Raw genomic sequence first — 143,605 nt, 5'->3', positions numbered from 1 at the left:
AGAGCGAGACTCCATCTCAAAAAAAAAAAGAAAAAAAAAAAAAAAGGACAGTCTGGGCAGCCTGGGTCAGGGGTCCTAGTTGGTAACCTACTTTGAATAGGTTTCTTGCAGGTAAAAGCTGTAGGGTTTTTCCAGAACTCAAGAGCATGCATGTTCAAAGGGCTATCAATGTTGGGTTCTCCTAGCAGGCTCTGGATGGAGACCCGAATGGTCCTGATGCCATACAGTACAGACCACTTGTCCTTCCGGATATCCAGGCATATGTTACCCTGGGTGTCTATGTTGGGGTGGTAGCAGGGTATGAGGAACTTCACTGTGGGCTCATTGTAAGGGTAGCCACTGGGGAACTCTAGCAAGAGCTCATACCTCAGGTCCTCATATACTGTGCCAGCTGCTCCATGGATGGTCCCTACCCATTTGAAAAGGTTGTCTGATTCAAGGAAAGCAGAAATCCCTTTGTCACCAGAGATCATGAGGGTCATCAGCTCCTGCTATAGTCTTTTGCCCACAGGACTCTGGGCAGCACCCCTACTCAGCTCGGCTCTTTTATGGGTGGCGACGACACTAGTGGCGGCTGGGTTGTGGTCTTGGGAGACCACGTGGCTGCCTTCTTGTTCATTTTTGAAGAACAGTTTTGTTGGTTATAATATTCTTGGTTGACAAAAGTTTTTTTCTTCCAGCACTTTGAATATAATATCTAACTCCTTTCTAGCCTATAATGTTTCTGCTGAGAAATCAGCTGATAATCTTACAGTAGCTCCCTTGTACATACAAGTGGCTTTTCTCTTGCTATTTTCAAGACTCCCTCTTTATCCTTGACTTCTGATACATCAAACTGTCCTTGATAGTTTGATTACAATATGTCTCAGTGTGGGCATCTTTGGGTTCTTCTTAGTCAGCATCCTTCGAACTTCTAGAATTTGGATGTCCATTTTCTTTCTTAGATTTGGAAGTTTGGGCCATTATTTCTTCAAATAAACTCTCTGCCCTTTGCTCTCTTTCTTCTTTTTAACTCCTATAACATGTATATTGATATGCTTGATGATTTTTCATAAGTCCCTTATGCTTTCTTCACTTTTATTAATCCTTTATTCTTTTTGTTCCTGTGACTTGATCATTTCAAATTATGTCTTCGACTTCACTGATTCTTTGTTCTGCTTGATCAAGTTGTCTATTGAATCCTTCTAGTGAATTTTATAATTCAATTATTGCAATCTTCGGCTCTGGAATTTCTATTTGTTTTTTCTTCCTTAGTTTTTGTCTCTTTGATCATATTGTCACTTTGTTAATGTGTTGTTTTCTGGATTTGTTTTTAGTTGTCTATCTGTATACTCTTGTATCACATTGAAGTTCTTTAAGACAATTATTTCGAATTCTTTTTCAGGTCATTAATTGATCTCTTTGTTTAAGGTCAGTTCCTGGATATATATTTTGTTCCTTTGATTGGGCCATTTTTCCCTATTTCTTCACGTGCCTTATTATTTTTTACTGGGATTTGTGCTTTTGAAAAACAGGCAACTCTTCAGTCTTTGTGGCCTGGTTTTATACAAGGAAAGATCTTCACTAGTCACCCAGCTAGGGATTCTGGGGGCCTCTCAAGCCTTTTCTGGGGGGATGCACCATGAAATACACCAGCTCCCCATTTGCCTTCCACCATGATTGTATGCATCTTGAGGCCCTCACCAGAAGCAGATGCCAGCACCAAGCTTCCTGTACAGCTGCAGAACTGTGAGCCAATTAGATCTCCTTTCTTATTTATGTTTGTATATATGTAGTATTTTTAGAGACAGAGTCTCTCTATGTTGCCCGGGCTGGTCTCAGACTCCTGAGCACAAGGGATCTTCTAGCCTTGGTCTCCCAAAGTGCTAGGATCACAGATGTGAGCCACCACACCAAACCTAAATATTTTTTCATTATAAATTACTCATTCTTGAGTATTTCTTTATAGCAACACAAAAATGGACTGATGCATAGATCCTGCTGGGAAAGCCATGGTAGCTTTGTACAAAAGTTTTTGTAGAAAAAAATTTTGCTTACTGATTAAATTTATTTAGTACTATTTCTACTGTGTATGTTTCTGTAATTAGTATTTTTTCAGTTAACTATCTTTCACAGTTTTGTGGTGTTGAGTTGTCCAGTATGTCCTCTACTTTTCTTATTATTATTTGTGGGATTGATAGTGATGGTCCTCTTTCATTCTTGATAGTGTTATTTGTACACTCTTTGTTTTTGTCCTTGAACACTGTTACTAAAGTATATCATCTCATTAATTTTTGCAAAGAAGCAACTTTTGGTTTGGTTGATTCCTTTTATTTATGTTTGTTTTCTATGTCATTAATTTCTGTTCTTGTCATCCCTGTGTCTTTCACTCTACTTTCTTTAGATTTAATATACTTTTTCTCTGATTTCTTCAAATGGATATTTTGTTTTCCTAATTTCTTTGAATAGATAATTGCTCTTTCAGCCTTTATTCTTTCTTTATATGTTTGAAGGCTAAAAAAATCCTCTGAAGTACAACTTTAGCTGCTTCCAACAAGATTTGATATACAGTATATGGAGAGCTTTTATGTAATTAAGTGCAAATTTTTAATTACAATTCTTCTTTAAACCTTGAGTTACTTAGAAGTAAAGCTCTGTCATAAGCTCTATTTTGCCTTTCTATATATAAAGGTGGGTTTTGGTTAGTGTTTGCACAGTAAATCTTTTTTAGTCCTCTTATTCACAAGCTCCCTGTATCCTTGTGTGTTGAATGTGCACTTTGTCATTTAAAAAAAGGTAAAGTTTGTTAGGTTTTTAATACACTTTAACAAACTTTTTACTTTAATTGGATCATTTAACATTGTCTTAGTCCATTTTGTGCTGCTATAACAGAATACCAGAAAGCCGGGCGCAGTGGCTCATGCCTGTAATCCCAGCATTTTGGGAGGCTGAGGCAGGCAGATCACCTGAGGTCCGGAGTTCCAGACCAGCCTGACCAATATGATGAAACCCTGTCTCTACTAAAAATGCAAAAATTAGCAGAGCATGGTGGTATGCGCCTGTAATCCCAGCTACTCGGGAGGCTGAGACAGAAGAATCGCTTGAACCTGGGAGATGGAGGTTGCAGTGAGCCAAGATCGCGCCATTGCACTCCAGCCTGGGCAACAAGACCGAAACTCTGTTTAAAAAAAAGGGAAAAAATAGAATACCAGAGACTAGATAATTTATTTTATTTTATTTTATTTTATTTGAGACAGAGTCTTACTCTGTCACCCAAGCTGAAGTGCAGTGGCACGATCTCAGCTCACTGCAACCTCTGCCTCCCAGGTTCAAGCAATTCTCATGCCTCAGCCTCCTGAGTAGCTGGGATTACAGGCACACACCACCATGCCTGGCTAATTTTTGTATTTTTAGTAGAGATGGGGTTTCACCATTTTGGCCAGGCTGTTCTTGAACTCCTGACCTCAAGTGATCCTCCCATCTCGGCCTCCCAAAGTGCTGGGGATTACAGCCATGAGCCACTGTGCCCGGCCTAGATAATTTATTTTAAAAAGAAACTTATTTCTCATAGTTCTGGAGGCTTGGAAGTCCAAGATCAAGGGCCCAGCATCTTGTGATTGCCTTTTTCCTGCTTCATAATGTGGTAGAAGGCATCACATGGATGAGAAAGGGAGAAGGGGGCAAACCAAACTCATCCTTTTGTAAGGAACCCACTTTCATGATAACTAATCATGATAATTACTCATAACATTGCCATTAATTCATGTATTAGGGCAGAGCACTCCATGACCTAATCACCTCTTAAATGTTCCACCTCTCAATGCTTTACATTGGGGAGTAAGTTTCCAACACATGAACTTTGAGGGACACATTCGAACTCTAGGAAACATATTAACAGTTCATGACAAAGCAATGCAACACACAAGTTAATGAAATTTCTAATATATTTCAATTTAAAGCTACCATCTTAATGGTGCTATTTGTCTCATTTGTTCTATGTTAATTTTTCTCTCTTTTCTTGATTCCTTTGAGAGTATTTGGGTCCATTTTTCCTTTCACTATTAAGTATGATATTTGATATGGGTGTTTTATAAATGCCTTCATCTAATTGAAGAAGTTTCCTTGTTTTTAGTTTGGTAAGTGTTTTTGTCAAGAAAAGATGTTGGAGTTTTTCAAATGATTTTTGAGATGTTCATGTGATTTTTGGTTTTTAATCTATTGTGTGATGTATTACATTAATTATTTGTAAAATGTTAAGTCAACCTTACATCTCTGCTGTAAATATCACTTGGTCATGGTGTATATTTCTTTTTATATATTGCTGAATTTGGTTTGCTATTATTTTGTTTAGAATTTTTTATATCTGTATTCATAACAGATATTGCTCTGTAGTTTTCTTGTAATGTCTCATCTGGTATTCGTATAAGGATAATAATGGCTTCATAATGAGTGGGAGAGTGTTCCCACCCCTTTTTTTAATGTGAGATATTGGCATTAATTCTCCTTTAAATGCTTGGTAGAATTCAGTGATGAAGTATTCTGGGCCTAAGATTTTCTTAGTGGGTAGTTTTTTATTACTTTGCTTCTTATAGGTATATTCAGATTGCCTATTTCTTGTGTAATCAGTTTTGGTAGTTTGTATCTTTCTAGAAATTTGTCAATTTTATCTAATTTGTTGTTACCTAACTTGTTGGCATACAATTGTTCATAGTATTTCTTTAAAATCCCTTTTACTTCTGTAAAGTCAGTAGTAATGTCTCCTCTTTCATTCCTGATTCTAGTAATTTGAGCCCTCTTTTTTTTCTTGTTCACCCTAGAAGCTGAAAATTTCAACCTAAAAATTAAATATGTATCAATTTTGTAGATGTTTATAAAGAACGAGGTTTTGGTTTTATCAATTTTTTCTATTATTTTTATTGTCCATCTATTGTTTTTTATTCTCTATTTCATTGATTTCTATTCTAATCTTTATTATTTTCTTCCTTTAGCTTGCTTTGGGTTTAGTTTCCAGTCTCTTAAGGTGAAAGGTTAGAGTATTGATTTAAGATCTTTTTTCTTTCTTAACATAGGTATTTACAGCTATAAAGTTCCCTCTAAGCACTGCTTTACTTGCATTCCATTACTTTGGGGACGTTGTATCTTCATTTTCCCTCACATCAATCTATTTTCTGACTTCCCTTTTTATTTTTTCTTTGTCCTATTGGTTATTCAGGAGTGTTTTGTAAAATTTCCACATATCTCTGAGTTTACCAAATTATTTTCCTGCTGTAAATTTCTAATTTCATTCCATTGTGGTCAGAGAACATATTTTGTGTTATTTCAATTATTTTAAATTTAGTAAAGTATGCTTTATGGTTTAGCATATGGTCTATCCTAGAGAATGTTTTATGTACACTTGAGAAGAGTATGTATTTTGTCGTAATTCAGTGGAATGTTCTGTCTTAGTTCATCTGTGTTGCTATAAAGGAATACCTGAGGCTGGATGATTTATAAAGAAAATAGTTTTATTTAGCTCATGGTTCTGCAGGCTTTACAAGAAACATGGTACCAACATCTACTTCTGGTGAGGGCTATAGGCTGCTTTCACTCGTGGACTCATGGCAGAACGCAAAGGGGAGCGGACGTGTGCAGAGATCACACGGCAAGAGAATGGAAGCAACAGAGAGGGGAGGAAGGGAAGTGCCAGATTATTTTAAACAACTAGCTCCCATGGGAACTAATAGAATAAGAACTCAGTCATTAATATGAGGATAGCACCAAGACATTCATGAAAGATATACCTCCATGACCCAAATGTCTCCGATCTAGTCCCTACCTCCAACATTGCGGATCAAATTTCAACATGAGATTTGGAGGGGCCAAATATATAAACTATAGCATGGTCTATAGTTGTCTGTTAGGTGTAGTTGGTTTATAGTGTCATTCAAGTCTTCTTCTACTTCTTTATTGATCTTCTGTCTAATCATTCTATCATTGAGAAAGGATATTGAAATGTCTATTTATTTCTCCATTTCTGTCAGTTTTTTCCATGTGTTGGTGCTCTGTTATTAGCTGAATATATATTTATAATTGGTATATTTTCCTGATGAGTTAATCCTTTTACTGTTATATAGTACTCCCACTGATGTCCAGCAACATATTTTGTTTTAAAGTATATTTTATCTATTACTGTAGCCACTCCAGCTTTCCTATGGTTGCTGTTTTCATGACATATCTTTTTCCATCCTTTTACTGTCAATCTATTTGTATCTTTGAATTAAAAGTGTCTTTCTTGCAGACAACATATAGTAAGTAGAAGCATGTTTTTTGTAATTCAGTATGACAATTTTTGCCTTTTGAGAATTGTTTAATTCACTCTCGCATTTGATATTATCAATATAATTAGTCTGTTTTATTTTTGTCTTACATATGTCCTGTGTTTCTTCTGTTCTTCCATTGCTGCTTTACTGCTTTTTCTGCATTAAGTAAATATTTTCTAATGTAGCATTTTAATTTCATTAGGATTTTTTCCCACTATATTTTTATGTCATTTTTTAGTGGTTGCTCTAGGGCCTACCATATATATTTAACTGATCATAATCACCTTGAGACTTAAACTAGTTTAATTCCAGTGATCTATTAAGAACACTACTCCTATACAGCCCTGTTCCATTTCCCCCATTTCTGTGGTATTATTTTTATATGCATTACATCTATTAATTTTACAAACTCAATGATACATTGTTATAATCATTTTCTTAGCCCATTAAATGTTTACTCCCACTTACCTCCTTTGTGATATTATTGACAAATATATTTCACATATATGTTATAGGCTCAACAGTGCATGATATACATATTATTCTATATAATTGCTTTTAAAATAAGTATGAGACAAAAGAGAAAATATGCATTTATAGTGTCTTTTTAAAGGACAGTAACTTTCACTGATACTCTTTGTTTCTGTGGAACAAATTCTGTGGATTCGAATTACCATTTAAGGTAACTTGCTTTCAACCTGAAGAATTTTTTTTAGTATTTCTTGAAGGCAGGCCTAATAGCAAGAAATTCTCTGGGGTTTTGTTTTGTTTTGTTTTGTTTTTTAACCTAGGAATTTCTTTATTTTGCCTTCATTTTTCTAATATAGCTGTGATGTATATAGGATTCTTCCTTGATGATTTTTTCTTTGAACACTTCAAATATGTTATTTCACTGCCTTCTAATCTGTGTTTTGTTATGAAAAGTCAGCTGTTAATGTATTTGGGGTTCTTTTTTAGGTGATAAGTCATTTTTCTCTTGCTGCCTTTAAGATTTTTTCTTGTCTGGTTTTCACCATGATGTTTTTGTTTGTAAATCTTTTCTAATTTATCCTGTTTGGAGTTGATTGACCTTTCTGAATGAGTAGGTTGTTGTTTTCAATAAATTTGAGAAGTTTTCTGCCATTATTTCTTTGAATATTTTTTTCTCCTTTCTCTCCTCTCCTTCTGGTACATGGTTATGTATATGTTATGTTTAATGCTGTCCCACATATCTCTGAGGCTGTTTTTTTTTTTTTTTCCATTCATTTTCTCTCTGTTCTTCAACTTGAGTAATGAATTGACTGTGGTATTGTTAGCACTCTCTTTCTGTCTCTGGCCACATCCAGATGTGAAACCACTAATTGCTCAATATTGTTCTTTTGTTTTCGAGAGTGCCCTGGGGCATTGATGCCTCTGCAAACACATCCAATCAAATTGTGATTCCTTTGAAGGAACCGTTTCTGAGGTCTAAGCTTCATATTTTTCCCCAGGAACTCAGAAGTGCTGCTCCCAACTGTCTGGTTCCTCAGTTCTGTCCTAAAAACTATCCAGCCTGGTTTAGGCTTTCTCTTCATAAATTCATGAATCTCCTTTCAGATGCCTTTCACTACAACTTGCACTGTTCTCTGGAGGCCCTTGGGTTTAAACTTCTCCGCATTCTGTTGCACAAGAAGTCAATTCCAATGAGAAGAGATTGGAAGCTATCTGTTTTATGGCCTTCGTCTCCCATCAGGCAAAATTTTTAAGAAGAAATCTCGAGCTGGAGGTGTGGAACATGATAAGTTTTTCTTTCAGTGACACCTAAACATGTAGAAGTTCCTCTTCCTCTTTGCTTTTTAAAGTGGTGATTTTAAAATTTTTAATTGCAGTTGTGCATGACTAGTAGCAAACCAATTAATTTTTGTTTATTAAACTTGTATCCTAGCTAAACTCTTTTATTAATTCTAGAACATTTTCTTTTTCATAGTGTTTTTTTTGGACTTTTCTGCATGTACAATCATGTCATCTGTAACTAGAGGCAAATTATTCCTTTACAAACCACGATATTTTATGTCTTGTCTTGCCATGTTACGCTGGTGTTTTAGCCCATTCAGGCTGCAGTAACAAATTACCATAGACCAGATAACTTACAAACAACAGAAATTTATTGCTCACAGTTCTGGTAATTAGTAAGTCTAAGATCAAGGTGCTAGCACATTTGGTGTCTGGCAAAAGCTCCTTTTTTTCAAAGACGGCAGCTTCTAGCTGTGTTCTCACACGGTGAAAGAAGCAAACAAGCTCCCTTGAGCCTTTTTTATAAGGGCACTAATCCCGCTGAGGAGAGGGGAAAGCTTCACTACCTAATCCCCTCCCAAAGGCCCACCTCTTAACATAATTACATAGGGGAATTCAGTTTCAATATATAACTTCCTGGGAGACACTAACATTTAGACCATAGCAGCTAGCTATGATTTCCAGCACATTGTTGAATAGGAGTAGTAAAAGAGGACATCCTTGACTTGTGTCTGATCCTTGGGTAGACATATTGAGTCTTTCACAACCAAGTATGATGCTAGCTTTGGTTTTTTGTACCTCCCTGTTTTCATATAAAGAAATGTCTTATTTATTCCAAATAGATTGAGAGTTTGGATTGAGAGTTTGTTTTTTCATCATAAATAGATTGTGAATACTGTAAAGTACTATTTATACTTCTATTGAGATAATCATATAGTTTTCTTTTTTAAAAAATTTTTGTTTGGGCCGGGCACAGTGGCTCATGCTTGTAATCGTAGCACTTTGGGAGGCCGAGGTGGGTGGATCACAAGATCAGGAGATGGAGACCGTCCTGGCTAACACGGTGAAGCCCCGTCTCTACTAAAAATACAAAAAAAAAAAAAATAGCCAGGCATGGTGGTAGGCGCCTGTAGTCCCAGCTACTCAGGAGGCTGAGGCAGGAGGATAGCGTGAACCTGGGAGGCGGAGTTTGCAGTGAGCCAAGATCACACCACTACATTCCAGCCTGGGCGACAGAGCGAGACTCCGTCTCAAAAAAAAAAAAAAAGAAAAAAAAATGTGTTGGTATGGTAAGTTACATTGATTGAATTTCAAATGTTAATTGAGCCTTGCATTCATGGGATAAACACACTAGATTGTAATATATTGTTGACTTTATAGCAGCATCAACTGAAACAGAAAAAAAAAGATTTATATATTGCTGGATTCAATATGTTAATTTATATTGATGATTGTTGCATCTATATAATCGTGAGGGATAACAGCTTGTAGTTTTCTTCATCTCATTGGAATACTGGACTGATAAGATGATTTCTATTTTCTGGAAGAGATTGTGTAAAATTGGTATTATTTCTGCCATAAATGTTTTTAGAACTAACCTGCAAACACATCTGGGCATGGCATTCTCTATATAGAAAGCTTTTAACCATAAAATCAATTTCTTTATAGAAAGAAGACTGGTTTTCTTCTTCAGTGAGTTTTGATCATATCTTAAGGAACTGATCCATTTTACTCTGCTTATTTGAAGCATTTTCACATTATCTTTTTAATGTCTATAGGGGTCTGTAATGATGTCCACTTTTTTATTCCTGATACTGGTCAGTATGGCCAGAGATCTACAGTCTAATTGTGTATTTGTTCATTTTTTGCTTCAGTTCGATTCGTTTTTAGTTTATGTATTTCGAACTCTGTTGTTAGGCATATACATGTTTAGGATTGTTGTGGCTTTTTGGAAAACTGACTCATTATTACATTATGTCTTCCTTTGTCTCTGATGATATTTCTCATTCTGAATTCTACTTTGATGTTATGGGGTGTGTGTGTGTGTGTGTGTGTGTGTGTGTGTGTGTGTGTGTGTGGGTTGGTGTTTACTGTCTGCATGGTATATCTTTTTCCATCTTTTTAGTTTAACTCATTTATATCTTTATATTTAAAGCAGGTTTCTCGTTGACAACATACAATTTGGATTGCTTTTTATTCTGCCACTTGGTCTCTGTTTTTTAATTGATGCGTTTAGTCCCTCTCAATTTAAATTGACTATTGATAGATTTTGATAAAAATCTTTCATCTTGCTACCTGTTTTCTTTTTAGTCCCTCTGTACTTTTTTATCTTTCCTTTTTTTAATGCAGTATTTTGGGTTGCTGAAGACTTTTTATTGTTCAATTTGATCCCCATTATTGCCTTATTATTTATAACTCTTTTTTATACTTTTGGTGGTTTTCCTAGGTTTTATAATATACATATTTTATTAATCAGAGTCTACCTCCCAATATTATTCCATTTCACATGTAGTATAAGGGGCTTATTGTTATATTCTCAATTATTTCCTCCATCCTTTCTGCTATTGTCATACATTTTACTTTTCCATATGCTATAAACACATGATACATTGATCTTATAGTTTGCTTGAGACCGTTGTCTTTTAGAGCAATTAAAATTAAGAAAATTTTTAAATAGACTTTATTTTATGTACATTTGCTTCATTTCCAGAATGCTTTATGTTTTTCTGTAAATTCAAGATTCTGTTGGTATTGTATTTTTTTCTGCCTGAAGAAATTCCTTTAACATTTCTTATATTGCAGGGTTGCTAGTAGCAAATTTTCTGTTTTTATTTATCTGAGAAAGTATGTCTTCTTCATTTTTTAAAGATATTTTGCTGAATATAGAATGCTGGGATGACAGTTTTGTCTTTCTGTAGTTTAAACATGTCACTTTATTGTAATCTGGCTTGCATGGCTTCTGAGGTGAAGTCCACTGCAATTCTCATCTTTGTTTCTCTGTATGTAATGTGTCCTTTTTCTCTGGCTGTCTTCAGGGTCTTTTCTTTGTTTTTTGTTTTTGGAAACTTGAATATGACATACGTTAAGTGTGGTTTCTCTCTTCCTTCTTTCCTTCTTCCTCCCTTTTCTTCCTCCTTTCTCTCTCTCTCTTTCTTTCCTGCTTGGTGTTATCTAAGCTTCTTGAATCTATGGCTTAGTGTCTGTCATTATTTTTGGAAAAATTCCCAGCCAACGTTTCTCAAATATTTCTTCCCTTTTATTCTTTCTCTTCTCCTCTTGGGATTTGTATAATGCATATATTGCATCATTTGGTATTGTCCCACAGCAATTAGATGAACTGGTTTTGTTTGTTTGTTTTTGGGGTATTTTTTTGAGATAGAGTCCTGCTCTGTTGCCCAGGCTGGAGTGCAATGGCACAATTTGGACTCACTGTGAACTCCGCCTCCTGGGCTCAAGAAATTCTCCCACCTCAGCTTCCTGAGTAGCTGAGATTACAGGCATGCACCATCATGCCCGGCAAATTTTTGTATTTTTAGTAGAGACAGGATTTTGCCACATTGGCCAGGCTGGTCTGGAACTCCTGACCTCAGGTGATCCGCACACCTCAGGCTCCCAAAGTACTGGGATTACAAGCATGAGCCACCATGCCTGGCTGGTTTGTTTTTTTTTCAACTGTTTGTTGCTCTTTGTTTTTCTATTGACTTATCTTCAAGTTCATGTTGATTCTTATCTTCACTCTGTCTAGTCTACTGATGAGCCAGTCAAAGGCATTCTTCATCTCTCTCACTGTGTTTTTCATTTCTAGTATCACCAGTTGATTCTTTCATACAGTTTCCACTTCTCTGTTGAATTATCCACCTGATCTCGTATGTTACCAGCTTTTCCTTTAGAGTCTTTAACACACTAATCATTACAATTTTAAGTTCCCTGTCTGATAGTTCCAACATCTCTTGCTTTCTCATATGGCTCAGAGTTTTTGTTTAAAAACAAACATTTAACAGTAGTGACACAGGTAAATAATTTTCATACTTGGAAATGAGCACAACTTTCCTTCTGGGTCTTTAATGTGGGGGTTCTATTAATCTAGTCAGGAGTTGAGTTTGATTTGAGATTTAACATTGCAATGGTTATTCTCATTATATAACAGACTTCAAATTCTAGTGTTACCTTGTGTTTAGAATGGGGACTATTTTGCTAGAATTTTAACTTCCCTTTTTCATAAGGATGACACTGTTGGCACTCCTCCATCCCCACATTTTATGTTTTTTCCCATGGATGGTGAGGGACGGGGAGGGATAGGGGAGAAGTGACCTGTAACACCACTAGGAAGGAAGCTTTCTCAAGAGTTTCCTTGGTCTTCCCTGTGACTACCTGGTGAGAAGCAATTCATCTTTTAACTTCATATGTGCAATTTATATATTATATGCAACATATGAAATTTATTAATTGCTCTATTAATTTTGTAACCTGCTGTCTTGCAGAATTCTTTTTTTTTTTTTTTTGAGGTGGTTTTACCAACTATTTTACAACTTTGCTCTCTAGGGTTTTCCAGATGTACCATTTTGCCATCTGCAAACAGAAATAGTTCTTCTTTTTCAAGTTTTATGCCTCCAGTTCTTTTCTCTTACCTGATTGCATTGGTTAATATATTAAGTAATAATAGAGCTAAGGAAGTGTTTGCCTTGTTCCTAACCTTAGTAGGAATGTCTCTAGTGTTTCCTCATTAAATATATCAGTGATTTTAGCATGAGGTATATACATAGTTTATCATGATAAGGATGTATCCATTCATTTTTTCAAGACTGTAAGTACAAATGGGTGTGAAATGTTTCCAAAGGCTTTATTGGTCTCTGTAGAGAGAGTCAAATAATTTTTTCTCCTTCAACTTATTAATGTGGTTCATTTTATAGTATATTTCTTATTATTGAATCATCTTTGAGTTCCTGGTATGGAATTGCTTTTCACTGCAATATTGATTTAGTTCTGTAGTTTGGGGAAGTCTTTATTTTTCTTTTTTCTTGATTTTCACTTTCTCATGACCAGAGTATTTCTCAAGTGTATGTATTTCCCTAGAATGAGTTCATGGGTGGTTAACTTTTAAAATCTTTTCTTATACATAAACCATTATTTTTGCTTTTATGATTAATAGTTCAGCTTACTGTATCATTTTTGAGACAAGACAGTTTTCCCTCCAGCCTTGAAGGAAGCCTTCTATTTCTCCTTAGCATATCCTGCTGCTGAGCTCGTTTCTCTGCCCATGACCTGTGCCACCCCCTCCCCTTATCTTTCTCATAGTTCATGGCAAAATGCCCAGGTATTGATCCTCTCTCTTCTTTTCACTTCTTTTTTATAGAGAAGAGGTCTCCCTATGTTGCCCAGGCTGGTCTTGAACTCCTGGGTTCAAGCGATCCTCTCGCCTCAGCCTCTCAAAATAATGGAATTACAGGTGTGAGCTACCACACCCAGCTATCTTTTCTCAATCATCCTATCAAATAACTTGAGAAAGTTTTAATTTAAAAACTGTTGCTCCTTGTTTAGCTCTGGGAAATTATTCCCCCAACATTTCTTTATTTCCCTCTGTAGTAGACAAAATAATGGTGCACCAAAGGTGTCACATCCTAATCCCTGGAACCTACGAATATGTTATCTTACATGGAAAAAGGGACTTTGCAGATATCATTTAAAATCTTGAAACGGGGAGATTTTTCTGTATTATCCCAGGGAGCCCAATGTAATCACAAAAGTCCTCATAAGAGGGAGGCAAGAGGGCCAAAGTCAGAGAAGATGATGTGACAGCAGAAGCAGAGGAGATGGTGGTGCAATGACGGAGGCAGGAGTCAGAGTCAGAAGGAGAGATCTAAAGAGGATACACTGATAGCCTTGAAAATTTATGGGTCTACAAACCAAAGAATGCAGGCAGCCTCTAGAAGCTGGGAAAGACAAGGAAACAGATTGTCCCTTAGAGCCTCCAGAAGGAATGCAGTCCTGCTGACACCTTGATTTTAGGACTTCTGGCCATTACAGCTGTAAGAGAATAAATTTATGTTGTTGCAAGCCATTAAGTGTGTGGCTATTGGTTACCAATTGGTTATTGCAAGCCATTAAATGTGTGGTTATTGGTTACCAATTGGTTATTGGTTATTGGTTACACTGCACTTCCCTCCATTCTTTTTTTTTTCTGTTCATTCTTTCTGAACTCCTAGCAGACACATTTTACGTCTCACTCTGTCACCCAGGCTGAAGCGCAGCGGTGCAATCTTGCCAAGGTTGGTTATAAACAGCAGAAAGGCAGCCTCTGCCTCCCGGGTTCAAGCGATTCTCCTTCCTCAGCCTCCTGAGTAGCTGGGATTACAGGTGCCCACTGCCTCACCTGGCTAATTTTTGTATTTTTAGTAGAGATGGAGTTTCTCCATGTTGGCCAGGCTGGTCTCAAACTCCTGACCTCAGGTGATCCGCCTGCCTTGGCCTCCCAAAGTGCTGAGATTATAGGTGTAAGCCACTGTGCCAGGCCTATCAGACACATTTTGACACCCTGGATTGATGCTATGCATCTCTTACCTGCCCTGTCAGACTCTTCATCTTTTCGTCTTCTTGCCCTACAGTCTGGGAAGTTTCTTTAACTTTACTTTCTTATCCTCCTCCTGATGTGTTTTTAATTTTTATTATCACATTTTTAATGTCTCTAAACTTTTTTGATTCCCTGATTTGTCCTTTCTCTAGTTTCCTGTTCTTGTTTTGTGGATGCAATATCTCTTCAAACATCTCTTGAAATGTTAATTATGACTCTTTTATTCTATTCATTGCCTTTAGTATCTATTTCTTCCAGGGACAACTGTTACTTTTGTTCCTCTTGGTCCTTCTGTCTTGTGACTGTTTTCCTTGGTTGCCTGTTATGTACACAGATGAAAGATAAGACTGATGCATACAGATAGCTGCCAAAGGTTCCCTTTGTGGTTCCGGGGTCTGTTTACTCAGCAGGCCTCTCCCCTTCCTGGGAAGGCTGGCTTGACTTCTGCTTAGTCGGGTGAGTCATAACTGACAGCCCTCACCAGAGAGTACCCAGCTTCCTCATCTCTACAAAAAGACCAAACTAACGAAGGCTTTACTCCAGCAGATACTAACCCTCCTCCTAAGTTCCCTTCAACCCTCCTCCTAAGTTCCCTTCAATTTCCTAGCAAGATGTTTTCGTCAGTTCGGGCTGTTACAACAGAATCACACAGCCAGGGTTGGTTATAAACAGCAGAAATTCATTTCTCACAGTTCCAGAAACTGGAAAGTCTAAAATTAAGGCACCAGCAGATCTGGTGACTGGTGAAGGCCTCTTCCTGATTCGTAGACCGCAGTATTCTTGCTGTGGCCTCACCTGGCAGAAGAGGACAGGGGATTCTCCAGGCTCTTTTCTTTTTCCCTTCTATTTTTTTGAGACAGAGTCTCGTTCTGTTGCCCAGACTGGAGTGCAGTGGCGCGATCTCGGCTCACTGCAATCTCTGCCTCCCGGGTTCACGAAATGCTCCTGCCTCAGCCTCCCGAGTAGCTGGGATTACAGGCCCACACCACCACGCAGGCTCTTGTTTCCTAAGGCACTAACCTCACTCATGAGAGCTCTGCTCTCACGACCTAATCACCTCCCAAAGGTTCCTCCTCCTAATACCATCATACTGGTGTGAAATTCAACATATGAGTTTTGGGGGCACATGGTTCCATCCACAGCATAAGCATATCATTGGTTCTATCCTACTACAAAACAGTACTCTCAGCCTCTTTGAGGCATGGTGGAGCCTGGGATTAGAGCAAAAAGCTCCCCCCACTGTTCCAGGCACAATCTCTCCATCCATACCCCTGAGTGAAGACCCTAGGCTCCACTCTTCCCAAACTGTGGACCCTAACCTTGCAGCCTTTCAGTGTAGGGGTTTGTTCCTTCCAGTGGGTTTGTGGTCTCACTGACCACAAGAATGAAGTCCCGTACATTCACAGTGAGTGTTACAGCTCTTAAAGGTGGCACAGACCCAAAGAGTGAGCAGCAGCAAGATTTATTGCCAAGAGCAAAAGAACAAACACACCACAACAGTGATGGGGACCCAGTGGGTTGCCGGCTGCTGGGGGGAGGGGGGGCCAGCTTTTATTCCCTTATTTGTCCCCGCCCACGTCCTGCTGATTGGTCCATTTTACAGAGTGCTGATTGGCCCGATTGGTCTATTTTCCAGAGCACTGATTGGTCCATTTTAGAAACCTCTAGCTAGCCACGGAGAGCTGATTGGTGCATTTTACAATCCTAGCTACAGGGTGCTGATTGGTGCATTTTACAATCCTTTTGTAAGGCAGAAAAGTTCTCCAAGTCCCCGCCCGACCCAGAAGTCCAGCTGGCTTCACCTCTCATTTCCAGCTGGTAGAGGTACCCTTCTACCCATGCCTCTTCCCTTCTACCCTCCTCCCTGCCACATACATTTACTCCTGCACACTTACTGGGCTCCAGTGCCCTCTGCTTTGGTTTATAAACCAACACCATCATGCCTGTTTTTTATTTTCTGGAAGTCCCTGATAGCCGCGGGCCCACTGGTAACTTGCCTGTGCCTCACTCTCCTTCTCACCTCTGCTTGGCTTATGCTACTTGGCCATGTCCAGGGAGTTCGGAGAGGAGAGGGAAGCAAACGGGGTGTTCAGTCTGCTCTGTGGGCACCTATGTCGACATGCTTAGTTACCACTGTACTTGTGGTAACATGCCAGTGTGTAGGAGGAGTCCTCTCCCCGACGAGGACAGAGCCATCCCACAGATGAACCGCCTTAGCGCAGCTGGCGCTCCAGTCTGGGATCACTTATAACCACTGGCTGACCTTTTTCATGAGAAACATAATTGGCTGTAAACTCTCTGAGGGTGGTGAATCAGTTAAGACTATCTCTGACTATGGGTTGAAAAAATCCTAATAGTGGCTTAAGCAAGAGAGCAGTTTACTCAATGTGGGAGGCAGGAAGTCTAGATCTGTTACAGGGGCTACACTGATAGGGACTCAGGTTCCATCTATCCAGTGCTCATTATCCTTGTGTGGCTTTAAATACCCTCGTGTGACTTCCATTCCCACGATGACCCATGGTCCAATGTGACTGCTGCAGCTCCTGCCATCATGTCCACACTTCAGCCAGCAGGAAGAGAAAGAAGGAGGATTGGCTCATCCACTCATTTACAAGTACTTCCTGGGATAGAAGTTGTTCATGACACTACTGCACACCCCATCAGCCAGAATTGGTCCAGATAGCCACATGCTGAGCTAAAAATTAAGGGTGTCATTATTAAAGTTGGGAACATGTATGGTGGGGCCTCTAAAGGAGCCCCAGCTGACAGCATATCTCGTTTGTGATTTTACTCCCCCATCTAGAGACAAGAATTCTGGAGTCATGATTCATCGATTATTTGCCAGTCACCCAGTTTCACTGTAGCCTTTGACTTGGACTGTGTTGCCCAGAGTTATCCAGACCAGAGCAAAAGATCTTGCCCCAAAACTGCTTCACAGTAGAAAAGACACTAAAAGAATGAGGGGAATCAGCAGACATATCTATACTCAAACATTTTGGGGATCAAGATAGACTGACAGTTGGAATTGGCAGTCGAGCCGTAGCGAGAGAGCAAATGAGAAGCAGCTTGTGTTCCCCAGGCCTGGACTAGCATGCCATTCCTGGCATCCATTTTTCCTGCTGGGCCCCAAGGGACCTGGCCCTGTGCGTCAGTTCTGCGGCTGCAAGGGATGCTAGTGAGGCTGCTTACGAAAGAAGAAAACAGTTCATGAGTCCCATTGCCCGTCCCTCCAAGGCAAACACTTTTAAAAGTATTTTTTTTCCCACATTTTAGCATTTCATATTCTGATAAGACCCATATACTGCTGTTGGCTGAGCCAGAACAGCCTACACATCCCAGAGGAAACAGGACCTTCTCTGACAGAAACAAGTCTAGACTAATGAGCCGCAGAACTAAGTGTCTGGTGATAAGCTGAGAACAGTGAGCCTGCCTCCCCAGGCTCCACCTGGGGCTCTGTGCAGCAGCTGCTGCTGGAGACAGCTCCTCCGCTCCTGGCGGTGGGACGGCAGGGCAGCCCTGGGTCCCAGTGCCGCTGACAGCCAGGTCGGACCTGAGCACGAGACCCTGCACCAGAGCGGGGACATTCAGGCTCTGTGGACTTCCTGAGTGTCTTCTCCACATTGAGCCGTCACATGTTTCCTGAATGGAACTGTTTCTCTGGGCCTTTGTCACTGGGACCACTTGGGAACCCTCTGACTGAGTCTCAGCCCAGCCTCATCTCCACGGCATCTGAGGTGCCCCAAGCACACTGCTTTCATCTCCCACCCCTAGAGGTGCCCCTGTGGGGCAGGGTCCCCAGCCAAGAGCTCCTTCCAACCTCCCCTCCTCATCTAAACCTCATCCTCCTTTCAGAGGCTGGCGGGGGCACATCTTCTCCCAGAGGGCTCTCCATTCAGGAAGGCCATGGACCTACCCAGGGTCAAGAGGCAAAGGAGCAGCAGAGCCTGGAGCTGAACCTGCATCTGCGGCTCCCAGGCCCGGCCCCCACAGCCCTTCTTTGGGCCCCCTGACAGCCTCGCTCAGAGGTTGTGTCCTGGACATGCGGCATCTCCCCTACTGAGGTGGACATTGGTGCTGCTCACCCAGACCCCACTTCTCCTTGGGCACGCTCTGCATTCTGCGAAGTGGATGGCAGCAGGATCTGCCTCCAAACGTGCTCTTCTGACAGGAGATTCTGGCAATTCTGCTAAGAGGTGGGGTTTCCTTTCTTCCTCTTGACTCTAGGCAGGCTTGCATGCCACTCCAGGTAAGTGATGCTATGTGGCTTCTGAGGCTGGGTCACAAATGGTGAGATAGTGTCTGCTGGTTCTCTTGGGACTGCCCTTGGAGACTCAGCCCTCATGCTGAAGTGGGCCATGCAGCCAGAGGACAGCTAGAGACCTTGGAGCTGGACTGCTGCGTTCAGGTCCCTGCACCAGTGTGGCCTTGGGCAACTACCGCATCTCTGAACCTCAGTTTCCCCATTTGTAAAATGGGCATAATATAGTCTTTCCCGCTGAGTGTTATTAGGAGGATCAAATTCCCACATGAAGGGCCCAGCCCAGCCCCACACACCAGGTGGCCCCCACTCAGTGCTGGTTCCTGCTCCACAGCACAGGCTCTCACCCCAAGCACAGGCCCTGTGCCCAGAGGGCGGGACGCAAGCCTTAGGCACACCCTTGATGCCTGCTCCCCTCAGAGCAGGCAGCCCACTACCCACTTCACCCCTACCCGTGCCTTGCCCTGACTCAAGCCAGCTGGGATGTTACACCCCCCCAGGGGACAAAAAGCAGGCCCAAGGGACCCTGGGCAGGTGGGCAAGGACTTCGTGAAAAGAGCATAACTTTGCAGTCTAGAAGATTTTGTCTCGGCCGGGTGCAGTGGCTTACACCTGTAATCCCAGCACTTTGGGAGGCTGAGGTGGGTGGATCACCTGAGGTCAGAAGTTGGAGACAGCCTGGGCAACATGGTGAAACCCCGTCTCTACTAAAAATATAAAGTTAGTTGGGCGTGGTGGCGCATGCCTGTAATCCCAGCTACTTGGTAGGCTGAGGCAGGAGAATAGCTTGCTCCCGGGAGGCAGAGGTTGCAGTGAGCCAAGATTGTGCCATTGCACTCCAGCCTGGGCAACAAAGCGAAACTCCATCTCAAAAAAAAAAAAAAATTGTTTCTTCATCTATCGACAGGACACATTGCAGCACTTGCCTCAGAAGGTCACCTGGTGACATCAAAAAGATGATAGCAATGCGACGCTTCCAGGTGCTCAAACCCAAATCTCGGGGTCAGCTCATCTTGACCCTCTCAGAGCCACATGTCACAGCCATCGCATCCAGCCAGCCAGACCTTCACAGGCAGTCAAACAGCACAATTGACTCTGGTCTGAGGCATTGTCCCTTCTCTCCTGGATCTGCCCTCTGCCTGGTCTCTTGGCTTCCACCCCCTCCCTCGACCCTCCTCTACCCTCCTCCACCCTCCTCCACCTTCCACACAGCAGAGTGATCTGAGTAAAACCTGAAACCCACGTTGGGGCCTGCCACCCCTCTGCTAGAAGCCCCAAGGCTCCCCATTTCCCTGCAGGGCACCTCACCCCCAGCTCTGACCTCCCTGTTCTGCTCCAGCCCCCTGCCTTGTCGCTGTCCCAGCTCTGGGACGGGCCACCTTCAGCTCTGGACCTGGGATTTGAGTTCTCCCTGCCTGTAGCACACTTTGTAAGGCTGGCTGACTCACTTTTTAAGGCCTTTATTTAAATGTCATCCACTCACAGAGACCTCTCTGAGCAACCTAATTAAACTGCACACCACCCCCTCCATGTGGGGTCTCTTTCTGTCCTTCACTGTTTTCTATTTCGTGGTTGCCGTCTGACACAATGCTGAGGATGGTTTCTCGCCTCTCCCCAGTTAAAACACAAGCATGAACATGAAGGCAGGGCTTTCCTGTCATCAGTTTCACTGCTCTCGCTCTGTGGATTCCCTGCAGAAAATGGATTTGGGAATACCTTTTCCCCATTGAGGAAGGCCAGGTGGAGGGAGAGCAGAGTGGGGGTGGAACAGGAGTAGGACTCGTCTCCTGGCAGGCTGTCAAGAACCCCATGGGGAGGCTCCAGTCTGGCTTGGCCTGAGACCACGTGCTGTGGCCTCTGTGGGTCCAAGCAGTGCTGACAGCAGCCTGAGGGTTTGAGTCACCCTCCCTAGTGGGAAGCCCCTGGGCAAAGAGCAGAAGTCAAGTTCAAAGGGGGCAGCTGAAGCTTTGAAGAGCCACTGAGCAAAGGGGCCTAGGAAAGCAAAAGGCACCAAGGTGTGGGCCCAGCATGGCAGAAGCCCTGGAGCCCAGAGTCAGGCTCTCAGCCCCTCCCTGTGGCCCGCCCTGGCAGATTGGGCAAGACAGATGTGCACATGCACAAAAAAGCCCTAAGCCAGAAGACCCTCCCTCCCAGTGGCTGGTGCCCCTCTGCCCCACAGCGACCCCACCCTGGCACATCCACCCAAGGTGAGTCAGCTCTTACTCTGAGACCACACCCCTTGTCCTGCACCCAGCCACGAGGCGGAGGTTAGTGCAGGTTTCAGCGCCCTTGGACCTCATCTGGGAGTAGAGGGGGCAGGCCTAGGCCTGGACCTGGAGCAGTGGGTGTCAAGGAATCCCCTGCATGGGCAGGATGGCTCTGGGAAACCAAGGGCAGTGTGTGGTGGTTTGGCACAGCTGACTGCAAAAAACTCAGAGATAGGCTGGGCTCGGTGGCTCACACCTGTAATCCCAGCACTTTGGGAGGCCGAGGCGGGTGGATCACCTGAGGTCAGGAGTTTGAGACCAGCCTGCCCAACATGATGAAACTCCGTCTCTACTAAAAATACAAAAATTAGTGGGCTAATCCCAGCTACTCAGGAGGCTGAGGCAGGAGAATTGCTTGACCCTGGGAGGCAGAGGCTGCAGTGAGCCGAGGTTGCAGTGAGCCAAGATTGCGCCATTGCACTCCAGCCTCAGGGGGAAAACTCAGGGATGCAATTCCCTGCCATGTGGGTTGCCCCCACATTTGTGGGGCTAAGGGGCCCCTTGTTTTCAGAGGGAGCTCAGCTCCTCTCAGAGAGTCATTGCAACTTTGCCCAGTGGAGTCTCTGCTCTGCTTCTCCATCTGGTGCTGACATCCTCTAGGGCAGCCAGCACCATCCTCTTCACTGAGGCAGGATGAGGGGCTCACACTCTGCCAGGGACACTCAGGATGCTTGGGGCTGTGTGATACTGAGCTTCCCTGGGCACAGGCTCCAGGGAAAACCTAGTAGATGACACAGCCCCGCCCAGTGGGGCAGATCAAAGGGAGCTGTGTAGGCGAGCACTAGGCGACTGCAGGGCTTGCCCACGGCTTCTTGGCCTGGCTGCAGGCTCTTCCCACCCACAGGGTCCTATAGCTGCCCTGGGGGAGAGGGAGGAGGGCACTGTGCATGCTCGACTCTTCCTGCTTCTCAGCTCCAACGGCCTTGGCCTCCTGCTTGATCTTTCCAGGGCCTGGGGGCTTGCTCCGAAGTCAGACACTCCTGATGTGGTACTGTGCCTGGGGACAAAGGTGGCTTGGAGGGGCCTGGTGGCCACGTGGGCCTCAGAGCCCCGAGCTTGAGCCCTGGGATGGAAGGGGTCGCTGCTTCTCCACTGGGGTCCAGGAGCCAGTGGGCTCTTGCTCTAGGAGTACCCTGGGGACCAGGCAGCAGCACCAAGCATGCCCCTGAAATAGGCGATGGCCAGAGCCTGGGTGTAGGCTGCAGGGTTGGCCCCAGGGCCAAGTTGGCTCCCTCATTGCCCACCACGCTCTGCTCCCAGCCACTACACACAAAATGTCAGCAGCTGTTTTGGTTTGGCAGCTTCTGCTGCCACCCCCATACCCCTTCTAAACTCGTCAGTGCTGCCGGGTCTGGTCTGTTGTGTCCTGGTGCAGCCCTGTCCCCTAACACCTGGGCTGTTTCCTTGCCGTGATGGCCATGGTTGTGCCTCTGAGGCCTGGGCTCCTTTCAGCTAGGGTTGGAGAATCTCTGAAAACACCACCAATTAAGGCCCCGCCCGAGCAGGAGCATCCTGTGCTTTGTGGTGGGAACCTGTCCAGGCAAAGGCCTTATCCGAGAGATCAGGTAAATTACTGGGTAACCATCGGAGCCTGAGCACAGACGCAGGCCTAGCAGGCTCCTTATTAGGCTAATTACCGGCCCTGGACTGCGTAAAACCCAAGATAAACTCAGGGTCGACCCGGAGAGCAGCTGGGAGGTGGTGTTTTCCTGGAGAGGCACTTGCCAGAGGCCCTCAGGCTGAGGCCTGCGAGAGAAAGACTGAAGAATTCCCCAGGGAGAGTGGATCACCTCCCCACCCACCCCACCCCTAAAGACCAGAGAAGTCTGCAGACCCCACATCCAGCTCCTAACTCTGACCCCCTCCGTGTCCTCATCTGTGTAGTTCATCCCTCTGACATTTATGATGTGCCAGCAGCTGCTGGCCACTGGGTATGGTTGAAAATAACATAATAATGTTAGAAAATCAGCCTCACACTGTACAAAGAGTAGCTCATTTAGTCCTCAACAAATCCATCTTCATTTTATAGATGGGGAAACTGAGGCTCAGGGATGTTAAAGGATTTGCTAGCAGCTGCTAGAGCTGGAACCAAGAGGCAGCCCTGACCCTAAAGGGGAAACAGGCCCAGGAACTTCCCAGCGCCCCTCCCTTGAGGACAGACAAGGTTGGCAGGCCACGGCCCCTCCCACTCCGAGGTATCTGGACCTCTAGGCCCTCTCCTCACCGAGGAGAGGGCGCCACCGCCCCAGGCCTGAGAATGGTCGGCAATGGGTGGGGTCGGCGGCTCTCTGGGCTCGTAATTATTCTCCGGGTAATTATGCTGGCGCTGGGCGTGGCCTGAGCGGAGTGCGGGGAAGCCTGCCCGCCCTGCCACGTGCACTCCTGCCCTGCCCTGTCCTGCCATGTCCTGCCCGCCCCACCCCACCCCACCCTGAACCTGGACACCCTCTTGGCCTCAGGGCCTCAGGCTTGTTCCCAACCCCCCTTTGCCCATTTCCGCCTGGGAAATGACCCCCGGCAAATGTTCCTGTGGCAAAGTCAAAGGAAAAACCTGGACTGGAGGAGGGAAAGTGTCCTCTGGGCTCAGGATAGGGACAGGCACCAGCCCCTGAGCCACTGTTGAAACCACCACTGCAAAATTATAACCCAGACAGTGAACGAGATCTGACTTAACTGACTCCATCTTGCTTCTAACCTCCAAGCTGTCCTTGTTCATTCCTGGGCATAAGCTGAACTCACTTTGGGAGAAACTTGGTTTATAGTTTATAGTTTAAAACAAAGACTATAACATCCTTTCCCAAAGCAGACCTCCTTCTTGCCTAGGGACTAGACTGCCTTTGTAGCTAGGACTAATAAATTAGCCAAAAGATTAGAAATTATGGTTTAGGAGTCACGCAGCTGGAGGCTACAGGATTCTGACTTTTCCCAAGTTGCTTCTGGGGATAACATCACTGTTGTAAAGCCTAAAATCCCTAAAATCAGTGCTTGAGATATTTTGCAGACCCTGCACTCCATGGATCAGCTGGCACCACCCAGGTCAATAAACTGGCTCATTTGATCTTGTGGCCCCAAACCAGGAACTGACTCAGTGCAAGAAGACAGCTTCGACTCCGTATTATTTCATCCCTGACCAATCAGCACTCCCAACTCACTGGCTGCCCCCCAACCACCAAATTATCCTTAAAAACCCTAGGCCGGGCGTGGTGGCTCAAGCCTGTAATCCCAGCACTTTGGGAGGCCGAGGCGGGCGGATCACAAGGTCAAGAGATCAAGACCATCCTGGCTAACACGGTGAAACCCCATCTCTACTAAAAATACAAAAATTAGGCTGGGCGCGGTGGCTCACGCCTGTAATCCCAGCACTTTGGGAGGCCGAGGCGGGTGGATCACGAGGTCAAGAGATCAAGACCATCCTGGCTAACACGGTGAAACCCCATCTCTACTAAAAATATATATAAAAAAAAAAATTAGCCGGGCGTGGTGGCAGGCGCCTATAGTCCCAGCTACTGGGGAGCCTGAGGCAGGAGAATGGTGTGAACCCTCCAGGCGGAGCTTGCAGTGAACCGAGAAGGTGCCACTGCATTGCAGCCTGGGCGACAGATCAAGACTCTGTCTCAAAACAAACAAACAAACAAAAACTCTAATTCCCCAGTGCTTGAGACTGATTTGAGTAATAATGAAACTCCAGTCTCCAGCACAGCCTGCTCTGAGAGAATTACTCTTTCTCTATTGCAGTTCCCGTCTTGAGAAATCGGCTCTGTTCAGGCAGCAGGCAAGATGAACCCATTAGGGGGTTACCCTGTCTCCCCCAAACATAGCCCAAGGCTTTCACGGGAGACCCTGCCTGCCCCGCCAGCCTCTTCTCTGGCTCTACAGCCCCTGGCTCGGCTTGATCCCTCTGCACAGAAGTCCTGCCACACCCTGTCTCCTGGTCCCCCTCTTCTTTAGTATCCCAAGTCACCCTCACGGCCCCCAGGCTCTAAGGCCCAGCACCTCACTTGGGGCTTGTGTGTTCCCCATGGGCTGGGAAGCCTGGAGGACAGGGATGGGGACTTAACCACATCCCCAGGAAACCACATCCCCAGGAAAGCCCCGCCAGGCCAAGACAAGGCCAAAGGCAGGAAAAGACAAGGGGCCTCTGCCTAGGGGGCCACCCCTCGAGTCACTCAGAAATCTACTCTGTCCCCAAGGTCCCTGCAGCTCTGGTACCACCATCCCAGACCTGGGGTATTAAGAAATGGAAGGGTCACATCAACTTCCAAATTGGATCCAACAGGCTTAACTAGACTTGTCCATCTCCTTTTGTTCTTTCCTTTTTTCATGAAATAAAAAGAATGAAGAGACAAGCTTTGGTTTTATAGCAGTGATTCTCAGGGTGTCGTGGGGCCGAGCAGTGGCAGCAGTACCTGGGAACTGGCTGGAGTACCCAGGCCCACTGCAAACCCACTGAATCAGACACTGTTTAATGAGCCCTCCAGAGAAGCCTGATGCTGGCTGCAGTGTGCAAGCTCCTGGCCTGTGGCATCCCTCTCACCCTCACACATGACCCCACCATTGCTTCCTTCAGACCAGGAGCTCTGGGGCCCTGAGGGCATCTCCCACTCAGAACTACTCCAGGGCTTCCCTCCAGGGCCTCCCATCTGTTCCCTTCATCTCTAAAGCACACCCGGGCTGACCCCTGGAACTCCTAATCTGCCTGAATGTTGCCCTTACCAAAGACGATACCCAGGTGCGTGGGCAGCTTAGGGTCAGATCCCCTACTCAGCTCACGGGCTGGAAGCCCCAGTCCTATGGACACTTGCCTTTTGCCTTTTTTTTTTTTTTTTTTTTTTTTTGAGACAGAGTCTTGTTCTGTCGCCCAGGCTGGAGTACAGTGGCGCGATCTTGGCTCACTGCAAGCTCTGCCTCCGAGGTTCACGCTATTCTCCTGCCTCAGCCTCCCAAGTAGCTGGGACTACAGGCGCCTGCCACCACACCTGGCTAATTTTTTCGTATTTTTAGTAGAGACGGGGTTTCACCGTGTTAGCCAGGATGGTCTCGATCTCCTGACCTCGTGATCCACCCATCTCGGCCTCCCAGCCTTTTGCCTTTTAACCAGGCTGGGGGTTACAGATCTATCTCAGTGTCTGGTCTTCTTTCTTCAAAGGCACAGCCAAGTATCCGAACAGTGACAGAACAGGGCGCTCTGCAATCTCTGTCTGCTGGAGACATTAGGAACAGAGAAGGCCACGCAGACATGGGGGTGGCCTCCACAGTAAGGTGCCTAGACCAGCACTCCAAGAAGCCACCGTATGCTACTTGGGCACCCTGACCCTCCCTCCACTATCTCAGTTCACATGTCAGTGCTGATGGGATGCCCTTTCAGGGCCCCACCGTTCCCCCACCCAACTAACCAGGCTGAAAATGTAAGCCAGTTACACGGTATGCAAAAAGCTGCAGCAGCTGCCTCGCCCTACTCCCCAAGACCCAGGGCAGAGCCCCTGAGTCCTTCACTGGGTCCACTGCTTCGCCCACCCTCCCTGTGTCCCCATGTCCAGCCAAGCCAGCCATCAGACAGTCAGTCCCCCACACCAGGTGTGCCCCTGCCTGTGAAGCCCACAGACCATGGTCCTTCCTCTACAACCCAGTGTCAGCTCTGTGCATCTCTTGGGTGGTGTCTTTTCCTTTGGAGTAGTACCTCGAGTCCCTGTGGTCTCCCTGACAAAGGAGACCTTCATCCCTTGAGGGCAGATCCCTCACTCACCTGAATGTGTTCTCCGTCTGCCACCCTCCCAGTGCCAGCCACAAGTCCAGGCACATGGAATCGCATGAGTCAGAGAGACTCTTTTTTTTCTGAGACAGAGTCTTGCTCTGTCACCCAGGCTGGAGTGCATTGGAGTGATCTTGGCTCACCGCAACCTCTGCCTCCCAGGTTCAAGCAATTCTCCTGCCTCAGCCTCCTCAGTAGCTAGGATTACAGGCATGCACCACCACGCCCAGCTAATTTTGTATTTTTAGTGGAGATGGGGTTTCTCCATGTTGCCCAGGCTGGTCTCAAACTCCCCACCTTAGGTGATTTGCCTGCCTCGGCCTCCCAAAGTGCTGGGATTATAGGCGTGAGCCACCGCGCCCGGTCTGAGACTCTTTTTAAGTATAGTAAAACATTTAAGTTTTAATTTCCTTTTTAAGTAGTTCAATAGTCTCAATAATATTAAAAAAAAAAAACCTTCCCAAGTACGTAATCAATTAAGTATATTAAAATAAAATACGGTGATTCACATTTTTAAAGTTTTATGGTATTATATATGAACTCAGATTTGCGGCAGGCATGGTGTTCATGCCTGTAATCCTAGCAATTTGGAAAGCCAAGGCAAGTGGATTGCTTGAGACTAGGAGTTTGAGACCAGCCTGGGCAACATGGCAAAGCCCTGTCTCTACAAAAAAATTAGCCAGGCCTGGTGGCATGCACCTATAGTCCCAGCTGCGTGGGAGGCTGAGGTGGGAAGATCACCCGAACCTGAGAGCTCAAGGCTGCAGTGAGCCATGATCATGCCACTGCACTCCAGATTGGATGACAGTGTGAGACCTTGTCTCAAAAAGAAAAGAAAAAAAGAACTTAGAAGTTAAAATCTCAAGTCTAAATTAATTCCTCAACTTTAAATTCTTATTACAAGGCTGGCCTATGACTCTAACGGGCCACATTATCCAAAACATAACAAATGCTGAAAAGACCGTACGCACATGTTTCACAATGTTGAAATTGTGGGTTTGATTCTCGTTAACATCTGAATGAACAATTCTACAATGTTGTCATCAAGATGTTATCAGAGTTACCATTCCAAGGAATGTTGGGTTAGGTTCCTGGCTGGTGGAGCACGCTCCAGACAAGAGGCTGAGCCTATGTCACGGTTACTTTGCCTATTTTTTTCACATGGCAGGAGAGGAAGAGCCCTCCTACACAAGTTCCCTGACACTGGTCACACATCACCTAATTCCTACATCTTTTCACTGACATTTTCTAGCTCTACTCTGGTGGCTGCACACTTCTGTCCCACTGGGCTATTTACTGCTTCCTTTACTTCCGGGTTGTTTTTGTTTTTGTTTTTTTTCCAGGCCTTCCTGTTAGTAGAGCCAATAGGTATTTAAATGACACCTGTCTGACTCTCCCCAACGTGGTGATGCTTCACCGTAGCTGCTTGGTAATGGTAGGCCCCTGTGCCCTGGTCATCTGTCCCCAACAAAGTTGTACCAGCCTCAAGTGGATTGTGCTGTCTGGTGGCTCCAGCTAGATGTCAAGCAGCATGGACAGGATGACAGCTCCTCTCTACATCCCCAATACGAATCTGTGTGAGGAACAAGCCCCATCCACCAGCCACAGGCACCTCCCAAAGCCAGCCTCCCCACAAAACCCCCTGCTCGCCCAGTGTGTTCAGACATCCCTGCATCCCTCCCTCCTGTCGCTCCAGATGTTGAGCTGTGGACCAGAAAAGGGGGTCTCCTCAGGCATCAGCCTCTCATGGGTGTGGGGGAACTGTGGGGAAGGGATTCTCAGCCTGACCATCCATACCCAGGCAAACAGGCGTGGGAAACACCCAGCCCCAATGTGTTAGACACTGCCTGTGGTGACAAAAAGCAGATGTCCTCCTTGGCTGGAGAAGTGGCCTGGCAACAGAAGAAGGAGGCCTGGGAGGGCTGGTTGCTGACCCACCATCCTCTGTCTTGGTTAAACCAACCCTCCCTGCCGGGCATGGTGGCTCACACCTGTAATCCCAGCACTTTGGGAGGCCGAAGCGGGCAGATCACCTGAAGTCGGGAGTTTGAGAGCAATCTGAGCAACACAGAGAAACCTCATCTCTACTAAAAATACAAAATTAGCTGGGCATGGTGGCGCATGCCTGTAATTCCAGCTACTCGAGAGGCTGAGGCAGGAGAATCGCTTGAACCTAGGAGACGGAGATTGCGTTGAGCCAAGATCGCGCCATTGGACTCCAGCCTGGGAAACAAGAGCGAAACTCCATCTCAAAAAAAAGAAAGAAAGAAAGAAAGAAAAAGAAAAAACCCAACCCTCCCAGGGCATGTGTATCACAGGCCCTGAGGGGACAACAGCCAGAAAAGCTGGTGAATGTCCAGTAGGCAGAGGATGGAGGATCAGGGACTCTGAGGCAGACTTCTCGGGCCGGAACCTCAGCTCCACCACCAAGCAGCAGCATGGCTTGGGAAACTCAATTCCATATACTTTGGGGGTTCCCCTACCCCATTTTTATTTTATCAAATTAATTTTGATGTGATATTGTTAAGTGAAATTAAATGTCAAAACTGTAGATGAAATGTTGCCATCGGGGAAATGCAAATCAAAACCACAATAAGGTACCACTTCACATCCATGAGGATGGCTATGAACAAAAAGGCGGACAGTAACAAGTGTCGGGGGATGTGGAGAAGCTGGACCTCTCATGGATTGCCAGTGGGAATGTAAAATAGTGCAGATGGAAACAGTCTGGCAGTTCCTCAAAACTAAACATAATGTTGCCACATGACCCAGTAATCCCACTCCTAGGTGTATACCCGAGAGAAATGAAAACTTATGTCCAAAAATAAATAAATAAGGAAAAAAGAAAACTTATGTCTACACAGAAGCTTGTATACACATGTTCACAGCAGCAGCATTCATAGCAGCTAAGGTGTAGAAATAACCCAAACATCCATCAGTGGATGAATGGACTTTAAAAAAATAGTACATCCACACGACAGAGTATTATTAAGCCATAATAGTGAGTAGGGGCCGGGCACAGTGGCTCACGCCTGTAATCTCAGCACTTTGGGAGGCAGAAGCGGGCAAATCTCTTGAGGTCAGGAGTTTGAGACCAGACTGGCCAACGTGGTGAAACCCCGTATCTACTAAAAACACAAAAATTAGCCGGGCGTGGTGGCGGGCATCTGCAATCCCAGCTACTCAGGAGGCTGAGACAGGAGAATCACTTGAATCCAGGAGGTAGGGGTTGCAGTGAGCTGAGATTGCCTCGCTGCACTCCAGCCTGGGCAACAGAGGGAGACTCCCTGTAAAACAAAACAAAACAAAACAAAACAAAGGGAGTGGAGTACTAACACATGATACAACATGGATGAAACTTAAAAATTTATGCTAAGTGAAACGAGACAGACCCAAAAAGCCACATATTGTTTGATTACATTTATATGAGATATTCAGAAGAGGCAAGTAGATGAGTGGCTCCTAGGGCCAGGGAAAATGGGGGAATATCTGGGTGATAGCTAAAGGGTACAGGGTTTCATTTTGAGATAATATTCTATAATTAACTGTGGTAATGGTTGTACATGTCTGTGAATATACTAAAAGCCAATGGATTACATACAGTAAATGGGTGAATTATATATGTGAATTATAGAAAACATGCACCTGGAGAAGTCTCACTTCTACCTCCATCCTCTCTGCCCATATCCACAGGACTTCTTTTTGAAAAAATAAGCAAAGTCTATATAAAATACACACCCACACTCTTTAAAATACTCCCTACTTTCTTTCTTTTCTTTTTTTTTTTTTTCTTGAGACGGAGTCTCGCTCTGTCACCCAGGCTGGAGGGCAGTGGCCCAATCTCGGCTCACTACAAGCTCCGCCTCCCGGGTTCAGGCCATTCTGTCGCCTCAGCCTCCGGAGTAGCTGGGACTACAGGTACCCGCCACCACGCCCGGCTAATTTTTTGTTTTTGTATATATATTTTTTTTAATAGAGACGTGGTTTCACCGTGTTAGCCAGGATGGTCTCGATCTCCTGACCTCGTGATCCGCCCGCCTCGGCCTTCCAAGGTGTTAGGATTACAGGCGTGAGCCACCGCGTCCGGCCAAAATACTCCCTACTTTCTTACTCAAGTAGGATTGTCTTCTATGTACTGCTTGGCACCTTCCCTTTTTTTCCTTTAACTTAACAGTGCACCCCAGCGTTGTCAGCATCTCTCTTTGGCGAGTGCACAGCATTTCTCTTTGGAGATGTTAGCCTCATGGACCGCGCCACCAGGAACAACCTTGCCTGCAGGTTGCTTCCTGTCTGTCCAGGTGATCCCTGTGCGAGGCCCCTGAGATGCAAGGGCAAAGGCAGTCCAGGCTTGGCAGATGCGGCTGCCTGTCCCCCCACCTCCCCACCCACCACCCTCGCAGACGGGAGCCCGACCCGGTGCCTTCCAGCCAGGCAGCATGTCCTTGACTCTCCACAGAGGCCTCTGTTTGCTCTGTGAACAGGGCTGTAGTAGTAATGAGATGGATACAGGTCCAGCACTCAGAACGATGCCTGGGCCATAATGAACATGATCTCAGTGGGAACTCTCATCATCACCCCCTCACCTTCAAGGCCAGAGCAGCGATGCCTGGCTGGGAAAGCTCTGCCTTTTCTTCCTCTCTGGTCTTGGAGCACCTAAGCGGCTGCAGCTGCGACTGCAGAGCACAGCGGGGTTGAGCCCTGCGGAGCGGCGTGTAGGGAGTACTAGACGAGTAGTGGGAGGACCGAGGGACAGGGTGCTGGGATGGGGCTGGATGGCCGGCACCCTGCCCTGGCTCTGAAACCCCCTGGTGGGTGGGTGCATCCTAGGTCTGCGGGGGACGGAGGTGGGGACAGGGCGGGGCTGACGGGGTGGGTACTCTTTAGCGGGGTTTAGGGAAGGCCTCTCAGGGGTAGCAGCGGAGGAGAGGCGTGCAGGGAGTGCGCAGCACACCTCCGTCACCTCCATATCTGGACGGGGAAAAGCAAAGGCCGAAGGCCGGGCCCGGCGGCTGCTTACTGAACGCTGCACGCTGCTAGGAGGTCCCGGTAGCCCCAGCAGGGTGGGGGCTGGCGGGAAGGTAGGGGCAGGCCGAGTTCTGGGAGAGACGTAGGTGCCAGGTGGGGTGGGATCTAGAGGCTGATGGAGCAAGAGGGGAAGCCGCTGTGGGTTCTCCTTGGAAAGGGCCCGCCCGCCCGCCTCCAGGCTTGGAGGCTCTCCCGGGCTGCGGTCGGTCTCCGTCCAGGCGGGTATGGTGGGGCTGGACCGAGCGGTGCTGCACAGTGGTGGAAAGGGGATCTGCTTTGCAGGTGGAGCCGGCAGAACTTGCCTCCATGCTCTCCAGGCGTAGCGGACCTGGCTGGAGCCGGACAGTGCACCTAGAGCCGTTCCGGACCGGCCCACGGCAGCCGCCTAGACCTACCGGAAGCGTCGGGGGCGGGGGCGGAGTGGGGGGCAATCCCAGAAATGGGTGTGGGGCCCCAGATGGGTCTCCTGGCCCAGCCCCGAGCTGACCCTTGTCTTGGGCCGGTGCAGGGCCCCCACTGTTAAAATACCGCGAGCAGACTCCACCGAATTTCCAAAACGTCACCCAAGTCACTGGCTCCTCCCTCCGAGCTATTTCTAGGGCGGACCCCCAGGACAGGCCTGAGCAGGGTCAGGGAGGAAGAGCCGCGTCCCGTGGACACCCTGCAGGCCCCTTCAGGGGCGGGACAGTCGCGCGCGTAGAGGACCCAGGATGCGCCGTCAGGGTCCTGAGGAGCCCAGGGAACCCGGGGGAAAAGGACGCGGGTGAGAGCGGGGAGAGCAGGGCGGGGCCACATCAGGAGGGGCGTGACCTGGGCGGCCCCAGGCTCAGCCCCCCCGCCCCGTCCCCGTGACCCGTGACTCGGCGCCCCAGCCCGCGGCCAAGGAGGTGGCGTCTCCCCCGGTCTCACTGATAGTCGCTGCCCGCGTTACATGAGCTCACGTGAGGGGAAGAAACTTAGAATGACAGAGTGCAAAGCACAGTGACAATCCTTACCGTTCTCTCCCGGACCACAGCCTCATCCCTGTGTCATCTGAGCTCGCCGTGGGCTGGGGGGATCGCAGTGGGCAGAGGTCGCTGCGAAGTGGAGACGACGTCCTGCGGCGGGCGCGAGGGCCTGGGGCTGGCCGGGGTCCGAGCGGGGATGGAGACCGCGCCGCGGGGGTCCGGGGCGAGCCGGCAGCTGGCGGGTCTGGCCGCTCGCTTCGGAGGCAATGAATGGCCCAGCCGGGCTCGGCGCCCGCCCAGACGAGGGCTCCCCCGCCTCCGGCCCAGCCGCCCCGGCTGCCCTCCGGGCGCTGCAGTCCGCGCAGGAATCCTCGGCCTCCCCGGGGCCCTCACAGATCCTCCCCCGGGCCTGCAGTTCACGAATTCCAGGAACTTACTAGAGCCTGGGAAGCCCGGGAAGCGCCTCCCGCCGGGCTCCGCCTCCCCCAACCCAACTCCGCGGACTCCTCGAGGGCTCCTGACTGCCTGAGGAGCGCAGTTAACACCCAGCCCACACAGCCCCACACAGCCCCACACAGCCCCACACAGCCCCACACAGCCCACACAGCCCCCCACAGCCCACGCAGCCCCACACAGCCCCCCACAGCCCACACAGCCCCACACAGCCCCACACAGCCCACACAGCCCCACACAGCCCCCCACAGCCCACACAGCCCCACACAGCCCCCCACAGCCCACAGTCCCCCCACAGAGCCCCCCCACAGCCCACACAGCCCCGCAAAGCCCACACAGCCCACCCACAGAGCCCCCCCACACAGCCCACACAGCCCCCCACAGAGCCCCCCCACAGCCCACACAGCCCCCCACAGAGCCCCTCCCTACAGCCCTGCAGCCCCACACACCCAGCCCCCACAGCCCCACACCCAGGTTCCCGCACTCAGCCCCACACAGCCCCACACCCACAGCCCCACATAGCCTACACAGTTCCACAGCCAGCCCCCTTCAGCCCCCCACAGCCCAACACCCAGCACCCACCCCTACAGTCTCCTCAACTCTATACCCAGCCCCCCCACAGGACCACAGAGCACCCCCAGAGGCCCACACAACTCCCTCAGCCCTACAGAGTTCCCCACAGACCCTCACAGCCCCCTCAGCCCCACACAGCCCCCCCACACTCCCCCATAGTCCCCCACATTATCCACCCCCGCCATAGTCCCCACAGCCCTCCACCCCATAGAGAAGCCCCATGCAGTTGAGAATGTACATCCTTTCCGGACTCAACAGCCTAGTAAGGGTCAGGACAAAATGCCATGGCCAAGAGTGCCATGAACACTGCTTGGGGACAAGGATGGCCAGAAAGGCTCCCACCAGACATGACCTGTGGTCTGGGTCCTAGGGGATGAGTGAGATTTCAGTAAGGAAGCCTGTTTCAGCTCAGGGAGCAGACCAGAAGAAAAGAAGGAAAATAAACACAGGGCTAATGCCGAACACAGAGATAAGGGACACAGAAGCCAGATTCAGTAAATCCACCTTCAACTAATAGGAATTCCAAAAGAAAAGAATGTAGAGGGAGGGCAATTAACAATACAAGATTAGAGGAAAGCGTTGCAGACCTAAGGAACAGACTTAAGGAGACATGGGTCTGCAGATGGAGTGCTCGGTGGAATGCAGAATCAAGGAAAAAATGACCTGCCTCTAGAAATATCTGAACAAAAGTGCAGAGCGACAGGGAGTAAGATTGGTTGACAGATTTCAAAGATGGTAAAAATAAAATGTTCACTGCAAAGGCTGAGAACTGCAGTGCATCAGATCTCCATCAGTAGCAATGGTTGTAAGAAGATGATTGGGAAGTAATTTTAAACCTTGTTTTCTATACTAGGCCAAATTATGAATCAAGCTTGGGGTAGAAAAAAGATACTGTTAGACCTCCAAGGACTCAAAAAAACAGAAACCCATCCTCCCATGCATCCTTTCTTGGATAGTTACTTGAGGATGTATTCCAGCAAAGTGAGAAAGAAAGCTAAGAGAAAGACCTGGGATTGACTCTTGAGTGATCCACCAGAGGGTGGTAAAGGGAGTCCAGGGCTCTGCTCCCACTTAGGGACAAGGAGTGGGGGTGTGGATCCATGGGGTAGGAGAGGGCAGGGGAGGTCTTGAGAATAAAAGGGTGGCAAAACTGAGGCAAAGTCAAAGGCACGTTATTATTCTGTTATTAATATTATTGTCAATAAAAAGGAAGAAAGGCAATTAAGTTATAGGGAAAATGTATGTAACAAAATTCAACTTCCACTGTAAAGCAAACTCACACAGGATAGGATTTTCAGTTCCCGAGGGAAGGCAAAATGAGTTCGCCCCATTTGCTCTGGATGCTAAGAATATCTTCCTTGTGTGGTTGGAGAGGGTGGTAGTGGTGTTGATGCCTTTAGGCCCAAAGAGAAAGAAATGTCCCCCTGGCCCAGCGGTTAGCTGTGCAGTGAGTAACATGTAACAGTGACATGCCCAACTGCCCAGGGGTGTAGAGGCTCCCACTGTTGCAGTTCAAATCCACTGGGTTCCACTTTTACTATAGACTAAGCTGCAAAAGTAAAGGCTGAGGAGGATGGTGTTGTGGGACCTAGAGAGAGTGGATAGCAGAGGCCATCCTACTCCCACCTTCCATGAAGGGGAGTCAAGACGCAGACCAAAGGTATGGTAGTAAATATAGGGGAGTAGGAGCTAATGTAAGGTTTCAGAGAGAATCTGCAGAAGAGTTAAAACACTCCTCTAATGTAAACACAGGGGGAGGAGGGAGAAGGTACAGGGGGAGGAGGGAGAAGGTGCAGAGGGGAGAGGGGACCGGAGGTAATTACAGTTGATGCTTGAACAACACAGGGGTTGGGACCATTGATCCCCTCCCCCATTAAGTCAAGAATCCACATAAAACTTTTGACTCCTCAAAAATTTAACTACTGATAGCCTGTTGACCAGAAGAAGCCTTGCCGATCACATAAACAGTTAATTAACACATCTTTTGTATGTGAGATATATTATATTCTGCATTCTTACAATACAGTAAGCTAGAGAAAAGAAAGTGTTATTAAGAAAATAATTATGAGAAAGAGAAAAATATATTTAGTATTCATTAAGTGGAGGTGGATCATTATAAAGATGTTCATTCTCATTGTCTTCATGTTGAATAGGCTGAGAAGGAGGAGGAAGAGGAGAAGGTGGTCCTGCTGTCTCAGAGGTGGCAGAGGCAGGAGAAAATTTACATGGAAGTGGACCCACGCAGTTCAAACCCGTGTTGTTCCATGGTCAACGGTATCCATCTTTCATATTAGGAAGCCAGTATATTTTGTCAAATACTCATAAATCACAAAGTAGGAGAACAAGTATTTTATTGAAGCTGAAGGGAATAACGACAAAAACAAATTAAAAACAGCAGTGATGAAAAGTTTAGTCCCAAGGTGGTAGAACTTGTGTGTGGGGGGGATGGGTAAAGAGACATTCTATCATTAGTTTTGTTTTGTTTTTTTTTGTTATTTTTTCACCTTGTTCATATGTATGATTAGAATTCCTGAATTTTAAAAATAAAACCAACAATCAAATTACTTCCACAGTCCTTGATCATCATGACTCAATACTCCATAAAATAAACATATTTTACTGTTTCTTTTCCTTTTTCTTTTCTTTTTTTTTTTTTGAGACAGAGTTTCGCTCTTGTCGCCCAGGCTGAAACCTTGGCTCACCGCAACCTCCACCTCCTGGGTTCAAGTGATTCTCCTGCCTCAGCCTCCCGAGTAGCTGGGAGGGATTACAGGGATGCACCACCACACCCGGCTAATTTTGTATTTTTACTAGAGACGGGGTTTCTCCATGTCGGTCAGGCTGGCCTCAAACTCCTGATCTCAGGTGATCTGCCCGCCTCAGCCTCCCAAAGTGTTGGGATTACAGGTGTGAGCCACCACGCCCAGCCTTACTGTTTCATTTTTAAAATCATTTTCACTGGCACTTTCTCAGTTTTACAAATGTCACCAACTGTATACAGAGCATGCATTCTTTACCCTAGACATGAAGGGAAAATAAGCAAACAAACAGTTTCTAATGCTTACCTAAAGGTACAGTGCCACCTGATGAGAATAATAATAACCACCTAGCCCCATCATGTTCAGGCACTTCCAGGTACCAGGACAGATGACTTCGACTCCTTCCTGACTCGTGGCAGCATCCTTACCTAGTCTCAGATCAATGAAACCTGCTCTTGTTTTAAAGGCCTCCCAGCAAGGAGCTCAGCCTGTCTCCTCTCCGGCTGAAGCAGTTCTATTTTTATTCCATGCTGTTGGATGGCTTGTGTCCAAGCCAGTGGCTGTGCTCCAGGTGCCAGACTCCCTGGCAGCACCCCTATTATGGGACAAAGCTCTGCCTGGTCCAGGCAGCAGCCTGGTCACAGCCTGATCACAGGCTGGTCACAGCCCTGTCACAGACATCTGTGCACACTTCAATCTGACCATTGTAGGGACAGCCTGCAGGCCTCCCTGAACCTGGCCAAGCCCTGATAACATGCAGGAACCACATCTGTGAACCATGTCACAGACTGTCAAATTGTCAAACATTTCACACCTACGGTGAATACAGAGAAAGGAAAAACAAGCCCCACTTTTCCCACCACCCAGTTCTAGTACAGGCAGACCTCAAAGATATTGTGGGTTTGGTTCCAGACCACTGCAATAAAGCAAATATCACAATAAAGTGAGTCACACACATTTTTTGGTTTCCCAGTGCATATAAAAGTTATGTTTAAACTATACTGTAGCCTATTAAGTGTGCAATAGCATTCTGTCTATAAAAATAATGTACATACCTTAATTTAAAAATACTTTTTTTGCTAACAAATGCTAACAATCATCTAAGCCTTCAGCAAGTTTTGGTCTTTTTCCTGCTGGAAGGTCTTGATTCAATGTTGATGGTTGCAGACTGATCAGAGTGGTGGTTGCTGAGGGTTGGGGTGGCTGTGGCAATTTCTTCAAATAAGACAACAATGAACTTTGCCACACCCAATTGACTCGTCTTTTAGTGACGGACTTCTCTGTAGTGTGCAATGCTGATAGCATTTTACCCATGGTAAAACTTCCTCCAGAATTGGAGTCAGTCCTCTCAAACCCTGGCACTGCTTTACCAACTAAGTTTATGGAATATTCTAAATCCTTTGTTGTCATTTCAACAATGTTCACAGCATCTTCACAAGGAGTAGATTCCATCTCAAGAAACCACTGTTTTTGCTCATCCATAAGAAGCAACTCCTCATTCATTCAAGTTTCATCAGAAAGGGGTCTTTTTTCCTGAGCAGTAGATCTCAAAGTGGGCTTAAAAATATTTAGTAAACCATGCTGTAAATAGGCGTGCTGTCATCCAGGCTTTGTTCTTCCATTTCTAGAGCATAGGCAGAGTAGATTTAGTATATTTTTAATGGTCCCAGGATTTTCCAAATGGTAAATTAGCACTGGCTTTAACTTAAAGTCATCAACTGTGTTAGCCTCTAACAAGAGAGCCAGCCTGTCCTTTAAAGCCAGCCATTGACTTATCTCTAGCTTTGAAAGTCCTAGATGGGATCTTCCTCAAATAGAAGTCAGTTTCATTTACATTGAAAATCTGTTGTGTAGTAAAGCCACCTTCATCAATGATCTTGGCTAGATCTTCTGGATAACTTGCTGCAGCTTCTATAGCAGCACTTGCTGCTTCACCTTGCACTTTTATGTTGTGGAGATGCCTTCTTTCTTTTTTCTTTTTTTTTAAGATAGAGTTTCATTCTTGTTGCCCAAGGTGGAGTGCAATGGCACGATCTCAGCTCACTGCAACCTCCGCCTCCCAGGTTCAAGCGATTCTCCTGCTGCAGCCTCTCAAGTAGCTGGGATTACAGGTGCACGCCACCATGCCCAGCTAATTTTTTGTACTTTTAGTAGAAACAGGGTTTCACCGTGTTAGCTAGGCTGGTCTCGAACTCCTGACCTCAGGTGATCCGCCTGCCTCGGCCTCCCAAAATGCTAGGATTACAGGCATGAGCCACTGTGCCCAGCCTAATACCTTCTTTCTTTAAACCTCATGAACAAACCTCTGCTAGCTTCCAACTTTTCTTCTCTAGCTTTGTAGCTTCTCTTAGCCTTTGTAGAATTGAAAGAAAGTTAGGGACCTTGCTCTGAATTAGGCTTTGACTAAAGGGAATGTTGTGGCTGGTTTGATCTTCTATCCAAGCCACTGAAACTTTCTCCATCTCAGCAATAAGCCCATTTCACTTTTGTATCATTCATGCGTTCACTGGAGTAACACTTTTAAGTTCCTTTGAGAACATTTCCTTTGCATTCACAATGTGGCTAACTACTTGGCACAACCTACCTCACCTTTTGAGACTTCCTCACATGGCTTCCTCACTAGCTTAACTATTTCTAGCTTTTGATTTAAAGTGAGACACCTGTGACTCTTCCCTTCACTTGAACACTTAGAGGCAATTGTAGAGTTATTAATTGGCCTAATTTCAATATTGTGTCTTAGGGAATAGGGAGGCCTGAGGAGAGGGAGAAAGACAGGGAAAGGCAGGTTGGTGGAGCAGTGAGAACACACACATTTATCGATTACATTTGCCATCTTATATGGAAGTGGTTCATGGCACTCCAATTACAAGAGTAACATCAAAGATCACTGATCACAGATCACCATAACAGATGTAATAATAGTAAAAATGTTTGAAATATTTTGAGAAATACCAAAATGTGACCAAGACACAAAGTGAGCAAATGGCACCAACAGACTTGCTCAAGGTGGATTTGCCACAAATCTTCAATTTCTAAAAAACACAATATCTGCAAAATGCAATAAAATCATGTGTACTAGAACAAGGTATACCTGTAAATCCTAAATAAATCTAATGTTGCAACCCCCTTGGGCCCCTCTCAGTCACCTTGCCTGACTTTGGGATTAAACTTTATCATGTAGGTTTCATGCTCTTGGTCTATAGATACTCATCAGTTCAGGCTGCTAAAACTAATTACTATAGACTGGATGACTTAAACAACAAACATTTACTTTTCACAGTTCTAGAGGCAGGGAAGTCCAAGATCAAGGTGCCGACAGATCTAGTGTCTGGTGAGGGCTCTCCTCCTTGTTTGCAGATGGCCACCACCTTCTTGTATCCTCATATGGGTGAGAGAGAGATCATCCCTCTCACATCTCTTCTTGTGAAGGCATCAATCCCATTCATGAGGATTATGAAATCATGAGATCCGCCCTCACGGTCTAATCACCTCCCAAAGGCCTTACCTCCTAATGCCATCCTATTGAGGGTTAGAGTTCAACACGTGAGTTTGGCAGGGACACAAACATTCAGTCCATAGCAGGTATGGATGCATGAGTAGCACATGGCATTGCTTGGTGTGTTTGGTGCTCCTTTAGCAGCTTGCTTTTGTGGTGCAGCATGGTTTTTGGGTGACTTTGGGATGACACACTCAGCTCTACGTCATCCCCTTGCATCAACATGTGGACAGCCGTTGGGCGTGTCTGTCCTTGTGTGGACATGTTGACAGCATTTGGGGTGTGTCCAAAAGTATGCTCATGAATGTTGGTGGACATCTTTTGGGGGATGAAGTGGGGACACACTGCACCAGCTTACCTTTAGCAAGCTCTTAGCCTCACAAAAGTGCTATTGTGAGTTTTAATGACAAAAGTGATACCTGAGTAGTTTTGAGAATTTAGAGAGCACACAAAAATAAGTAAATAAAAGTCATCTGTTGTCCTCTACCTAAAGGTAACAATTGCTTGAGTTTGTTCTGTCTCTTACCTGTCCTTATGTTTTTGAGAAGGAGCCTCACTCTGTCACCCAGGCTGGAATGCAGTGGTGTGATCTTGGCTCACTGCAACCTCCACCTCCAGGGTTCAAGCCATTCTCCTGCCTCAGCCTCCTGAGTAGCTGGGATTACAGGCACCACACCCGGCTAATTTTTTTATTTTTAGTAGAGACAGGGTTTCACCATGTTGGTCAGGCTGGTCTTGAACTCCTGAGCTCAGGTGATATGCCCACCTCAGCCTTCCAAAGTGCTGGGATTACAGGCATGAGCCACCTCGCCTGGCCTACCTACCCTTTTTCTATGCATTTAAACATGTAAACACAATATATCTATAGAGAAAAATGTTTTAATAAATCATGATCATACTTCTGTACTGTTTTGCAACCTACCTCTTTCACTTAATAATAGATTGGGTATTAGTGATAATGGAGGTTATGTGGTTCATTGAATTAATCTCCTATTCCCGGACATTTAAGCTATTCGAAACATCTTGATGTTGTTAACAGATAACTTTCTTTTAATGTTGTTCTTATGTGACATTCGCTGCATTCACAAGAACATATGTAATGAAAGTGTGAGTGCGACCCTGTCCTCAGCACTAGGCTGTCATCATCGCTGACACTCCTGTGTGTGCCTCTCCTGGCCCTGTGACCCTCACTGCAGAGGCACCTGTTCTCTTGGATTTAGCGTTTGTGTTTCCATTGTAATCCAGGTTCCACAAACTAGCAGCTGGTCTTCCCAATGTGGAAGGTTCATGTACAAAGTCCACTGGGCCACGGTGGGAGAGCACTGCAGAGCCCGGGAAGGAGGCCATCCTCCCTGCTCCGAGCATGTTCAGCCCCCACAGGCCAACGGTCAATCTCAGAAAACCCACTGGAGTGTGTTTATGGTTAAAAGAGCAGGAGACAGACAAGACACAGGGAGCAGCTGTGTTCATCAGGGTAAGCATGCAATAACCACTTTCCCAAAACACCTTGTGTCGCTGGTGTTGAGATGAGGACCCCTCTTAGGAGGTGCAGAGGAAGTCTGCTGATTATGCAGGCCATCTTGATATTTACTGTTGATTCTCCCTGGTCCCCTGGCCAATTCATAAGTAAACGATTACCTAATTGTGAGGTTGGGAATGGAAGACATGATGATGGGGCAGGGGTCAAGAATGAGCCCTGGAGCTGGGGTCAGGACACCCAGATGGAGCTCCTTGGGCCTATCATGTGCTTGTAAATGAGGGCAATGTCCATCACGACTTTGTACCGTCTGTCTCTGAGTTCCAAGAGGTCTGAGTGAGTGGATGCGGTACCTAGACACATTGGCAGCCTGGGCACAGGGAGTCACAGCTATGCAAGGGAAAGGGCTTTGCCTGGTTGCTTGGTGGGCCCTGAAGGGAGGTCTGAACCTCACAATGCCTGGGACTGGGCCCCTCTGAGGGCAGCTTGCTCATCTTTTTAGAGGACATTGCATTGGACACACTGAGCTGCCAGGTGCAGGCCCACAGACTGGCCAGTGTTCAGGCCCCAGAAATGCAGCAGCCAGAAAAATGCTAAGTCACCAGCCCTGTGTCATGAGGCCTGTCAGTCTTCTGGGCCTGTCCCACAATGCCAGAGAATAGACAAAAGTACCCCTAGACAGGTTAGAAGCCTTTAGAACTCAGAGCTTAAAAGGCAGCTGTGGCCAGTGGTCCAATCAGACCAGGGTCCCTCTGTGACTTTTGCCAGCTGTGTGACCTTGAGAAGGCTACTTCACCCCTCTGAGCCTCGTACCCTCTGCAGCCCTAAGTTGGGACTACTCACGCCTCTCTCTGAGAGTGCTCAGAGGGCACAGCTCAGCAAGCAACCCTCTGGCCCAGGACCTGGGCAAGTGGCTGCTGCCCCGCAGGCTTCTGGGACAGGGAGTGCAGTGTGGGACAGCCTTCCTCTGTGTCACAGGTCAGTCCCAGTCTCTGTCCACAGGGATCATTTCCCAGTGGCATGTGAGAGTGGAGGCCTGGCCTGGGGGCCTTCCAAAGTGCTGGGATTACAGGCATGAGCCACCTCGCCTGGCCTACCTACCCTTTTTCTATGCATTTAAACATGTAAACACAATATAGCTATAGAGAAAAATGTTTTAATAAATCATGATCATACTTCTGTACTGTTTTGCAACCTACCTCTTTCAGGGGTACAGTTCCCGGCATCTGACATCTCGCACACCACTGGGAACTTCACCATGACCCCACACAGACCATGCCAAGCTTGCCTCCCAGGTGAAGGCAAGGCTCAGGAAAACACTTCTTTCCACAGCTGCGTGGCAGGCTGCTCAGAGCCGAAGGCCCAGCTGTGTCTGGCACGGAGACACCAGACCTTTCTCCGCCCTGAGCAACGGCTGTGCAGGCAGCGGCAGGTGAACTGGGGTGCAGGTCTTCAATAACTGATCGGCTTTTAAGAACTGTAGTGAAGTGACAATTATTTTTACTATTACTCCTACTTTTTAAAGCTGAATAGTTGATAGGGAATACTATGAAGGATGACAAAACACAGGTGGAAGAGAGGCTCAGTCCAGTTTAATTCAACTATGTTTTGTGACCCTTGCTTGGGTCATGGAGAGTGGGATGCAGGCTCCTTCCACTATGCAGGAGTTCATCAAGCCCTGCAGCCTAAGCTGCCACTTTGCTCTTCCCAGCTCAGGGGAGTGCAGGAAGGACACGAAGGCTGGGATGGATGGGGGGCTCATCCTGGACTAGTTCAGGGTTGGGGGCAGCCTGATGTGCAGCCACATCTCAGCCTCACAGGGTAATCACAGAGGTCCTTATAAGAGGGAGATTAGGCGGTCAGAGAGGAGATGCTACTCTGATGGATCTGAAAACAGTGGAGGAGGCCACAAGCCAAGGAATGTAGGTGGCCTCTACAAGCTGGAAAGGAAAACAGACTCCAGAAGGAAGCAGCCCTGATGACACCTGGATTTTAGCCCTATAAGACTTGTTTTGCACTTCTGACCTCCAGAGCTGCAAGAGAATAAAAGAATAAATTTGTGTTGCTTTAAGCCACTGCTTATGGTAATTTGTTACAGCAGGAATAGGCATTCTATTTTTTTTTTTTTTTTTTTTTGAGACAGAGTCTTGCGCTGTCACCCAGGCTGGAGTGCAATGGCATGATCTTCGCTCACTGCAACTTCCAGCTCCCGGGTTCAAGCCATTCTCCTGCCTCAGCCTCCCGAGTAGCTGGGATTACAGGAACCCACCACTACGCCTGGCTAATTTTTGTATTTTTAGTGGAGATGAGGTTTCATGATGTTAGCCAGGCTGGTCTCAAACTCTTGACCTCGTGATCTGCCTGCCTTGGCCTCCCAAAGTGCTGGGATTACAGGCATAAGCCACCATGCCCAGCCAGCAACTGGCAATTAATACAAGCCTTGTGCTTCCAACACTGTCTTCTGTCCAAACCTGCCTGTCCTTTGTACCATTGGAATGCTGGTCTCTGATGTGTAACGGTGGAGGAAAGTTGGTGCAGAGCTAGCAGCCCTGCCAGGAGTAGCCGCATGTCTTTACTGCTTTCTACGTAGGAGACTTTTTAGGAGTGGTGCTAATCGCAGGAATTTTAGCATGGCCTAGATGAGGTTTGATTGGGGGTGACTGAGCCACCCATGTCCCCAGAATAAGCTACACATTGCCTAGTCTGTTATTCAAGGACTTCTGCAGCCAAACCCAACCCAGAAAAGGCCAGTCCACACCCCAACATGACCGACAAGGCTAGGAGAAAGTGTCAGAGGGTCTTGATGATTACACCCCAGTGAGTCCACTTGGAAAATACTGTGGCCCTTCCTCTGAACGCTAACCGGGCCCCCTTCCAGAACACCAGTCCCTTCACGGAATTCCTGGTTTCAGCCTCTGCTTGAATGCCTCCAGAGACAGGGTGCTCACTGCCTACAGGCCAGCACCAAGGGATGGGAAGTCCTTCTTTATTAATTTGTTTTTGAGACAGAGTTTCGCTCTTGTCCATGCTTAAGTGCAGTTGCATGATCTCGGCTCACTGCAACCTCTGCCTCCCGGGTTCAAACGATTCTCCTGCCTCAGCCTCCCGAGTAGCTGGGACTACAGGCACAAGCCACATTTTTGTATTTTTAGTAGAGACAGGGTTTCTCCATGTTGGTCAGGCTAGTCTTGAACTCGAAATCCTGACCTCAGCTGATCTGCCTGCCTCGGCCTCCCAAAGTGCTGGGATTACAGGCGTGAACCACCACGCCCGGCTGGAAGTCCTTCTTTAGAGGGGCAGATGTCACTGTGAGCCTTTGCCAGGCTCTGCCCTCTTGGGGAGTGCACCTCAGCCCTCCACCAGATGCTTCTCCTCACCTGGGTCACTATGCAGCCAGACACAGCACTTCGCCTAACTGCCACAAACCTGACTTCTAATCCAAGTCCTAAGAAACATGGAAAAAGGGTCAGGCCCAGGAGTGTCCTGAGGCTGGCCTCTCAGGCCTGCCTCCAGGACACTGTCATCTCTGCTCAGCACAGAGGACCTGTCAGCCACAGACCCTCTCCGCCACCCAAAACTGCTTTGTGACCTGGTCCAAAAAGAAAAGTGTGAGAAGAAAATGTGCTATGCGCATGCCACAGACACTCATACGTTTGTTCTTCAAACGCCAGGAAAATCTATTGCTTGCTTTTTTTCTCCCTTACATTACCAGGGGCCTCTGAAGGCCTTAGGAGACCCCTCATTCCTGGGATGGGGGCTCCATGAATGGTGGGTCCCCCAGTCTTCTGGAAAGAAATACCAGGAGGGGTTTCAAATCTCAGCAGTGACATCATAACTGACAGGCTTTTTTTTTTTTCCTGTCAATATTTTTTAAGCATCTGGGATCCTCTGACAACTATTTATGGAAGCGGATCCGCCCTGCAGTTGCTGCTATCTGGGGAAGTTCCTGAGCAATAAATGGCTCTGAGAAGGCGGAGCAGTGGCTGTCCTGGGAAAATACTCCAACCAAGAATGGGCTCCAAACGTCTCAGTACCAAAAAGACTTTTGTTTGAAAAATGTGTGCTTGTTTTTATGACTGTTCAGTATGTGCCTGGGAGCGTTCATTTCATGCCTCCCTCCCCCCAATCTATGATACAGAAAACAAACGTTCATCAGGCAATGCCAGCTGGTGTCAGGGTAGCTTCAGGAAAAACCATGTCTGATCAACTGCAATGCCTGTATTTGTTAGTAACACTTCACATCTTGTGGTGGTTTTTCATTTACCCTATGAACAGGTAATCACAGGCCAGGTATGGTGGCTCAATCCTGTGATCACCAGCACTTTGGGAGGCTGAGCCGGTGGATCACCTGAGGTCAAGGGTTCGAGACCAGCCTGGCCAATATGGTGAAACTTTGTCTCTACTAAAAATACAAAAATTACCTGGGCGTGGTGGCAGACATCTGTAATCCTAGCTACTCAGGAAGCTGAGGCAGGAGAATTGTTTGAACCTGAGAGGCAGAAGTTGCAGTGAGCTGAGATTGCCACCATTGCATTCCAGCCTCGGCGACAGCAACGAGTGGGGCTACACAGCGAGACTCTGTCTCAAAAAAAAAAAAAAAAAAGAAAAGAAAAAAAAAAGAAAAAGAGCAGGTAATCATGTACGAACAGCGTACAGCCCAGATGCAGCGCTAGTCTATCCCTGGGTGAGGCTGAGATGTGGCTGCACCAGCACCTCCCTTCTACATGCTGTGGCTAGAACAGGGTTCGGGCCAGACCTCCACCCCAGCAGCCACCTCCTCCACTAGCTGCCAGCTTCCCATTGCCTCTGATGAGCACATCATCTGCCCTGGGGACAGCCAGGGGCAGTTAGTGTTCACTGGGGACTTAAACAGGCTCTGCTATCAACACCTGCCTTCCTACTCCCCAGACTCCCAGGGTCCTGGGACCTGTCCTCGCTGCAGCACACTTTGGGGTCAGTGCCCGTGGTAGAGTGTAGGAACTTTGGTAGCTAGAAACAGGGGTGTTTTCTAGACGCTAGGCTGAGGGGCGAGGCAAGCAGTGCATCTGGGGTTGAAAGAAGTGGTAGCTGCTGCCCAGAAAAAGGAAGTCCAGGTGTTTTGGGGGACTTTGAGGGAAAAGGTGCCGTACCCTTTGAGGGAATCTGCCATCGCCACATCCCTTTCTCCTCCATGCTCTTTCGGATGGACGGAGGGGTGGGAATGGGATGAGCTGAAATAGCCTCCCATGGGCAGGAGGGGAAGCCAGAAGAGCACCCACTGTCTGCAAGAGCTCTTCTGCAAAGCCTTCCAAAATAGGACCCGCCAAGTTCCAGGCAAGCTTCAGTCCCTCAGTCAACTGCAACTGCTTGAGTTTGTGCATTTCAGTTCCCTTCCCCTCCCAGAGCCTGTGCAAGACATGCTCTTCAAAGAAACTAGCTCCAGCAAATAAAATAATGAATCATAAATTTTATTTCAAAATGTAAACGTCACTAAACATGCATACACGTTAAAACAATAAAATTTACAATTTCGTTAATTTTTCTTTTTGCATAGGACATCATTACAATATAGAATCTATGCCATACAAAATACATACAAAGTTTTATCCGAGCAAGCCAAGGCCAGACTGGGAACTGTACAACTGTAATACTTCACTGTAGTGATCCAGGAAAGATGAAACATGGCCTTCGGAATTATGGTGGGTGCTGGTTAAAAAAAAGTTCCTACAGAAAAGAAAAACATGAGCTCCATGGAAATGGTCTTGGACCCTTGGATTCTGCCTTGGGCTTTTGGCAAATGATTCCAGAGAAGCTCCACCAATGGCTTTGGATGGGAATGGGTTGCCTGTGTGGGCCTGGGGCAGCTGAGACCCGGAAGCATGCACCCAACACATGCACACAAGCAATTCCCAGTCACCAAGGAACCACCGCAAGCCCCAAACCCGACAATGACAATGCATAGTTGCTCAGTAGTGCCTCCTTTCTGCTGAGGCTGACCAGCCCCAGAGACCCCAGCACTAGGCACCAGGGGCCTCTCTAGGATGAGGCCAGGGAGCAAAGTCTCCCACTCACACACCCAGAGGCAGGCACCTGGAGCCGGTACAAACGCTGGGGCTAATGAGCCCACGTGGTGTCTGGAGCCACATGGGAGGTGGCCCCTTGCTCCTCTCAGGGCGGCCAGGTACAAGGGCTCCTCTGCTGAGTGCATGGCCTCGCAGGCATTCGGCTCACACCTGGTTTCCAAATAAGCACGCACTGCGGCCTGTCCATGGGCCCTCTAGAAGAGGCCAGAGAAAACAGGACCCTGAGGCCTTAAGAAGCTGTTCCCGTGCTCCCACCCCCACCCCCACCCCCATGACTTCCTGCCTCCACCCCCCACCCCCCTCCCCGGAATGTGTGACTTGTAGGGTAGGGGACGCTACTTCTCTCCCATCCAGTTCATTTTTAAATAAAAGTAGTAAAGTTTTAAAGCTGTATGAGAAAGAGAGAGGCAGGGCAGGGCCAGGTGTCCGGCACTGCAAGTCTGAAATCTTCATGGGGGTCAGTAGAAACCAAGCGCGACCCCTCTTCCCTCATGGACACCGGGCTCCCATCTCCTGCCGAATTCAACTCCTCTGATGCTGAGGGACAGGACAGCAGGCAGGAGGCGGTGCCTCACCCTAAAGGGTGCTCAGGCATGTATCAGTAGTAAGGTGGACTGTGCATCCAAGTTCTGGTACAAAGGTCTCTGGAATGTGTCTCAGACAAGCCTTCAAAGCCTCAGAATCAGGAAAATGACTAATAGGACCTGGTTCTTCCTGGGGTAATCCTGATTTCAAAAACCATCAGCCCACGCCTCAGATTTTAGCTTTGGAAAATATGGTGACCAGAATTGTATATGGTAACAGTCAGCAAAAGATGTGGATAACCTACCAAGCGTTTCTTACTGGTTGTGATGTGACCAACACATTACACTCTTTAAACCTTCTAGCACTGTGTCTTTGACTAAATGACCTTTTTTAAATGAGGGAAAGAAAATCAGTGACACCTGTCAGAAGTCAAAATAGTCAGGTAGCCCTGTAAACACAGCCACAACCAGAAGCGGAGCAACAAGGCCACACTATTGCTCAGATCACATCTTCCTGTTGGGTGGCACCCCTGCCCGGCTGAGATCCTGAATGGGTCCCGAGGGAGCGCCAGGACCCTGTGCAGTCCATCTTAGCACCTGCTTCTGGCAAGAAAAAGGCTGGTCTTCTGGACACACCGGGTGGGGAGACAGAAGACTTGAGGTCAAGTCCTGAGGCAGAGTGGCCAGCCCTCTCTGCCCATCCCCACCTCTGAATCACCCCTCACTGGTCTGAGCTGTGTTCAGGGTGCCGCAAGGACTGGGATCACCAGTGCCTCAGATGTTTGTACCTGGAGGCTGCACCGTGGCGAATCCTGCATCTGCCTCGGTGTGGGGCCTGGGAATAAAGTCAGGGTTAGGAGTGAGGCGATCTTGCACTCGAGTGTCGTGGGTGGGGGTGCAGCAGGATGCAGGTAGGGCACCTCCAGGACTATGTTCCCATCCAGGACATCTCTGCCCGTTCCTATGCAGCATCCTGCAGGACAAGACCCCAGGGCTCTTTGAGGAAAGGGCTGTGTCTGTCTCTTTTCCTGTATGGCTGTAGGATCCAGTAGGCATTTGGGGAGCTGACAACCGTTCCCCTAATATGGCTGATGTAAACAGGGGCTTCCTTGTCTGGGACAGGAGCAACACCAGCCCCTTGATGGCTGAGCCCGAAATCAATTTTAGGCCTTTTATAGGGGAACTCTCCCTTCACTCAGGCAACCTTCACTTTGAGATCTCTGCCCCTATGGACCACTAGAACTGAAGTCCCAAAATAAGGGTTTGAGTTTTCCTTATTATTTCTATGAGTCCTATGGGTTCCTCAACCCCACCAAAACTGGCAAGCATGGCCATAAACCACAAAAATGGAAGACCCTGAAATAGACGCAGTCTGGGAAAACATTCTGCATGTTTGAAGAAAATGAAGGCTGTTGCAGGAGGGTCCGCCTTGTGTGCCCGCTTCAGTGGAGGCAGCGTTCCAAGGCCCACCACCCTCTTCCACAGGAGTCCCTCACTTCATGATGAGATGGAAATCTGCCCTTGAGGACCCCTGTGAACCGTGCCTGAGATTCATGGGTTTCTCCCCGCCCTTCAAGCAAGATGAGTTTAAGCCCCAGATGATTCAGGAGGGTCTGGCCAGGAGTACCCAGGAGGATTTCTCTCCTGGTGCCCTACCCCCATTTCCCAGTCCAGGCCGGAGCCTAAGGACCACACCCTGCCATTAAATGAGAACCACTTTGGGAATGAAGACACACTCTTATGCCAAAAATAGCCAACGCCTGCATATTTCTGTTTTAAGGCAATGTTACCCTTCCATCTATCAGACGGAACAGCCCTGGGTCATTTAAAGGAAAAATTAAATTAAGTGCTCTCTTTGGAAACAGCCAACACCCGCTTCCCTCCCCCACCCCCCGCCCTGCTCTAAAACAAACCAGCTCTTCTTTTTATTCCAAGATGACTAGGTTTAGAGTCCTATCTTTTCCTTCCTATGTGCAGACAGATGTGGAGCTAGAAAATCTCCTTCCATGACACCCTGGGCAGATCACAAGGACGTCTGACCCCTCCCTGGAGAGCACTTTGCCAGCCTCACAGGGACGGGCCGCTCCCTCTCCCTGCCTTGGGGAACGGTGGACGGTGAGTGCACCAAAGGACTTTGGAATAAAATTCCTGAACCTGGAATGTGAATTCCTGAGACATAAAATGTATTCAGAGTGTGGCTTTCTCTGCCTCACACGAAAACAACTTTGGGAGGGACCTCACTTTGGAACTGGGCATGAAGATCTTTGCACCACAAGCACCCAGGGCTCTCTTCTGTCAAGGTCCCTACCAAATATTCCACTCCTTCTCCCAGACCCGATGCAAGCAGGGAGGTCAGGGAGCCCCAACACAGCATGGCAGCCAGAGGGACCAGCTCTGCATCCAACCAGAGTGGGGGTGACCCTCTCCCTGCCAGTTCCCACCACAGCAGAAACAATGCTACTGCCCAATTTAGGGCCCATCGGTCTACCTAGAAGACACCACCACGCTGTCGGCCAATCCCAGCTGACACACAGTGGTAAGAAGCGGGCACCTGATGGCATACTGTGCCTGAGCAGCTGCTGTGGACAGAGCGTACCTGTCCACTCTGGAGCCAGCCAAAACAGTGGCCAGCAGCTGTGGGCGGTGGCTAGGCCTGGGTCCCGGGTTTGTGCTGCACCCCATACCATGGCAGGGCTGAGTAGAAGCAGGATGGCCACAACCAAGGCACGCTAGGCCCAGGAAGCCCATCTGTGGCCCTCTGAGGTCCCAGGGCCGTTCCTTTGCATCAAAATAGGTACTCATCAAAACAGGTATCTCTGGCAAGATACCCTGAGTCCACCCCAATCCCCCCACCCCCCCCAACACACACATGTGTGTGCTCACGCGCGCACACAACCACACGCACACATACACTCTGTCCTGGGCCCTTGTATTTACAGGCCCCAACTCTCAGGAGGAAGGGAAGGTGATACCTGGGCCACAAGCCTGGGGTCGACACTCCAGCCATCTGCAGAGGAGTTTGCTGGACCACGGCTTGATTGACCCCTGCCCAGGGCTCGAATCCCAACCCAGGACCCAGCTCTCTGCTCCTCCTCTCCTGCTGGTGATGGGGCACTGGAGCAGCCCCACCAGCTGGGTGTGGCCTGGAGCCTCCAGGCAGGACAAGGAGAAGCAGGAGGAAAAGGGAGGAGGAGTACAGGGGGAAACGGAGAGGCTGGAGGTTTGCTAAGTCTGAGTTGGGGACATGGTGGGTCTGAGAAAAGTGTTGCCCACAACTTTCCATCTGGCATTCCCTGGGGAGGAAACAGAATGCGCGCTCTCCGACAGCACTTCCTGTAACATCCGCGCCACTCCTGAAAAGGTCCAAGTCACAATGTTCCGGTCTCTTGCTACAGAATGGTCTCTGTGAAGCATGGTGTGCTGCCACACGCACAGCCGCTCACACAGACCCTCTGATGAGGAGGCCCCATGACCTGCCCACTGTTTCCAACAAAGGTGCCCATGCGGGCAAACTCCGGAACTGGATGTGCCACCAGGAATTTCTAACATCTTTTTAGAAGGCCAGAATTCCCCCCATCAGAGGCCCAGGTATAATAGTGACAGGGTCCTGCGTGCCTTCTGCAGGGACACGGAGAAGCGGAGTCCTGGCAGGTGTGACCCCAGCCCCTGCCTCAGAGGTCGGATGGTGCAGTGCTACGCTCAGCCAGGGCTGGCATCTCTGCTTCCAGTGCTCCCTAGCGCCGTAGGAGAGGGCTCCTGGAGGCGGGGTGTGAGGCAGGCAGAGTGCAGAGGGCTGAAGGCCCCCTCCACTGTCCCCAAAGTGGAGTGCTCCTCCAGCCAGGGACAGCTTTAAGGCATCCCTCTGCAGGGGCCTGTCTCAGAATCAGCTGCGTTGCAAGCCCAGCCAGGCTCGTTGGGCAGAGGCCAGAGACTGGGTTGGGGGGGGGGCGGGGGGCGGGGCAGGAAGAGGTCAGGCCAGCTGCTTAGGAATCTGCCCTGGAGGCACAAACGTCAGTGACCACATCTGCTCCCAACAGACCCACAGGCTGGCCAGCCAGCCAGACGCTGAGCTCCACCAGACTGGCTGGCCTGCTCTGTCCCCAGCGTGTTCCCGAATCTAACAGAAAACTCCAGAGTGCAAATCTATGTACAGAGTAAGGCGGCAGGAAGGGGTGTCCTCACTGACCTCGTGGAACGTGTCCATCCCTGAGAAAGGGGGTTCAACAACGCTGAATCTCAACTTTGTGGGTGTATCTATTGTGCAATTGGTGGGTGGTGTTTTTTGAAATTTTTGTGTTTTTTTTTTTTTTTTTAAACAAATTTACTTTGACACCTGAGGTGAAAAAAATTGTTTTTTCGTGGACTTCGCATCAAGTTCTCTCTCTTCTTTCTTATTACAAAAGGAAAGGCCAGGGACTCACGAGGGGGTGGGAGCGGCTGCTCATGGCTGTGGCGGGCTCAGGGCGAGCTGGCCGGGCTGATGGTGGGGCTGCTGGCGTCGGAGCGGCTGTAGTCGCTGAGGGAGCCGGTCCGCGAGCCCCCGCCGCGCCGCTGCAGCATTCCCGGGTGGAAGTTGGCGTGGCGGCGCGCGTGCTTGGTCAGATGGTCGCTGCGCATGAAGCGCTTCTCGCAGATGGGGCAGCTGAACTTCTTCTCGCCCGTGTGCGTGCGGTAGTGCCGCGCCAGCTCGTCGGAGCGCGCGAACTTCTTGTTGCAGTCCTGCCAGCTGCAGGCGAAGGGCCTCTCACCTGTGGGCACAGGGGCAGAGCGTCAGTATCCGCACCTGGCCCTGCGTTCACACCCTCTCTGGGAAAGGGCCCGCAACACCCAACACCCCGGTCTCTCATCACCCCTCCCACGTGCCCCATCTCCAAGAGCTTCTGTGACAAATCCATCAGGGCAGAGATGAAGGTGGGCCCCTGCCCTCCCACCCACGCCTGGGATGGAGGCAGAGAACACGGCCTAGGATAAAACAGCATTTCAGGTGCTGAAGCTGCAGGGCCCGTGGGTAGGTACATGTCAGGGCCCCAGGCTCCTGGCAGTGGACCCCCTAAGTACACCACAAAGCAGGCTGCACTACACACCCATGCCGGGCCAGTGGTCTCCAACGCCTGGGGGTTGCAGGCCCATGCCCTGGCTTCACAGGCCTCCCAGAGTTCAGCCGCCCATGCTGCTCCATGGGAGCCACACTCTGGACCCCTGCAGGGCAGGAAGGCAATTCCCATTCTGACCCTCCTCAGTCTAGTCTGTAACATGAGAGGGTCAGCCTAGGTGAGTTCCCGGGCCTGGAATTCTACAACCAGTCTGCTGCTCCTTCTCTCACAAAAGTCCCAAAGTGGCCAACCAGGGATGGCTGGCAGAACAGGAGAATGAAACAGGCTCTTGCAGACCCAAGTGTGGTGACAGACAAGGGCAGCAGCCCAGAGCACCCCATTATAGGAGCCTGTGCCGGTAGGAAGGAGGCGGAATACAGTGGGGTGGGAGGTAATAAAGGTTGGCTACAGTCAGGATGCTGCTCCCTCCTTCCCACCCCTCACTCAGAGTGGGAGACAGGCCAGCGTTTACCCAGGCAAACTCTCAACACACAAAACTCTCAATCACAAAAATGACATCAACTGCTCAGGAAGAACCAGGGTGGGGGGCTCTGGCACCCCAGAAACGAGCCCTTCTTGTATTAGGGGTGGCCGCAGGGCTGCCCTTCCTACCCGGTCTCATCCCCTCTCACCCCCATACAGACCCTAAAGTGACTGCCAGTCACTGAAGCTGGTCTACCCATGTTCAACAGAGGAAACCCACTCACCCACCCACCTTAAACACAAGCAGATACCCAGGGATGGCCAGACAGCCAGGGAGAACCAGCAGCATGGAAGAGAAAGGCCAAGTGCAATGCAACCACGAACTCTAGAGGAAAAGAGTGAAGCCAGGAAACAGAAGAAAATTTTAACTTGAAATTTCTGATTAGTATTCTCTGAGGAATTTGAGACACAATTTGATGCAAAAGCAAAGAGGATACCATACAAAGAAGTTCAGAGAGCAAAAACGGCCAGGCGCGGTGGCTCATGCCTATAATCTCAGCACTTTGGGAGGCTGAGGTGGGTGGATCACTTGAGATCAGGGGTTTGAAACCAGCCTGGCCAACATGGTGAAACCCCGTCTCTACTAAAAATACAAAAATTAGCCAGGTGTGGTGGTGTGCACCTGCAATCCCAGCTACTCGACAGGCTGAAGCAGGAGAATTACTTGAACTTGGGAGGTGGAGGTTGCGGTGAGTCAAGATTGTGTTATTGCACTCTAGCCTGGGGAAGAGAGCAAGGGTCTGTCTCAAAAAAAAAAAAAAAAAAAAGACCGCAAAAACAACAGCATTTAGAAACTGAAAACAGCATTGTGTGCATAAAAAACCTTCATATAAAAGCTGGAAATATACTCAAAGCAAATATATGAGAAAAAAAGAACCAAAAAACAGTTCTGGAAAATATGTGGATGTCGCAGTGTTCCGTCTCCTGGTACTGCTGAAGCAGGGGCCATGTGTCGGTACACTTGTTCTCTTTATTGATTTTACATGTTGGGGGAAAGGGTGTTGGGGGGATTCAAAATCAAGTAGCCACCACGATTTCCCAAATACATGACAATTACAATCAAGTGAGAAAACAGAAAACATGGAGAAGAAATTACAAAAGAAATAATGGAACAGTCTCTGTCAAAGAGTAAAAAAAAAAAAAAAGAAGAAAAAGGAGACAGGAGACTAACATGAGACAGGCTGCACAGAGGTGGACCAGGTAAATGAGTTAAGACCTCTGCTGCGAGAAGCTCTGCAATGTCAGAACACTGAGTAAAAACAGGAGCTCTCACAGCTTAATAGAGAGAGGGGGAAGAAACAAACACCAGGTCATCCACAAAAGAACAAGGCTGGGACAGACATCAGACTCTTCCTAAGTCACACTGGATCCTGAAGACAAAGGAACAGGGCCTTCCAAGCTAAAATGAGGTAAGACCAAGGAGCTAGGGACACGACTGAATAGTAAAGGACTATCTCATGACAAGAGCGAGGCAGAGACCTGGGAGGTCACTGGAGCACAGGACCAAGACTCACGGGGGAAAATTCCAGGAGGAAAGTGAGTTTTGTGCAATCAGAAAGTACCATCAAAAAGCTGGATAAACTTCAGGACACAGTAAAGACACACCACTCTTCTTTGTTTAAAAGAAAAAAGAGAGGCAATTAGAAACTCCAGGAAAAATAAAAGACATACAAAAAAATTGTGGTTCAAATTAGACGTAAACGAAAATGCCTCATGATTACGGGTCAAGAGCTCTGAGCCAAGCTCGGTTCTAGGGGTTTTTCCTATGCTCTATTATTTATTCTTCACAACAACTCCATGAGGTGGTGGCAGGAAATGTAATCCCAGCACAGGCCCTGCTGATGGAAGCAAACCTTACACAGTTGTGGTCATGCTAACCTTAGCACTAGTTGTCAATGTTTCAGAACCAATCCTATAAACAAAGGCCATACAACTGACCTGTGGGTCCAGCAGAGAACATGGATTTAAGGGAAAAGTCGGAATGCACACAGTGTGCAAAGAACATATCTAAATGAAACACAGAGATTTAAAATTACAAAGACAGTCAACAAAATAAGTAAAATAATACATCCATCAATTTAGGAAGAGTTGGAGGGGAGGGATAGGAGTGAGGTAAATCCTTAAATTTCATGGCAGGAGGATAACAGAAAATATCTAAATTTGATAAATCAAGAAACAGCAATAAAATACAGTTCATTTATGGCAGTAACCATCAAGACAACTAAAATCAGAAAAGAAGCGTTGCTGTCTAGGGAGTGGGGCTGGACTGGTGAGAGGATTTTTTTTTTGTTGCAAGCTCCTCTCTGTTATGGGTATCTATCTATCTACCTATTTATCTATCTATCTAATCTGAGATAAGAGTCTTGCTCTGTCACTGCAACCTCCACCTCCCAGGTTCAAGTGATTCTTCTGCCTCAGCCTCTTGACTAGCTGGGATTACAGGCGCCTACCCACGCCCAGCTAGTTTTTATATTTTTAGTAGAGACAGGGCTTCACCATGTTGGCTAGGCTGGTCTTGAACTCCTGACCTCAAGTGATCTGTCTTCCTCAGCTTCCCAAAGTGCTGGGATTACAGGTATGAGCCACACGCCTGGCTTGGGTCTTTTAAAAAAATCCTATGTATTTGTTTCTTCCGTAACAATAAGAAGTGTTTAAATATAGTTCCTTAAATATCTAGTCCAATATTTCCCAAAACATGTTCAAAGAAATGTTATCATTGTATAAAACTGTTTATCGTTTCCAGAATAAAAAATTTTGTCAACTAAAGAGTGAAAATGTTGCATGGTAATTCCACTCTTGGAGATTCACAATGCACACTAGTCATTAAAAGCCTGGGAAAGTCCAGCATTAAATGGTTTAGCATTAACCATGTCAGGTCTGACAGATGAGGTTCAGACCCTGTTTGCCCTGAGTTGTGACACTATGGCCTCGAAAAAGCTCCGTGCTGCCTGTAGTAGGGCGGATAATGGTACCCCAAAAGATATAGCGAAGTGATAACCCCCCAGAACCTGTGCATGTGATCTTATCTGGAAAAAGGGTCTTTGCAGATGTAATCAGGTCAGGATCTGGAGATGAGCTCCCAAGTGTGGAGCGTGGAGAAGAGGGGAGGGGAGTGAGGGAGAGGGGAAGGGAGCAAGTAAGAAGGGGGAGAAAGGAGGCAGGGGAAGGAAGGGGAGGCATGGAGCGGATTCTCCCTCAGAGCCTCTGGAAGGAATTAACCCTGCCAACACCTTGATTTCTGGAACTGTAAGAGAGTAAGTTTCGGTTGCTTTTCAGCCACCCAGTTTGCGGTAATGTGTGACAGCAGCCACAGAAAGTAAGCACACTGCCCCGTCCTCATAGGGGGGTCCATATAATGATCCCATGGGGCTGCGCACGGGCGGCCTCAGCACAGTGCCTGGCACGTTCCAAAGGTCCACTCCTGAAATCTCAGCTGTTACTGTTGCTCTTAGTCATTAGCCTTGTCAACTGGGTCTCCCCAGATTTGGGCCTGTTGGTGTGGGGGGGAAGCCAACCCAAATTCAGACTCAGCCTTGCTTCCTAATAGCTCTTGTGAGGAGCCTTGTCCTTTAGCTCCTTCTGCCTGCAGGCTGGGGAAGCATGTGAGGTACACAGAGCTACAGGTGGGCCACATGGTGTTGGGGCCGCAGAGAAATGCAGCATCCAATGGATGGGACGTTGGTGCCAGGCAGCCTGGAGTGGAGGAAGGTGGGTGTCCGGTGCAGCCACTCCACCAGCACAGCTCTTGGCCTCCCTATGTATCAGGAGATTTATGCTTTGACAGGGCACATACTGGGTGCCTGGCCCAGAGACATGGTCCTGACCCAGGCAGACACGGCCCCCACGGCTCCATTCTCTGCTCCTCCCTCAGCCTGCTGCAGAGAGGTGACGGCCAATGAACTGGCCCACAACAGGAGTTATGGCTCAGGCTAGCAAGGAGCAACACTGGGTCTGTCTGGGTCCCCTGGTAGTGACACTCAGGCAGCACCCCGGAGGCTGACAAGGAGCACCCCAGAGAAGGGAGAACGGGTGGAGGCGGGAACAGGGAGCAACATGCCCCAGGCCACTTTCACCCACATGATCTGCAGGAGCCCCAGGAGCTTTCCTGTATGTGGGCGAGAGCCACTGCTTTCATCATATTAGAAACTGGAAATTAAAATGGAAAAAAAGTCTTCAACCCAAGCACGCATTCCAGTCGCTGTCAGAGGGACAGTGCTGTCACACATCCTGTAGCATCTGCAATAGCCTACTGTACCTCTTTTGGGAGAATGAGGCAAACAGTGCTATTGTTATGGAAACAGTTTTGATCTCATGGCCCCTCTGAAGGGTCTGAGGCACCTGTGGGTGTCCTCCAGCTTCACTCTAAAAACTGCTGTTCTGGGGACAGACTCCAGGGGGCCTGTGTGCAGCCGAGTGCAGTGAGTACAGGGGGGCACCCAGTGAGGTGAGAGGCCAACCAGGCCCCCCGGCCCTTCAGGGAGTGAGCCCGCCTCCCATTCTAAGGCAAAGGGAGCCCAATGGACAAATCCAAGCACCCTCCTTGCTGGGCTCAAACCCTGCATCTGCCTCCACCTGGGCATGTGGTACACAGACAGCAACAGCAAGACAGGGACTCACCAGGACACGGGCTCCCTCTAGCTCCAAAATGACAAGAGAACCGGTAGGAGATTCCAGACTCCTGCAGAGGAGCTCCTAGCCTTCCTGCCAGATCCCAGAGCCACTCCAGCTCCCCAGGTGGGAGGGCCCCAGGGGTTCTGGCTATGTGTGCCTGTGCATGGGGTGGGGGCCGTGGGACAAGGCGGGGTTAGGCCTTGTGAGGAGACTTGGTGAGAGGAAGGGGGCTGAGGTCAAGCCTGGAGGGGCGCTAGGTGTCCTGGAGCCCTGAAGGGAGGCTGTAGGAGGGTTGGGGGAACAGTGGGGAGCTGGGAGAGGGGCTAAGCCATGCTGGGGTTTGGGGGTCCTACGGGTGCCAGGCAGCGGGGGACTCTTCGGGTACCAGGCTGCATGGCTGGGTGACGCAGGGTAGAGGACTGCATGGAGTTGCGGGGAGAGTGGGGTGGGTGGGGATTGGAGTATGGTTGGGCGGGGCAGCTGCTCAGGGCTGCGCATTACATAAATGTTCCCTGGCGCCACAGCGAGGCCGCGAGCGGAGCAGCGCCCCAAGTGAGAGCAATTGCCTCATCTTATCAGAGAACACAGCGTCCCACATGCTGCTCTTGCCCAAGCCGCAGGCCCAGGCGGGGACAGCGTGTTCTCTCAGAGAGCCAGCCGGAAGGGGGGCGCAGGGGCTCTCTCTCCTTCAGCTGAGCCCCCCATCCGCCTGAACGCCCAAGTCCCAGGCCCTCTCCCCTCCCCCACAGCAGCCACATGCAAATACAGCCAGCTCAGGAGTGTGCGTGCTCCAGCTCAAAGCCTGAGCTCAGACTCGGGCTGTGGCGCAGACTCCACTCTGCTCTGCCCTCCTGCGCAAAGGGCATGCTCCAAGTTATCTCCTGCAATCCAGCCTTAGCCAAACTCCCACCCACCACCCCACAGGTGAGTGGGCCCCCCCACTCCACCCAACTCCAGCTGCACCTGTATAAACCACACTGCAGATCTTTCTGTCTGTGAACCTCCTGTGGGAAGCCTGTTGAGGGGTCATTTTTGCAATGTTCCCAATGCCCAGTACCAAGCTGGGGCCAGAGCAGTGTCTGCTGCAAGGGCCTCTTCTGCCGGCCTCCTGCTGGGTCTTCTCTAGGAAGCCTCGCTGAGCTCCCCTTCATGGAAGGGAGAAGGGAAGAAATGCAACTCCTACCGGGAGGTCCTGGAAAAGCAGATGAGCTGTTACCCTCACAGGGATGTCCTGGATACAACAGCAGACCTCTGCAGCGCAAGGGTCCATGTGGGTGTGTATCTGGAGGCAACGGCAGGGGCAGGGCTGGTCAGACTCAAAGGGAGGCACAGGGAGCGCCTTCCAAAGAGAAACTGCTTGCCCTCAGGCTCCCAGGCCACTGTCCCCAGTCTCCAGGTATTCCCCAACAGTGAGTGGGCTGTCATTCACCGATGGACAGCTCTGCCCTGTGGGCACTGGTTTGGGGCCACTTCTAGCTCCCAACCTCAAGACTGCCATGTCTTTCACTCCAGGGAAGCCTGTTCACCCTCCTGTTCTGGAGCAGGTCGGCATGGCCAAACACAGGGGCTGATCAACTGCTGGCCTCCAATGAAACTCAGGCATACAGCCTCAGGGGTGGCAGAAAGGCCTGGCCTCTGTGGTGGGGGGTGGACTTCCTAACTCCTTAGGAGGCCATTTGACTGCCCTGCTCGTCTCTAGAAACGTTAGTGGTTTATTAAGCCACATGGAGCTGACATGCACATGGCCTCCCAGGAAGTCCAGGTTGGAAGCTCTTACCCACCCACTGAGCAGGTAAGGGAAGTGAGGCCCAGGAGGAGAGAGTGAGCTGTCATTCAGCTGGCTGGCACCACAGCTAGAGCCACAGCTGGAACTTGCCTATGGCAAGGAAGCAGCCTGCTCCACCTCCACTCCTTTGTTGATGCCTCAGGGATTGTCATCCAGCCTGTTTCTCAGTCACTGTGAGGGTTAAGTGGGAGAATACGCGGGGCACATGCCTGCTGCAGTGATGCTTGGAGGAGATAACAATGTTATCACCTATGGGCCAAGGGGCCCCGGGAAGCATGTTTGTGAGCCGCCCAGTAGTAAAAGGGACATGGGGGGCAGGTGTGCCCTGTCCCAGGTGCTCTGGTCTAGTGCCGCTGATCACACTCTACTATCCACTCTTCACGTGCAGAGCTGGCAGGGTGCTGAAGCCTGGCTGGAGACTGCCACAGTGTTGGAGGGAACACTGCTTCAACGAGAGAATCCTCCTTGGGCAAATGTGTGTCTCCACATTTCTACAATGCATGCGCAGATATTTTTTAAAGTAGGCATTTTTCTTGTTGCTTTGCTTTGTTTTCGAATAGGATAACTTGATCCTAAAAATTCATACAGAAAAACACACAGGAATAGCCAGAAAAAATTCTGCAAAACAATGATGTGGGGGAAACGAGACCACCAGGATCCAACACAGTTTCGTAAGCTGATCACTGGCCAGTGAAGCCCAGCAGAAATGGCAGAATTAGAACGAAAGGTAGTGGTAACTGTGCATAGGATGGAGTGACATCTCAAACCCTTAGGGCAAGGAGCAGTCAATACATGTTATCAGGACACTTCAGTAGCATCTGGAAAGGTTGGGTTCATTCTTCCCACCCTACACCAGCATAAATTCTAAATAGGTCAAAGATTCAAATGTGAAAAATAAAACCACAAACATTCTAGGAGAAAACTGTAAGATAGAAGTTCCTTCTATGAATCAGTCCACAAACCATAAAAGAAAAGCCTAAAGGCTGGGCATGGTGGCTCACGCCTGTAATCCCAGCACTTTGGGAGGCTGAGGCAGGAGGATCACCTGAGGTCAGGAGTTCAAGACCAACCTGGCCAACATGGTGAAACCCCGTCTCTACTAAAAATACAACATCAGCCGGGCGTGGTGGCGAGCGCCTGTAATCTCAGCTACTCAGGAGGCTGAGACAGGAGAATCACTTGAGCGTGGGAGGCAGAGGTTGCAGTGAGCTGAGATCACATCACTGAACTCCAGCCTGGGTGACAGAGCGCGACTCAGTCTCAATCAATCAATCAATCAATCAATCAATCAATTTGACTGCACAAAAAAGTATACTATACTTCTCCATGAACAAAGTCATCATAAACAAAGGCAAGAGATAACTGACAAAACTGAGAGAAAAAATATTTGCAGCTCCTATCACAAACGGCTAATCTCCAAAACAGAAAGAGCTCATAGGAATTTTAAAAAGAAAAATATCCAACAGAAAAATGGGCAAAGCCAGTTCATAAAAAAGGAACTACAAATGGCTCTCAAGTGCCTGAAAAGATGCTCCACATCATCCATCAGGAGCTAACGGCAAATGAAACACACTGAAATGCAGCTTGGTAGCTATCATCTTGGTGAGGCTGCGGGTAAGCAGGCATTCTTTGCTGATGGGAGTACAAACTGCTACAACCTCCATGGAGGACGATTTGGCAATACCTATTAAAATTAGAAATGTGCACACCCTTTTACCCACATCTGAACTTTTGACATCCTAGCCTACAAACGCATTTGCACACCTACAAAATGGGATATGCTCCTGATTAGTCAATGCAGCAGGAACCTGAAAACAACTCATTTCCTTCCACTGGGGCCTGTCAAATAAATTATGGAACGCGCATATAACAGAACACTATCGCAAAGAAGTAGAATGAGTTCTTTACAAACTGATACGGAAAGATCTCCAAGCTGAGTGAGGAAAACAAGGTTGAGGAGAGATGACCAGCAAGGATCTACGTGCGCCTTGGCCTGTATGTGCAGAGAGAGGGTCCCTAGGAAAGTAGGAACAGAGATCACCCAGGGGAACACCGAGCAGATGGAGAACACGGAAGGATGACAGAATTTTCCCTGGGGAAACTACTTAAATCTTTTAGATTCTGAAACACACAAATGCATTTCCTATTCAAAAAGTTAAATTCAAAACAAAAAACCCATAGCAAACTAGAAAATGCTAGCCATCAATAACGCCAATTTAAAAATCAGACATTCAACACTCTGGGCACATTACTGGCCTCATTCTGTATTCCCTATTTCAAAGCACAGTTCCTCATATTACCCCAAGAGCTCTCTTAAAATAACAATGGTCGCCCAGGCAGATTCTCCTCAGAATGTGCTGGGCAGTGGCTTCCAGGATGAGAAACTCAAAAATAGCAATAAAGTCCAATCTAGCTTTGTAGGAGATGCTCCCAAGGGCAGGGCTCCAGGGCTTTAGAGCCCCTGGGTCACGCTGCAAACTGTCCTATTGGAGGAGGGCCCTCCCTGATAAATTGTTTGGCAGGCCCAGCAGCTTAGAACGGGTTAGACTTAAAAGGCTATGGGTGACAAATATTCAGCAAAGGATTTAAACAGAAGCAGTTCCAGAGTTGTAATTCCACGTCAGAAGCCCCCTTCAGGCTCCTGAATACCACACTCCTGTCATAAAACCACTTTGTGACACCACTGTGGGCTGAAAATTAGCCCAGGTGGATGGGGCAGGTGCTGGCAGCTAGGAGAGCCAAGTCCGTCCAGCCACTAGGATGCAGATCCCAAGTGCCACTGTAGGGACTCATGAGGAGTGGGAACCAGGGGATCTGTGGACTACTGGGAAAGGGTTTTCTCTTGCACCAAAAGGGAAAAGGAAGGAGGGAGGGAGGGAAGAAAGAGGGCAGAGCAGTGGTGGGTAGGGAAAGGGACACAGTATGGAAAGGCCTCTTGGGCCTACCTCTGGCTGTGACGTCTGGGGTGGGGGGTGGGGGGCACCAGCCTTGGCAGTCACAGGGGAGATCTGCAGAATCTCACAGAGAAGTCCAACTGCTTCTTGACACGAACAAGCACCTGCACAGCCAGCCCCAGCTCTGCACCCCAGGGCCCCGCGCTCCCAGCCGGCTCTCTAGGCAACTGAGGGAGGGGCCCCTGTCTGCAGAGCCTTTGGCAACCATCGTGGCCTACTTCCTCTTCCTGTGTCTCCCCTCCCCCAGCCTTCATTTCCTCCCCCTGCCCTCTCCTTCTGTGCCTCCTGGGGGGACCTTGCCTGCAGGGACCCCACCCTGCTAAGCTCTGCTACAGACACTTAATGGCACAAACAGCTGCATGTACACTCTTTACAGGGGCGCAGCTTTTACTTTTGGCCTGCACTGGCCTCATCTGACTCTACCAACCCGGAAGACAGGAAAGTGGTGATGTGAAACCCTTGTCAGAGGTGAGGAACCAAGTGACCTCACCAAGGTAACACACCCAGAAGGGTGGGCCTGAGGCCAGGCTCCACTGGGAAGAAAGACATTCTCACAGCCCCTCCCCAGCATGGAACAGGAACACTGATGCCCATGTTCACGTTCCAGGAGGAGCAGGCAGGGGCACCCACCCACAGTACGGCGAGGCTACCCTCTGCACCCCGGGGCCCCTGGTGCCCCCACAGCCAGGCTCTATGAGGCCTATTTCACTGCAGGCTTGCCCAGGCTGGGGGCATGTGGGCCTGAGGACCTGTGGGGGACCTCCACGGTCCCCAGCTCCCCTGCAGCAGGAGGCTGCAGCTGAGGAAGGAGCCTGAGCGCCACCAGGCAGCGCACTCAAAACAATGGCACTCAGAAGCCCTGGAGGAGCCTCGGCAGGCTCCTCTTCCAGGCCCAGCACCTGCCACCTGGCCAGCTCCAGGTGCACAGCAGGCTCAGTTTTCTTAGGAAAAATGTGGCAAGGTTTCCAGCAGAATATAACAAAACAATACATTCTTCAGGGTTGGTTTCACAAAGTAAATACATCCGAATTAAAATGAGCTTGTAATTTGGACGACAGGCCTAAAAAACGCCTTTGGCTTTTGAGGGAGCTGAGGCAAAACAACAACAACAACAAATTAGACAATGATCTGTTTTTTCTGGAACAGGTGAACAGTGCCAGGGGCTTCTGCTAGGAACTTCCAGACCCCCAGGGAGGAGCTAGAAAGCCCCCAGGCCTCTCCTGCAGCAGCCCAGGCCCATGGAGCCACCAGGGGCTCTCGGTCTTGCCCACTAGGAGCAAGTTACCCCCTATCTTTTGGGAAAGCCCTTGTGTTCAAAAACCCTTTTGCAGAGAACAGGTGACCTGGCAGCCCCAGGCTCTGTCCCTCAGCCCTGCCCACAGGTCTAGTAGCCCCCTACATCCTGCTCAGGCTTGTTGCCGCCTAAGTGCGTTGGAGAGGGCCTGAAACAGAGCCCCGCTGCCTGCCATGTGGGGAGACCAGTGCCCTGGGGGGGCCACCTCTCCTCAGGAGACAAAGCCCACCCTCTTCCTGGCACAGGCCTGCCCGCCGCATGTCCGAGCCCATACCTTCCTCCCTGCATCCTGCTGGCCCTGTTTCCTACGCTCTTCCCTGTCCTAGCCTAGTACAGGGCCCTAACCTTAAGGCGGCTGACCCCAGGGACACCAGCCGGGAAGAAAAGCAGTGCCACACTCTGCACTATCCCACGGCCAGGCTCCCAGAGGCTTCAAGGTTGGAGTGACCCCCTCTGCAACAGCTCTGTACGGGACTCCAAGACCTGAGGCTACCTAGGTCTGCCTGATGCCAAGGGAGGGCTAGCAAGAGCTGGGAGGAGCCACTGGGGCAGGAACCCTGTCTTGTGTCCTGCCTGCCTCCCTCACCCAGGACCACAACATGGGGGGTGGAGGGCTCAGTGCTCCTTGGTGTCATCCCCAAGGTTACTGGAACCAGGCTTCACAATCTGTTGGATGGGGTGGACGAGGGAGAGTAAGCACATGGAGCCAGCCCAGCTGTCTCTCTCAAATGTTCTTCTGAACCACCAATGTGAGCTGCTCATAAACAGCCCCTGGGAACGTGGACAGGGAAGAAAACAGACTATCAAGTGGCTGAGCCCCACCCTCAAATGCACACATGAAATGCATATGCCAGAGCTCTAATTGCAGGAAGGAAACAGAGGTTACCTCAGGAAGATGGGATTTGTGTGTGACTGTCCTTTCTGCATTTCTGTCTTCATCAAATGAAATCACTTTGGACAGTCAGAATTAATGCAATAACACTATATAACAAAGTGGTGTATGTACACACACATACCTTTCACCCAAGCTCCAGCTCACAACTGGGACTGCTTCCACAGAACCCAGCACCCCAACCCCTAAGAAGGGAATAGCACTAGTTTGCATGCACCAGTACCCTGCCTGGAAAGGTTAAAAGGACCACATGCCAGAATTTCATAAAGGTGTTTGCTCTCTTTTTGCTAAGGGTTACAAAACACATTTGAAAATTTCCGTTCTCAAGGTCCCTTTTAAAAACAGCAATAATAGAATACCAATGGTTTCTGCCAACAGAAGGCCAGAAGCCACCTGAGACAAGGGCTCTGGAGCTTCTCTCCTTCATGCACACCCGAGTCACAACCCTTATTGCTCCTGAATGGATATGCAGGGAGACGTATATCGGCCCCTTGCCACAGAAGCTTCCAGATTATGGATTGTGCAAGTGAAGGCCTTCTCCAGATGAATGATGCTACCTGTGGACTCATGAGAGCTGAACCCAAAGAAAAGACATTTCCATTTCCTTTCCATTGTGAGAGCCTCATCACTAGCTGCCTCCCAGGGGAAGCCAGAGGCATCTTCCCTGAGCGCGGCGGGGTGACGCATGTCCAGCTGAGCCCACTGCCCCCGCCTTTCCTCTGCCATCTTGAAGGGAATGTTCCCTGGCTTCAGGAGCCAGTGTGCGGTTAACATCCTTGTTCTGGGCATCAGGAGGCAATGTGACTGCTTGCATACCCACACAGCCCTGACGGCTGGTGATAGCCCAGGGATGACATTCCTATGCACCTCTTCAGAGATTTTCTGAAACACAAGGCAAGACAGGAACATGAAGTTGGAATCCACAATTACAGAGCCAGGTTTATTTAGCTGATAAAAATGCTCTTGAGGCTGATCAAAAGTAAAGGCAACTTGTATCTAAAATACATAAAGAACTCAATCTCAACAATAAGCAAACGCCCAATTTAAAAAATGAACAGAAGATCTGAACACTCAACCAAAGAAGATAGAGAGATGGTAAACAACTGTGTGAAAAGGTGTTCAGTGTCATCAGTTATTATGAAAATTCAAATTACAACAATGAGATATCACTATACCCATTTATGACAATGGTTAAAATCCAAAACACTGACAACACTAAATGCTGGTGGAGCAACTGGAGCTCTCATCCATTGCTGCAAGCATGTTAACCACAGGGCAGCTGACCAGCCACTTGGGAAAACGATGTTTTGACGGAAACTGTAAGAATGCAGACAATTGCAACTGTACTATAGTCAACCTGCCAACCTTAGGTTTGGACCCCCTCCTTCCTTTGCACAACTGTCTTCTTGTGAGCTGCCTTCAGTTGCTTCCAGGATATTGCTGGGTGTATCTCTGGCAAACTCCTGGATAACATTGTCGGGCAAGAACAAAGGAGATGCTGGCTGCCCAACCAGCTGGACAACTCAGCCACCCCCTGCCTAGTGCTTACCTTACCCTCATCTCTCCCCAGACCTCCTGCACTGGACGAAAGGCCTAACAGGAACTCTGGATAAAGATGGCAGGTCAGGCACAGGCACCCACCACCTTTCCAGCCCTAGATCCAACTACAATGAAAGAAAGTGGATTTTAACAGACAAAGCAAAAGGGAAAGAGAATAACAAAAATAGTCTGGAAGCAAGAAATTAGAAAGACATCAGAGAAGGCAAGGAAGCAATCCACGTTTCTCCACAAAGGCTCGGGAGTCTCTGGCGGGGGTGGGGGTGCAGTTGGTGGGGGGCACCTGAACATCAGATAAAGCAGCTGTGGACACACGGTCTTTCCTCACCTTACAGATGGCTGCTTGCCCTTCCTGCACCTGCCAGGAACCAGAGGCTGACTTTCTGGGAGGGTCTACACAGGAGGGAGCTCTGGACTGAGGACTCCAGACCCAGCTCAGAGTGGGGCAGCCTCCAGAACAGGGATGTGGGGAACAGCCCGCTCACTGAGTGCTGCCCCCCAGCTTCTCTCCCAGTGTCGCAGCAGGACCACCCTCCCTCCCCCAGGCAGGAGCAGAACACTCCTCTTGGGGGAAAACCCTGAAGGAGATGGCCCAGTAGACCACCCACAGGAGGCCACCGTCACTGAGCCCGATGGGCACCCAGGAGCCCCCACCCAGCTCAAGGCTCTCTGGGCCGTGTCACCAGACATCAAGGATCAGCAGACAACACAGAAGAGCCTGACGTGGGTGAGCGAGAGACCCAGACCAAGGAGCAGAGACAGATGATGCAGAGGGAGCAGAGGCCACGCAACAAGACTTCCAGAGCTGTCACTAACATCCTCACCACATAGACGGCCTGGAGGAAGCAAGACCACATGCGCCTTTAAAACGGAGGCTTAGAAACCTGAGTTGAAAGTAAAGATACAGAAGGAAAAATGTGGCAGAAATAAAAATCCCAATAGCAGGGTTGGGAGAGAACACTGAGAGAATTTCACAGAAAACAGAGCAAAAATACAAACGGATGAGTAAGAGAGAAAAAATACGAAAATGTAAGTATCAGTCCAACAGCTCCATATAAAAGGAACTGCAGGCAGCCCTGAGAACACAGGAGGTGAGGTGCTCGTGAAGAAAGTGGCAAGAATGTTTTCCAGATGCCACCCGAAGGGCCCGCTGCAGAGGACAGAGCTTGGCCAAGCACCTCCATGCACGTGCACACCTCCAAGCCCTGATAAAGGCAGAAGCCCAAAAGGCCCTGAGAGGCAAAGAGCCCGGCAGGTGCACACAGCCAGAATCAGAACAGCTTCAGTCTTCCCCACAGCAACATCAGAGCTCCAAACCCCACGAGTAAACCATTCCCACTTATGATTCAACCCAAAGAAACATGAATCAATCTTAGACCAGGATCAAGACATTTCCAGACATACAAGCCTTAAAACAATGACCTCCCATTATCCTAAGTGAATTAACGTAGGAACAGAAAACCAAACACTGCATGTTCTCACTTATTTTTTGAGACGGAGTCTCACTCTGTTGCCCAGGCTGGAGTGCAGTGGCACAATCTTGGCTCACTGAAACCTCTGTCTCCCGGGTTCAAGCGAGTCTCTTGCCTCAGTCTCCTGAGTAGCTGGGATTACAGGTGCCTGCCACCACGCCCGGCTAATTTTGTATTTTAGTAGAGACAGGGTTTCACCATGTTGGTCAGGCTGGTCTCGAACTCCTGACCTCAGGTGATCCACCCACCTTGGCCTCCCAAAGTGCTGGGATTATAAGTGTGAGCCACCGCGCCCGGCCTGTTCTCACTTATAAGTGGGAGCTACACACTGAGTACACAGGGACACAAAGGAGGGAACAGCTGACACCAGGTCCTACTTGAGCAGGGAGGGAGGAGGGTGAAAGACTGAAAAACTACCTATCGGGTACTACGTTTATTACCTGGGTGATGAAATAGTAAGAACATCAAACCCCGTGACATGCAATTTACCCATGTAACAAACCTGCACATGTACCCCCAAACCTAAAATAAAAGTCAGAAGGAAAGGAAAAATGGCCTCCAGTGCACCCCTTCCAGGAGGCTATGCAGCAGGAGCTCCGCCAAGAAGCAGACAGCAGGGGCTCCAGGAATTGGGGCCTGGATGGTAGGGGAGGGGTCCCAGGATGACAGCCAACCCCCAGAGATGTTATCCAGGCCACACGGAGCAGGCCACACTGGGTGTGTGGGGACAACTGGGGGGCTGGGGATGTGGGGACAACAGCACTGGGAAAACCAAGCAGAAACGGCAACTATTGAGTCTAAGGGAAAGAAACATGTGTAACATATGGGTCACCTGCAACTAGCATTTACTGTCATGATCCCCAAAATACTGCATGCTGGCTCCATTCTAAATATCCAATTATCACATGGGTGGGGGAAGGGTGCCTGCAGGCGCTCACGTGCCATCATGGGAAGTCAGGAGATAATGCCTAACACTCTTCTACCATCAAGAAGAGCCCCTATGAACACGTTATCGAGCTGGGAAAGGTAAATACCAAAGGCAGTAGCTGAAGAAGCTGGCAGATGGTGGGGGTGACCTGCTTATCACAATGAACGTACAGAATGACTAGATCCTTAAGCTACGTGTATTACCACATGCACTACTCTAATACAATTATTAACATAATTTACAAAATGGGATGGGTATAGCGTTCTCGGCAGTCCAGACTTTCCTTAGAGCATCACTTTCTTCTCCTAGCAGCTCCTCTTCAGAAGCCATCGAGGGTGCTGGCCCTGCCATCTCCCCAAGGCATGTGGAGATGACACCCTGCCCTTCTGCTCAGGGGAGGTGAGGGACCGTCCTCAGGAGACACTTAGTGAGTACCTGGCCTCTTCCTCACCTATCTGTGTTACCTTAGTAGCCCTGTTGATTGTTTCAGTTGTTGTTGCTTTTGATCTCATAAACATCTGTGTCTTGGTTGCCTTCTTTTTACCTACGACTAGTTGTAACTCGAGGCTGAGGGATGGCGAGATGGGCTCCATCACTTCTTTAAATGGTGACTCCAACCCCAAGCTCGGTGATTTTAGGGCTGGACCCACACAATTCCCAATACCAAGTCATGTGGGGTGACTTCAGGCTTTGGATTCTTTGCTTCACACTTACTGTTAGCCCAGTATTAAAATTAGATGTATCAGGCTTTCATTTGAAGGTGTAAGGCACTGAAATATTTATGGACAAATTGATATTGCATCTGGGATTTCCTTCAAAACAACTGGAGAGGACGGTGGTGGGGGAGGGGCAGAGATAAGACTGCAGGGGGTTAGCAGGTGCTGAAGATGTGGGTGTCCTGAAGATGTGGGCATCTGTCTGAAGTTCTCCAAACAGAAGTTTAAAAACTATTAATATGACCAGGTGCGGTGGCTCACGCCTGTAATCCCAGCACTTTGGGAGGCCAAGGTGGGCAGATCACTTGAGGTCAAGAGTTCAAGACCAGCCTGGCCAACATTTTGGTGAAACCCCATCTCTACTAAAAATACAAAAAATTAGTTGGGTGTGGTGGTGGGTGCCTCTAATCCCAGCTACTTGAGAGGCTTAGGCAGGAGAATTGCTTGAACCCGGGAGGCAGAGGTTGCAGTGAGCTGAGATCGTGCCATTGCACTCCAGCCTGGGCAACAGGAGTATAATTCTGTCTCAAAAACAAAAACAAAAATTACAAAACTATTAATACATGGACAGGGATTGCAACCCTAGGCCCCGCCTGGAGGCCACTCCTCCTCGCTGGATTTCAGCCCATCCCTCCTCTGGCTCTCCCCAGGCCTGCTCACCAGCACACTATGGTTTGGGGTTTGGTCAGCTGCTTCTCTGCCTGCCCCAGGCAGGCAACGTCCCATCCTGTAGGCCTGGGCTCATGCCCTGGACTGGACATTGCTGTCAGTCCACTGCAGCCTGACACTCACTGGGAGGGCAGATCTGTGCCAGGCTCGGGGGCCAAGCTGGGTAGGGACTGGACAGGCCTGAGGCCTCTACACTGACGCTGTCTCCAGGGCCTGGCTGTAGTCAAGTGCCACGTCTGACCCCACACTACAACCTGGGTCCTGGAGTCTGAAGGGCTCAGGGGAGTTAGGGACTCTCAGGGGTCTTCAAGCTAGGCAGGGCTGTGGGGGTGTACTTTTTCCCCAGAAGCAGCCTGGTTTCTGTTTAAAAGAAGGCACAGTGAAGTCCTCTTCTCCTCTGAGCCCCATGCCTGCAGTACAGGGTCCTTGGTGAGAGAGGGGAAGGGTGTGGGGGTTGCCTGCCGAGAGCCCCCTGCCCCAGGCCTGGCCACACTGAGCTACCCCACAGCCCTGCCAGCTCACTGTTGGAACTCTGGCCACAGCCACCGCAGCCCCCCTTCCCAGCAGCTATTCTTGGTCTGTGTCTCCCTTTGGGGGGAGGATAAGGGTGGAAATGATCGGAAGCTAAAATTAGCAAGAGGCAAACAATTGAGGCCAGGAATCTGAGGTCAGTTGAGGACAACAGTTTGTTCTCTGCAGCCCCGAGGTGGTTTTAGCAATAAAGGGAATTGAAAATGAAAACAGATCTGGAAGCAGCCCAAGCCCTGGTGGGACCAGGCCCAACACAGCCAGCCCCAAGTGGGCAGACCAGATGGCAGGGACTTTGCCCAGCCCAGGCCCCCCAACCTGGGGCTCCCGTCTTCACAAGGGGGCCCTCTACAGCCAGGAGGCAACACTCAGAGCACCTGCAGCTACGGTTACAGAACGCCTGGGACAGGTTTCTCACTTAACGTGGGCGTGACTTCCTCTCCAGGGGAGGCCCAGCACAGGCGGCTGTAAACACCCCCAGTAACTACTGGATGACCAGGGCCACAAGCCCCTGCTTTGATACCTCCAGGCACTCCCCCTTTAACAGGCCCCAGCAAAACTCCCTAAGTGACAGACCAGGAAATCAGGCCACAAAGTCAGCAGATGTGGAGCCACCCTTGAGCCCAGCCCCCGGCCCAGGGTCCCTTCCCTGTCACCACCTCTGCAGTCCCTCCTCCCCTGGAAGGCCCGCCCAGAGCAAGCCGCACACTCCAAGGCGGCATCAACAGAGCCCACAGCCTAGGTGGGCTGCATGGTGGCTGCAGACAGACGGGGAGGTGGGTTCAGCCTCGTCATGCTCCACGGTCAAGAAACTGCCCTCCCCACAAAAACTCCAAGTAGCCACCCTGGAGGTCCCAATGCCAGTGGTCTCTGGGTTCTATCTGGTGATGCTCAATCCTAAGGGAACTTGGCTCAGCCTAGGATGCATGGGAATAAATACAGCCTTTTATTAAGTTTTTATTCATTGATCTCTGCCACCTAACAGTTTGCAAATGGCAGAAGAAATAAATCAGCCCAGTGGTCATAATTCAGAGCTGGGAAGCACACAGGAGGCTGGAAACGCACAGACTGGGTCAGTAGATCCAGCCCTGAAGATACTGCTCCTGTCCCCAGGAGAGAGTAGATGCTGACAGGCCCTTCCACGGGGCCAGCACAGGGCCAGGAGCCAGAGGCACACCAAGTGGCACCACATACAGACGCTAATCTCAGCAGCTGCTAAGGCTGCTGGCTGACCTCATGGCCCATGGAGAAGGCAGGCATGGAGCCCATGGCCAGCCCACACCTGGGCCAGGCAGAGCTCACACAGCCTGTCCTTTCTCACTGGTACGGTCAGGTCTGTGCATTCTGAGCGGGACCAAGGGAGCACACAGGGCAGACACTGGGACTGAGGGAGGTAGAAACCCCTGAGCGTGGCCTGCAGTAGGCCAGGCCTCTGTTGTGAGACAATCTCACCTTTCCCTGGACTGCAAGATCTCAGAACCCGGCATCCAAGGCTGGATCACAAAGCCTCCAAGATCTGAGGGTCCAGGGGAGGCCTATTCCGAACAGTCTGAAGCTCCCAGGTACAGGGCAGCCTGGGGACCCCTCTGTTGTGTAAACTCCAATAGTGACTTTTGCTCACTGCAAAACCCTTTTTTTGTCGTTGTGTGTAAACTCTACTTAAACAGTGACTTCTGTTCGCTGCAAAACCCTTTTTTTTTTTTTTGACACGGAGTCTCACTCTGTTGCCCAGGCTGGAGTGCAGTGATGTGATCTCAGCTCACTGCAACCTCCACCTCCTGGGTTCAAGCAATTCTCTGCCTCAGCCTCCTCAGTAGCTGGGATTACAGGCGTCTGCCACCACACCCAGCTAATTTTTGTATTTTTAGTAGAGATGGGATTTCACCATGTTGGCCAGGCCAGTAGTCTTGAACTCCTAACCTCATGATCTGCCCACTTCAGCCTCCCAAAGTGCTGGGATTATAGGCATGAGCCACCGCGCCCGGTGTGCAAAACCCTTTTAGACTTCCAACAGCCACCCTCCCATTCTCCCTGCCAAGGTGCGTACCTGGGCACTCTCATGCCTTGCTTGTGGGTAGCACACTCATCCTTCCTTTCTGAAAAGAAGCAACCTGCGCCCTGAAAATGCACATTCCTTTGCAGGCTCCTGGGAACTCCCCCTGAAAATAATGAGGTGGACGGCTGTCCCAGGACAGCCAATCACTGGAGCTCTCAGTGCAAGATAAGGGCACACAGGGCACCATTCAGACCAGGTTAGAAACCAGTCAGTGCCTTGGGGTTATGAGCCTAACAGGATGTTAAAGCAGGAAAATGTAGAACAGAAAATGACTGGTATGGAATGATCCCACGTTTTAACAGTGGTGACTTGTGAGTGGTGGGATTAAAGTTATTGATTTTCTTCTTCATTAATTTTTCTTGATACTTTCCTGTTTCTCAAATTATCCTTAATTAACATGCTTGACTTTCACAAGTAGAAATAAAAACAAATGCCAGGCACTCAAATGATGATCTTTTGGCAAGGCAACTTCTTATGACAGGAAAACACTTACAGATCTGACCCCAGCCCAGAGCACCAAAAGCAAGTCCACGATATGGGCTGAGCAAAGACCTTCCAACTCAGGTTTCCCAGGCCTTGGCCCAACTCAGAATCTGCGCCAGGTCCAGGGATGGTGGATTTGGGTCATTTTACAAAGCAAGTGGTTCCTGGAGACACTGGGGAACTCTTACTCGGATGTCCATCCACACTCTCCCTCCCAGCCTCCCTGCTCTCACCGTTATTATCATGTTCTTACACAAAGGCCATTAAACATTAGGCTCCTTACTTACTCAAAACTGCTGCTGCCCAGAAGATGCCTGGGTGAAGAGTGCCAGGCCTGCATTCTGGCCTGGCCATGGGCACACCTCAAGAGCCTGCTTAGCCTCACCTTCTCCACTGGCATGGCCACCTCTAAGGCCCTTTTCAAGGGCTGTACCCAGACCAAAGCTTCCTCGCAGATCCTTCAAGGTCTGAAAGCTGAGCCAAAGAGCCAGTCCTTGTGCAAGTCCCAGACTTCACCAAAAAAGGGGGTGAAGTTGGGCCAGAGACCACCTTACATGCCAAGCTACTTTCTCTAAATACCCAGTGTATGGAACAGGTACAAAGAACCAAGGCTTGGGTGTCATTTCCTTTATCCTGAACCCTGCAGGGGCATAATTTCCTACACCTCAAATTTTAAGTTTGGTGAAGACAGAAGCGAAGTGGAGTATCCTTGCCCAGAACCACATAGACTCCCTCCTTTGAGATCTGTAATGAGATGAAGTTCACAGGTGTCCACCTGCTCAGCTGAGAGACCATTGTTCTCATTAGGCCCTGGCAGAGGAGAGCTAGGGCGAGGTTTCGAACAATGGACCGATGTGGTCGGCATCCAGGTGCCCTGCACCCTGGAGGGCCTGCTCGGCTCATCCCCTCCCTCTCCAATCCCAAAGCTTAATCTTTCTGTCCAGGATCCATGGGTCCAGGGTGCCCAATATCCTACCATAACTGAGGCAGACCCTGGCCGCTTCCTGCCCTGTAATGGGCATATTGGCTTAAAAACAGGGGCCGCATGCTGTACTACTTTCTAAGTCTGGAATGGCCGAGGGTTAGGGGCCATTTTCTCTAGGGCTTCACTCAGTGGAGAAAAGCACACCATCTCATGAAATGGGATTCATACCATGAAGCACAAATTCAGCAAAGGCTAGGCTACTCTGAGGACTTGGCAGCTTCAGCAACACTGAGAACTTTTGGTTCCGCCAAGAACACATGGCTGGTTACATTATACCATTCAACTTCATGTGGAATTCCAGGGACATCTGAGCTCATCTGCTTTTCATTAATTCACACCCAAGTTCACACTGACAGGAGGGGACCTGGAAGCTGTGAACCCCCTCCCCAGGAAGCCCTCCAGGCCCAGGAGAAACAGGCTTAAAGCAGCCTGAGGACCTGAAGCCCCCTGCTCCCAGCCTGGGTCACAGGCACAGGGGCACAGGCTTGGCCCATACTCACCTCACATGGGCCCGGAGGACTTCTCCTGCAGACACCAGCCTACTTCCTCCCCACTGCATGCTAGGCATTAAGAGCACAGCACTGCCCTTGCGCTCATGTAGCCAGGGCAGTGAAGTATCAGAGGCAAGGTGACTAACCACAGGCTGGCACCAGCTGGAGCAGACTGGGTCCCAGAGACTCATGTTAAGGGTCAGTGCAGAACGAGCCAAGCGCCCTCCAGATCCCCAGGTCCTCGGCACGGTGGCCGTTCCATCGAAGACAGTGCTGCTGTACCACTACTGCCTGACAGGGCACCCGCCTCCCATGTGGCCCAGCTGGCATCAGTCCATCCCACGCTCTGGGGAAACATGTCATAATCTGCACAGGTGGCTCACGGGGAAAGCAGTGTCAGCCTCCCCTCCCTAAATGGGCAGCAGCAGCATTGCCCTGGGTCCTGGGATTCCCCCAGATGGAATGACAGTCACAGGCTGCGGCCCTACAAAGTTAAGGGGCAAAAAAGCTGCCATGAGTGGGGGGAGTAGGCCTGCAGAGGATACAGTACCCCACCCTACCTCACCATCTGCACTCCGTGGTTAGGCAAGAATGCTGGGCACTATAGGCTGAATGTTTGTGCCTCCTGAAAACCCATACCCTGAAGCCCTAACTCCCAGGGTGATGGATGGTCTTAGGAAGTGGGGCCTCTGGAAGGTGATAATTTCATGAGGACAGGGCCCTCCTTATGGAATTAGTACCCTTAGAAAGGAAACCCCAGAAAATCCCGTCGCCCCCTCTACCATGTGACATTATAGTAAGAAGACAGCTGTCCACGAACCAGGAAGAGGGTCCTCACCAGATACAGAATAATCTGCCAGCGGCCTTAATCTTGGACTTTCAGCCTCCAGAACTATGAAAATAAACTTATTGTTTATTTGCCACCCATCTCCAGTATTTCTGTTACAGCAGCACCCTGAGCCTCCACCACGGCTCTGGGGCGGTGCTTAAACTCTACAATGCCAGCACCGAGACACCCCACTGGAGCCCAAGGCACTGCGGCCTGAGATGCAGTCAGGACCCCAGGGTCTAAAAAATGCGGACATCGGTGGCCAGAGCAGGCAGGCTGCCGTGACTGCAGGGCCACACCCTTGGCTGACAGGAGGGGCTTCCTGGGCTCTATGTTGGCAGGTTTTCAGTGAGAACTGGGCCAAGCAACAGTCCTGTCTGGGAGGTAAACTGTGGGTGCCACTTAATTTCTTCTTTTAGCTTTTCTGTACTTAAATGGTCTGTAGTACATGTATACTTCAATAAAAAGTATGTGGTGCGGCCTACATGTGTGCCTACGTACCATGCGTGGTTTTTCCTTTTGGAAGGCACTGGAGGCTAGGCTGACAGAGCCAGGCCCTCTGGGTTCTGCTGTTCGTTTAGTGCAAAACCAAGCTGAAGAGGGGCGCCTGTGCTCCTGCTCTCTCTTCTAGACGTCACCCTCCACAGTCATCCTGACAAGAGTGGCAAGCTGCCTGTCCCAGCTCCACAGGAAATCCACGGGAGGAGGAGTGGCATCCTTTCTTCCCACAAAGCCTGTGTGTTTTCCACTTTCCTCCACCAGCAAGAACACCTGGGGTTCGAGGCCTGCCTTCCGCCTTCAGAAATAAACCCCCCTGAAAGTGCAGGAAGAAGCCTCCACACTGAGGCAGACTCATGTGGAGTGGCCAAGAAGGCCAGGCTGGAGACACTGAAGCCTGATATCTGGAATGCACTGCGAAGCGCAGCTCTCTTCGTCGTGTTGGGAGGGTGTCACCCTCAGTGGGTATGGTCCAGGAGAAGCCAACAACACACCTTCCTGTTCCACCAGCGCTGCAGCCACTACAACAGAGGCAGCCCCCAACCCCTGCAGCCTATACGCTGCCCCAGGGCCCCAGAGGCTGGAGGGGGTGGAAGGGCAGTCAGAAGAGGTTGGGGCCCCCTCAACCTGCTGCCACAGGATGGCAGGATGGGAGCCTTTGGGCCCAGCCACTGTGACACCCACTTTTCCTTTAGCCATTTCTTGCCTTGGCTTCCCAAGTCACACTGCCCCGCCTCTCTCCCCTACTCTGAGGCTCCGCTGGCTAAGGGCCTGCCATAGATGCTCCCGTCCCTCATGAGCAGCACCTCCAAGGCAGAGTCACCTCCTGGGCCCCACATCCTGCCTCTCTCATCACCACAGTCAAGGTGGGGCCCCTCCCCAGCTCAGCTCCCTGAGGGTCCCCTTTGACGCTAGCACACACAGTTTCTAGAAGGCTTGCCACCCACGCACAGCAAAGCCTGAGTAGCTCCTCCCTGCCTCCAGTCTCCACTGCCCACCCCCAGCCCTGCCTCAGGGGGAAGCCTTGTTCACAGCTCCCCTTCCCCACCACAAGCACCAAGGACGGCCTCTTCCTGAGGTGTGCTGTCCCACTGGAGCTCAGCAAAGAAGCTGGTCACCCTGCTCCCTCCAGGAGGTTCCCAGGCCCTGCCAAAGAAGCCTTTTTCTGGGAAGGCTGGTCCTACCAGCAGAGCAATGGAGGGGGGAACGCCTGCTGATCCCAGGAGGGTGTCCAAATCCTGAATTCCCTGCTTGACCTTCTAGCTTCACAGGTCCTCAAATCCTCCTACCTGCTGGGCTCGGTGCCGTGCCCTGTCACAGACCTGACCTCATCCCAGCCCTGATGAGAGCCAGCAGGTAGGGGAACTGAGGTCCTCACCCATGCTTGCTACCACAGTCTGCTCCTGCCCCCAGACTCAGGACCCTACGCTGCCCCTCTGCCCTGCTGGCCCACCCAACCCACACGTTCAGTCGGCACCTCCCCAGACCCTCCCTGATGCCGCCAGCACAGAGGGATGCAGAGTGGTGGCAGGCAGGAACCTGGCCTGCAGGCCAATAGCCCACCTATGGCTGGCAGGAACCGTGGCCCCACTACCAAGTGCCTGGGATGTCCCTGTCTAGAAACAGAAAGATTTCGAGGCACAGGTGGTATTTTCATTTCTTCTTCCAGTTGAAGGTGATGCCTTTAAAAGAGAAAGAAAGATACGGAAGTGAAGGCTGCTGTGTGACACAGAAGTCAGCCTGGGGGGCCTGCAAGGAGGGGACACCTCATGTCCTGAGAAAGCTGGGGCAGTGGGCAGCATGAGGCCTTGGGGCTCTGGCCTGGAAGCTCCTGCAGAGGAAGAAGAGAACCCGGAGAGGAGCTCCTGCCTGGCTGTGGCCTGGGGGCTTTCCATAGCTGTGTGGGTGGCCGCAGCTCCAGGGTGGCTGAATACTGGTAACAGCGGTGGGGGGTCCATCATACTCTTTACCAAAGGGTCAGGTTAGAGTGGACCAGTCCAGAAGGGGAAGGACAGCAGCTGCTATGCAGGAGCTCAGGCATGTGGCCAGGGCGAAGGGCCCATGTAGAAATCTCTCCTTCTGGCCTCAGAGAAAAGCAGAGGACAGGAGGTCGGGGGAGAAGGCTGTGAGTTTCAGAAAAAGGAAGAGGTGCTTTCTGGAAGCCACAGATGGGTAATCTTCCCAGAAACAGAGTCAAGATCATTGACCTAGTGTTCTGTGCAGAACAGCTCTGGGTTCCCGTCAGGGTTCTCGGGGGCTCCTGAGAAATACGCCTGGGCCGTGGGCATCTCAGCTTGAGGCAGGCATCTGTACAGAGGGGCTCAAGCACACCTGCGCCAGATGCCCGCACAGAGGGGCACACTTGTGGAGCTGCACTCCCTCTGAGCTCAGATACTCTTCCTCTAGAACCAGAACCCCCATCAGTGCCTACAAACGGTACCCTCCGGGAAACAGAGACAACGAGGGGTGAGAGGTGGGGAGCAGTTGCAGCCCTCCCCAGAAGGTCATTTGCCCCCGGTAAACTGACGGTGCAAATATGACCTCGCGTGGCCCACAGCATCTGACGACTTTACACCAGGCTGGCGGGGCAGACACCCAGGTCAGAACTAAGCACACTAAGCCCTGGTGTGGTTAGTCTCAGGCTGCGGCCTCACAACCACAACAGCCCGGCAGGATGCTGCCCATGTAGGGCCACTGAGAGACAGTGAGCAGGGCAGGGTCCCCTGGTGAAGGGGCTGGGGGCCAAAGGAACGGTGCACCTCCCGGGCTTTCTCCATCCCACCCTCACACTCACGGATTTCCTGTCAGTTTCAGGCTGGGACCCTGCCACACTCCTGGAGATCCCCTGCTGCTCGCTGCTGGGTACGCGGTGATCACTCAAGGCAGGATCTGCCCCCAACCCAGTGCTCTCCAGGCAGGTACCCGAATGGGCAAGAGGCAGGCCAGAGTGCAGCAGGGCAAAGGCAGGCTGAGGCGGGGGCATAGGCCTCCAGACCCCCAGAGCAGCACACAGGGTGGAGCCACAGGCCCTGCCCTCAGACACCACGCCCTCAAGGGACAGAAACACCAGCCAAAGCCAGGCCCCTCATGACACTCAGGCAATGAGTGAGGAATGCCCAAGTCCCTGCTCCACCCCTGTCCGCTGGCACCCCACAATCCCAGCCCGATGCAGCATGCCTGCCTGCCATCTGTCCTGCTCCTCTCCTGGCTCTGTCTGGGATCTCACAGCTGCCTCCTCCTGCCCAGCCCTATGGAGCCCAGACCCAACCCCCACCTGCTCAAAGGCAGGGAGGCCAGGGTGGCACGCTCAGAAGGGCCAGGAGAGGACCCTGACTCACAGAGCCTGGAAGGCACCTGCCCCAAACTGCAACAGCTCACACTCCCTGGCCAGCCCCCAGGGTTGGCTTGCACCAAGCCTGGCTGTCCCGGGCTGAACCCTGGAACCTTGGCCTGCTCCTGGTTACTTGTGGCCCCTCCCTCCCCACTCAGGCGGCTTCCTTGGGGGACCCAGGGAGGATCCCGCACAGCCTCAGGACAGAGTCAAAACCCCTCCCACCCTCATCCTTCCCCACCCAGCAATCCTCCCAGCTCTTTTCTGCACTGGATTCCAGATTTTGTTAAAAGACAGGTTCCATTAGGTTTAGAATAAAAACCTGTAAACCCAAGGACCAGAACTCCTCCACATTCTTACAGCAAATTCTGTAATGGTCCCTTAGGGGAGCTCTCCCTCCCCACTGGCCCAAAACCCCACAATCCAGAAGAGAAACAGGGCCCCTGGCCTGGCCCAGCCCAGTCTCAGCTCCTAAGCAGCAGGTGACCCTTTCGCCATGGGCCAGCCATGACAGTGGGGTGAAGTCACCCCCAAAGGCCACCAGCCAAGGCACTGAGGAGCCAAGCTTGGCAAATGTCTCGGTAGCTAGGGATTCCTGGCCTTGGTGCCTGGCACCCCTGCCACCTCCCCTGGAGCCCCTGCCAGCCAGACACATGAAAACATCCAGCCATGGTGTGTTTTCAGAGCATGCCCTGGCTTAACAGGCAGGTGAAGGAGGCCACTCTGCTGACACTCCTCCAGTCCTGCCACAAGGGAAGGCCTAGGTGCCCTTGCCACAGGCTGGAGGGGTGGATCTGGGATGTCTCCATCTGCACAGAGATGGGTATGGGTGTGGGGAGAGCCCCACCTCTGGAGCTGGAGTGACAGGCCCAGGGTGGTGTGGGTGCCCAGCGCTAGCAGGAGGTAGCTGCTAAGTATTGGCAGGTGTTTGTCCCAGGGGGTTGGAAAACATCCCCCAGGGCCAAAGTCACCCCTGACAGCCAGGCCATTTGTGCACAGTAAGTATTTAGGGCAGCAACCAGGCACGGGCCACTTGCAATGCGTGGCTCTCCTGTCTCTGCTGCCGTCTCAGAGGGAGGGACACTGAACACATTATACAAAGACCGACAAGTGACCAAAAGTATGGGTGGGGACAGGGGATCAAGAGGTCTCCCAGGGAAGACTAAGGAGCAGGTTAATTCATGCACCAGAGCCTCAGACCTCTCCAAGGAGACCTTCCCCATGGAGTCATGGTGACTCGCAGTCAGTGGGCACATCCCCACATCAGGACTCAGCTTGGCCCGAGGGCTGTGTGCACTGTTGGAAAGCCAGAGCTGGCCAGCTCTTAACAATAGGCAGTTTAAGTAGAAAACTTTTCCAGATCATTTCTTGAAGTTGGAAATTATCTCCTAACATGAAATCCAGTTCTTGCTCCTGCGGTTCAAGAAACTGATGGCATGGGTGGGCACACAGACTCTGCCAGGGCCCATCAGCACCCAGGCCACCTGTGGGTCCCCACTGGAGGCTGGATGCACCCCTCCTGCCTCCTTGCCTTCTCCCTTCAGGTGAGCAGCCTGAAGGCTGGTCTCCTTCCCACTGCTGGGGGCCGACACGTGGTGGGAGGTGTGCAGACTTAAGACTGCAGGAGGCTGTTTGGGAGGCTGTGTGCACCCAGCCTGTCTGTGGGCACTGCACCCCGCCTTAGGGCTGGGGGCAAGTCTGAAGTCCCGAAGGCATCTGCCTCTGCAGAACATGCAAATGTGGCCACCCCAGACCTTGCTGCTGTTTCTCCCAGGACAGTGTCTGCTGCACACCTGAGCCGGCGGGCCCTGTGCAAGGGTGCAAGACAGTCCCCAGCTCAGGCGCCACTCTACACCTAGTCACTCAAAGCAGAAGAGAGAAGAGGCCACTCATGACCACAAGAGCAGAGCACGGAGACAGTATGTGCCTCGGCGTCCTCCTCTCCCTAAGCACAGGAGCCTGGCCAGCAGGGGGATGCGGAAATCCCATGGCCAGGAGCGGCCCCGACCCCCTCCAGCAAGCGGGCCCTGCCTGGGGAACAGACACAAGTGTCCGTGGAGCAATCAGATGCCGGGAGAGCGAGGAAGGCCACGCTCTCCTTAGTCACTCCAAATGTTCACCTCCGACCACAGGAAGCGCTTCCATACCAAATACACTCACAGGAAGACAGAAATAAAGCAGGAAAGGGGTGCGAAGGCCCGGCTCAGCAGCCAAGAGGCCAGCCTCAAGAAGGTCTCATGCTTCCCTTTAGGAAACAATCCTCATATTTGCAAACATAGAACTGCTGCCCCAAAAAAGAAAGAAAATAAAAAAAAAAAAAAAACATATATCAGCAGATGGCCCAAAGCTCATGAAGGCAATTACTCCTGTAAACAAGAAGTGGAATGCTTGTGGAAACAAGCAAAGCCCAGGCGAGACACAAAAATAGCAAACCTAAGTCCTGAGTGGGATTCTCCGGGCTGCTGATGGCTGAGATGCCAACGGCAGCGATGAGCTCGCCCCACTTGAAGGAGCTGTTATGAAGTGGTCCAGTGAGGCAAGTTTTGCTGCAAACAGGATTTCTGTTGTTCTCTACTAAAGAGCTGTCAGTTAAGAAACCCGTCATGGTGCCTGGGCCTCGGGAGGGAAGGCGGGGCACCCAGCAGGGCACTGAGTCCCTGGGAGGGCAGCCGGCATCCTCACCCAAGACTGCCCAGTGTGGGGAGTCTCACCCAGAGAATGCCTGGTCTCAGAAAGTCCTTCGCTTGCGGTGGGGTCACTCGGCAGGACTAGTATGGCCACCTGCATGCAAAATCTCTCCTGTCCCTGTAAGACTGCCCAAGACTACTGACACAGGGTGCAGGGCAACTTTCAAGCCCACCTCAGACAGGTGGACTTGTCCAGAACTGTTCTGATGACTGGTGACTGAGTCTTTCACCTTGAGGTTGAGGTTTCAGTTCATCTACTTCTGCTAATTAAAGAGTCTGGCCAGGTACAGCCTGTTGGTACCTGAGAGGGGTTGGTTACCTGGTAACACGTGAGGCTCACCTGAGATGGGGTCACCACTCCCTAGTCTAAGCATGCCTGATGTCTAGCAACAGGGTCTCCATAGCAACAACAGGATGCTCATAGAAGCTCACAGACTGTACCACTTTTCTGCAGCCAGTCTGGATTTATCCAGGGGGATACAGACACGGAAGCTGAGGCTGGATGCGCCTCGGGCTGGGATGCCGGGAGCATCATCCCACATGCTGTGTCACAGGGTGACTCTGGGAAGGGGGGCTCAGGGCAGGCTGTGAGGATCCTGGAAAGTGACCCAGCACCTGCTTTAAAACAGTAGTTCTGGGCTGGGTGTGGTGGCTCACACCTGGAGTCCCAGCACTTTGGCAGGCTGAGCTGTGAAGATAGTGTGAGCCCAGGAGTTTGAGGCTGTGGTGAGCCATGATCGCACCACTGCACTCCAGCCTGGGTGACAGACTGAGACCCAGCCTCAAAAAAAAAAAAAAAAAAAAAAAGTTCTGAATTGTCCCAGCCTCAAAAAAAAAAGTTCTGAATTGTCTATGTGTTTGTTTCTTTTCAAAACAGAAGACAGCAAACCTGTCTGTTCATTTAGGTGCCCACGAACAATACTGCAGGGGGTGAAATTCTGCTTTGCAAGTGAATCACCACTTACCTGACACACACATGTACACACACATGAACACACACGCACACACACCCCTCCTACTGGGTGCCTCACCCACATTCTACTCCTCTGCTCCTAGATGCAGCATGACCAGACCCACTTCACAGTGAAAACCCAGAGATGGGCTCAGCCTGTCCCACTCCGAGGCCAGGGCTCCTCATCACTACGCCACAGTGCCTCTGCTTAGATAACAAAGAACCAACAGACAAGAAGGGCTTTCTCTGATGAAAAACAAAACACCGAGAGCCTCCCAAGGAAGGTCATGCAAATACAACATCTGTGGAGTCCAGCTTCCACGAGGCGATCCAATAAGAGAGACACAGCAATGTCTCGGGGCTCCAGATCCAGAGCCCAAATTGTCAGAATGAACACAGGGCACAGGGGCACTGGGTCTCCCATGAAACTCCCAAGTGTGCTCATGTTTTGGACTCCTTTAACACTTTCCAATACTATTTCAATACCTTTGACTTGAGATTTTTTCTTTTGTTTTTAAGACAGGATCTCCCCGTGTCACCCAGGTTTGAGTGTAGTGGCAAGATCGTGGCTCACTGCAGCTGCCACCTCCTGGGCTCAAGTGAGCCTCCCGCCTGCAGGCTCCTGAGCAGCTGGGTCTATAGGTGTGTGCACCACCATGCCCAGTGGAGTCTCACTATGTTGCCCAAGGCTGGTCTCGAACTTCTGGGCTCAAGCAATTCTCCTGCCTCAGCCTCCTAAAGTGCTGGGATTACAGGCATGAGCTACCATGCCCAGCACGAGTTTTTTCTTAAACGCTACAAAGGTATATTTTCCAGGAAAAAAAAATCAAATTCTGCTTACATCTTTGGAGGGGGTGACGTTAGCAGGACTGTTTCTGCTTTACAAACAGAGAAAGGATGACAAGAAAGGAGCTGAGCACTCAGGTGAGGAGGGATGCTGGGGCCCTCACCACAGCCCTGTGCCACCCAACCGCAGGAAAGCTGCCTGTTCAACAGGGAAACCTGGAAAGGCCAGGAGGCTTGGGGTGTGCACAAGCAACACCAGGCACTCATTCCAAAACAAATGCAGCAAATCTGAACATCTTTTTTGGTGCTGAGCTCCCTTGGCGACTGCCACAGCAGCTGCTGCAGAGAGAGGCTTTGTAGGCAGGTTCACACCTGAGGTTGGTCATGAGGGCAGTGGAGAGAGGAACCATGAGGCAGCCCAGCCCAACTGGGCACATCCTCAGCCTGCCTGAGTCGTGAGAAGGGACCCAAATAGACCTGCAGGCCTACAATGAAGACGAGACCCTGGAAACAGGCCTAGAGGCAGAGGCTCACAGGACACACCACCCACCAGGGCAACCTGGGTCAGCCCTACTGACAGTAAAATAAACAAAGCCACTTCCCTGGATCCTCACCTGGCTCCTCCATGGGGCAGGTGACTCTTTACAAGATAATCCATGGGTGGGCAGAGCAGGGAAGCCCAGTGAAATCCAAGGTGAAGGGTCAGGCCTGCGCAAGAACCTGCTGCTGCATCTCCCACAGCAAAGTGCCACCTGGGGCACTCCCATGAGACAGCAGGCGGGGGGCGGGAGGACATCCACTGGGCGCAGCCAGCCCAGGCTACCTAGGTGAGCAGTTAGAATTTAACAGCAAACACCAACAAGGTATAAACAAGCACATGCCCTGACCTGCAGGGAGGGGGCCAGGCCTCTGGCGGGAGAGTCCAGCACTGGGTGGGAGGGCGCTCCTCGGGCTCAGTCAGACTCATGAGCCTTCAGACAGCTTCTGGAAGCACCAGTTGTGGGTATGTGAACACCCAACAGGGGAGAGGCATCTCCCCAAAATTTTCCATGGAACTTAATTAGCCTCAAAGCCAATAAAATCCTGGTGTGGTGTCTACGTAAGCACACCTGGTCCCTGGATCGTGGCCAGTGCTCTCCCAGCCTCCCGTGCCAGCTGTCGGCAGTGGGGGGCCCTCTGTGCTGCCCCCGCATTGCCTCACCAGGGCCTTGCCACCATCTAAAAGAAAAGTCAATGAATCACTAAAACATTCCTCCTATAAAGGGAAGACAAATGTTTATTAAGAAATTATAGAAACCAGGTCAGACATTTTGGTATCTTAGTCATTCTTGCTAATTAAAAAAAAAAAAAAAAAATCAAAATAGAAACCCATCCTAGAAACTTGAGACAATGGGAACTTCTCTAGCTAGGAGCACTTGGAGCCGTGGCACAGCCCAGTTGCCAAGGCAACCCAGTGTTTACCTCCAGTTCTGCTGTGTAGGAGGACCCTGACTGTGAGCAGGGACAGTCAGCCAAGCCACCTCCTCCCAACACCCAAGGGACAGGCCGCCAGGGCATCCCCAGAGGGTGGAAGGAGGAAGCCACAGCCTCCCCCACAGTGTCTCCCAGGATGAGCAGCTACAGACAGCACAAAGGAGGGTGCCTTCACCCTCCCTCCTCAGGCCCCCCTGGGGTCTGCTCCCCTGTATACCCACCTGCTGCTTGTCCTGAGGGCTGCAAACCCCTGAAGGCTGTTAAAGAAATGCTCAGATCCCACAGTACAAGGGAGAGTAGAGGAAGTGAGAATGGGGCCAGACTTAACCTCAGCTTGGCAGCCAAGGAGCGCAGTTCCCATCCATTAACCTGGCCAGGGCCAGGATCCCAGCAGGCTGCTGGCCCCCCTGGTTTGCAGAGGAGGAGCAGAGAGACCAGGGGGCAGAATGGCCCAAGATGGAGTACCTCATCAGGGACCAAGGGTACACACCCTCTGGCTTGGCTCCAGGGTCCCACCCTCCATCCTGAAGGCTGGTTCTGCCTACACAGCCACGGCTGGGCACGCACTGCTGCTTTCTACCCTGCTCTTGTAGAGACCAGCCTTTAAGTGATGCAGCCCCACTGGGGTTCATAGGGCTGGGAGAAACAAACATTGTGCTGCAGCCCGCACCACCTGGCCAGATGCCTCAAGACTGGGTTACTTCCAGTGAAATAATTGTTCTGAGATTTGGCTGCATGGCTGACCACGTGTGCATGCGCATACACAAGCACACACTCACATAAATATCCATCTTCCAAGGCCACGTGCAGTGCTAGATGTGCAAAGGAATTCAAACGCTTGGCTCATAATCCAGGGCAACTAGGAAGATCAGGGAAACAAACTTTGAAATTTCTCAAAGGCTAAAGTGAGTTAACTTAAGATTGATAAAATTTGTCCAAAGCAAACTGCTTAAGTGTACTACCCAGCCCATCATTAGGGAAACTTCAAATCACAAGCTATAAGTAGCCAAGGCTGTATTTCCTGTAAGACTCTAAAGCCTGACAGTAATTCAGGACAACCACCTACCTGCTCGCCAACACAGCAGCTCTACACCCGTGACAGTAGACACTGATGGGCTCCTGCTCTGTCAGCCTCAAAGGGGACACAGTATACAGTGCTAAAACTAATTTCAACCTTGATAAAAGATGGTATCCTGCAAAGCCCCTCAGGCTTACCCAGAGAATGCCCTGGCACCTTAGGTCAAGCAGCAAAGTACAGCCATGCACCACATAATGACGTTTCAAACAATGACAGTCCACGTGGGATGAGAGGCTGGTCCCATAAGACGATACCCCATTTTAATTGTACCTTTTCTGTATTTAGATACAAAATGCTTACCATTGTGTTACAGTTGCCTACAGTATTCAGGACAGTACCATACTGTACAGGCTTGCAGCCTAGAAGCAAGAGGCTACACCATACAGCCTAGGTGTGCAGTAAGCTATGCCATCTAGGTGTGCATAATAAGTACATTCTATGATGTTCACATAAGGACGAAACTGCCTAACGACACATTTCTCAGAATGCACCCCTGTCATTAAGCAACCTATGACTGTAATTTTAGAAAGGGCCTGCCATGCAAGCAGAAAAAAAGGGCACTCTGGAAAAGATAATAAAACCTTGGGCATCTTCCCTCAGAACGCACAGCTGCAAGGGGCCAGAGTCCCTGTGGGTCCTCACGTGCTGCTGTCCAAGGCCTCCTTCTACCACACCATCCGTGCTAGAAGACAAAAACGACAACTGGTGGACAAGCACAGGAGAAACCTTCCACGTGTTAAGGTGGGCGGAGGAAGGAAGTAAGACCTCAGCGACGGGATGGAGGGAATCTGAGTCCCTGCCTGCCCTGCCGCAGGCCACTTATCATGCCTAGTGGGAGAGGGACATGGGGGCAGATGGCGCACCCCTGTGGATGCCTTCAATGACGAGTAGGCAAACCAGACATGGCCAGTCATGCAGGTGAGGACAACGGGCAGTAAGTCTGGAGAGTAGATAGGCTAAAATATGCAAAGCAAGACCATGGAGAGCCTGCCAAATGCTCAGACTGTGTGTCACATTTACATATCCCAGATTCGAATGTGTGGGAACCACGTCATTAACTCCCATTTATCCGCCCTGGTCCATGAAAATGTGTTGGGGTTTGTTGTTGCTATGATGCCCGGGTGCACCCAAGGTGCCGACCCCGGCTCCCAGATCCTGGCTTTGAGCAGCACCCCCAGCCGGTGGCCCAGGTGAATAGCCTTAACCTTTTTGGTAACCCAAGACCAATGACCTGCTGGACCCATGCCCTCTGCCCCACTCCCAGTCAACAAAGGAGTCAGGTTCTAAGACTCACATATGCCTTTGCTCTATTTCCAATCTCTTTTCCAACAATTCCTTGCAGACACCCCTATTCATGCTCTGCCATCAGCCTTAACTTCTACCAGTAGCCCTAAACCAAGTTCCCTTTATTCTTTTCCTTTTTAGTGAGCATTTAGACAATAAAAGAATTAAAGACAAGTAGAAAGGCTCAGAGAAGTTTATCAGAAGAGGAAATTCTGGCTGTATCACAGGCCCTGCACATACTGAGGTGTGGCCCAAGAAGGACTCTCAGGTCTCACTAACCCATGCATACCTGTTAGATCTCCAGGGAGCACCTAACCATCTCCCATATGCCAGGACACTTGGCCTCCCCATCCACAGCTTGGACCCACATATGGAAGCACAAAGCCCCTGCCATCCCCAGGGGCCACAGGCCTTGGGGTCACTGCTTTGTTCACAGGCTCTCCTTACTCCAGGAGGAAGACAGATGTGTCCTCCAACGAGGCCAGACCGGGAAAGGATGGTGTCCCCCAAGCATTAGCTGCCAGTGCTCCAAAACGGAATGAGGAGGCCCCAACCAGGGCCCTGACCACTCGCCAGGCTGCTCAGGCATCACCTCACCTCCCACGTGTGTCCAGTGTACGCTGGGGTTGGGGGAGAAGCCCATGGCTCCTCTGAGCCCACGTCATCCTCTCCCCACTCCCAAGCTTCCTCCCACCTGGCCTGTGCTCACAGGAGACAAGCACGTGACACAACTCCACCTCTAGAAGCTTCTCCCGCGCTCACAGGAGACAGGCACGTGACACAACTCCACCTCTAGAAGCTTCTCCCGCACTCACAGGAGACAGGCACGTGACACAACTCCACCTCTAGAAGCGTCTCCCGTGCTCGCAGGAGACAGGCACGTGACGCAACTCCACCTCTAGAAGCGTCTCCCGTGCTCGCAGGAGACAGGCACGTGACGCAACTCCACCTCTAGAAGCGTCTCCCGTGCTCGCAGGAGACAGGCACGTGACGCAACTCCACCTCTAGAAGCTTCTCCCGTGCTCGCAGGAGACAGGCACGTGACACAACTCCACCTCTAGAAACTTCTCCTGAGACAGGAGGCCGAGGTAGGCTCTGAGCCACATGCTCTTTGGTGAGTGATTTTTGCTCTGGGCCTTCAATTCTTGCAGAGCTCTTTCATGATGCAGTGTGGGCTCCAGCTTCAAGGAGACGAGCCTGTGCCCTGTGCCTGGGGACCCAGGGTCACCCATCCATGCAGAGTAGGCCACACCCCTGTGGCACCAGCATAAGGACATCAAGCCTCAGTGCTTCCCCAAACAAGTCACCTTGGGACAGACTGGCCAATGGCCACGGAGTGAAGCCAAGTTTCTGGTTAGCAAGTGTTTTTGTGTGATGAACTTCAAAAATGGAGAACAATAAACAGAATCCTCCCCCTGCCAAGTGTGCTGTCTTGTTTGTCTAGAATGATGTTGGTAAAAACCAGGGACTGATCAAGGCTGTGTTTTCTGGTGCTCGGTGCCATGCTGTGCCCTCCCTCCGTCCCGCCACCACACACACACACACACACACACACACACACACACACACACACACAAAATGCCCAACAGCAAATGGCGATCACAGCCTGGCCCTGCATCAGGAGGGGAACTGAAGCAGTGTGGAGGACACAGGAGCCGGTCACTCTGCTGGGCGGGGCAGCAGGGTGCAAAGGCATAGCCCCTTCACCACAGCCCTAGTTTCAACTGAACAAACTCCATGTCTCCCCCAAAAGCCTGACTCACAAACAGCTGGTAACATTTGCTGCGGGTGAAGACGGACCTAAGATCTAAAACTGAACTAGAAATCAGAAGTTCCACATAGCCACTATGTTCCAGGTGTGGATGCTCCCCCATTCAGCAAGCATAAGCAGGGTGCCACGTCCACTCACACACACACCCATATGTGTTTCTACACATGTACGTGGCTATGGAGGCATATGTGTGTGTTTATGGCCAAATGGCAGAGCTTTTGGTTGGGTGAGGATTTCTTCTGTGCCCAGTGCCCAATTGATGCCAAGAGTAAAACAAGTTCAAGTTTCTGTTATTTTGGCCCAGAAGAGTGTCCAAAGCCTTCTGAACTCAGTATCTCCCATCCCGAGGACTGCACTGGTGGCTCTCTCCATGACTCCAACCCCAGCCACAGAGCACAGCGGCTGCTTCTTTATTGCCAAGCTGGAGAGAAGTTTATTCCCATCTCGACAGGAAGTTGACTTCTCAAGAAAATAATCCCATTAGGGGCTTTGAAAGGAAAGAAAAGGCCGGGTGTGGTGGCTCATGCCTGTAATCCCAGCACTTTGGGACGCCAAGGTGGGCGGATCACCTGAGGTCAGGAGTTCCAGACCAGCCTGGCCAACATCTCTACTAAAAATACAAAAATTAGCCGGGCGTGGTAGCAGGCGTCTGTAATCCCAGCTACTTGGGAGGCTGAAGCAGGAGAATCGCTTGAACCCGGGAGGCGGAGGTTGCAGTGAGCCGAGATCGTGCCATTGGACTCCAGCCTGGGGGACAAGAGCAAGACTTCATCTCAAAAAAAAAAAAAAAGAAAAAAGGAAAGAAAAACAGGCTCAGGTGTGTGGACTTAGGACAATTTTTGTTTATTTCTTAAAAGCACATAAAGACTCACCAGGACTTTGAGAGTGTCACCCGCCATAGGCCCTCCCCAGCCCTAGGAGACAGGCTGCCTGTGGCCACAAGGCCGGCATTCAGGCGGGCTGACCAAGAACACACTCACAGTTACCCTTGAGCTGGCTATTAATACCATCTGGAGCCATTTTCATTCAAAGGAAAATCAGGGTGTCTTGTCTGTCTGGGGAAAGGAGCACCTAGGCCTCCTCCAAGTGGTCCTTTGACTTCAAAAGCCTTCCAAAGCTGAACCCAACCCCCAACATCTCTCCAGTCAAGGAAGTTGGAAGATGGAGTAGAAACCAACCAGGTGGACAGAAGGGGCTGAGCCTAGCCGCCCACCTTAACCATGTGATCCTGCAGTGGGACAGGCTAATATCCCATGCCCCCGCCCCCACGAGGCTATGGAAGTGCCCAGTATCACCTGTGCCATATTTTGGACCAAAATTTGTTTAAACCAGACCTGATCACAGGAAACAATCAGACCAATCCACATTGTGAGTTGTTCTACAAGACAACTGGCTTTGGGCCTTCAAACGCCAGCGTAACATAATAAAGGACCAAAAGAAACTATCCTAAACTAAGGGAAACTAGAGATGACAACCAAATGCAATGTGTGATTAACTGGATCCTGAATCCTATACTGGACATTTTAGGAATCACTAGGGGAACTGAATATGGACTGTGTATCAGATAATATATAATATTTAAAGAGAGAGGTGAGATGGAAAAGGGAGAAAAATATAGACAAAAAATTAATTTTTCTTTCTTTAGAAAGAAAAACACAAGGAGAAAAGGAGAAAAATGTGGCAAAATATTACCCAATGACCTTATGGGAAGAGTATAGGAGTGTTCACTATACTACTCCCTCAACCTTTAAGAAGCAGCAAAAATCTGTGCGGGAAGCCGTGTGCTGGGGACATCCAGATTTCTACTACTACAGGGCCCTGCTCACCTGCAGTCACCTGAAACACTGGTTCAGACAGGAGTGGCAGTACGACACAGCAGGTACACCCAGCTCGGGGGCGGCTGCCCAGGCTCAAGCCCCAGCTCCAATCCCTGTTCCACCCTCACTTACTGTGTGACCTTGGGCATGATTCCTAAGGCATCAGAGCCTTAGCTTCCTTATTTGAAATTTAGTATTAATAACAGAACCTACTTCATAGGGTCCTTGTGAAGATTAGATAGCTTGATGTAAACTAATACAAACAGAACAATGCCTGGCCCCTAGAGCAAAGAGTCTGGAAGTCTTAGGATTGTGAAAGTTGAGTGTACCGTTCTAGAAGTTTTTATTTTTAAAACTATTTTAATTGCTTCCTGAAAGCACAAACTGAACACACTTCACAGTGCCATGGTATCTCAAGATCCCTGCTAGAGTGTTTGTTATTCCAGGGTCTCTCATGCAGATCTCAGGGACTGCTGCAGAGAAACATGTGCCCCTCCACAAATGGCCCCATGCTTGTTCCAGTGCTGGTTGACTGTAGGGCTTCTTCATGACCCATTTAAACACACACACTTACACACGCATATGTTAAAAACCTGCTGGTTTGTTTCCTCCCCTGCCTTTAGCTGCTATCCATGTCTTTTGCCCTTCCCCAGTAACCAATCGGATTAAAGCTATGTGTAAAGTGGGAGCACACAGGACTTAAGGGCAGGAGGCTGTCAGAAGCTTGAGAAGTAGGCTTCATGGCACCTACTCAGAAGGATCAGGCCCCCATCTCTGCTCTGTTCCAGACATGTGAAGCCCCAGACACAGGCTACTGGTTTAATGAACTGCGTCCTATCAGTTCGCTCAGGCAGCACAGCTTCCAGCCTTCTTTCAGCAGCGGGGGAAGGTGAGGGGGGTGGAGATGGCGCCACACCAGCCCCCATCCAACTGCTCCGGGGCTGAGCGCCCACCACACACTTTCCAATCTCTGTAAAACCAGAACTGAAGATGGCCAAGAGAGCCAGCCACCAGGCGTGCGGGAGTGACAGTGGTTTTGCTGGTACTGTTTTAAATGTTCTCAATGTTCTCACACATGCAAAAGGAGAACTGGGAGAAGTAAATATTTTCAAGAAGGTGGAGTGGTGACACAATAGGTCTCTCCCTCAGAGGGGGGACCAACAAGTGTGGTCTCTTTCCTTTAAAAACATAACATAGTAACTCCACAACAAATTTAACCAACACTTATCAACCCTGTCAATACCACCACTAGGTCTCAATCCTACAGAAATGCCAGCTCCCCTGCACCAAGACACACACACACCAGAGTCCACTGCTACACATCTTGTAATAGCAGAAAAAACAAAAAAAGGCAATGTAGCTGTCCTTTCCACAAGTGAAGAGTAAATAAGTTACAATGCAGCCATATAACCATATCTTGGAATACCATGCGGCTGTGAAAAAGAATGAAGATGCCTCATTTAAGCAAACACACAGAACAAAATGCCAGCAGTGAGATGCTTGCTAGGATCCTATCTAACTATGTTTCAAAATGTCTACGTGGATACACACGTATGCATACGTGCAAATCCATCTAGAAGGTCTGTAAAGAAAAACACCAATGTGGGGTAACAGTGGTTTGGTGGCGGTGCAGGCTGGCACCTCCCATGCTGCATACACTTCTGCATTGTTTGAGGAGTTTCACAACTAGGGCCACTGGCAGCCTGGGACTGCGAGGGTGTGAGGAGGAGGGATGGACGTGCTGAGCCACTGGCCTGTGTGTGTCTCTGAACAAAGCACGGGCCACCAACAAGCCTGGCTTTGCCCTGGGTAAAGGAGATCCCACCCAGATGTCCTCTGCTCTGCTTTCCGAGGCAGCAGCATCAGGGAGGACCTGCAGGGTGCCCAGGGGGCGGTGTGCTTGGAAACAAGTCTCTTAAGTCAGAATGTGCCCTGGGGGAGGGGTCGCAATAATCTGTCAGGATCAAATCCTTGCTTCGTGGGTAAAGATAAATTTCAGGTGAACCCCACCCAAATTATCACAGGAAATGGCTGACAGAATGTGATCTTACTCTACTTCCCTCCTCCACCCCAAACAGGGCCAGGTGACCACAAACATGCCTCGGGTTCTGCAGGAGGGAAGGCTGGGCACGCCACTCTGCCCACCTTTCCATGGGACCCCCAGAACCCAGAGCGGACCCAGCATGCAGAGAGATGTTTTGGCTCCAGCGCTGGAAGGAAAACAGGGCACAGAGCAGTTTTGAAAACAATTCTCTGTGGGAACAAATAGGTAGAAATGTATTCACGGTCTCTCCGCCAAGACCGACCAAGTGGCCATTCTGCTGGGGGCCTGCCAAGTCTCCCCATTCAGGACAACACGCAGGACTCTCCAGAGGCAGGATGTGGGCAACCAGTCTGCCCTCAAGAGGGCCCCAGCCTGACCTATAGAAGGTGAGTCCTTGAATTTCTGCATCAAAGCACCTCAGGCTCCAAGAAAATCTGCTCCTGGTCTTGCTGCTCCCCTAAGCCCCTCTTAGCAAACTTTCCAGGTCTGGACTGGGAAGTTCTAATTGGCCAAATAATAAAGTAGCACGAGCTGCAAAGATGCTTTTCCTGGTTTTGTGTTATTATGCACTGTTATAACATCAACAATTACCTAAATGTGACAGAGACCAATGTGTCCACAGGATAACTCCTGGGAGAGTGGAAGTGGGAGACCACACTGCTACACAGCTAACCAGGACAGAAAGCTCTTAGCATGCAGCTGTTCAGAGAGTAGGGGTGGAAAATCAGAGCAGAGCCACGGCCAAGGGACCACAAGTGCCTCCAGAGTCAAGGCTGACCCTTGCACTTCCCAAAGGGTCTTCACATACTTGACCTCATTTCCCTGAAGACTTTGCAGGTGGTCAGGGCAGACATCACCAAGTGGCAGGGAGATCTGGGAACCGGTCCCTGGTCACATAGAGGAACAGCACAGAGCAGCTGGCCACCTTCCTGGTTTTGACATTCACCCTCTGCCATGAAATTACTGTGGATCCTGGAAATGCGGGAAGTGGGGCGGGGGCACCTTCCTGCGCCTAGTGGAGTACGGGGCCCGGCATGACCTCAGTCACTGACTGCAGAGACCCCACAATGCTGCTAGAGGCCCACAAACCACGGACACCTCAGAGCCCACGGCTGCAGCAAAGCCATCACCTTGTGGCCTGCCTTCTCAGTCATCCCTGAGGCCTGTCTGGGTTTCTCCCTCCTGCAAGATGCTCTTTTCTCCCCCCACAGCAAGCTCCTCTTCTCCCTTGAGAACACCAGTTACTTATGCTCTGCACACCCGGGCAGGGGCTGGAAATGGGCTTCCCAGGGGTGCCCTCCACCAGATGCTGAACCAGACTCCCTCCAGAGGCAGGTTTCTGGGCAGTTCAACTCTCATAATGGGTCACCTGGGGTACCGGTAACATGCACTCCCAGCTGCAGGCTGGAACTGTGTGTACTAGGTCGGCATCAGGGGCCTGGAAATCTGCATTCTTCCCAACTCCCCGCCACCCCGCTGCCGGAGCCCTGTGCACTTCCGACTTGGAGGCCGGCTTCCACCCTGGAGGTAGGACTTCTGATGTCTGCACATCTGAAGGGTGGAATAGTTTCTCTGCTTCAAGAATGGGCACTGTAGCACACTACAGACACTCAAAGGGTTGGTCCCATTCTCTTTTGCCTGCCTTCGGTTTCCAGGCGCTCCGAGGAAACTGGCCCCACCTACAGCGGGAGGCCCGGGTCTCCAGCGCCCCTGCGCCAATATTCTAGTCAAGGGGCTCGCGCGGGGCCAGAGCCTGAAGCGAGAGGTGACCCCACCAGGAAGACATCCCAGGACTGACGCCCTGACGAGCCGGCCCCGCCCACGACGGCGAGCCCCTCCCCTCGGCCACCCCCACTCCTCAATTCCCCACTACCGGTGCTGCTGAGAGGCAGGCCACCCTGACAAGAACCGTAAAAAAATTTCCCAAACATTAAGTATCCCGCCCAGCACGGGCATCATCCCCCAAAGCGGATCTCAACCCCAGCCACGCCCCAATCGCTGCCCCACCCCCGCGATACTCAGGGTCCACCTGGAGCCGAGCTGAGCCTAGGCTGGCCCCTCCCCCAGGGCCACACCCACCCTGCAGCCGCGTCCCGAGCTGAACTCCAAGCCCACACTGACTCCCACCCCCAACCTGAGCCCCCACACCCTTAACTGACCCCAAATGCCTAGAAATGGCCTCGCTCTCACCCTCTACCCCATCACCTGCCACGTGGTTTGGGGCGGCCACAACAGCCTCCCAGGGGAAAGTTAGTCGGAGATCCGAAAGCCTCACCTGCAGACCTTGGGCCCTTTCACTTCCAAATGTACCGGAAAAAAAAGGGCCTTCAGCTCTAGGGTACCCAAGGCTGCAGCTTCTTTTTATGCCTTTTAATCACTATGTGAACTATTTTACAAATCAGCGACCACCACCCTTGGTCACAAGGTAACAGTATTCAGCACACGGGTTTTGAGCTTGCCCCCAAGGTAGAAGAGGTGAGGGTCACAGAAGAACTCACGTGAGCTCGGAGGAAGCATACAATTCTTTACACCAAAATGGGGAAGGATTGCCGTCCATTAAAATATTTTCATCTTTGTGTTAAAAACGAAACAAAAAAGGGGGAAAGGAACCGCCACAGATGAATCAACTACAAAGTATCGGGCCGCGCGTGGGAACTGCTGCCGCTGGGGTGGCGGGGGCGGGCGGTGATCCCCAGGCTGGAGGCTCAGCGCCCGCCCTGGCGCAGGTGCCGCCCGCCCCGCACCGGCCCAGGGCAGGTGAGAGGTGGGCAGGCGAGAGGGCAGCACGGAGGATGGGCAGCGGCCAGGGCATTCCTTTCCGGAGAGAGCCTCGAGGACGAGGAGCTCTAGGGCCGGGCGCGCCCCCGCCGGGCCGGATGGGCGGGGGCTCCCACAAAGAGCCGCAGGCGGGGAGCGGGAGCCAGGACCGCCCCCCGCATCGCCCAGCGCCACCGCTGACTTTGGTTACGACAAATTAAACCTTAGAGCGCTGGAAAAATTACAGGAAGAAGAGAGCGAAGAAAGTGCCGAGTGGCGAAGGAAGCCTTGTCCCTGCGTGAACTTCGCCCGCCGCGCACCGGGGCCGGCCCCTCCCCTCCTGAGCGCGCGCCCGGGCAGCGGGGGAGGAGACGAGGAGGGACCCCGGAGAGCGTCCCCTGCCCCCGCTCCGGGCGCCCCTTCGTGACGAGTGCCGCCTGCGGTCCACACCCAGGCCGCCCGCACCTGCCCGCGCCGCCTCCCGGCCGGGTGGGATCCCCGCCCCCAGCCCAGATGACTACATCCGCCCCCGCGGCCCCACCCGAGCGCGCCCGAGGAGGGGGCGTGCCCGGCGGGGGCGCGGTCGCCTGGCGGGCGCCGGCTCCGAGAGCCAGGACCCGCCTCGCGCGACGCGCTGGGCCAGCCGCGGGTCGGAGCGGCAGGAGAAGGGGCGAGGCCCCGGGCATCCCGGCCCGCCCGGCCCCCACCTCGCGCCCCGCCGGCGGCTCCGGGGGCGTGGTCGGGCAGCTCGCGCCTACCCCGTCCGCGCGATCTGGGCGCCCGCGCCGCCCCACTGACCTGTGTGAGTTCTCAGGTGCGCCTTGAGGTGCGAGGATTTCCCGTAAACTTTCTCGCAGCCCGCGTAGTGGCATTTGTGCTTCCTCTGCGGGGACTCGAGGTCGGCGCGACTTCGGCCCCGCCGGCCCCTTTGTCTGAGGCCGGGCTCGCCGCTCCCCGCGGGCCCCTGCTCCCGCTCGGGCTCCAGCCCCGCCTCGGGCTCCGGCTCGCTCCACGCCGGGCTGGGGGGCGCGGCCGCCGCGCCTTCGGCGCCGGGGGAGGCGGGTTCGGGGGCGGGCGGCGGCAGGCGGCAGGGGGTCCTCGCCTTCCGGGCCGCGGCGCCCTCCCTGCGCTCCGCCGGGGCGGGCGCCGGCGCTTGCTGGTTGAGGTCCGCTAGGATCCGCGCCACCACGAAGAGCGAGGCGCTGTCCTTACCGTCGCGGCGCTCCTCGACGCGGGGCAGCGTGGGGGTGGCGGCCACGGCCGCGCCCTCGGGCCGGGACTCCGGCCCCTCCCGCGGCCCGTGCACGACCGCGCGGCTCGACATGGACACGAGGCACTCGGCGGCGAAGTGGTCTACATAGGCGGCGGCTGCCATGCTGCGGGCTGGGGCCGGCGGCGGTGCTCTTGCTGCGAGGCGTCAGCCGCGCATCCGCACCCACGGCCTCGGGAGAGCGGGCGGGGGGCGGGGGCGCGGCGCGCCCTCTCCTCGGGCTGGGCTGGGCTGGGCTGGGCTGGGCGCGCAGCCGCCTGTGCCGTCACCCGCGCGGCTCCGCGTCTGCGAGGCGCCGGCCCGGCCGGGCACCGAAGAGTGAGCGCATGGGGGGCGCGGGAGACTGGGGTCCCCGCGCGGCGTCAGGAGCGGCCGGTTCTAAGGATGCCGAGCGGCAACGTTAGGGACCACCGCGCCAAGTCGCGGCCGCAGCTTCGCCGCGCATTGTGGCAGGCGGGACAGCTGCCGTGCGCGCCGCGGCTCGGTGTGGGCGGCCCGGCCCCGGGGGTGGGCGGGGCCGGGGCCACATCTGGACCCGACGTCAGCCCCCAGCCACATCCTGGCGGCGCAGGTTACAGGCGGCGACGGCTGCGGGGAGCTGCGCGCGCGGAGGGGGCGGGGAGCCCAGAGCGCGCACCGGCGGAACGGAGCGGTCGCGTGCCCGCGCCTGGGGAAGGGGGCGTGACCGAGGGCCGGGACAGACGCCATTGGTCCGTGAGCGCACGGCCAGGCCAATCCGGGCCGTTAGAGGGGCGTGCCCGGTCCCGGGCCTTGCGCGCGCCAGTGGGCGTGTCCCCTGGGCCGGTGAGAGGAGGGGTGGAAACTGGAGCGGGGCGCGCTGACGCATGACGTCCGGGGGCGGCGAGCCGGCTAGTTGCGGCGCGGAGCGGCTGCCCGTACCCCCCGCGGCGGGGACACAGCGGGCACTTCTCTGCCGGAGCTTTTGTGTGGTGACAGCCTTGGCCCCCGGCATGGAGGGGAGCGGTTTCTGGCAGGCGCCATTTGTTCCTCCCGCGATGGGCGCCGGCGGGGAGGCGTGTCTGCCCGGCCAGGCGCGGGGCTGCCTAGGGGCGGAACGCACTCGCGCCGCGCCCTCCGCCGCCGGCTTGCCGGGTGGCCGCGCCTAGAGCCTCAGGCCGCTCTCCCTCCCCACGCCCCTGCCTTGCAAAGCTCCGGGAGTCCGGGCGGGGCAGCTCCCGCGGGAGGGACAGACTCGGGCTCGTTCCTGGCGTCCGGGGTCCGGGGTGCGGCCGCGCTGCCCTTGAACTCGGGTCAGCCCGAGCAGGAGTGGCCTAGGCTGGCGGTGAGCCTGGCAGCCCGGGTGGCGCGCCCACCGCGGCCTGTGCCTCCAGAAGCGAACTACGTGCCAGGGCGGCCGGCGCCGCTGCTGAGGGAACGCGGGGCCCCTTCCTCCCCCTCCCGCCGCAGGCCCGCTGCCAACTCTTCTAGGCTGCCCCTCTCCCACCGCGGTGGGGGGGCTTCAAACGCCACCAGCTGCGAGGACCCCGCCCACCGCGCCCCACCCGCCCGCTGTCTGGGCCTCCCGGAGGAAATCCTCGGCTGCGCCCAGCTCGCGCCTCCCAGCCCGGGCCGGGCCAACTTGCCCTTGACTCTCACCGTTAACCCCTACCCCAGCCCGCGGCCCCAGCCATTTTCCAGGCCTGGGCCGTCCTCGGAGACGCCGGTGAATAACTTTCCACCGCCGCGGAACCGGGCTCAGCAAACCCCCTACTGCCTCGCTCCGGTGCATTGTGCTTAATGGACGTTCGAGGGAGTCAGCCACCCTTGCTGTGTTCTGAGAGGAGCCTGAAGAATGAAGGAGCCCGGACATTCACCCTCAGTGGACCCTGGCAGTGGGAGGGGGGTGTCATTCTTCTCTCAGAATTAAGGTTAATAGCCGAGTTCAAGTTCTCGCCAAATTAATTTGGGGTTGGAGCTCAGTAAGACTGGTTTTCAGGTAACCGACGGGGGACCGAAACAGCCATTCTGGGTTGCGCAAACTGCATGGATGTTTGAGTATCCTCGGTATCTGTAACTAAAACCCTGAAATGCGGTCTCGCTGATTGAGTTGCTACCCTCTGGGAAGACTAAAGGTGCTGGACTGGGTCTGGTCCCTCTAGGAAGGTCTGTGCTTGGTAGAAAGTAATCATGTTTCTTCCAGGCAGATTGTGTTGATGGCATTTAATAAGAGACGTGTGTCCTGACCAAGTAATGATTCGGAATGTTCCTCCATTCCCACCACATGTCACAATCAGTCACTTCTTAAGGAAGGAGTGGTCCTACACCAGCTTATCAGCCACCCATACCCTCCTGGCCCCTTTCCAGCCAGCAGAATTCTCCCCAATCTTCAAGGTGCCACGTCTCCCCACTGAGTCACCCCAGCCGGCATACACAGTGGTAGGCCGCCTAGAGTCTGCACTATTCTAGTATTAGGCTACTACAGCCATGAACAAAACAGGCCTGCCTTGGGTGACGGGATGCCCTACGTGGTCAAGGGTCCTTTGCACTGATGCACCGCCTCCAAGAGTTTTCCAAGAATGTGGGTCCCAAAGAATTTTGACTGTGCCCTGTGGCATTCTGGATAGAAAACTGAGCCCCTTGGCTGGTTTCTCAAAAATCCACTCATCAAGCATTTGATGATTGTCGTGGTGTTCACTGACTTTATCCCACACCTACATGGAAGGGTCTTCCGGACAGACACAGCTCTTCCCCAAAGAAAATCTCTTAGCTAAGAGTCAATGTTTTCTTTTCTAAATAAGATTTTGACAGACATGGCGTATGTATATGTGAGGGCTGGGTCGTCTCGTTTCAAATGGAAGCAACAGAAAAGCAGAGCAGGTGTGTCTGGGGAGTATAGAGACTAAAGGCTGAAACGGTGGTTGAGTTTCTGGGTAAAGTTGGATGGTTAGTATGTATTGACTTTAACTTCCTTCTGGAGCATTTGTTAGAAGGCAGAAATCCACAAAGACAGGGAGAACAAGAGAGGAAGTAACAGTAACACAGTTCTTGAAGCTAAAATACTTAGCAGATCCAAGAAAATGAAACCCTGAGATAGTAGCTAGGAAGGAAAGCTAAGAACATACTCCATGGAATCCCCCAGAAGGTTCACTAATGGGTGGTACTACGTACCTCTGAATGTGAGAGTAAACGGGGGTGAAAATAAGATTGGCAGAATGTCTGCTTGAAGAGCACTCAGATGCCCATATCTGCACCCCAATTTCATGCAGCCTGACAACTGCCCCTTCCTTGTTCTGACGAAAGGCTGGATATTTATGACCTGAAAAAACTAAAAGGCAGCGTCTTGGGTGGGTGGACACCAGGCACAATTAAGGACAGAGGTACGGTAATAGGATCAGGGGATTAAATGCGTACATGGATACTGGATGCCGAGACCCACAAGCCCCTTTCTGGGATTTCAGAATGCAAGCAGCCAGGAGACTAGAAGGGTCTTTCCTGGGGTAGCCAACCATGCCAAGGGGAAACACCCAGACATTCTAACATTTGTGGCTGCCCAACTAAACAGCCAGCTCACCGTATAGGGAAGGCCACAGTTAACACTGCCACTCATGTGTACAGAAGTTCTCATCAGTCTCTCAGTCCCTCCCAGGCAAAGTACAAGCAGGCAGCCAGAGCTGACCGGCATCTCAGGAAACCGTGTGTCATGAAATACAAAGCTACAATAGAGTTTTAAAAAAGCAAGTTGGAAGAAACAGACTATGCAGAAAGAAGTAAACATCAACAAGACCATCAATAATTTCATTAAATTTTAAAAGACATACAACCTGTGAAGGGAGAACATATATAAAGAAACATTCAGGGGAAAAACAAAAAGTGTTCTTGAGATGTTTACAAGGTAGCAGAAATGTAAAAGTAAAAAACCTCCTTGAAAGTAGAACCAAGGGCTAATATCCAGAATCTACAATGAACTCCAACAAATTTACAAGAAAAAGACAAACAACCCCATCAAAAAGTGGGCGAAGGACATGAACAGACACTTCTCAAAAGAAGACATTTATGCAGCCAAAAAACACATGAAAAAATGCTCACCATCACTGGCTATCAGAGAAATGCAAATCAAAACCACAATGAGATACCATCTCACACCAGTTAGAATGGCAATCATTAAAAAGTCAGGAAACAACAGGTGCTGGAGAGGATGTGGAGAAATAGGAACACTTTTACACTGTTGGTGGGACTGTAAACTAGTTCAACCCTTGTGGAAGTCAGCGTGGCGATTCCTCAGGGATCTAGAACTAGAAATACCATTTGACCCAGCCATCCCATTACTGGGTATATACCCAAAGGACTATAAATCATGCTGCTATAAAGACACATGCACACGTATGTTTATTGCCGCATTATTCACAATAGCAAAGACTTGGAACCAACCCAAATGTCCAACAATGATAGACTGGATTAAGAAAATGTGGCACATATACACCATGGAATACTATGCAGCCATAAAAAATGATGAGTTCATGTCCTTTGTAGGGACATGGATGAAATTGGAAATCATCATTCTCAGTAAACTATCGCAAGAACAAAAAACCAAACACTGCATATTCTCACTCATAGGTGGGAATTGAACGATGAGAACACATGGACACAGGAAGGGGAACATCACACTTCGGGGACTGTTGTGGGGTGGGGGGAGGGGGGAGGGATAGCATTGGGAGATATACCTAATGCTAGATGACGAGTTGGTGGGTGCAGCGCACCAGCATGGCACATGTATACATATGTAACTTACCTGCACATTGCGCACATGTACCATAAAACCTAAAGTATAATAATAATAATAATAATAAAAGAAAAAAATAAAAAAAAAAAAAGAAAGTAGAACCAATTTTTTTTTTAAAAAAATGGAAAATAGAGAAAAGCTAAATTAGTGGGTGGACCAACCAAAAAAATTATTGATCAATGAATAGGGACCCCAACAGGTGATCAGAGAAAACACAAGAGAGAAAATCGTCAATTAATTATTAATCCAAGAGAGGTGTTCACGACATATGCTGAAAGGGAGAGAACCCAACACAGTGGGAAAGAATAGCTCTACGCCAAGGCATATTCATTGGTGAGTTTCAGAATGCAGGGGACAAAAGTGTCCTAACATTAAAACAGGTCACATACGGATAGTCGGGTCAGAATAACCGTGGGCCTCTCCACAACAACCAGTTGAAGTTAGAAGGAAGGGAACAAAGCCATGGGAAATAAATGTAAAGAAAATTATTTTCCAGCCTTCACCCAGCCAAACTATAAACCAAGTATTTTTCAGATGCATGAGGTTTCAAAAAATTTATCTCCCATGCATCCTTTCTCATACTAGGAAGCCACGGGAGATTATACTTCATCAAAACAAAGATGTAAACCAAGAAAGCAGGAGACATGTGATCCAGAAAGCAGGGGAGTCACTGCAGGATGGAAGGGAAAGGAAGTCCCAGGTGATAGCTGCCCAGCCAGGTGCAGAGGGTCAGCAGCCCAGGCTGGAGCAGATCGGCAGGTCCAGGAACACGTCTTCAAGAGATAGGATGAACAGAGTCCCTGTACCAGTCAGGAGAGGCTGGGCCACACGGCAAAGCTCAAAGGTTTATTTCTGGCCATGCTGCGTGTACATAGGGAGGCACCTGGGGACAACAGGTTGATGGAGCAGCCTCTGTCTAGAATGTGCTGGTTGCCGCACAGAAGACAAGGGATAGCATGGACCCAAGGGTGTTAGCTGTCCCTTCTTTCCTACACACGAAATACATTTTACCCCTCCCTGGGTGGGCCTGACCCATCTTACATGCCTTTTTAGTCTGGGTCTAGAGGTCAGAGACAAGATAACAGGAATTTGAGGTGAGGGACATTCTATGGCAGCCAGCTCAAAGCCCAGGACCCCCGTGGGAGGAACAGTGGCTTCTTCATGTGGCTCATGTGGTTCCTCTTGGTTTAGAGACCTACGGCCTAAAGATGAATTGTCTGGGCCCCCGCTGCTCATATGGACACCCAATGCTGAAAGTGCAAAGAGACAGAATAACACAACAAACAGCCTAATTCAGAAAAGGGAGGAGGGGGAGACACACAGTAGACAGAATCCATAGCAATCCTGAAACCCTGCTGGGCAGATACTCCCCTCTGCCCTAAAGTGAGACTAGTCCTTGAATAGCCTCAAATCTGCTCTCTCTGGAGTTTGGGGATGGGGCAGCCAGGGCTCTACTCCACCCTCGGGAAGTTTGTCCTTTTGCAATTTATATCTCACAGTTCTGGAGGCCGGATATTGTATTCCAGCCACATATTGTATTAATCCTAGTTTTGGGCACTGCTAGTTTCTCAAAAATGTAGTTAACATCTTACCTAGTCTGTTTGCTTCCACTTGGTTTCATTGTTACTCTCTACTCACAGTACTTTTCGGGACATGTCTTTCAACTTGATTGCGGATCCTCTGAGCCTCTCAGTCTTTGATGGTAGAGTAACACCCTTAGTCTCTTTTCCCTGAACCTTTTAAGTTATCCAAGGTGACAATTTACTAAATATTATGCCATTCAATACATGGATGGCCATGCTTCGAGCCTTCAGAATCCATTTTCCCACTGCCTGCTTGATCAGCCACATATCTTGTTTTCTGTTGCAGCAGTGCCCCATTCCTCGTTACTATTCTCTGGATCAGTCAGGATCAGCTAAGTTATGCTACAGTAACAAATAGTTCCTGAAGCTCAGTGGCTTAAAATAACAAAAGCCTAATTCTCAGTACGTTGAGGGTTGGATGGGGACGTTGCTCTCTGTCATTATCATCCTCACCTCAGCACTCAGATCAACAAAGCAGCCACTCTCTGACAGTCACCATGGCAGAGGAAAAAGGGACTTTCTGTAAGGTCTTGGATTGGCCCAGAAGTGACACACATCATTTCTGCTCATAACTGGTCACATGGACCGTCTGCTAAAGACTGCATGTTTGTGTTTCTCCAGGATTCGTATGTTGAAATCCTAATCCCAATATAATGATATTTGGAGGAGAGATCTTTGAGAGGTAATTAGGTCATGAGAGTGGAGCCCTCATAGTGGAATGAATGTCCTTAGAAAAGAGACCTCAGGCAGGGCGCAGTGGCTCTTGCCTGTAATCCCAGCACTTTGGGATGCCGAGGCAGGTGGATCAGTTGAGGTCAGCAGTTCAAGACCAGCTTGGCCAACATGGTGAAACCCCGTCTCTACTAAAAAAAATACAAAAATTAGCCAGACATGGTGGTGCACACCTATAATCCCAGCTACTTGAGAGGCTGAGGCAGGAGAATCGCTTGAACCCAGGAGGCAGAGGTTGCAGTTAGCTGAGATCGTTCCACTGCACTCCAGCTTAGGTGAGCAAGACTGTCGCAAAAAAGAAAAAAAAAAAAAGAAAGAAAAGAGACCCCAGAGTATTCCCAGAGTACTCCCTGGCCCCTTCCACCATGTGAGGTTATAGTAAGGAGATGGCCTTCTATGAACCAGAAAGTAGGGCTTTACCTGACACCAGATCTGCCAGCTCCTTAATCTTGGACTTTCTGGCCTCCGGAACTGTGAGATACAAATTTTTGTTGTTCGTAAGCCTCCCAGTTTCTGGTGATTATGTAATAGCAGCCTGAACAGACTAAGACACCATCCTGTCCACAGGGAGCCAGGAGTAGACCCGTGATGTCCCCAAAAGGCAAGGAACTGAGCTATTCAGGGACACATTAAGAGTTTCTCCAATACCCAGTCTAACTTGAGAAGAGTGAGAAAACTGGTGAGGGTTTGGGATTGAAATAATGAGTAGACAGAAAACTAAATGAAGAGAAAAGACAATAAAGAGCTCCAAAGAAAACAAAAGGAAAGTCCGTTATAGTTGACTACTTGGCACAGTTGCAAATAGTGTTTTCATAATGGTAATAATGAATACTGAACACTGATCTTATAAGCTTTTCTGCATGGATCTGGTAGGGGAATTGGGCACTCAGGTGTACACATGGCACAGGTGTGGGAGGGAAGTCCCTATCTACATAATGGGAAGTCAATAGACACGGCTCCAAACTGAAAAACAGAGAAGCAGCGATGCAATTGTGCTGTGGTTGGCAGAATTCTAAGATGGCCCCAGCATCCTGCCTGTGGTCTGTACTCACCTTTCTCCCAATTAGTCAAACACTCAGTGTTTCTGTGAAGGGGTTTTGCAGATGTGATCAAGGTCCCAAATCAGTTGACTGGAAGATAGGAAGACGGTATCTGGGTGGGCCTGTACTAATCCCGTGAGCCCTTTCAATCTGGGTCAAAGGTCAGAGACAGTGAGCTCAGAGAGAGTAGAAGCAAGACAGAGATTTGAAGTGAGGAAGAGTCTGTATTGCTGGCTTTAAAGACAAAGGGGCCACATGGCAAGGAACTCCGGCAGCCTCTGGTAGTTCACAGTGGCCCCCGGATGGCAGTCAACTGAAATGGAGACCTCAGCCCTGTAACCACAAAGAAGACTCTTACCACGTGGAGCTTGCACAAGGACCCAAGCTGCAGAGGACACAGCCTGGGTAATACCTTGATTTTAGCTTCTTGAGACCCTGAGCAGAAACCCAGCTGTACCTTGCCCAGGCTTCTGATCACAGAACCTCGAGATGCTAAACCGGTGCTGTCTCCAGCCGCTAAGCTTGTGCTGTTTTGTTATGCAGCAGTGGAAAACGAATACACATGCTGTTTGAGTCGTGGAAATAATTAGGTAAAAGAGGAAAAAGAGATAATTTCTAGGGATGGAAAGGGGAGGAAAGGAGGGAAGGACTGCTGTGTTTGCTAACAAACCTTGTAGAACGACTTGACTCTTCAAGTGATGTGCATGGTTAACTTAGATGTAAGGAAAAACAAAAATCAAAAGATGGGGTCAGAGACTACTAGCTGCCCAGTGAAATCTCTCCTCTCTTTCCACAGTTGTGACTCAGTTCACTTCCCAAACACCTTTTTGTTTGTTTGTTTTTTGACAGAGCCTCTCTCTGTTGCTCAGGCTGGAGTATAGTGGCACAATCTGCTCACTGCAGCCTCTGCCTCCTGGGTTCAAGCGATTCTCCTGCCTCAGTTTTCTGAGTAGCTAGGATTACAGGTGCATGCCACCATGCCCGGCTAATGTTTGTATTTTTAGTAGAGACGGGGTTTCACCATGTTAGCCAGGTAATCCGCCTGCCTCGGCCTCCCAAAGTGCTGGGATTACCAGCGTGAGCCACAGCACCCGGCCTTCCTAGACACCTTGGTAGTTAGTTGTGACCAGGTGACTAATTCTCAACATGGGAGTATGAGTGGAGGGGCTGCCTGTCACCTCTGCGCTGGGGCTTTTAAGAGAGCAGGTCTCCATGCTGCAGCTTCCCTTCCCTGTCTGCCATTTGCATGCTTATGGTGACAAAGCTCTAGGGGATGATGGAGCCACCAAATAGAACGAGCCTGGGACGCAAAAGTCTTTTGGCCAAGAACATGCTCCCAAACCATCACTGTGTTTGAGTCACAATATACATTGGGGTCCACCTGTTACTGGGACTTAGCCTACCGTAATCAATGTGGAAAATGGGACAGGGAAGAAAAACAACAGGTGCCAGGTAGAGTGGGGCTGGACTTTTTTCTGGAGTGTGGCTCTCTAGGCTTCCTGGTGACAGCCAGGCTGTGAGATGCCCACTCTGGGCACTGTCCTCCCTTCCTCCCAGGGCAGCCATTGCCTGCAAGCCCTGCTTCTGCTCACAGAGCCCAGCCTGGAGCTGAGGGTGGTTTGGTTTATCCAGGATGTCTCATAGCGTCAGCGCTCAGTGCCCCCCAACTCAGAGGGCAGGCAATGTCCTCCTTAGCCCAGGAGTCATGTGTAAGCGCTCAGGCCCCCCACACACTCTCCTATCTGCTTTTGACCTATCTCCTAACGTACTCATAATGTCACCAAGGAATCCTTCCATCCAAGGAGGGCTTTGACCCCAAAGTTTTTGCAACCCTCAAGCCTGACCATTTCAGAATGGGGTTGTTGGATGAGGAACTTCTGAGAAAAAGCTCATCTCAGTCACTGATGGTTTGGTGTTGTACAAAGAACAAGCCATTTTCTGTCGTGTGACATGGGGTTGGAGTAGAAAATTCTGTTTTCATGCCCTGTCTCCCGTTAGTCCAGAGTGCAAAATAATTGATCAAGTTCTAAAGGACAAAAGCCAACTTCACATCTGGTGCACATTTACACGGGGAAAGATTAAAACCAGCAATGCTTCTGAATCCGAGCCATCGAAACACTGGAGAGGTATATACAGTGTCTGCAACAAATGTACAAGGGAAGCATGTTAAAATGACGGACGATCCCTTCTAGGCTTGCCAGAGCAGATGGCTTCCGCTCCTAAACATGAAAACTGACATGGGACCCCTGCCCTCCGTCGTGATCCGGGAAGATCTCCAGCCTTGATGACAATTATGCATTCTACGTGTCCCCTCCCACTCTCACTCCTTGGTTATCTGCCATTCGTAACTGGTGATCCTCTCCCCAGTTAGGTCTCAGGGTCAAATGCTGCATTTTATCCCATTGACTCTGAGATTCCTGCCCAGCCTCTGATCAATGGCAATAAACCCCCACCCATCAGCGCCCACCAGGCACATTGACACACACAGGAACTCTACACAGAAGGTGCCATTCATTCCCATGTCCAGGTGAGAAAACTGAACCTCCATCAGGCCAAGAGACTCCCAGAGCCACATGTAGCAAGATGCAGAGCCCAGGCTCTTGGCCTAGAGTCCTTTCACCTCACACTGGTGCCCCCACTGCCAGCCTACAGGAAGCTAGCCAATTAACGCAGGGACTTACCAAATCAATTCAGGGAGAGCCAGGCTGATTCATTCTGGGCTGTCATGGGAATCCAGTCTAATGAGTGTTCTTATTAATGGGATTGGGAGGATTTATCATGAACAATGTAGGCTATGATTGCCTTGAATTCTGGGCTGTTTGCATCTAGAGCTGAAAGATGGCAAGGATTAGCCGTTCCAATACACATGAAGTGGTTTTCCTTTTTGTTACTGCTAAAGTGAGTACCAGTCAGTAGCATCTAGGCACCATCAAATCACAGGAAGTGGAGCTGGAAATGAACTGCTAGGCCGCTCATGGTCAGGTTGAGCTCAGCAATCAGCACACATGGTCTGTTGTTAACCTGGGGGTGGCAGGCAGTGAATCCTCAATGTATCATGTTCTTCATGTATTCAGTTAGTTTTGTGGGCCCTGGGCTGTCTTTGTAGGACAGTATATTGAAGAGTCAGGAGCTCTTGCCCTGATTTCATAGTTCAACAAACTGATTTAAAATATTTTCAGAATATAGGTCTGAGTAGTTCTTTCTATCTGAGCCTCTTTGAACTGGAGCTTTCTGATTTGGTATGGGGTGTGAACTTGTTTCCTATGTAGAGCAGAGAACTGCACCAAGAGGGATGTTAACATTCCAGGAAGAAAAAAAAGACTGTTTTCCCCTCAATGAAAGAGAAAGGAGAAGTTAAAAATCAGATTTAATCATATTACAGGAAACTTGAGAGCAGCCACAAGGCTGCCATTTCCAACCTGAAGTCACTTCCTGAAAGTCCAGAAATCATTCCCACTGGAAGCCACTGACTGGGACCCATTGAGGGGTCTGCATTGGGTCTCGTGGGTGGATACAAGGTAGATCCTTAAACAGCTCCTCTCCAATGGGGTAAGAATGCCCACGGCTCTCAGCCAGCTCTGGGGTCAGTCACCAGCCATCTCCCCTTGGCACCCAGTGCCTTGGGTGAGCAGCTATTCAGGAAATAGGTGCCCAGTCAATGAGGGAATTCTCCAGCCACATCTGTGGTCTTCTTGAAGTCTCTCCTTAAAGACCTTTATCTGCCCAGGTGTCATTATGAAGCAGTAATCCTGGACTGAGACAGCTCAGCTCAGGAACTGCAGCCTGGATTCCTGGGCCTGCTGACAGTGAGACATCCAGGGGAGCTGCCCATGAATGTAACCACCCCAGCGGTGTGCACACACCTCTACTACAGCGGCTCCACCGCGTGCCCGCAACGCAGAGAGGACCAGCTGGCATGGGGGCTGCCCCTGATCTCAGGGGGACCTTCAGTGCAAGCAAGGAGGGACCAGGGATCCCCTGAGCCTCAGCTCAGCTCACAGCCCTGCTGAGCTGAAGGAACCCCCTGCTTCAAGGCAGAGATTATTCATACAGTGTTGTTGCAGTTTCTTAAAAAATGGCCAGTCCGGGCACGGTGCCTCACATCTGTAATCCCAGCACTATGGGAGGCTGAGGCAGGCAAAATCATTTGAGGTCAGGAGTTTGAGACCAGCCTGGCTAACATGGTGAAACCCCATCTCTACTAAAGGTACCAAAAAAAAAAAAAAAAATTAGCTGAGCATAGTGGTGCACGCCTGTAATCCCAGCTACTCAGGAGGCTGAGGCAGGAGAATTGCTTGAACCTGGGAGATGGAGGTTGCAGTGAGCCAATGTTGCACCACTGCACTCCAGCCTGAGCCACAGAGTGAGACTCTGTCTAGAAAAAAACAAAATGGCCACACATTTATTTGATGCTCCTGCCATCAAGTCTGGGCCACTGGTGACTGCTTTGGCCTAGAAGGGCAGCCTTGTGACTTCCAAGGCTGGGTCGTAAAAGGTGGGGCAGCTTCCTCCTGGCTCCCTGGGCACGGGCACTCACATATACCTCTGCTTGGGGCACTGAGCTTCATGTAAGAAGTCCAACTACTCAATCTGGTGGGTGTTTGGGGATGGGCCAGCTGAGCCTAGCTTTCCCTCCATCCCTGACACAGTGCCAGGCATGTGCATGGGGCAGCAGGTCCTTAGCTTTCCAGCCCTGGGTGTTCCAGCCCTGATCTGTTGGAATCATCCAGCCTTCCAGACCTCCCAGCTGAGGCCTCAAATGGGAGGAGCAGAAACAGATCATCCCTGCTGGGCACTGTCCAAATTCTTGACCCACAGAAGCAATGGTTATTGCTTTAGGCCATTACATTTGGGCTTGTTTGTTACACAGCAACAGTAACTGGAACAAACAACTTGGTTTATAGTTTCTTTTTTTCTTTTTCTTTTTTTTTTTCTTGAGATGGAGTCTCCCTCTGTCACCCAGGCTGGAGTGCAGTGGCATGATCTTGGCTCACTGCAACCTCCGTCTCCTGGGTTCAAGCAATTCTCCTGCCTCAGCCTCCTGAGTAGCTGGGACTACAGACACACGCCACCATACCCACCTAATTTTTTTTTGTATTTTTAGTAGAGACGAGATTTCACCATGTTGGCCAGGCTCGTCTCGATCTCCTGACCTTGTGATCTGCCTGCCTCGGCCTCCCAAAGTGCTGGGCTTATAGGCGTGAGCCACCGCGCCCAGTCTATAGTTTCTATAAACCAAGAAACTATTGGTCTAGTGCTCAATCACAAGAAAAGGATCCCTTTCAACCCTGGGGGGAACAAATGTAGTCAACAGATGGGCTCCAAACTGAAAAACTGAGAAGCAGCGATGCAATCGTGCTGTGGTTGGCAGAATTCTAAGATGGCCCCAGCATCCTGCCTGTGGTCTGTACTCACCTTCTTTCTCCCAGTTAGTCAAACACTCGGTGTTTCTGTGAAGGGGTTTTGCAGACGTGATCAAGGTCCCAAATCAGTTGCGGGGGAACAACCGGTGCTGCTGGCCTTGGGTCTGACGTCTGCACTTGATGGGTGGGCTAAGGCATTTTCAAGGGAATTTGACCTATACCACGTTTGACTTGGGGACTGACTTGAGACTTCCCAGTACTTGCGGCTGCCAGGTGGGTCCTCGCTGGTGAGCTCTCTGCCTCCTCACAGCCAGCTTCCTCTGAAGGGAGGAGGGATGCCCATCCCACACCACTCTTCCACCTGGCCACTGTCCACGTGGGGTCCTTGCAGCCCAGTCACCTCCTCAGGGAGATGACAGGGATGATGGCTGTCTCAGACCTGGCCCCTCTGACACAGTCTCCATAGCCCCATGCTTCAGTACCTTCCTTACTGTATCATGATTTAAATGGAAAAGTACTTAAAAACATAATAAGTTAAAAATTGCTGATAACCTTCATTTTCTTCAGGAAAGAACCATTTCTTCACCCTTTTCTGCCATCAACAGACTAGTTTTTTCTTTGTACACATTATGACGGCCACTGCTAATTGTTTACTGTTAGGCAGCTATTGCTGCATAACCAAATACCCCAAAACTTAGTGGCTCAGAGTAACAATAAACATTTACTACCATGCTTGCAGTTTCTGTGGATTTGGGAGTGGCTACATTGGGGGATGCTGGCTTGGGGTCTCTCATGAGATTATAGTCATGACACTGACTGGGGCTGCTGTTGCCCCAGATTGGGGTTGGAGAATCTGATTACATGACAGTAACTCACACGGCTGGAAAGTTGGCACTGGCTGTTAGTGGGAAGCCTCAGTTCCTTCCCACTTGGACTTTTCCACAGAGCTGCTTGAGCATCCTCATAACATGGCAGCTGGCTTTCCTGACCTAGAGCAAGTGATCAAGAGGGAACAGCTGTTCTTTTTATGGCCTAGCTTCAGACATCACAGAGCATCACTTTTACCCTATTTATTAGTTGGCTCTTCTGAGTTACTAAGTCTGGCCCAGATTCAAAGGGAGGGAAATTTGGCTCTGCCCTTTGAAGGGAGAAACTTCCAAACATTTTGAGACGTCTTTCAAAACCACCACACCTACCCAGTATCTGTTATTCCCTTCCTTCTGTAACTGTATTCTAAGCAGCAAGGTACCTGGCTAAAAAACTACATTTCCCAGCCTCCCTTGAAAGAATTGGAGGTTACTGAGATATAAACAGAAGTTGTTAGGTAAGGCTTGCCAAAAGCTTTTTAAGAATGGGAACAAGTAGCTAAAATGTGCCCTTTGCCTCTTCCTGTTACTGGCTGTTTGGAATGCAGATGTGATAGCTGGTACTCCAGCAGCCATTTTGTGAATATGAGGCAACTCTGAGACTGGAAATCATATGCTAAAAATCAAACGGAAAGTGGAACGAAGCCTGGGTCCCTGGTGACATCATGGAGCCTCCCATAACTTACTTGGACTGCCTAACACTGAACTTATTTTATTGAAGGGGGTGGAGGACTGACATTTCTTGATATTTCCTGATATTTAAGCCAAGGTTACTACCAGATAAACACAGATCCTGGCCGAGCATGGTGGCTCACTCCTGTAATCTCAGCACTTTGGGAGGCTGAGGTGGGTGGATCACCTGAGGTCAGGAGTTCGAGACCAGCCTGGCCAATATGGTGAAACCCTGTCTCTACTTAAAATACAAAAAATTAGCTGGGCGTAGTGGTGGGCACCTGTAATCCCAGCTACTTAGGAGGCTGAGGCAGGAGAATTGCTTGAACCTGGGAGGCGGAGGTTGCAGTGAGCTATCGCATCATTGCACTCCAGCCTGGGCAACAAGAGCCATACTCTGTCTCAAAACAAAACAAAACAAAACAAAAAAACCCACAGATCCTAAAAGATAAGCTCACCATAGTTTTTCTCCACAGACTCCATCATGGTATTTCTAGGCCCTCTTCCTTCATCCTGTCCTTCTGCAAATGACCTAGTTTTCTTGGTATCTATAAATTAAGTTGCTGAGGGAAACTGACCCGTATAATCATAACAATCCATTTAGGCATAACCTCTTGTGCCAGACTAAGTCATAGGCCACCTAAAGATGGGCCAACTTTGAGGTCTGGGGCCCACCCCAGTCCAATCAGCTGTGGCCATTGGCTATAGAGAACTTACATATACTCTAAGATCATTGATATCTGCCTGGAGACAGGGCTGGGTGAGGCAGGGAGGGGCTCTGTTCCAGGATGTGAGAGAGGGAATGGATAGAACAGCTCTTAGCCCAGTCCTGACTCTTAAGTTTGCCATTTGGGGAGAAGTCCAGGCCTGCCATGGAGGACCCTAAGGTAATTAGCAGACCAGAACACCTTCATTGGCATACAGTCCCCTCTGATCTCTGAGGGCTCATCTCCAGAAGAGTTAGGTGGTCTTTGGTCCCCTCCACCAGCAGCCAGAATACATATCTTCTGCTTAGTCCCCTCCACCAGCAGCCAGAATACATATCTCTCTCCTGCCTGGCCATCCTGGAGCACCAGAACTGCACTCCAGGGTCCTGGAGCCATGTCTCTGCCACCATCCCTCTGTGGAAATGCGTGCAAATCACCTCTGCTTTCTACAGCTCAGTTTCCTCATTTGAAATGGCTTACCATTGCTGTGTAAAATCCACCCCACACCTAGTGGCTTAAAACAACAACTGCCTTTTTTTTTTCATTTTTTTTAAACAAGAGGTGGGGTCACACTATGTTGCCCAGGCTGGTCTCAAACTCCTGGATTCAAGCAATCCACCCACCTCAACTTCCCAAAGTACTGGGATAACAGACATGAGCCACCATGCCTGGCCTACTTTTATTTTTACTTTTTTGAGACGAGGTCTTGTTCTGTTGCCTAGGCTGGAGTGCAGTGGTACAGTCACAGCTCATGGGAGCCTCAACCTCCCAGACTCAAATGATCCTCCTGCGTCGGCCTCTCAAAGTGCTGGGATTATATGCATGAGCCACTGCACCCGGCTGCGACTGCCATTGATTTTGCTCACGGCTCTGCTATTTGGACAAGCTCTTAGAGAGGATGGCTCATCTTGGTTCCATGCAGAGTCAGTTGGGGTGGCTCAGCTGGGGCAGGAAGACCCTCTTCCATGATGGTGGGTTCACATTGGTCCTAGTTGTTTAATGGGAGCTCAGCCACAGCTGTGAGATTGGGCACTTGGTTCTTAACCTCTAGATAGGCTTCCTGCGCTTCCTCACAGCATGGTGGGCTCTGTTCTAAGAGCGGGTGTCTCAGGAGATCAAGGTGGAAATGCATGACATTTTTACAACCTGGCATTCAGAAGTCACGTGGGTTAGGCAGTTACAGTAACCCACCTAAGCTCAAGGGAATGGGGATGTAGATTCCACCTCTTGGTGGAGGAATTACAAGGTTCTAGAAGAGCCTGTGGAACTGGAGACAGCACTGTGGCATTCTTTAGGAAGCACAGTCTGCCACAAAGAGCTGACAGGGCTGAGCCCTCTCCACGCTGATGTTTGATGGTGTTTGATTCATAAGGACTTTGGGGAAGCTGGAGACACCACAACCCAGTCTCCCTACCTCCTTCCAGGAAACCAAATTTCTTAATGAAAATAGAAGTTTTCTTTTAAAAATTAAGCTATAATTTCACAAGTGCCAAGGTGAGATGTGTCTTTTCTTTAGAACCCTGCATGCTGTGGAATTTGTCCTGGAAGAGGAGAAATTTCTGTGGTATAGGAGTCATCTCCAGAGATTGCAACCAAAGGCCACTTCCCGGAGGGACACATTGAGGATGACCACTCCTGAGAGCATTGCTCCACTGTGGGTATATCTTCCCAAGGGCCTCTGAGCAGAGATAAGGGGGAAACAAATACAAATCCCTGACTCGCCAACCTCCCTGGCAGCTGGACGTACCACGAGACCACACTTGGGTCCGTGGGATCTAAGGGCGCAGCACGATATCTGTGATTTCCAAGAGACCCCGAACTGGGAGAGAGGAACCCTTGCTGCCTTCTGCTCTCCCTCCACCCACTGCCCGGGACCCAGAGCCTTGCCGGTGGTCCAGGAGCCCCCCACGGGCAGAGGAGCTGCTGCATCCACCCTGCTGCATCCTCCGGCTGCGTTGTGAGAGAAAATAAGGAGGTCCTCTCTTCCTGCAGCAGGGCTGCCCCTCGCACATACAGCCCTCTCCAGTGCCACATCTGGACCCAGCGCAGCCCCTTGCAAGGATGCAGTGAGCAAAGCTCACCAGGGGGCCTTGGGAGCTCTGCTGGAGGGACCTGCAGAAACAAGGCTTGGGGAAGGACAACTGTGTGCTCGGACAGGAGGACCACCTGGCAGTGACTGCTGTGGGCAGCCCCCTCTTCTGGCTCTCATCCTTTCTCCTGCAGATGCTGCAGCTGCCCCTCTCTGCTGGCTTTGCCCCTTTGGCTCTTAGCATCCCAGGGCTTCCTCTCCCAGCAGCCTCATGGCTCAGCTTCAGCACCCTCTGCTGACTCTCTGGATCTGCAGGGACAGACCCCTTGGGGGAGATCTGGTGGGCAGCTGGTGGCCCTGCCGTTGGTTCTCCCAGCAGGCCACCTTGAAGCCCTGGTCAGCAGAGTGGGCTGCCCCGGGGAAGATCTCAGGTCCAGTCTGTTAGGGGAGCACGGTGAGAAGCACGCAGCTGCAGCCAAGGAGCTTCTGTGGCCCCCAGGGGCTGCACAAGGTGCGCTGTGCAGGGCAGAGGCTGGGCTGGAGTCCTGGCTGGACTGCCCCAAATGCCTGGCACCCTCATCCTAAAGTGGGGAGCATCGTCCTGCCTCTCATGGGGCTGCCACATAAATACCTCCTCGGTGCTGAAGAGGGCTCTGCAAGGCACTTGATCCACAGGAGACGCCCACCCAGGGCTGGAGCAGGGTGAGAGGGCAGTGCCCAGAATGCCAGGACTGTCCAGGACACATGCCTTCAAAGTCAGGGGCTGCAGCAGAGGGCCTAGCAGCTCCTGTTTTTCTCCTCAACATTCTGTTTCAAAAATTTTCAACTGGTCTCAGTGGCTCATGCCTGTAATCCCAGCACTTTGGGAGGCCAAGGCGGGTGGATCACAAGGCCAGGAGTTCAAGACCAGCCTGGCCAACATGGTGAAACCCGGTCTCTACTAAAAATACCAAAATTAGCCGGGGGTCGTGGCACACGCCTGTAATCCCAGCTACTTAGGAGGCTGAGGCAGGAGAATCGCTTGAACCTGGGAGGCGGGGGTTGCAGTGAGCCAAGATCACGCCACTGTGTTCCAGCCTGGGCAACAGAGGGAGACTTTGTCTCAAAATAATAATAATAATAATAATAATAATAATAATAATAATAATAATAAAAAATCAACCAGAAGACAAAAGAGTAGTGCAAAGAACACGCTTTACTCTGATTCGCCAGCTCTTCAGTGATTGCCACATTCACTGTATTTCTTTCTATCTCTCTGTCTATATCTGTATATTTTTTGAAATGATTTGAAAGTCAGCTGCTGACATGACAACACTTTGCCCTACATATTTGCAAAAAAGAAGGACTTGCTCTTGGATAGCCACAGAGCCTGTATTGGACTGAAGAACTTTATTGTTAATCTGTGAATATTGTATAATATGCAGACCATATTTACATTTTTGCAATGGACTCCTAATCTCTTTTCTATCCAAATAGCTCTTTTTTTGTTTTGTTTTGTTTTTTTTTTTTGAGATGGAGTCTTACTCTGTTGCCCAGGCTGGAGTGCAGTGGCGTGATCTTGGCTCACTGCAACCTCCGCCTCCCAGATTCAAGCAATTCTCCCACCTCAGTCTTCTGAGGAGCTGGGATTACAGGCGCCTGCCACCACGCCCGGCTGATTTTTGTACTTTTAGTAGAGACGGGGTTTCACCATGTTGGCCAGGCTGGTCTCAAACTCCTGACCTCCAGTGATCTGCCTGTCTTGGCCTCCCAGAGTGTTGGGATTATAGGCATGAGCCACTGCGCCTGGCTTAAATATCTCTTCTTTATCAACCAAACTGAGATCTCTGTCTTCAGAATGCTGCACTGTCACCCTGGTCATACCCCATGTTAGGGCTTTTCTGGAGCCTACCCACCTCTTCAGGGTGTGTTGGGAGAGTGCCGGTGAGGGTAGAGAAGGGAGCTGCAGGGATCAGTACATTTCATCCCCTCACTGCCACCGTTGTCTGTAAAGATACAGCTAAGCTCTGACAAAGGCACCATTGGTTTTCCTGCCCTTTAAGAAGTTTGCTTCCAAGACCACAGACCTCCAGCCCCACTCTCAGCGACCCTAGGCCATGGGGCTGTTCTCAGGCCCACAGCCATCTGTAGCCCTGCCCCCACCCAGTCACCATCCCATCCTTTCTTAGAGATAAGACAAAAAAAGAGTACCCCTCGTCTTCCCCCAGTGTGCTCTCCAGAAGGCAGGGGGTTATGTCTGGAAGAAATTGGTGATTACTAGGAAATTGTCTACATTTGTCCACCCATCATGACACCAAGCACTCAGTCTTCTCAGGCTCCTGTCTGATCCCCACAGATTGAATTTGGTCCCCACATTCCCAGATTTATGTGTTGAGGCCCCAACCCCCAGTGTGATGGTGGCCTTTGGGAGGTGATTAGATCATGAGTGTGGTGCCTTCATGATAGCATTAGTGACCTTTTTTTTTTTGAGATGGAGTCTTGCTCTATCACCCAGGCTGGAGTGCAGTGGCACAATCATAGCTCAATGAAACCTCTACTTCCTGGGTTCAAGCAATTCTCCTGCCTCAGCCTCCCGAGTAGCTGGAATTGCAGATGCCCACCACCAGACCCGGCTAATTTTTGTGATTTTAGTAGAGTTGGGGTTTCGCCATGTTGGCCAGGCTGGTCTCGAACTCCTGACCTCAGGTGATCCACCTGCCTCAGCCTCCCAAAGTGCTAGGATTACAGGCATGAGTCACCGTGCCCAGCTGGATTCGTGACTTTTTAAGAAGAGAGGGAGGAGAGAGAAGAGAGAGAGAGAACATCTCCACCATGTGCGGAAACAGGAGGAAGACGGCCATCTCCACGCCAGGGAGAAAGCCTGCTGCTGGAACCTGGATCTTGGACTTCCCAGCCCCAGAATGGTGAGAAATAAGCCACCCAGTCTGTGCTATTTTGTAATAGCCTCCTGAGCTGATAAGACACTCCATGATGCAGGAATTAGGCTCCCTGCACAGGAGGGAAACGTGCTGCAAGAGACACAGCGGGCCACACAAAGCCACGCCCGGGACCTATGTTGGAGCCTGTTGATCTGTTAGATCAGTTGACAGCCAGTTAAACAAACAGGGGTCTCCCATCATAAGAGGTTGGCAGGTGGGCCTTCCCAGGGCCAGGGAAGTGGCTCAGGGGTGCCCACAGGGACCCGGCTCCTCTACTATCCTTAAAGTGTTGGCTTTCTGCTCTAGAGACACTTGCCACTGCTCCAGGTCTGCAGCTGGAGTCAGAAGCCCGGGGAGGCTGGTAGAAGCCAGCAACCTATGCCCTCCGTAAGAAGAAGCTGCTTTTCCAGAAGACTTCTGCTTCACTTTACTGGCCACAGGGTGCTTGGCCCTGCCAGCACTGGGGGAGATGGGGGAAGCAAGTTTCTGACCTGGCAGCTCTTGTAGGGAAGGCGGCACGGGAGAGGGGCTGGGCACGTCCATTGGATCAGCCCATCCAGTGTGGGCCACCCCCGGGGTCTTATTACAGACCCTGAATTCTGACTCAGTTGGATAACTTGGGACAATTTGAGGAACTCATTCAAATTCCAAGTGCCCTTTAAGGTTTAATTGGATACCTAGCAAATGAGCATGCTCTGAGGTGTGGGTTTTTGCTTTCCCAGTAGTGGGGGAGCAGAGGATGAAATGCTTCTAATTCCACATCTCCCTTCTGCCTCTCTGAGATCTCCCAGGGTTTTCCTGGTGAGAATTGTTAGCCTGTGTGTCTGAGGGTTTTCAAGCTCACTGTAAGCTTGATCAAGGCGGATCTGACCCCCAGGAGCTTCCTTGCAGGTGCAGTGGGGGAGTCCCTGGGACCTAAAAGGAGGGCAAGCACTGGTCCTTCTCCCCACAGCCTGCAGCTGGCTCTGTCTTCCCCCACAAGCTGAAAGGTTGTGCAGCAGGGGTGCAGGCAGGGGAGGGTGGGGCCCAGGCAAGGGCTCAGCTCCTCCTGGGCTGTGACACTGAGGTCCCGCCCACAGCTCTCCTGCTGGCCCAGCCCATTTACAGCCTCTCCTTGGGGTCTTCCCCACACCTCCCTTTCTTGTCGAGGCTGCAGGGCCTTTCTCCTCCTGAGCTCTGGCTTCTGCACCTGCTGCATGTTGATCCTTCCCACAGCCCTGTCTCCCAGTCATAGTGTCACATCCAGCTGGGCCAACCTTTCCCCTGGGGGCTGTGCTCCTGGCTCCTCAGAGGACACACCTCTACCCCAGTCCACTGGGTGCATCATGGACTCCTTTGACCTCCCTCTGGTTGGTTTTGGATTTCAGGGAGTCCCAGCAGGAGATCCCCGGGAGAAGGAAGGAGGGAGCCTCCCCTAGAGTCTCTGCAGGCGGGCTGTGTCCCTCAGGAGCAGGCGGTGGCTTTGAGGGCTCCTCTCCTCATGCTGTTTCCAGGTTTGCAGCACAGCCTTCCCACCCCAGGTTGACTCAGTGGTAATGGCCCCCTTCCCTGCTCTGATATCTGGAGAGGATGGCCCTCAACACAGCTTTTCCTAACAGCTCCTGTCTCTGTCAAGGCCTCAGGAAGGGCCACTGCCTGCGGGTGTGCGGAGGCCTTCGCATCTGTGGCTGGCACCGCCCTAGCACCTTCGGGTGAGCCAGGGGCAAGCACTAGTTAAGCCTTTCTCCTGTAAGTCAGAGTAGCGACAACATTTGCATTTGGAATACAGTTGTGAAGTTAATTTAGTTCCATGAGTGCTGGCCAATTGCAGGCACTAAGGTGGAGCTTCTGGGCTAGGTACCAGGTGCCAAAGTGCAGGTGCTCACAGCCGGGACACAGGACCATGCATGGAGAGAAGGCAGCCGGGCTCAGGAGGGGCTTCTGGGGAAGAGGAGGGGTGCACAGGGCTCAGCGGGCTAACAGGAGTCTGTGGATCCATAAAGGACACAAGGGAGTGGTATGTAATGGACACAGCCCCAGGACCAGCGAGGAAGTGCTCCACAAGGAAGGGGATGCCGCTGACGGCAGGCACCCCAGGGGCGCGGCGAGGGCAGAGGGCCCTGTGCTTGCTGCCAAGGCAGCTGGATGCTGTGGCGAGGCCATTGAGGAGAGAGAGAAAGGACTGAGAAGCTCAGAAGGGGAAGGGGAAAGGGCCAGGGGAAACTCTGGGACCGCTGTGAGAAGCATGCCCCGAGGGGCTGGGACCTTCAAACCTCGGCTCTGCTGTGTGATGCTGGGCTGGCTAGTGAACCTCTCTGAGCCTGTTTCCCCATTTGAAGAGTAAGAAAAACACCTGTTGTGAGCGAAGCATCAAGTAATGCAACGCTGCAGCGTGGGCGCCGCACACTTGGGGTTTGTGGTTTTCTTCCCTCTTCCAGCCTACACTGGTGACCTTGGAGTCCTCACCTCACCACTGGCCAGCCCCAGGCCAGCCCCCCAGGCCCTTTGGGAACCAGGCAAGGTTCCCCCACCACCCACCCCACCCCTCACAATGTGTTCTGCATGGTGCCCAGGGCCTCGGAGTCTGTCCCTGGCTGTGTCCTAGCAAAGGCATCAGGCGCCACGCAGAGCCTCGAGGCAGTGGCGGTGCAGGGAGCAGGTGCTGGCAGCTGCCGTCAGCCCCACAATGTGGCTTTTGTCAGCTGCGGTAGCTGTGGAGCCCAGGAACAACCAATGTCGGGGAACAATTCCCAAGGCTCAGCCTGAGCGAGGCTGCAGCTCTCAACAAAGCCGCTGAGAGCCGTTGGGCAGGCGCTTTTGTCATGCAAATACAGGCGGGGGACCGGCGCGCTCCCGTGCATGCTAACCACTTTGTGATTCAGAGGAAGCCAGGGCCCTCCCGGGAAAGGCGGTGGCTCCTAGCTTCCCTGGGCCTGCCCTGCCTCTCCCATTGTCCTCTCCTGCACCCGGCTTGGTGAGCATCACGCTGGGCCTGGGAAGCAGGCCCTGACGCTCAGAACTCACAGTCTGACCAGGAGTTGACCAGACCTGAGGAAAGATGCAGAGGCCAGAGGACATAACCCCAAAGTTTGCAGCTGGCCTGGAAGAAGGAGACTGGGGAGCTGGGAGAGGGCTGAGCGAGGAGACCGCTCCAAGAAAGCCAAGCTCCCAAATTCGGCCCAGCCAGCCCGGCTGAGGACAGCATCTCACTGGGGAGAGCCTCAGGGGCAGAAGGATTGTGCATCCCAGGGCCCCAGTGGGGTGGCCGGTGACTGGTTCCAGGAGAGCCTGGCTGGTGTGAGGAGGGCCCGTCTGCAGGCTCCTGGCGCACAAGGCATGCATGCTTGAATGGGGCTTGGAGAACAGGTCAAGGGTCCAGGCCCTCTGGGCGGGGCAGGTGCCCCAGGGCTGGGCCTGCGTGCCCTTAGGAAAAGGCCTGACAGGGGCCTGGAGACTCAGGGTCCATCCCAACCCCACCCCACCAGCCCAGATGGCGATTTGGCATGTTGCTGAGTTTTTCTGAGCATCTGTGTGCTTATCTGTAAAACCAGCATTGGAATAACCTCCATTTTAGGGTCACAGTGAGATGAAATAAAATAATCCAGATAAAATGTTGAGTTCAGTGTTCAGCATGTACTAGGCTCACAATGGATGATATCAACGGACAGCAATTTGCAAAAATTTCCAAACTTAGAAATGCGTATACTAATTTCCCAATAATGCTACTTCTAGGAGTTTATTCTACACATATTCTAACATGTGCAAAATGACATATGTTCAAGGTTATTTTTCACAGATTTGTGACGACCAGAGATTGGAAACAGCCCAACTGTCCATCTAGAGAGCCTGTTTAAATAGATTATGGTCTGTCCATCCATGTCACAGAGTAGTCTGCAAACGAAACAAGAACGGGGTGCCCTTTGTGCACTGACACGGGGATCTGACCTCACAAGGAGACACGGAGGAAGGCCCCCTGTACAGCCAGTGCCTGTGGCCCAGAGTCAGTGTCCTATGAAAGGAATGGGGCCAGTATCTTGGGGACCCAGGCAGCCTGCTGGGCAGGGACAGAAGGTCCACTGGGCCCAGGGAAAAGGTGGGGGCAGCAGGAAGGGCAGTGTGCCCATTTCTCTCTCTCTCCTTTCTTCTCTCTCTCTCTCTCTCACACACACACAGACAGACTTGGAGATAGAGACTTTCTCCTGCAAAAACAGACCATCTTGGGCAAGGTGGAGCACACAGCTCTGTAGGCTAGAATAACACAACCAGTCACCATAGCAACAACAGGGAGTTGTAATTTTCAGACTGTGAGCTGCGCCAGAGCCCGGGGAGAGGATGCAAGCCACCAGCAGGGCTCCCTTCGGGCAGGTGTCTCTGTAACCCGGGGAATGGAGGCCTCAGCCATCTCACCTATAAAAGTAGGATGTGATCCGCACACCGCTGCCCTGTGATGCCTTGGAGGAGAAATTGAGAAAGGCTGGGAGGAGCTTTGAAGCAGGCTGAGGGCTCTCCAAAGTGTGAAGTCTGTTAGCCTCCCCCACCACACCCGGGGGGATGCCTGGTCCCCTTCTCTGTTCCCGAATGCCCTCATTAGAGACGCCTATGTGCAGCCCTGAATTTCTATCATAAAAGCATCTTTCAAATGAATAAATAATGACTAGAGAAAAGGAAGAAAGCAGATTGCATTTCATTGGGCAGGAAAGCTACTTGGCCTCTCGGGGCAATTTAGCCAAGCTGCCCACAGGTGCCCGCTGCGTGAACACAGGTGTGAGTCCCCACCAGGTGCTGTTCATTGCTTTCTAAGTACCCTCGCCCCCACCTCCACCCCAACCCCATCCCAGCCCTTCCAGCTTGCAAAGTCGTTCTATCATTGCTGTCTCTCCAGAAGAGAGCAGTTTCTCAGGAAGGCACCACCCTGACCACTGGCCTTGTCCCGTGGCATGAAGCCAACGTCCCTCTGGACATTGCTAGCTGAGCTGGTTGGACTATGACCGTGGTGGCTAGCACCTCCCAGGTCTGACCCTGCAGAGAAAGGCCAAAGATGAACTCTGACCCCTGGGTGCAGCCACCCCAGCCAGCCCAGCCAGGCCCAGCGGGCAGCATCCCTCTGTCCCCAAGGGCCTGGGATGCAGCGTCCCATTTTCCCTGGTGAGACTGGCCTTGTGGGCTATACAGGGGGCAGGAACTAGCAAGGCTATTCAGGGCCTCACTGAGGGGAAGGGCCGCTGTCTGCATGTCTGCCAGTTTCTGGAGACGTCCCCAGTGGTCTTCCTCCTGCAGGTTCTCAGGCGGTGCCCTCCCACTCCAGGCTGTGTCTGGCTGGGGGATGGGGGTGCAGGCCAGGCTGGCTCCGGCTCCCACTCACACTAGTGCTACAGGGCTATGGTCACATCCCTTAGCTGGGCTAGAAATGGAGAGGGGCTAGGCTTGGGGCTTGGGGAAGGGTCCGTCTTCAATAGCTTAGTTCTCAAACTGTGTTCTGGGGTGGGCAGGGAGGGTGAGCCACACTCCATAGGCAATGGTGAATGCTTGAAAATGCCTTTTACAGACTAGTGAAAACAAACACAGGAGTATGCTGAATAGCACACATCGTCCCATGATGTTTGAAGGCAGAGCAACATCTCTTGCGGGCAGCTCTGCAGGGGGCCCTCTTGGGCCTTATCACTCTCAGTTGGTGGTAGACAAAAGTCTGAGACCCCCATCACGTGAATTTGTGTTCCTGTCACTTTTCACATGCATTCGTGCTGGTGCGTGATCTCTAATCTTTATAGGAGTCATTTTATATCCTTTGGAGGGATTTGGGAGTGAGGAGTTGAGAGGCAAGGCTTTAAAGGAGCCTGAGGTCACCTCCCCTCACCCATTCCCATGTGGAGTCAGCCCCTGAAGCCCCTCTTCCAGCCAGGCAGGCCTGGTTGTGGCTCGTGGCTCCGGGAAGGGAAGGCTGTGTGGGCGGGGTGGTTGTGTGAGCGGGGTGATTCCTCTTGGCTTGGCTCAGGGGCCCAGCGCTGTCCCAATCTTGTTTGGGGTGTGGTCTCTTTTATGCTGTATAATGACTCAAAAAAAAAAAAAAAAAGACCTTGTTCTTGAACAAACCAAGAATATCTGTCCCAGCATAATGACAGAAATATTGTGAGAAATTAAGCGTCTGTCATTGAGCTATCAGGCTCTATTTTAGGTTAAACCTGCTTAGAGATTATGCTCCTTTCAGCTCAGTGCTGCCTCCCACTGTGCCCTGTAAGCACTCTGAGGCTCTGGGGACAATTGTTGGGCCTCACCAGGCCCCAGTGGCTCCGTCTGAGATTCAAGGGGGTGGGCTTAGCCCCTGCTCAGACACTCACGGCACGTCCAGCCAGCCTAGGGAAATTTCATCTACTTCTCCACAGTCCCCATCCCCTCCTCGGCACCCCCATCTCCCACCTAGGTCCTAACGGCATGTGGCACTCAGCGAGCTCCAACTCTCACTGGACAGTGGGAGTTGTAAAGGGAGCAAGATGCCCCTGCTTGTCCCTGGCAGAGAGAGCCCAGGGACCCCACGAGGGGTCTAGAGGTCTAGAAACAGGCATGCACCATCTCCTTTCTAGGCCAGGGCCAGAGGGACACACACAAGGCAGCTGTCTAACCTGCCGACCTCACGCCCTCTTCCCTAGCCTGCAGGTCCTCTGCCAGCCACACCTGGGGACATGACGTCTCCTCTCAGGGAAGAGCCAGGGACTCCTGCTCTACAGAAGCTCATCCCTGGGTGGCTTGGACTCATAGCCAGGCCAGGAAGTGCGGAGTGGCCCTCCAGCCAGACCGCACGTTGCCTTTTGGAGAATGTGCCATTCTGCACGGCCCCCGCACACGCTGCTCCCTGGCCTGGAATACATCCCTGAGCATCCTTTTTCTGCTCTGGGAGCCTTCTCTGCCCACACACTCTCCTGGCAGCCTGGGCACTGTGCAGTTATTTAGGGCTGTTCCTGTTCATTTGCCTCCTCGGCTTCCTACCAGACTGTGAGCTTCTGGGGGGGCTGGTCTGGACTCAGGGGACCCAAGATGGGCCTCATGGTGTCCAGGGAGGGTGTGCAGACCTCCCTCTGTCCCACAGTTCCCACTGGTCCCCTCTATGCGTACAGAAAGGCCCAGATGGCGGGGAATGTTCCAAGCCCAGAAGCATCTCTTTACTGATCCCTTCCTGAGTAGGGGTGTCCATAAGGTGCTGTCCCCTAAGTTCCCAGAGCCCCTCAGGGCCGGGGCCTTTCTCCACGGGTCTGGGAAAATCAGTCTCAGCAACCAATTGCACCTAATTATTTACAGGACTGAAATTGGCTAGAAATCTTACAAGATTCAGGCCCAGTAGAAAGGCCCTTTTGCATTTTTAAAAAACCTCAATGCAAATCCAATGCAAAAAGAAAATAAAAATATCTGAGGGTGTTTCTTAAATTAAGTTTGACACGTTACTGTGTCATTCAAAAAAAATAACCAAAACAGGCCTTTCTTGGATTTGTTTCTTAAACATTTCTGTGAACGAGAAGCAATTTCCCTGCCAGCCCCTCACTCCAGATGGCCTAATCCCCTCGGGACCTGCCTCAGGCCCGAAAACATCTCTTGGTGGGCTGGTCACAGTAAGGCCCTGCACTCACTTCATGGCAGGGTCCCCAAGGGACCTCACGCCACTGGGCAGCCGTGGCAGATGGGCTGTCCCTGCCTGCCCACACACAGCAGCCATCCCCACGAGGCAGGGGATGGTCCCTGCTGGCTGAAGGATGGCTGTTTTTCTCAGATCCAGGCCAAGTCACTCGGGCAAAAGGTCTGTTCCTTCCTACTGAATGCTCTGTAGCAATGCTAGGGCAACCCAAAGAGGACGGACTCTGTAGAGAGCCCATTGACACCACCCTCATCTGCCAAGGGAAGGGCTGAGGAGGGGCTTCCTGCCCAGCATCGCCAAGGGTGTTCCTGAGAGCCGGGCTGGACACCAGGGCCCTGCCCTTGCCCCACACAGGCTGCAGGGGAGCCGTGCAGGGCTGCACAAGTGTGCGTTCTCAAGGTGGACAAAGGCAGTGGGGGCGGGGAGGGGCAGGGAAGGGAGAGTCAACGCCATCCATGGTCCAGAGGGGAGAAGGTCCCAGCTCAGGAGAGCCCCCACCCCCACGCAGCTCTGGGAAACTCTGGGGCATCCTACACAGGGCCCTCCAGACGTGCCTTCCCGGCTGCTGCCCGCCAACTGTTCCCCACGGCTGCCCAGCTGCGCCTGCACGAGGCGCCCAGCCAGCCCAGCCAGCACCGAGGGGTTGATGTTTGGGGGCTTCAGGAGCCACATTTTTATACAGGCTGAAAATAGAGTTGGAGACTTTTAATTTTGCTGATTAAGGATGTTGTCATAAAAACAATCTCTATGCACTATAATAATTTCATTTAAAAAGGATGTTTTAACATTTCAAAAAACTCATATTAAAAACAATAGAAACATTCAGCATTACAGACATGGGCAAAGCTGTCCTCTTTTTTCTCATTTCACCCGGGACCAGGGAGCTCTGTTAGGAATCCTGAGGCAGGCTGAGTTGGTCCAACCGGTGGCCTGGCAGTCCCAGGGTACCCCACAGGCCCTACTAGTTGGGGACTGACAGCCAGGCCTCCGCTGAAAGTTTCCTGTTCCCCAGACACAGCCTCCAGGGGTCCTGAGTGTCCCCTGAAGCAGCCTGGCCAGCCCAGGTGTTTCCTGGAAAGCACCAGGCCCCAGGCCCTGGAGGGGTTGGGCAGGGTGGATCCTCCCTCCCTGACCTGGCATCTCTGGCTTCCAGGGCTGGCACTGCTGGCCAGGACTGCCCCAGACACTCTGCGTGTGCTTAGAGCCAGCTGCCACACAAAGCCTCATTGTGGGCCTCCTCCTGGCTGGCAGACACATGACAGCAGAGGGTGGGTGGTGGGCTGGGCGGGCGTGCCCCACTGCCTTCTTCCTGTTCAGGGCTCAGCATCCTCGCATCTGACCCCACATAGCAGGAGCCAGGCCAGGCAGGCTCTGGGGCCTGGGTGGGGGCATGAACAAACACTGAGTTGTAATCATAGTGTCCTGGAGGAGGGCTATCATCCAGGGGACCCCAGCTGCACTCCCTCCAGGGGCGGCCAGCACCCAGGCCACAGCTTCGCCCAGAGCTTGGTCCTTCCGTCTCTGCTCCAGCCCGGGACCCCCACACTCTCCCTTTCTCTTGCAGTTGATGCATGGACGGCTCTGACTTAGAGCCTCAGCCCGGGCCAACTCGGCTGCAAGGAGAAAAGGGAGCCCCAGAACTCAGGGCCTCCTGCCACCTGGGGGTCTGCCTCCAGGAGCGCAGCCTTCACACAAACAGAAAGAGCAAGACTGCTCTGCCCGTGCCGCCCATGCCTTCCTGCAAGCCCCCAGTCCTGCTCAAGGCTCCCACAAACAAGGAAACAAATCAACAAGATACACCCCAAATGGAGAAGAGAGAGCCCTCCCTGGCCCGAGTGTTGTTTGGAGCCTACCCCTGGGTTCCTCTCCTTTCCAAACCTCCCAACAGCACGGCCTGCACCCTGGGGTGACGGGGATGCCCGGGTGTGATGAGGCACCATCTGCACTGTGGAATATTATGCCATTCAAAAATACCAAGACTCTACACTAACATGGAAAGAATGCGGCCGGGTACGGTGGCTCATGCCTGTAATCCCAGCACTTTGGGAGGCCGAGGCGGGTGGATCATGAGGTCAGGAGTTCAAGACCAGACCAAGATGGTGAAACCCCGTCTTTACTAAAAATACAAAAAAAAAAAAAAAAAAAAAAAAAAAATTAGCTGGGAGCGGTGGCAGGCACCTGTAATCCCAGCTACTCGGGAGGCTGAGGCAGGAGAATCGCTTGAACTCAGAGCGCGGAGGTTGCTGTGAGCCGAGATCACGCCACTGCACTCCAGCCTGGGCGACAGAGTGAGACTGTCTCAACAAAAAAGAGAAAAGAATGCATGCCCAGCCATTTCCCTGGGAGGCCCCATCTTGGTGAAGGGGGCACCATGCTCCTCCTGGCCCAGGCCAGGTGATGCGGTATTCCTCTAGAGTCCTCCCTCCCCTCCTTCCCTGTACTCCCCCGTCACCCCCTGTAAGGAGGCCAGTGCCACCGTCAGAGCTCCTATTCCGGGCCCTTCTCCAGTGGTGCCCTCCCCACAGACAAGGAGTCTGTGGGCCCAGGAGATCTGCCCACCCAGACCTGTGCCCCTTCTAGACCATGCAGCTGGCCCTGGGGCCTAGAATTCCCCCCAGACACCTCCACCTGGGCCTCGTGGGTCTCCCCGGGTCTCTTCCTGATAGGGGTGCACAGCTGTGGGCCTTGCGTCAGAAGGGGCAGCTGTTTCCAGTGATAATCCCCACGTGGGCTGGGCTGGGCTCGGCTGGGCTGGGCTAGCGGGACTGTGGGACGGGCAAGGAGTGGGAGCCGAGGGGAACTGGCAGGGCCTCGGCCACATTTCTGTGCAGAATGGATTCCAGGATCCTACACTTGAGCCTGGCCTTCCAGTCATTGTGAAGACTTAGCTGTCAAGGTAAATGGATAGAAGGTATCCCATCAGCAGTGCGGTAGCTGAACCCATCACTTTCCTACACCAGGACATTGTGACATTGTGCTATAACGAGGAATATGCACTTGGCCTTTGTAGTCTCCCCACCGTCTTTCCTGCCACACGGCTTCTAAAACTCTTGAATCTCCAAAGCCATAAGTGTCTTTTTGTGTGCTCATGGGAGGGACTGGTGGCTGGGGACTCCTGGGTAGAATCAGGAGTGGGGTTGGTTGCCAGGGGAACCAACCAATAATTGGAGGGTTGGGATTTCAGCTCCACTACCCCCCTTCAGAGAGGGGAGAAGAGCTGAAGGTCAAGTTGATCACCAATGGCCAGTGATGTAATCAATCAGTCTATGTAATGGAGCTTCCATAAAAACCTGAAATGACAGGTTGGGAGAACCCTATGCTGAACACACAGAGGGGCTGGGAGGGTGGCGCCCAGAGATGCCTGGAAGCTCCCACCACTTTCCACATTGCCCACCTGTGCATGTCTTCCATCTGGCTGTTTATCTGTATCTTTTATAAGATCCTTTAAAATAAACCGGTAAACGTAAGTAAAGTGTTTCCCTGAGTTCTGTGAGCCATTCTAGTAAATGATTGAACCCAGGGAGGGAGTCCTGGGAACCCCTGATTTACAGCCTGTTTGTCAGAAGCACAAGTGACAACCTGGACCTGCAATCAGCATGTGACGGGGTGGGGCGGCTCTCTGGGACGGAGCCCCAGCCCTTAACCTGTGGGGTCTGATGCTATCAAAGTAGATTGAGTCAGAATTGAGTTACACTCTAGGACACCTGTTTGGCATCTGTAGAGAACTGGAGAACTGCATTGCTTGGTGTGGGAGAAGCAACCCACACTTCCAGAGACTGGAGTGGTGCACACAGGTACAGAAGACACATGGCTTGCCCTTCCTGCACAGGTGTGGAGCAGGTGGGCTTTGGGGTGCGCTCAGCCCTGCAGCCCTGAAAGGTGCCTTGATCTGGCCCCCGTATCACTGCCTGAGCTGGGGCTTGGCCCCTCACTTCTGCTAGTCCCAAACCCACTGCTTTCCCAAGCCAATCCATGCTGAAGGAGCAGCTCTGACCAGACTCACCCAGGCCCTTTTGGCCCCTTTCCCCACGAGCTCAAGGCCTAGGACTTCTCTTGGTTGTCATCACCCATGCCCTTGCAACCCACCCCAGGGTTTTAAGGCTGACTTCCCACTAGCTCTGTCTTATCCCTGCATACCCTTCTCCCAAACCCCAGTGAGCTCAATGGGTGGCCGGCCCATTGGCTGTGACCCCCCTTTCCCCACTGTTTGAGGCTCACCTTGATGTGCCCCCTTTCCCTGCCAGTGATGTGGGGACCGTTCTGGCTAGCCACTACCAGCTGTTTGACTCTCTCCCTACTTGCTGGGGGGCTGAGGACCCTGTCCTGCTGATGAGACATAAACAAAAGTTGGCTGGGAATTCCTGGCTAAGGTTTCCTCTGTGATAAAAGAGACCCACAGGAAGAAATAGTCTAGCATGTTCCACTGGACTTTTACCATTGTCAGGATATCACCTTTTACCAGCCAAGGGTGAGGCCACACCCTGAGGAGGGCTACGCCCAGGGAGACACCCTGGAGCCTGGCATAGGGTGCCCACTGCCACCCTGCCTCTGCACTTTCTGCTACAAGATCCTCAGTCCCTGTTGCTCCTCCAGCTTGAGCCTGGATCTTTGTCACTTGTAGCCAAACAAACACCCTACACCTGGTGCTGCCCTGCAGAGCCTCGTCTGATTCAGTCCCTGGACTTCTCCCAGGACTCAGTCCCTGCTGCCTTTGTGCTCTGGCCCCCTGAGGCAGAACACCACTCGCCAATGAGTACCTGAAGGGCAAAGGTCATCCTGCATCCAGGGCTGCGTCCTGCCCTCTCCTGCCCCTCCCGGCATCCTGGTGGCAGGCCAGATGCCTGTCCAATAGAGTTCAGTTGAGTTTGTTGACACAGTGCATTTTTTTTTGTAAAACATCCACTGTGAACCTGCTCATTTTGTTGTGCAATATCTTTAAAGTTCACATTGTATTAGATTTGTGAAGTAGGAAAACATTTCTCCCTCCCTAGAGATTAATTAAAAGCTTCTATTACAGGTCTGCAGTCTCTAACTCACAGTTCCAAAATCTAAATATTCCTGAAAACCAAGACTTTTTCCATAAGCTTGTGGCAAACTCATTTGGTGGCAAAACCTGACCTGGTCGGATATAAGGATAGTTAAAGTCTTAATGTGAATATTTGCATGTTTCACTGCAAAAATGCATGAATGTGCTTGGTCATGAGTGGCCACCCTGATCCTGTTAGGGTGTTACTTAACATACATATGCAGTTTATTACTGGTCTAAAATCCAAACGTTCTGAATCAGAAAAGCATCCACCCCCAAGGGTTTCTAATAAAGAATCACGGAACTGTGTTAGATAGCAAGCGCTTTGTAAATGTTCTTTATTTTCCTTTTTTTTTTTTTTTTTGCCTTGACTGCCAAGAAGGTCAAATTTAAATAATTAAGCTTATTCACAGCAACAAGGCTTTGTCTCAAGTTTCTTAATACAATTATCCTGTCTTTTTATAACTTGCCTTTAAAAAATTAATTCCACAATATAGCTTTCTTGAATTGGTGTCTTTTATTTAATTCTGGTTTACAACATTATTTTTTAAATGAAGATAAACTTACAGCAAATTCGTGACTCCAGAAGGCTTCTATGGACTATTGAGACAGATGGTCCCTAAGTGTCTCTGTCTGCCATCCTACCTCCTAGGGGGAAGGAGGGGCGGGGCTGGTCCGATCATGGATCGATTCTCCCCATGCATCGATTCTCCCTGTGCCTCACTGCATGTCCAGGGGAAACAAGGGACACTCCCCTGCCATCCCAGCAGCCACAGCCCTCGGAGGCTTCTCAGTGAACTCGTCCATCCCACATCCATCCTGCCACCATCCACATGCAACAACATGCCTACTTCGGGTCAGTGCAGCAAATAACTGGCTTGTAAATTTGCATCATTAACAACCTCCCTAATTCTTCCATCAGATCCACCCTGCTAGGGAGACCCAAACATAGCATTTGTAGGAGTCATACATTATAAGCTAATTTTTTCATACAAGACTATTTGTGTGGATATATTGATAACAGAGTACACATATTTAGTGCTACAATAAAAAGAGTGACAAGTGCTAACTGATGGGGACTATGGGTGATTCTTTTGGGGGACTTGCCATTACATTCTAAATTTTCAATGATGTATAAGTATTACTTTTGCAGTAACAATCAGGAGTACAAGTTAGTGTTTAATTGCTTTGCAAATATTATCATAGAGCTGTTTCTTAGAGTATGGCAGCCTTTTTCTAAGAAACAGGCTTCCCTGGATCTTCCTAAGACAGTTTCACGGGACTGTGTCAGAAATCTGAAAATGCAATCAGGCTGTACAATATTTACTTCAATTAAATTTATTAGGCTATCTCTTTTATCAGGTAACATTTTAATTTTATGTATTTTTTTTAGAGACAGGGTCTCACTCTGCCACCCAGACTGGAGTACAGTAGTAAAATCATAGCTCACTCTAACCTTGAACTCCTGGGCTCAAGTGATCCTCCCTGCTCAGCCTCCCAAAGTGCTGGGATTACAGGTATGAGTCATTGTGCTCCACCAGGTAACATTTAAAAAGCAACTTAGAGCTTTGTCTACATGATGTCGAAGCAGTCCAATAATTCGATAATTCTGATTAAAATAAGCAGACTTTCACTTCCAGTTAAGACAGAGCACTGGCATCACACTAGCCTTCCTGCTGCAAACAAGTTGGAAACCAGACGAAATATATGAAAAAACTATTTGCAAATAACAGGCAGTGCAGGCACATGATCCCTCAGAGCAGCTAGGCAGAGAGCATGAGCCCTACAATCGACCTGGCTTCTTGCCTGCAGGCATTTCCCAGCCCTGGGGCAGAGAGGGGATCCAGCAGAGAACAGTGGTCTTGCCGAGCTGAGGAAACAGCAACTGGAGTTTGGGGAGGCAGAAAAAGGGGTTCATAGGCCAGGCATGGTGGCTTATGCCTGTAATCCCAGCACTCTGGGAGGCCTAGGTGGGTGAATCACTTGAGGTCAGGAGTTCAAGACCAGCCTGGCCAACATGGCGAAATCCCATCTCTACTAAAATTACAAAAATTAGCCAGGCATGGTGGTGAGTGCCTGTAGTCCCAGCTACTCACGAGGCTGAGGCAGGAGAATTACTTGAACCCAGGAGGCGGAGGTTGCAGTGAGCTGAGATCATGCCAATTGCACTCCAGCCTTGGCAACAGAGCTAGACTCCATCTCAAAAAAAAGAAAGAAAGAAAAAAGAAAAAGGAGTTCATGAATCTGCACGGGGTCACCCTGAGTCTCAGATGAACACAGATGTGTACTTATATAGGGCAAGACTCCATGGGGCTGGGCACACAACCACAATGCACAGGTATAGGCAGCTGTAGGCATTGCAGTAACCAGAGCTCACACGGGTTGGGAGGCCCTTAAGTTCTGGCCAGCCAGAGGAGACAGTCCTCACTGAACACCAAATTAGAGTCATGCACTACATAACGATGTTTTTGGTCAACGATGGATCACATATATGACAGGAGTCCCATAAGATTATAATGGAGCTAAAAAATTCCTCTCACCTAGTGACATCGTAGCCATGTGACATTATAGTACAACACATTACCTTTCCTATGTTTAGATATGTCTAGATACACAAATACTTACCATTGTGTCACAGTTGCCTACAGTATTCAGCAGCACGTTGCACAGGTTTGTAGCCTAGGAGCAATAGGCTGTACCACATAACCTAGGTGTGTAGCAAGCTATACCATGTAGGTTTGTGTAAGCACACTCAACACTCTATGTTGTTTGCACAACACAATTGCCTAATAATGCATTTCTCAGAATGTATCCCCCTTCTATAGTGGCATGTGCCTGTAGTTCAATAGAGAATACAGAAAGAAATGACCCTAGATAAAGCCCTAACAAAGTTTTAAAACAAATCTTGAAAGTTTCAAGTTGATGTGCAAAGGAATTAAGTGCCTATTGGAACAAAATGCAACACTCTCTAAAGGAAGACAACAAAATCCAGATATTCAATAACGCAATTTTCTCAAGTCCAGCATTCCATAAAAATTATTAGACATGCAAAAGGCAGGAAAATGTAACCCAAAACAAACAAACAAAAAAAGAATCAATAATAACAGACCAAGAAAAAGCAGAGGTGATAGAATAAGTAATCATGGACTTTAAAACAACTATTATAGATATATTCAAGGATTTTTTTAAAACATGCAAACATAACAAGGGGAGACATTGAAATCACAAAAAGAAAAAAAAAAGGAAACTCTAGAGCTGGAAAAATACCCTATCTGAAATGAAAAATTGACTAGATGGAGGTAGGTTCCTGATCTGGGCGAGATGAAATAAGCACCTTTCATCTGCCTTTCCACTGAGTGAAATGATGCTTCCTGGACAGAAGGCAAGGGACAGCCACCTGAGAACTCTGAAAAAGCAATGGTAAGCTGACAGGGGAATGAGGCCAGAAGCCGAGGGGCCACCAAATTAGTGGTGTATTTCCCATGTTCTTTTCCTCCAGTATTACCTAGCCTGGACTCAAAGCCCCTTCCCCCAAAACCTGGGAGGGCACAATGGGTGTGGACAAAGAGCACTCCAAGAGAAGCCTTCTCTTTCTGCTCAAAGAGCAGGAAAGGGGAATCCTGAGAGTCAGAGAGTGAGAGGAATACCCTGGTTATTTTTCTGTCTTCTCCCTCCCAGCCTCAAGCAATCCCACGGCAGCAGGGTTGACAAGGGCAGTGGCTGTTGGAAGGGTGCCTAAAACTCTAATGGACAGGAATCCTTCTCTCTGACCAGAAGACCCATGGTACCAGGAGTGTAAGACAAAGTGTCATTGTTTCTTCTCTCCCTGGATCCTCCCACAGATTGGCTCTGGATGCAGTCACAGTTGTGGGAAGTGTGTAGCAGAGTGAGAAACTAAAGCCTGGCCTTTCTGGCCACAGGATGAGAAAGGAAGGCTCCAGAGAGCAGGAGATAATGGAAAGAAAAAGTCTCAAGAGAGAAAGCCCATAGAATTGGGTATGAATTTCTAGGCTCACTTCTGAGCTGCATTTGCATAGATCTGTTCCTCATAGCACACCACAGGCTTTGAGAATTGAGCTTAAAGGCAGACCACAACCCCAGGTCCCAGACAAGCCCATGGAGAATGCACAGGCAAAGCAGAGTCACATAGTATTATTGCAAAGCCTTTGAAAACTGAATTGACATTGGAACCACAGCCCACAGGTGGTGGGTCAGAACCTGTAGCCCAAACCTAATCAGGTCAATTGTGTATTAAAACAAAAATGTCAACATTCTTTTTGGGATTTAAATAAGACACAGAGCCTTATAACATAATATCCAAAATGTCCAGGATACAACCCAAAATGCCTTGTATTTAAAGAACCAGAAAAATCTCAAACTAAAAGGAAAAAGATAATCAAAAGGCATCAACCCTAAAATGACACATGTTGGAATTTTTAAAGACTTAAAGCAGCTATTGTAGCCATGCTGCAATACCTAAGGGGAAACTTTTGAGATGAAAGGATTGAAAACCTTAGCAAAGAAATAGAAAATACAAACAAGAAACAAATGAAAATTTTAGAACGTAAAGCTGCAACAAGTGAAATTAAAAATTCCCTGGATGGACTCAATAACAGAATGGAGAGCAGAGGAAAAAGTCAGTAAACTTGAAGCTAGAGCAATAGAAATTGAATAGCAGAAAGAAAGAAAATCAATGTACAGAGCATCAGGAACCTAGGCATAACATGAAATGATCTAATGTTTGTCTTATTGAAACACAGAAGGAGAAGAGAAAAACTGTGGTACTGATATAATATGTGAAGAAACACTGGCTGAGGCCAGGTGTGGTGTCTCACGCCTGTAATCCCAGTACTTTAGGAGACCAATGCAGGCGGATCACATGAGGTCAGGAGTTCTAAAGCAGCCTAGACAACATGGTGAAACCCCGTCTCTACTAAAAACACAAAAATTAGCCGAGTATGGTGGCTCATGCCTGTAATCCCAGCTACTCAGGAGGCTGAGGCACGAGAATTGCTTGAACCAGGGAGGCAGAGGTTGCAGTGAGCTGAGATCACACCACTGCACTCCAGCTGGGCAACAGAGAAAGACCCTGTCTCAAGAAAGAAAAGGAAAAGAAAAGAAAAGGAAAAAGAAAAAAGAAGGAGAGAGAGAGAGAAAGAGAAAGGAAGGAAGGAAGGAAGGAAAGAAGGAAGGAAAGAAGGAAGGGAAGGGAAAGGAAAGAAGGAAGGAAGGAAGAAAGAAAGAGGAAGGAAGGAAGGAAAGGAAGGAGGAAAGGGGAGGGGAGGAAGGAAAGAAAGAAAAGAAAGATGGATGGAAGGAAGGAAGGAAGAAAGGAAGGAAAGACTACTGGCTGAGAATTTCGCGATTTGGTGAAAGACATGAACTTACACATTCAAGAAGCTCAGTGCATCCCAAACAAGATAAACTTAAACAAATTAATGACCAGACACAGCATAATCAATTGCTAAATACAATGACAAAGAAAAGAATCTTGAAAGCAGCCAAAGAGAAATGAAACATTAAATAGGGGATCAAGTATTTGTATGATGATGGATTTCTCATCAGAAATTACAGAAGATAGAAGAAAGTGGCACAGCATTTAAAAAATACTGAAAAAAAACCCAAAACTGTCTGCCCAGAGTTTTCTGTCCAGTGAAAAATATTCTTCAGAAATGAAAATGGTATAAATATATTGTAAGATGAAGGAAAATTAAGAAAATTCATTGCCAGTAGATCTCCTTTAAGAAAAAAAATCTAAAGGAAGTTTTTTTTAGATAGGAGGAAAATGACGCCAGAGGCAAACTTGAAACATTGAGAATTTAAGAAGAAAAACAGAAATGGCAAATATGTGAGTAAATATAACACACTATCTTTATCCTCTTAAATTCATTAAAATAATGTATGACAATTTAATGTACAAAGTATAACACTGATGTGATTTTCACTGGGGGTAGTATCACACATGTATCATATATGGCAACTATATGATAAAGGGAAGAGGGTAAAGTATGACAGTAAAATTTTTAAATTTCAGCCAGGTGTGGCGGCTCATGCCTGTAATCCCAGCACTTTGGGAGGCTGAGGCGAGCAGACCACTTGAGGTCAGGAGTTCGAGACCAGTCTGGCCAACATGGTGAAAACTTGTCTCTACTAAAAATACAAAAATTAGCCGGGCATGGTGGCATGCGCCTGTAGTCCCAGCTACTTGAAAAGCAAAGGCAGCAGAATCACTTGAACTCAGGAGGTGGAGGTTGCAGAGAGCTGCGATTGTGCCACTGCACTCCAGCCTGGGCCACAGAGTGAGACTCTGTCTCAAAAAAAAAAAAAAAAGATTTTAAAATTCCACCTAAAGTGGCAAAATACTAATTCTATGTAGATTACAAGAAAGATATATATATGTAACAATAAATATTGTAACCCACAGTGCGATCACTTAAAAAAGTACAGAGATATTGTAAAAAAAACTCAAGAATTAAATATAAATGAAATACTAAACATATTTAAATAATCCAAATAAAGGAAGGGAGGGGAAAATACCAGAATAAAAAAATCAAGGAACAAATAGAAAACCAACAAAGAAATTGTAGATCTAAACCCAAACTTCAAAAATTACATTAAATGTAAGTGTTTAAACGTACAAATTAAAGGAGAGAGATTATAAGAATGGAATTAGAAAACAAGAACCAATTGTATGCTGTCTATAAGAAACCCATTTAGAATATTATTATATGGATAAGATAAAGGTAAAAGGATGCAAAATGATATACCATACAAGTAGGTTGGAGGGGGTATATAAATATTAGAAAAAGTAGACATCGAAGCAATGATATAAAGGTCGATTCACTAAGAACACATAAAAGTCCTAAACATGTATACAACTAACAACAGACCTTCAAAATAAATGAAGCAAAAGCTGATAAAACTGTAAGAAGAAATAGAAACACTCACAATTATAGTTTGAAACTTTAATACCTTTCTCTCAATTACCAATAGAACAAGTAAACTGAAAATCAGTAAGGATTTGGAAGACCTGGACAACACCATCTACCGAAAGAATCCAATTGACACTTTTAGAATACTCCATCTGACAATAGCAGAGCATAAATTTTTTCTTTTCAAGTACATGTGGAATATCCAACAAGATGGATTATATCTTGTGTCATAAAATAACCTTAACTAATTTTTAAAAATTTAAATAATTCAAAGTATGTTCTCTGACAATAATGTAGTTAAACTAGAAATCAGTAACAGAAAAATAAGTGTGAAGTCAGCAAACACTTGTAAATTAACACATCGAAATAACTCATTGGACAAGAAGTCTCAAGGGGAATTAGAAGATATTTTTAACTAAATATAATTGAAAATATATCCAAATTTGAGGGTATAGCTAAAGCATTGATTAGAAAATTTTTTTATCACTTAATGTTTCTATTAGAAAAAAAGAAATAATTCAAAATTATTAAATCTAAACTTCTACCTTAATAAAGTAAACAAAGGAAAGCATAATACACCCAAAGCAAGGAGAAGGAAGGAAACAATAAAAATGAGAGAAGAAATCAGCGGAGCCAGAAAAATAAATAATAGAGAAAATAAATGAAACAGAATAATTGTTCTTTGAAAAGATCAGTACAATTAGCTAACTTCTAGTCAGCCCGATGAAGAAAAAAGAGAAAAGATAAAAATTACCTATATCAGCAAAGAAGGGATATCACTACACACCATAAACATTAAACAGATAATAAGGGAGTTGCATGTACAACTTTATGTATGTACCTGTATTTTAAATTTTAGATGAACCAACTCTTTTTTTTTTTAGATGGAGTCTCACTCTGTTGCCCAGCCTGGAGTGCAGTGGCATGCTCTCAGCTCACTGCAACCTCCGCCTCCTGGGTTCAAGTGATTCTCCTGCCCCAGCCTCCTGAGTAGCTGGGACTACAGACGCTCGCCACCACGCCTGGCTAATTTTTGTATTTTTAGTAGAGACAGGTTTCACCATATTGGCCAGACTGGTCTCGAACTCCTGACCTCATGATCTGCCTGCCTCAGCCTCCAAAAGTGCTGGGATTACAGGCATGAGCCACCACACCTGGCCGAACCAACTCTTTAAAAGCTACAAACTACCAAAACCCACCCAGGAAGAAACAGACAACCTGAATGGTCCTATGTCATTTGAAAAAATTAAATTTGCAGTTAAAACTGTTTTGGAACAGAAATTTCTAGGCTCATTGGTGAATTCCACCAAACACTTACAGAAGAAATAAAACCAATTTGACACAATCTCTTCCAGAAAAATAAAATAGGAGGAAACACTTCTCAACTCAACTTATGAAGCCATCACTACTCTAATACTAAAACCAGGGAACAGTGCAGGAAAAGAAAACTACAAACCAATATCCCGCATGAACAGAGACACAAACAACCTCAACAAAATGTTCTCAAATAGAATCCAGAAATATATTTTTAAAAATACCTTATACCTAAATGGGGTTTATCCCATGAATGCAAGGCTGGTTCAATATTTGAAAATTAATCAATATAATTCACAATGTTAGCATACTAAAGAAGAAAAGCCATATGATAATGTCAATTCATGCAGAAAGTATTGAAAAATTTCAACATCCAGTCATGATTTTAAAAAAATCTTTGCACAAACTAGGAATAGTGGGGAAAATCCTTAATATAATCAAGGACATCTATGATGGTAAATTACTGAATGCATCTCCCTAAAATCAGGAACAAGGCAAAGATGTCTGGTCTCATCACCCCTATTTAATATTGTATTGGAAGTATTGGCAAGTGCAATTAGGCAAGAAAAAGAAATAAAAGCACACCAATTTTATAAGAAAAATGAGCTGTTCCTATTCACTGGTAGCTGCCTATGAGGAAAATTCTAATGAATCTACACAAAAGATTTTGGAATTAATTGATGAGTCTTGCAGGGTTTCAGGATAAAAGGTCAACATGTAAAAGTCAATTGTATTTCTATTTACTAGCAATGTACATTTAGAAACCAAAATTTAATACAAATGTCTCTTAAAGCCTCAGAAAGTATAATCAACCTCATTTACAATAAGAGAGATGAAATTTTAACTACACTGAGGTATCACTTACAGTGAATATAGTGAACTGTTAGAGAAATAAGATAGAGGGAACAGCATGAGATATGCATAAAATATCCTCTCCCTCTCCCTCTCCCTCTCCCTCTCCCTCTCCCTCTCCCTCTCCCTCTCCCCTCTCCCCTCTCCCCTCTCCCCTCTCCCCTCTCCCCTCTCCCCTCCCCTCTCCCCTCTCCCCTCTCCCCTCTCCCCTCTCCCCTCTCCCCTCTCCCCTCTCCCCTCTCCCCTCCCCCCTCTCCCCTCCCCCCTCTCCCCTCTCCCCTCTCCCCTCTCCCCTCTCCCCTCTCCCCTCTCCCTCTCCCCTTTCTTCGGTCTCCCTCTCCTTCTTTTTTTGGTCTCCCACTATTATCGAAGCTGGACTGTACTGCCATGATCTCGGCTTGCTGCAACCTCCCTGCCTCGGGCTCCTGTGGCTCTCCTGCCTCGGCCTGCCGAGTGCCTGGGATTGCAGGCGCGCGCCGCCACGCCTGAATGGTTTTTGTGTTTTTGGTGGAGACGGGGTTTCGCCGTGTTGACTGGGCTGGTCTCCAGCTCCTGGCCTCGAGTGATCTGCCTGCCTCGGCCTCCCGAGGTGCTGGGATTGCAGACGGAGTCTCGCTAACTCAGTGCTCAATGGTGCTCAGGCTGGAGTGCAGTGGTGTGATCTCGGCTCGCTGCAGCCTCCACCTACCGGCCTCCTGCCTTGGCCTCTTAAAGTGCTAAGATTGCAGCCTCTGCCCCGCCGCCACCCCGTCTAGGAAGTGAGGAGCATCTCTGCCTGGCCGCCCATCGTCTGGGATGTGAGGAGCCCCTCTGCCCGGCCACCCTATCTGGGAAGTGAGGAGCGCCTCTGCCCGGCCGCCCATCGTCTGGGAGGTGAGGAGTGCCTCTGCCCGGCTGCCACCCCGTCTGGGAGGAAGTGAGGAGCGCCTCTGCCCGGCTGCCCCGTCTGGGAGATGAGGAGCACCTCTGCCCGGCCGCCCCGTATAGGAGGTGAGGAGCGCCTCTGCCTGGCCGCCACCCCGTCTGGGAGGAAGTGAGGAGTGCCTCTGCCCGGTTGCCCCATCTGGGAAGTGAGGAGCGCCTCTGCCTGGCCGCCACCCCGTCTGAGAAGTGAGGAGCGCCTCTGCCCGGCTGCCACACCATCTGGGAAGTGAGGAGCGCCTCTGCCCGGCTGCCCCATCTGGGAAGTGAGGAGCGCCTCTGCCCAGCCGCCCCTTCTGGGAGGTGAGGAGCGCCTCTGCCCAGCTGCCCCGTCTGGGAAGTGAGGAGCGCCTCTGCCTGGCCGCCACCCCGTCTGGGAGGAAGTGAGGAGCGCCTCTGCCTGGCTGCCCCATCTGGGAAGTGAGGAGCGCCTCTGCCCAGCCGCCACACCGTCTGGGAAGTGAGGAGCGCCTCTGCCTGGCCACCCTGTCTAGGACGTGAGGAGCGCCTCTGCCCGGCCGCCCAGTCTGGGAAGTGAGGAGCGCCTCTGCCCGGCTGCCCCGTCTGGGAAGTGAGGAGCGCCTCTGCCCGGCCGCCCTGTCTGGGAAGTGAGGAGCGCCTCTGCCCGGCCGCCCTGTCTGGGAGGTGAGGAGCGCCTCTGCCTGGCCGCCACCCCGTCTGGGAGGAAGTGAGGAGCGTCTCTGCCCGGCCGCCCCGTCTGGGAAGTGAGGAACGCCTCTGCCCGGCCGCCCCGTCTGGGAGGAGAGGAGCGCCTCTGCCCGGCTGCCCTGTCTGGGAGGTGTACCCAACAGCTCCGAAGAGACAGCGACCATCGGGAGCAGGCCATGAGGATGATGGCGGTTTTGTTGAAGAGAAGGGGAGGAAGTGTGGGGAAAGGAAGGAGAGATCAGATTGTTGCTGTGTCTGTGTAGAAAGGGGTGGGCATAGGAGACTCCATTTTGTTCTGACTAGGAGAAGTTCTTCTGCCTTGGGATGCTGTTGATCTCCGGCCTTTCCCCCAGCCCCGTGCTCTCTGAAACATGTGCTGTGTCAACTCAGGGTTAAATGGATTAAGGGCGGTGCAAGATGTGCTTTGTTAAACAGGTGCTTGAAGGCAGCATGCTCTTTAAGAGTCATCACCACTCCCTAATCTCAAGTACCCAGGGGCACAAACACTGCAGAAGGCCGCAGGGACCTCTGCCTAGGAAAACCAGAGACCTTTGTTCATGTGTTTATCTCCTGACCTTCTCTCCACTATCATCCTATGACCCTCCCATATCCCCCTCTCCGAGAAACACCCAAGAATCATCAATAAATACTTCATAAATTTAAAAAAAAAAAAAAAAAAAATAAGCATCTTTCCACATCTCTTTCTATGCATTTACCATATGTAGACATTTATTTATAAATTTACAGTCTTATTATAAACTTCCCAGCATCCTAGTACTAGCATTATTCCACTACATGTTATGAATACCTTTCTGTCAATAAATCTATATCTATGATGTAATTTCTAATTAAAAAAAATAAAAAATAAAAAAAAAAATAAAATATACCTATGGGCTTGTCCAAGAAAATGCTAACACTGCGGCTTGTGGGGAAACTGGATGATTGAGAGACTGGGAAGAAAGAAAGAATTCAGTGTACAAATTTCTTTTGTACATTTAGGATTTTGGGTTGTGTGAATGACTTTGAAACACATGAAAAAATAAATAAAATTGAACTCTTAAAAAATCGTTTAACCACAAATTTTTAAAAAATTACATATAGTTTCAAAAAATGAAACATTTATGATAAATATAACAAAACGTGGTTGAGATCTATAGGCAGAAAACTACAAAATATTGACAAAAGAAATAGAAGAAGCCCTGAATAAATAAAGAAACATGCTATGTTCATGGATTGGAAGACTCAATATAGTTTATATGTCAGTTTTCTCCCAGATTGGTCTCTAGACTCAACACAATTTCAATCAAAATCCCAGCAATGGGGATGGTTAATGGGTACAAAAATAAAGTTAGAATGAATAAGATCTAGTATTTGATAGCACAACAGGGTGACTACAGTCAACAATAATTTATTGTACATTTAAAAATAAAAGTATAATTGGATTATTTACAGAAAAAAGAAATGATAAATACTTTAGATGATGGATACCTTATTTACTCTGTAATTATTATGCATTGTATGCCAGTATCAAAATATGTCATGTACCCCATACATATCTACACCTACCATATACCCATAAAAATTAAACATTAAAAATTTTTAAAAATCAGCAGTACTTATATACATAGACAATATAACTCTAAAATTTATACTGGAAGCAAAAGATGTTTGAATAGTTAAACAATTTTAGAAAAGAAGAATAAAGATCAAGGATTCAACACTACCCAATTTTAAGACTTACTATGTATTATAGCTACAACAATGAAGACAGTATGATATTGGTGAAGGGACAGAAACATAGGCCAATAAAATAGATTAGAGTCAGAAATAGACTCACATGAAAATGGCCAAATGATTTTTTTCAAACATTTAAAAAA

General features: G+C 50.1%; 1 protein-coding gene and 1 pseudogene across 1 annotated transcript; both read right to left on the bottom strand.

Moving 5' to 3' along the window:
* Positions 1 to 66: 66 nt before the first annotated feature.
* LOC100455095 (ubiquitin-conjugating enzyme E2 C-like) lies at positions 67 to 2,555 on the bottom strand (annotated as a pseudogene).
* A 44,473-nt stretch (positions 2,556 to 47,028) lies between these two features.
* KLF13 (KLF transcription factor 13) lies at positions 47,029 to 98,252 on the bottom strand. The gene is made up of 2 exons (XM_024232945.3): positions 97,292 to 98,252; positions 47,029 to 52,936 (listed from the first exon to the last, which is right to left on the bottom strand). The coding sequence occupies exons 1-2, from the start codon at positions 97,866 to 97,868 to the stop codon at positions 52,647 to 52,649; spliced, it is 867 nt and encodes a 288-aa protein (XP_024088713.1). The 5' UTR covers positions 97,869 to 98,252; the 3' UTR covers positions 47,029 to 52,646.
* Positions 98,253 to 143,605: the final 45,353 nt, after the last annotated feature.

The sequence above is a fragment of the Pongo abelii genome, chromosome 16, assembly GCF_028885655.2.
Source record: "Pongo abelii isolate AG06213 chromosome 16, NHGRI_mPonAbe1-v2.0_pri, whole genome shotgun sequence".
Classification (NCBI taxonomy): Eukaryota; Metazoa; Chordata; class Mammalia; order Primates; family Hominidae; genus Pongo; species Pongo abelii.
Note: the sequence above shows the minus strand (reverse complement) of the source record. Positions and strands in the feature narration are given on the sequence as shown.

Coding starts and splice junctions, on each gene's coding strand:
- KLF13 (XM_024232945.3), bottom strand. CDS start 97,868: ATGGCAGCCGCCGCCTATGTAGACCACTTCGCCGCCGAGTGCCTCGTG. Junction 52,937..97,291: donor GCACCTGAGAACTCACACAG/GTCAGTGGGGCG, acceptor CTGTGCCCACAG/GTGAGAGGCCCTTCGCCTGC.